This window comes from Acanthaster planci, linkage group LG03, assembly GCF_054643075.1.
Source record: "Acanthaster planci isolate LZ-2023a linkage group LG03, COTS_SCS, whole genome shotgun sequence".
NCBI lineage: Eukaryota > Metazoa > Echinodermata > Asteroidea > Valvatida > Acanthasteridae > Acanthaster > Acanthaster planci.
In genome coordinates, this window is record NC_141779.1 from 4608058 (window position 1) to 4712587 (window position 104530).

The 104530-nt window shown below is 42.3% G+C and overlaps 5 protein-coding genes, 1 long non-coding RNA gene and 2 pseudogenes across 23 annotated transcripts; 3 read left to right on the top strand and 5 right to left on the bottom strand.

Moving 5' to 3' along the window:
• Positions 1-3755: 3755 nt before the first annotated feature.
• LOC110986580 (homeobox protein Mohawk-like) lies at positions 3756-10930 on the bottom strand. Of its 2 annotated transcripts, none has more exons than XM_022248553.2 (6): positions 10174-10930; positions 7283-7448; positions 6210-6381; positions 5608-5976; positions 5107-5179; positions 3756-4950 (listed from the first exon to the last, which is right to left on the bottom strand). In XM_022248553.2, exons 1-6 carry the CDS (start codon positions 10365-10367, stop codon positions 4854-4856), a joined length of 1071 nt encoding a protein of 356 aa, XP_022104245.2. In that variant the 5' UTR covers positions 10368-10930; the 3' UTR covers positions 3756-4853. The 2 variants fall into 2 exon arrangements, with proteins under 2 accessions (XP_022104245.2, XP_086991050.1); XM_087134924.1 differs by lacking the exon at positions 10174-10930 and adding an exon at positions 7939-8644.
• Positions 10931-12593: 1663 nt separating this feature from the next.
• LOC110986632 (myosin-IIIb-like) lies at positions 12594-71718 on the top strand. 11 transcript variants are annotated; one of them, XM_087133995.1, is made up of 38 exons: positions 12594-12727; positions 14760-14922; positions 25903-26065; positions 26422-26576; positions 31487-31591; positions 33836-33935; positions 35302-35419; positions 35521-35622; positions 36421-36486; positions 37060-37230; positions 38529-38631; positions 38744-38860; positions 39675-39779; positions 40715-40798; positions 42370-42572; positions 42911-43009; positions 43724-43835; positions 44465-44591; positions 45268-45478; positions 46942-47086; positions 48229-48382; positions 48785-48876; positions 49596-49725; positions 50439-50539; positions 51559-51588; positions 52402-52467; positions 53456-53509; positions 53804-54121; positions 55070-55232; positions 56635-56715; positions 57121-57282; positions 60722-61198; positions 65144-65319; positions 66450-66700; positions 67339-67446; positions 67987-68092; positions 68358-68980; positions 69915-71718. In XM_087133995.1, exons 2-38 carry the CDS (start codon positions 14899-14901, stop codon positions 70027-70029), a joined length of 5517 nt encoding a protein of 1838 aa, XP_086990121.1. In that variant the 5' UTR covers positions 12594-12727; positions 14760-14898; the 3' UTR covers positions 70030-71718. The 11 variants fall into 11 exon arrangements, with proteins under 11 accessions (XP_086990121.1, XP_086990124.1, XP_086990129.1 ...); XM_087133998.1 differs by having other exon boundaries at positions 52402-52428; XM_022248663.2 differs by having other exon boundaries at positions 12628-12727; positions 14763-14922.
• LOC147799570 (uncharacterized) lies at positions 27608-28918 on the bottom strand (annotated as a pseudogene).
• Positions 29045-30246, bottom strand: LOC147799571 (uncharacterized; annotated as a pseudogene).
• On the bottom strand, positions 30517-32845 carry LOC147799572 (uncharacterized). The gene is made up of 3 exons (XR_015424634.1): positions 32736-32845; positions 31806-31838; positions 30517-30702 (listed from the first exon to the last, which is right to left on the bottom strand). It is a non-coding gene; the product is annotated as an uncharacterized LOC147799572 (long non-coding RNA).
• A 149-nt stretch (positions 71719-71867) lies between the features above and the next one.
• On the top strand, positions 71868-77698 carry LOC110986683 (uncharacterized). Of its 6 annotated transcripts, none has more exons than XM_087134005.1 (5): positions 71868-73424; positions 74377-74571; positions 75005-75184; positions 76034-76286; positions 76874-77698. In XM_087134005.1, the coding sequence occupies exons 2-5, from the start codon at positions 74473-74475 to the stop codon at positions 77020-77022; spliced, it is 681 nt and encodes a 226-aa protein (XP_086990131.1). In that variant the 5' UTR covers positions 71868-73424; positions 74377-74472; the 3' UTR covers positions 77023-77698. The 6 variants fall into 6 exon arrangements, with proteins under 6 accessions (XP_086990131.1, XP_022104484.2, XP_086990132.1 ...); XM_022248792.2 differs by having other exon boundaries at positions 74422-74571; XM_087134006.1 differs by lacking the exon at positions 71868-73424 and adding an exon at positions 73478-73769 and having other exon boundaries at positions 74422-74571.
• A 423-nt stretch (positions 77699-78121) lies between these two features.
• LOC110986673 (uncharacterized) lies at positions 78122-84588 on the top strand. Of its 2 annotated transcripts, none has more exons than XM_022248764.2 (6): positions 78122-78716; positions 79501-79652; positions 80601-80765; positions 81328-81580; positions 81983-82191; positions 82546-84588. In XM_022248764.2, the coding sequence occupies exons 2-6, from the start codon at positions 79539-79541 to the stop codon at positions 82819-82821; spliced, it is 1017 nt and encodes a 338-aa protein (XP_022104456.2). In that variant the 5' UTR covers positions 78122-78716; positions 79501-79538; the 3' UTR covers positions 82822-84588. The 2 variants fall into 2 exon arrangements, with proteins under 2 accessions (XP_022104456.2, XP_022104464.2); XM_022248772.2 differs by having other exon boundaries at positions 78122-78679.
• Positions 84589-89269: 4681 nt separating this feature from the next.
• On the bottom strand, positions 89270-91324 carry sp5 (Sp5 transcription factor). Its single transcript, XM_022247397.2, has 2 exons — positions 91158-91324; positions 89270-90847 (listed from the first exon to the last, which is right to left on the bottom strand). The coding sequence occupies exons 1-2, from the start codon at positions 91188-91190 to the stop codon at positions 89669-89671; spliced, it is 1212 nt and encodes a 403-aa protein (XP_022103089.1). The 5' UTR covers positions 91191-91324; the 3' UTR covers positions 89270-89668.
• Positions 91325-104530: the final 13206 nt, after the last annotated feature.

The window sequence follows — 104530 nt, forward strand, 5'->3', positions numbered from 1 at the left end:
TTTTCAAGAATGCGTATATGCGCAGGACAATTCAACCTTTTTAGGTTGTCTAGCTTCATAAATCAGATATGTTTTAGCCAGGCTCGCACGGACGTGTGGACAGCTACAGCGTAGCCGTTGCTAGACGTGCAATCAGGAGCGTGCGATTCGGCACTAAGCAGGTAACGCTGAAAGCCACGTACCTGAAGTCACGGTGAAATAAACGGATTCTAGAGCAGTAAGGTGGAGCTACGTGCTGCCGTATGCCTCGAGCAGGCTGGGGGGAGTCTTAGCCCAAGAATTTTGTTTTTGTCTCCCTACACCGTGTGGGCGAGACAGAAACGGTGCAAATCCAGCCAAGACTAGATCGGGGGCTGGGTATTGCTTTAGGTTTTAAATAGAGCATTATTTGGTGAATAATTCTCAGGAAAATGTTGTCTCATAGAACTGCCGCATATAAAGCTTAAAACAGACCAAACTTGTATTCGGCTGTTCATACTTGTAAAAAATCAGTACGAACTCCGTCTACCCATAGTGGCGGAAGAAATGCCGAATATTGGTGGTACATACAAACGAGCAACTTGCGAAGGTTGATCCATAACCAAATTTGCAGGGCCGAGGGGAAATTTTTCTCCAATACCAAAATTTGGAATTTTAATGCAACCTTTTTCGGCTTGAGGAAAAGGCTAAATTTGAGGGGCTTTTTACTCGTTTTTGTAATAGTATGATAAATGAAGAAGTCTCCCCCAAATCCTCTTCCTGGAATTATGTGTTTCAAAGCCCCCCCCCCCAAGTTTTTTGTCTCCCCCTCGGATCTGCCAGTGGCGACTTGTAAATGCTTCACTTGGCGATCGGCGTGGTCTATCCGCTCCGATCTGGACCAAGAGAGGGCGCTATTTTCCAAGCAATGGATGCTCCTTCTGTTGGACCTAGTACCTATGGCTGCACCGCTAGAAATAAATTCCCATAGACAGCAGTGATAAATCCCCATACTTCACAAATGTTTAAAAAATACTCACAACTCTCACAGGTGTTCAGGCTACACAGAAAAATGATGTTCCACTTTTGGGGGTGTTGACAAATGAATTTTTGAGAAATTTTCACCAGAAGCAGACCACCCCTAAAATGCAGAAAATGTCCCTGTCCAGAAAAGTAGCCATTTTGAAACACCATCCCTCAGCAAAATGGCTCAAATAGTGCCTCTTTCGGACCCGATTGCATCCAAATTGCTCAGAATTGGAAGCCCTGAGTCCGGCCCAGAGGTCCAGTCTCATATTTCTTCAATTCCCCAGTTTCATGGCTCTCAGGACCCTCAAATATAGACTATTTTGAGTGTACATGTATAACTTTTATTAATGAGCTCGGCGAACATATTTCTGGCCTAAATACGAGGGTGCACCCCTATGAAATGAACGCGTTGAGGTCGCGTCGCTACTCACCCGCTGCCAACGAAACAAACACTCCCCATCAACGTGTCTCCAATCAATCGATGAGGGGGTGCTTCTGATTAAGGCGGATGTATCCCCAACTCACTCCCCAAAGAGTATTGCTTTTCCCCGACTCTGACGATGAGCCTTACAAACGAATCGAATAGTCGCTCTCACAGAATAGATAGTTGATCATTTTCCCTCCTATTTAGGCCGAATGGTTTGTTTTTCAATTTAAAGCTATATCAGGTGATTAATTTCTCCTATACAGATTCGTTGGTTTGCGAATCAGTGTGGTACCTGGCACTCCCCTACCCTAGACAACATAGCCGTCCGTCTCTACCTCGGCACGTGTGTGATCAACCCGTTGATGTACGGGATATTCCGGAGAAAAGTTCGCAACAAAATTAAGGAGAGATTCTTAACTCTTCTGCATCACCTCTGCTTGTGCCACTGCTGCAAGAGGAACAATAGAGTGCGCCCTCAAGGGACTCAGCCGGAACAGTGGCAACGTCCTACAACTGTGTCTGGTTTGGTAAACTCACGTGACACCTGACAATAATAGTGACCCATTATGTCGTACCTGCTGGCCCCCATACCAACATGACTAGAAGAGTGAAGCGAACAAAAATCATAGAACACACAAGAGCCTTGCTCAACAAGTATCATATTTGTTTCTAAAATGGATTTATCGAAAGATCTATCATGTATCGTAAAGTTTTGCCTACTCACAATCTAAGAAAACTATAGCACTACATGGCGTCCCGTATCCTGTGCCTGGTTGATAGACGTCACTAACTTCATTACGTCACCACAAGCGTGTTGTGAATAATGCACGTAACAGGTTGAGTATGTTTTCCACCATAACATTATATATAATACAGAATATAAGGTTTACCGCCCCCTACTCCCGAGTGGGCCCAAGAAAGACGCACAGTCCTACGTGGTTCCTTCGGTGAGAACTGCACTTCGCTGGTCCGCAAACAATTATGAAATGCATGCCCCCTCGTTCAAGCGTGCGCGTATACGCGTCGCTGCCTTCTGCAAACCTGGCAACAAGTCCAAAATTACCTGTTACTTTTTGGCTGAATCGAATGGAATCTACAGCCGACTACCAGCCGATGGGCCAATGGAAACGAGTGCTATTACTGGTGTGTCGGATCTATAGCGGACAGCAAAAAGATCTTCACATCAAGTACACATACAATACACCTTATTAATATAAATAGAGTGTCTTTAAAAAACATTTTTAGTGAAGATTTTTCCAAATAAAAATAATTTGGACTATTTTTGGAGACCCATTGGGCCCCTGTCTCTCGATCCGCCCTTGCCGACGCGCATTGTTTCGAGCATGCACTGTTGAAATACCGAACTGGTTTTGTGGAAAACAATGTCCAATGCCTATGAACAAAAAGTCTTCTTTTTTCATTCATTTAATACATACATCCACGTTGTGGTTGGCAGCCAGTCACACCTGCACCCGTTTAGGTCTGTTTGTACAAGAGCCTCGTGCTCGTTTGTGTTGTATGACTCCGTTTCAACATCTCCGTGCAATACACAGGATATAAATGTACGATTTTATACATTACACGTAGATTTTTTGTACATTGTGCGGATGTGAAAATGTTTGTTGCCTCATGGTGGTTATGTCTGGTTCGTAAACTGGTGTGGAAACAACTTAAGTATTCTTTTATTTTTGTAAGTACATGTAACTGTGTATAAATTCTAATGTTTAATCATTGCGATGCACTATTTTTGTAACACGTTTTCATTTTATTGAATAAAAGAACAGTAACTGGCAAATAAGTTTGAAATTCGTAATTTGGAGACTGTTCTGAAGATTATGCACACGGCACCAACAGCACTGTCCCCAAGCAGAACCAAGAGAGGGCGCAATTTCCCTAGCAACAGAAACTTCTTTGGTATGGGAAGTGCACATGCTACCGACATGAACCTAACATGGGGTGCTTCTGCACAAAGCGAAAGCGGACTGGATGTCCAAAGTCACGCTTTGGAGTCTAACAACGCGCTCGTAAGCGTCATGTATCTTTGGATTTGTCAATTCCAAATGAAGGCCTTCACTGTTTGTGTTATTCGGTCAATCATACCAGATCCGAAAATTCTTGTGCAGATTCCAATCTCACTCCAACCACCCCATTACTTAATGTGACCGGTAAAAAGGCAACCACAAATCATATATACGTGGACGTGTGTCTTAGCACGAGTTACTGAAGTGTCTCAGACCATGCACTTATCTTGTGCCCTCACGAACACTTCCGTAGGCAGTTACTAATTTCAAACATTCTCTTATTGTTTAGCATGACATTACGCAAGCAACATTAACACAAGTTCAATCGTCATGTAGCCATGTTCTGCTGTCAAGTTTTGTCACATAAGTTTTCCAAAATATTCTCTACACAGAAATGGAAGACTACTCAAAAGTGTACAGTTACTTGATAACAGGGAATAAAATCAGAGGTCCAAAGAAAATGCCGAGTGCTGATGAACACGTTAAGGTTTCAGGCTGTTGGAGGAAAGAATTGGTAACAACAATTTTTTTTTTCAAACAAAAACTTTACACATTGACATCATCACTCACTTAAGATGCAACTTCAGAATGTAAAACTAATATATCGTTATTTGAGAGCTTGCGAGAATAATCCCTCCAGAAATAGCTCTTTTTAATGAATCTTTGAGTATGTTGAATAATACTCATTTCTGATGTAATTGCGTCAAGATGGAGAACAAAACACTCGATAGTCAGCACCTTGGGGTATCTAGTTGCATTATGGACTCTCTTTTTGTCCATGAACAAAATCTAGGACGGTCTTCGTTTCCTGTCTTCCCAAACTGTTACTTAATCTCGGCACTTCACACAAGAAAGTGGTCGTACAGAACGGTTTCGGTCAGTCTGGGACCATTTCCGCTATGCTGCGCGCCTTGACGAAGGAGACGGAACAGAGACACGGTTATGGTGTCCTCGTGTAACGAATCTTTATCACGACACCAGCCCTTCCAACCGAGAAAACTTGAAGGCGCCCTTCAATTCCCTGCAATCCGGTGGTTGCAGTGGGAGACTAATGCCGATAACGCGACAATCAGCGCACGTCATATAGGGTAAACAACGAATAGGCTCGGACACAAGTCAAAAAATACAAAGGCCAAGTATTTGCCTTCTAGAAAAAACAGTTTTGACAGAATTTTCCCATTAAGACGGTTGCACGATGATTTCGTGGTTTGCCAAACCACGAAAATCTTACACAATCAATTTATACATGTATTCTTCAAAAAAGAAAAGGAAAACTATTTTGTAGAAAATATAACTGTATAAATTTACGAAAAAAAAATGTGCAAATACAGTAGAACGCTGCGTGTCTCGTCGTAACGCCGCTTTTTCTCCAAATTCTGTGATTTGTGCCGAAGGTTCTCGCGAGACTTCGGATTCACTCAGAGAAGTCCCTGTCGAAGCTGCTTCGCCCGAGCCATGTTCGTCAGCACCACAGCAGCGATGATTTCCTTCCAGTATATCTCGTCTGCGTCAGCGCTGAAAAGAATAAAAACAGGAAGTTTTCATTAATTTGGAGCTTTCAGGTCGACTCTGGGGAAAAATCAATAAGACGCGAGGTTCACGAAGTGCAGAGAGTACTAGAATTGATATCACGAGGATTTAATCTCCAGGAAGATGCGATAAATCACTCACGCCGGACAGCTGACGTCTCCATGTTTACTGATTGGTCTGCTTTGTACCTGATCAGGCCTCGGTCGGTAATCGGCTGAAAGATAAACAAATGCGCAATCTTCTGCTATATAGTCATCATTCGAAATTAAAGTTTCGCTGAGATTTCTTTTCTTGTTTATTTTATTAATACAGTTGGGCTGTTATTTCAATGATGTAATCCAAAATTCCTATAATGAGCTTCAAAATTAAAATAACAATATAAATATGAATGGAGTATTTCTTAACGTCATCATCGGCCTCAAAAGGCGATGGATTCTCATTTACTCGTAAAAGTTGCCAATGCATCTCTTGAAATCAACAATTTCAGTACTCCCATCCTTTATCAGAGTCTTACGTCATGCAATCATGATACTGTACTACACATTTTTATTGTCTGTCATAGAATAAAGCAACAAAATCGTTTTTCGTGCACTTTGTTTTATGATGTCAAGAGCTAGACCGTAATTATAGCATCATACGCACCACAGAGGGCGCACTCATCATGGAACGCCGACTGGTTTCCGTCGCTCCCGATGCTTGTAGGCGAACAGGACGAGTCTACAGACTCACTGTATCTCACTGTCCCGCCAGTGGCGAACTCGTGAGACTGGGGCAAGTGGTATCCACTTCGTTGGAGTGCGATCGAGTCGTTGAGGTATCTGTGGAGGATACTCTGCTTGAACTTATGCGAGTTTGTCGTCTCGGGGAAAAATGCCGGTGAAGGAGGAGAGACCTCAAGACTGGAATCATTCTGACTTATCACCGCCGGGGACCCAGCTGGCAAACCGCAGCTACTGGCCCACCTTGGTGCACTAACACGGGGATGGTCTGGACACATGACCTTCTCAGTTTCTGTTCAAAAAGAAAACAAGCCATTCTCTCGACTGAAACCACAAATTTCGGTTTCAATCATTAGAAATAAAGCACCCCCATCTTCGTACACGTATTTCATATTACAGAAAAATGATACAATATGCGTAAAACTCATATTTGACTATATTTTAAGCGAGTTTGTTTGCAGAATATAGCAGGAATAAAATGGACGGGAATAGTAAATCACACAACCTAAATGTCCTATACTGTACCTTCTCTGATGGAGACACCCAATTCCTCAGACGCGGAGCTCGCCACACTTAGCCCTTCGGCGTTGTCTGATGCTTGTCTGTTACACAACTTGACTCTCTTGCTCCAGGTAAGTCCAGGTTTTTGGGCGGTGTTCTTGAGCCTTCGTCTGGCATTAGCGAACCAGTTGGATACCTGTTTAAGGGATCGCAAGTTACATGTTATAATGTATAGCATACAAAGTCAGCGGCATATCCAGTTTTGGTGAGTTTGTTTCTGCATTCAATTGGGGACCCTGAACAATAGAGGACAATAAGGTCCCCGATTGACAGAGGGTCCCCGATTGACAACTGTGTACAAAACATATGGGTGGTCTTTTAAAAAAGTTAAAGTACAAACAAAAGAGGAACAATAGGGGGTCCCCAGTTGCAGGCAAATACACACTTGGGTGCGTGTGTGTGTGTGTGGGGGGGGGAGGCAAATTCAAAAGCGAATACGGCTTCGGGCTCATTCAACATGATATTGACAAAAATATAATATGAAATCAGTGCTCTGAAACTTGTAATTGCCGAGCTTTCGGTAACTGAGTACCTTCTTCAGGGCAAGCAGATTCAGTTCAAAATGATGTTGGGGGAGAAAGAATATCGAGAGCCTTACTCGCCGTCCCGACATCCTTGCTTTTATTTCATGGTGTTGTTTTCTTAGGGTCTTGGTGTTAATAATACGTAAATAAATATACCAATTACTTTCGTACCTATGAAATGTTCTTTGTTTAAAAAAATCCGTGGGAGGGGGGTGCCCACTCTCCCCGTCCCCTCTGCTCCCGTTGGGTAGGCTACGTACAAGGTTTATTGCATAACTCTTCCAAATGTGTACATTAACAAGCAATAATGACTGAAGTTACTTTCAGGGTCAATAACAGAGACAGGCATTCTTTACTAACACTAGGCTGTAAAGAAAAAAGCAGTCAAAACTGCCAAGCACAATCATGATTGATGTCCATCAGAATTTGGCGTATTCTTCCTCAATCGACTAACAAACCATTGTTCTTGCCTTGCGGAAGACAGCCTGTATTATGCTTTGTAATCGTTCGTACCTGAACCAGGGTCATCTCGGAGTCTGCCGCCAGAGCGACCTTCTCCTTCTTGGTTGGGTATGGGTTGCTTCTGTTCTCGTACAGCCACGTCTTGAGGGGCTTGGTCATGTCTTGAAGCGTCCGTCGTCGGTGGCTCGGATTGGAGGAAAGCAAAATACCAGACGGACTGGAAAGAAATGTCAGAAACACAATGATGTAGATCCGCAGGTCGAATGACAATTCCCTCCTTCGACTCAAACTCTGAGCCATGTTTGGGCTCCAGACGGGCCTATGATAGCCAAGGTTGAGAATACCGAGGTGTCTTCTCTGAATGATTTTTTTCTCGCTTTCCAAAACCAAACTCGAGATGCTTTGGAAAGAAAATAGAATTATGAAAGGATGAGATGCATATTCAGACTGGAGGGTAGGCCTAATGAAGTTGAAAACTTCAAGTTACTAAACTTCAGTAAAATGACACATTTTCCTGCAGATTAGGAAGTATATTTTAGAATAGAAAGCGATAAATTTTCAGATGATGAAATATTTCGTTTACGCGACAAGTTTTCCTGTGCAAACAGTGTCTCTCGAGGTGCGCCGCACCGCGTCATGGCAATATCAGGCTGTCTCCAAAACGGGATTACAGCTCTTTGAAGTCTTCATGTGGCCATCTCGTTTACCGATTTGCAAGCGGGAAAGACATATAGATTCGGCTCATAGTTCCAGATTCGGACGATGCCTCATTCTGATTTCTATTCACTGGAGTGCATGATGAGTCAGCCATCTTGAATCATACGCAAAGCTATCGCTGCCGTTTTTCCCTAAGATATAAAACTACGATTGAAGATGAAGTTTCAGAGGCATATTAGATCATGCATTGTGTTCCGATTGATAAATCTTCACGACCACCCGAGTTGGGAAATTCAATACAATATATTAAAGCATCAGGCATACGTAGACATTATTTATTGTTCGGGATTATATACAAGGCCCATTGGATTAAACGGGAAACCATCGAAAATGGGCATGCCAAGAACCATACTCATTATAAAGGTTTAGCATGTTTACGCAAGAGGAAAAAAACCACAGTGACCTGAACCATTCTCAATCAATACAATCATTGTATTGCGCCCCGACTTCCTAGAATCGATGCCACTGCGGTTCTAGATCATCATTAAACTTGTTAATGTAACTGTCACTGGAGCGTCATACTGAATAGGCCTAGCCTAATCGAAAACATGTTGGAGTTTAAAAAATAATTCAAATGAACTAATTCAAATATCAAATGAAACTCAAAACAAATAGAAAAGTTCTGGAGAATGGAAAGGCATCTTAATGTGAGGTTGTGGCCAGCAATTGCGATCGTTGACCCTGAACAAAACTTGTATGGCCGTGCACATTACTATAAGAAGAAATTAGATGTGGCTCTAGGGCTACAAGTATTACTGTTGCTTTTCCTGCCATGAAACTGCCGGCAAATTTTTTAACACAACGTAATTGGATTGGGTAAATTTCGGGACGAAAAAAGAGGGACTTTCTTGACTGTAACGATTGTCATACTTGCTAAGAAAAAAAAGCCCAGCAAATGACAGCTGTTAAAAGAAAGTAATTTCTTTCTGTTGTTGACTCTTTCTGCTGAAGAACTACTTCCCAGAACCCGCCCGTTTAACCGAGCAGCATAACACGAAGCGCCCCCGTACCGATTACATAACTATTCCAACCAGCGGGCTCAATGGTCCTTGATGACGGAGACTTCCGATTACTTGTATACCGTCAACATGTTGTTGTTTGGGTCGACTGGCCATTACAGCTGTAATGGAGCAACTGATCCTAGCTTGTTGATCGCACCCTCTGTGGAGATCATTATGACACGAACCCCTCACCCGCTGTGCCCAGGCTAATATCATTGTCACGTCCTTGTGTGCCAAATGCAAAACACGACAGGTCAATCCACAATGTTCTACCTCCGTGTTTCAAGCTATTTGTCAGGATGGTTGGATCTGAAAATTTGTTGGGTCATAATTATGTTCAGTTTGACACTTTTTTTAGCAGGGGGGGGGTTAGGAGCAAGCCCCCCTCCCCATAAAAAATCCTCGCCCTCCCCAGTGGCCCCAACTGGAAACTTAAAAAAAGGAAATGATACTATTATAAAAGAAAAAGACTAAATTGCGCTTCCACTGTAAGATCCAGCTCCCCCACTGCCCCTATGCAATGACAAAAACCCTGGCTACACAGCTGGGTACTTTTTTTGGGGGGGGAAGGCTTCCTCTCAACTATAGAAACATGGAGGTAGACATGGTAAAATTTATTAAACAAAAGGGATTTATGTTTTTATGAAAGTTTCGGCTCATTAATCAAGCATGTCAAGGTTGCGAATAAATCATGTAACAAAGGCGCAACTTAAAGGACACGTAACCGTGTCAATGGTAATCGAACAGTGCAGTGCAAATGAGCACAGAAAAAGTGCGCATGCAATTTATATGAAGTTTTGACAACTCCTTTGAAGTTTAGTCAAACACTTTCAAATTATACTAGAATCCACAAGGAAAAGCAAGTACTTTTGTAAATAACTTGCTGTTCGTGACGGGCCATTTTGTTGCATTTTTTCTGTCATAAAGCTAAAACGTATTTGCAGTGATGCAGTAAAATTAGTGAACCCAGTTAGTTGCAACATAATTTGAGACGTTTTAATCACCTGGCGTGCAAGGCGTCATCACCAACAACAGTTATTAACTAATACGTTGTAAAGGGAAAACATCAACCTTTAAAGCGGACCAATTTCCTCAAAACTGGAGCAAACAATATGTCAGTGTTACATTTCAAGAGATTGCTCTTTCTCTGTTTACTTTTATCATGCTTTTATCGTCTTGTCCCTTCCCTCCTCCATGGTCCTGATGCAACTTTCTAAACCGTACCTGTTTCCTCGTGTACGAAGCCCCTTGATCTGCGACCTTTCCGAATCTCCATCAGGACCAAGTGGCCTGCAAGTTGGATAATCACGACAGACGGTGTTTTGCCTATCTCCCGACAAGGGTACCGTCGGCATTCCCTTGTTCGAGTTCACACTAACCAACATTTCGCCCTCCGTCGAGTCTTGCTCCATGGTCATTTCTGCAGTAATTCCAAATCCACGTAATCAACTCTACTTGCTCACTTCGGTGACCCGTGACAAGAAACCATTCAGTTTAGAACTTATATTTCATTCCTTGGTTTTTTGCAGTCCACTTGTCAGCTTCTTGGCTCACCTCCTTGTGCCAAACTGTGTTTTTCTTCAAACATTAACTTTACAATTCACCGTTGTATTGGTACATTGCAATAGCTCCGTGACTAAACCGAGTTCGGCAGTTTTTCTGAGACATGTTTATGAACATAAGACAAGGGACAACGAGTACTGTGTCACACACGCCGTAGCTAGCTCTACGGTCAAACATTGTGCAAACATGATCCGGCAGTATACAGACCAGTGGGGGAATGTGGCAACACGCACACACAACAAAGACATTGTAATCTAGTGACTCAGCCGCACCGCAGGACTAGTGAGCCAGACTGTTCCCTAGCTGGGTCGGCATGAAACGTTTGTCAATCTAGGGTCAGGTGGTATGGTGTTTCAATAGCCCCGGAATCAATAGTTAATTTTCCCATCTCGATCTCCAGCTTCAAAAATCTGGTGCCTTAAATGGCTGCGTTCTCCCGGTTCATCTCCACAGTCACAGTTTTGCAGCTTTTATCACTGCGGATGGCCTTGAGGCACTTACTTCACAATAGTGCGTGATTGGGGTCAACTTGGGGTTCAACATCCTCAACGAATAAGTAATTTCATAAATTTTCAATACCAGTGTCATTACCAAATAATTCTTTTCCAAGTGTTGGCAACGTTTCAATCACTTGTTATTGTTAGTAAAATTATTTATGTAAATAAATCACTGCACTGAACGATCAGTATGTGTTTTATTTCTCCATGGTATAATTCAGTGTTGCAAAGCCATTAAATACACGTTTTTACATAGAAGTAGTTCCCCTTTAAAAATGTATAGCTTTAGTTTAGAGTTCTTGATTTTTTTGGGTAGTGTGCCCCCTGTTTATTTGTTTAAGCCCCAGCTTCCCCCAATATCATGGGTCTGTCCACTTAAGTTCCGATCACTCGCAGCATACATGTACATGTACACCAGTCAACTTCACTTGTATTGTTCCTCCTAACTCAGTGGAGTGTGGTTTTTCTGCTTGAGCCCTTGAGTCTACTGCAAGTCGGTGTTTGAAGTCTTAGTGTAAACTCATAAGGTCAATTTTACACACTGTGGTGGTTTTACTAGTCTTGTTAACGTTTTTTAAAAATTGTTTTGATGTTAAGTCTTTTCATCCTTTTAGTTCCTTTTTCGTCCTTTTTTCAGTACTTTTTCATTTATAAATTCGTTTTGTCCTTTCTTTAAGTCAAATATTGGTGTCAGAGTCCCTATTAATTTAGTTTCCTGCGACTTTTCCCTCAAAGAGCCTTGGTTTAGTTAGAGATTTTTGTTGTTGTGCGAGTTCCCCCATAGCGTGTCCTTTTTCCTGGTTACACTTGCACGCGCGCGTCTAGTCATGTGACGAGCTCGTGCAACGATACAAACCATTTCGAATTTGTAAAATTAGAAATGAGTGCGAAATACCTTTCACTGACTCGTTAAAATGAATTGTCATGGGCCTACACATCTTGTGGTCCTCTCTCTAAATGCAAAAAAGAAAAACCCAATCTCAAAAAGAGTAACTTCCTTAAAAACCACTCCAAAAGAGCGAAAAACTTCTCTAAAAAGAGAGAAAACAATCCCTACAGAGTGAGATTTTCACTCTGCCAAGGATCCACATAAACGTCAACCCAAAAAGGAGTTGTCCTTTTTATGGTTCCTCTTTAGATTGATATTTACTTGTTTAGAATGATTTTCCAGTCTTTTGAAGTGGTTTTCACTCTTTCGGAGTCGATTTAGATTTACGAGGGACTCACTCTTTTTGAGATTGAGTTTTTACTCTTTTGCATTGAGAGTTTCTTCATTCCTAGTTACTCCGAGCGCAGTTAAATTGTAAGTTCTAGGGTCCATCGATAAGGCTCCTAGTTATGATCACACATTCGAAGAAATGAAATTGTTTTAACATTTTTTTATTAAACTTAGGTTCCAATTAATAATTTTTAATTTTCCTGAAAAAAATATTAGCTTTCGCATGCTGGAACCTGTCTGATGATCGTGGATTTTCTCAGCTCCCGAAAAAAAACAACAACTCTACGCTAAGTTTAAATAGCGCCCCCATGTGGCACACGCAAGAAATGCTGGTTGTCACGATTGTAGGCAAAGATTGTAGCTAGCTGGGGGCAGTGTGGCGGACTTGCGCTTGCGCTTCAGATTGTCGTCTGCGACTAGTGTCCGCTTGTTACAGTACGGCTGCGAAAGTGGAACGCAACGACTGTCTTGGGAGAGCACAGCCGAGAACTTCAAAAGGGTATGGCTATGAATGGTTTTCTCATTTACTTAATGTTGTCCAGATTGTTGTGTTTTGAGTACTTGCATGTTGATGGCAGTGACAACGCGAATGGTTCAATTTCATTAGAAACTTTTCAGCGAGACGCGTTGCTCTGATCTTCTGCCGATTTATTGTGTTACCTAGTTACGTTACGCATTGTAGGCTACTTCTGATCATTTTGTGCACGAAAATGCGCAGAAAACAAGCTTTTTTGCCATAGGTATTACACGACGTTTAACAAGTCACGAATGGGGATTTTATTCATGTTGTGTACCCGTAGAAATGCTGCTCCATTCCCCCCAAGAGTTCTACCGGTAGGCCTATGTAGCCTACATCATGTACTAGGCCTATGCAGGTATAACTTTATAAGTTTAACCGTATAAGTATAGGCCCTAAATTGATGTAGTAGGCCTAGCTTACAGTTACATGTACGCCTATGCGGACCTTCATACTTCGTACCAAAAATAAAAGGGGCAAAACCATGCCGATTTTCAAAATAAGTTGCAAGTACATGTATTTCCCGATGAGCATCCGAGAGTCATGCGGTTCAAATGTCTGTTTGCAAAGACGAGTTGCAACCAAATGGTTGACTACGGCTGCGATTGATACACAAGACATGGAAATTGGCTCCAGCTGCTTTCCATACGTGTGTGTGCAGTTGGGTTCGAGTGCACATGAGCGCACCGTTGCAGTGTGAATGATGTCTGTGGAGGAAGTGCCATCTCGCACGTGGTTTGCAGCGATTTTCGATGTGGTTCTCGGCGATCTTTGGTGCGATGCGTGCTTACGTGCACTTGTACCCAACGCAAAACGTTGGGTACCATTTGGGTATAAGTAATGAGGAGCCCTGTGATTGGTCAGTGTGACCCCTAGCATGCCGCAGCCAACTGCCATTTTAACTGGTCAGTCCAGTCGCAGCTACATGTAAGAACATGGCTGCAGCCAATTTCCATGTCTTGTGTATTGATCGCAGCCGTAGTCAACCATTTGGTCGCGGCTCGTCTTTGCAAGTACACATGTGAACCACATGACTCTCGGATGCTTATTGGGATTTGCACCTATTTCGGAAATCGGCATGGTTTTGGTCCATTTTTTCTTGGTGTAATGTAGGAAGGTACATGTACATGTATGTAACTACCATACCGTACATAGAACTTTTGGGGGCATTGGAGCAGCATTTCTATGGGAACACAACCAGAATAAAATCCCTGTTTGTGCCCTGTTAAACATCATGTACAGCCTATGGCAAAAAAGGCTTGTTTTTTGTGGGGTCTGTGAGAGCAGGGAAGATATCGGACCCCACAGTTCTGGGGGTAACAAATACGGTAGCAATGTACAATCACATAAATATAGTTTTAGCTGTTTTGATCACACATATATGTGCAACAAAATTTCACGCATCCATTTTTGGTGAGGTTACATGTAGATGCCTGCTTGGAATATTTATTAACCTTATATCTCATTAAAAGGGTGACATTTATGAGTATCTTGTCCATCCATGCCACAGAAAATCCGCGGCATGTACATGTGCTCTCTCAATTGTTGTCAGTTGCATGACAGCTTGACCAATAGCAACACAGGTCCCAATTTTTCCTTGTTGTTTTCCTGTCGCCCGCAGGTGAAAGCCGAGCTGTGACTGGCCCAATCTGCTTCCATTCCGTTGTTCAGTCACAGCTCGGCTTTGATCTGCGGGCGACAGGAAAACAGCAAGGAAAGATGGGGGCTGTGTTGCAATTCTAACCCCCTCCCACCCAAATAGAATGCTGGCTTTATCAATTCCTTACAAAATGGCGACAAGTCTGGGGGGAGGGGCAGGATGAGGGGCATACGGTATGTTAGCTGTGCATGTTTGCATCACAAAAGCACCGTCAAGAGTTTGTGTCATTGTCATACTTTTTACATTCCCACAGGCACATATCCCAACCTCTGCTGTATGAATGTTTGTGGCAAAAATGTTTGACAAAATGTTTGTGGCTTTAACGGTCTGTCATTCTTTTGTTCGTTCTGTCAGAAGCCAGTGATGTGACAAATCCAAGGTGGCTAATATACCCCTACAGCCCTGAAATTTGCTTGAATTCTTGAAGATGCCTTGAGCAGCAATACACGGTAAATGCCATGTGACCAGTGACCGAGTAGCTTGTTTCAATATTATGAAGGATCACCAGACGTCAGTGGTAAGTAATGATCTGTTGTACATGCACAGTGGGAACAAAAAGTTCACATACACCTGGTAGAAAAAGAGTTTTCCTCAATGTTTCACTGTTTGAAATAGTTTTGCCAACTTTTTCTTCACAAAGTCTGACAAATTGTATCTCGATTGAATGTTCATAGTGTGTACTTAAATTGAAAATACTCAGACATTTACTATGGTTCAAAATATTAATATTTCTTACAAATCATTTTGTGAACATTTACATCGTACCCCCTTATTGTCGTTCAAAAACACGTCAGAAAGTGGTCCACTGCGACTATGAGATGTGACAAAAAATACAGGAAGTGGCACTAAATATTAGGTTTGGAATATGTAAAATTTTTGTTTTTTGTAAATATAAGTATTAATTATGTCTCTGGGTGTTGCTATTTGATGCATACACTGTGTACATTAAGCAGAGACCCATCTTGTCTGTCCTCATGAAAAGAAAAGTTGGTAGGAATGAGTGAAGTTGTGAAATTCGAGGAAAATTGTTTTTATTTTACCAGGTGTATGTGAACTCTTGGCCCTAACTGTACATCATAGCCTGTGGCTAACACAGATGTAACTTTAGTATTTTAGATTTTTACTCTTAGTAGTTTTTCTTTTCAGCCTTGGTTGAAGTTGCTGGGCGGAATAAGGGGATGCAGTTACAATGCAGTTAAGCTGAAGGCATGCAAAGATGCATCAGACAGCTGTCAAATAGCCCAGGTCTGACCACGTAGCACAGCCAGAGATCACATGTGCTGAGTTTTTTGGAGGGAGGAAAACCGGGGAACCTACATGTACATGTAGATAAGAACCCATGTGGCACATGAGGGAAACAGTACGGGCAATTTACAGGAGTGTGCCTCCAAGAGTTTGCAACGGGTTGGCCAATCACAGTTCGGGAAATCTATTGACCCTTTCCAAACGTGCATTGGGTCCACAGATTTCACGCGTCATGATTGGCCAACTCGTTGCAAACTCTGGGATGCGCACTTTTGTGAATTGCCTGTATATTACTTGCACATGGCCTACGCTGGGTATTAAGCCTGGGTTGCAGACGATCCAACCACGAAGGTCATCATGTTGCGTGCTGAAGCACCAGTACAGCATGTACAGTACTTCAATGATTCCACTACACATGCAATCCTAATAAATCTAAGCAGAGTGCGAACAAGTGCCACCATTAAAAATGAATTAAAAATGAAGTCCTTGAAAATTAATAATTTTTGCAGGCTGCATGATTGTCTTGCATGGGCCGTGCAGCAGTTCTTGCCCTTTTTCCAAGCAGCCAGCAAAAGTTATGCAGACGGGGATATACAATAAATGTTGATAACTCAAAGTCAGTTAGGTTGAAAGACCGTTTTATCTCGTAGGCTGACTTTTTATCACTAAAAGAATACGTTTCATGTACAAAAATACCTCCATAACACGAATTTTCACAACATTACATCTGGTTATCTCAGAGTTCATGTGACGCCGATCGAAACCCTCGCCAAGTCGCTTAAAAATAGGTAAGGGACCGCTGCGAGATCTTGGTTCAAGTCATCACTGCCAAGTGTGACCGCCTGTGTTGCGTGCATGCTGCAAGGCACACTCCACCCCACACCAACTGCAAAAAATCCTGCTTTTTTGCTATCCTGACTGCTACTGCAGACCCATTCACGGAGAGTCCAATCGCTGACTCTTTCTGACAGCCACCTGACCACAGAAAGTGATGTCATCAGAAGAACCAAGTGAAAACAAGCCCAAAATTCTGTAGCATGTCACGCCGAACATGATTGGCAAAAAGACAACATTTGCTACATGAAGGTACATGCACTAGGTACACATACCATTTAAGGGGTTGATTTTTATTTAAAGGTAGAAAGAAAACTTTAAGTAACAATAAAAAAGCTCAATAAAATGAAAGCTAGAAAGGTCGATTTAGTCAGAGGCAATCTACCCACGCAATGCAGCATATCCACGCCATGGAATACATACTGGGTACACCTACACGAACATTCTCTTCTGCTTATATACATGTACATGTATAGTGTCACAACTTTTGCATTAACTGGTTAGCATTAACTGCAACCCCCATCCTTTACTTGTCAAGATTTTGACACTACTTATTTACCGTATCACATCAATTTACAGAGGAAGGTGTCATGGCTACAGCATAATGTCGTTTAATTGGTACATGTACAGTAAATGTATGTCAGCATAGAGGCAGGGGTTTTTGTGTAGGCGGATTCTACTCCCAAATCTCAGTTCTCCAATAAACTGATTTCAACTTTATCAATTTGATTCTTGTCCATACTACATGTAGTATCTACATGTGTATTTAAATATGAATTGACTTTTAAAAATTTTTGAGGGTGTTGTGGGAAACTGGGAATCTGTGATGTTTTGTGATCTTAATGTGACGCTTAATTAATTGTTCCATGTAAAGTGTAAACTTATTGATAGACTGGCTGAAATACATACTGTACCAGTAGATCCCTGTTTATTAATTAATAAGAATGTTCAAGTACTTCAAGATATTTGTATTTCAAGATCTGTACTTTGCATTGGGAGTTGTTAAAAAACCCTAACCCCCAGGCCCTTTTTGCTAGGGACCCTCCTCAATCCATAATCCTCCAGTTTTTTTGGGGGGGGGGGGTGAAAAATTGGATTTTCCCTCAACCTCCAAAATCCTCCAAAATTTCTCGAATATGTCACACGTACTTGGAGGTGTGCCTACTGCCTCAATCCTTCAAAATCCTCCGGCAATTCCTGCCATTATGTTGAGGTAGTGCGAATGCCATTTATGAGCAGAGTGGTTGATTGAAAAGAAATATTGGGCTGAATTTACTGGTAGCATGACTGAGCAAGAACAACGCAAGGTCTGACCCACAACCTTCACTCATAGCATCCTTCACAATCAGCCATGCACTTTTGTCATTCACCCTCAATCCTCCAAAATCCTCCAAAACTGCCCAAAAGATTTCGGAGGATTGAAGAAGGTTAGGATTTTATGTACACTTTCATTGCATATTTTTTACTCAGTGTTTGTTTGAGAGCTTGTGAAAAAATTCATTCGTAAGCTTACTCAGGTGGGCAAGGGCCAAAAAACGTAATTAAAAATGAAAATTGTGCATATTTAACTTATGCTCATTATTTGTATTATTGGTTAGTCTGGGTCATAAACGACACGAGTTCTAGAAGAAAACCTCAAATATGAAATGATGCTGTGATACGAACTACCGTACCCCAGAAGAACAGATTTTCTACACATACATGTACTTACATGTACATGTATTTCTCTTTGAAGTGAAGCAAAAATGATTGCATATATTCTGAAAACAAATGGGAATGAAAATTCAACATTTTGTGATGTTTCCAGCATCTGGGCAGACACTGCATGCAGGGGCACATGTACAATATTGGTCTACATTTGTATACACCCTTAAAGCCTTTTCATTTTAGGGTCTGGACCATACAAATCAAGTGAATAAATCTTGTTTGACCTTTGTACAATTTCTTTCAGAGAAATACACCTCAATCAGGGTGTACTGTATGTGCACTTCACAAAAGCGCAACCGTTATTTACAGGATGTAGTTATGTATACGCAACATGCTCTGTGGATTACACTACCCATGCATGGTACAATGTACTTTGTGTGAGTCAAAAAGTACACTGCACCCCGCTTGGAATGTAATGCATCTGGCAGTATGAAATGATCCAGAATTGGATTTAAGATTGACTTTTGGACGAAGAAGTAGCACTTGAACTTCACTGGTCCGCAATTTGCTTGTCATCATTCTAAAAGGGGAATCTTTCTTCAAAATACTAACAGCAAACAAAATCTGTCAATGTGGAATATTATATGGAGTTTACTGTAGGTAAGATGTATGGCTGCATTTTCATTGGATTCAAATGACTAGGCTCTACAGGTACAATGTACATGTACATACAGGCAGGTGTAGTGAAAGAAACTGGTACACTGGTGTACTTTGTCTTAACTTTTTACATTCCTAACAGAGTTCTGTATGCACTCTCTTGCCCACCACTGGTAATTTCTGCAGAATTTATACCAAAGGAATTTATTCAGTGTTTGAAAATTCTGAGGATTTTTCAAATTTGCCATGCATCACAAAAATCGAGCTGTCCAAGTTCAAATTTTCTACCTAAGTGTATGTGCTGGTAATATCGGTACACTTGTACTGAAAATTGGTTTATTCATTATAATGTGAGAGTGTGCAAGGGATGCCCTGGGGGAACCCCCCATGCTTAACTACTGGCCTCAGCTGTGTTACCTCAAACCTGAAATTGAAAATGCAGACCCAAGTAATGAATGCTGTTCTGTGCAGTTTCCTACTTCTCATCTTCCATTAAACTTTAGATTAAAAAATCAAATTCTTTTCAACAGTTTCTCCTTTCCGTGACACTTTAAAATGTTTAATCACAGGCGGTGTTTACTAGTGCACCTCGCGAGCAATTTTTTTCTATTCGCTGCTGAAATATCCCCTAGGCTACACCAGTGTATTGTTAGTAATTTTTGATTGATGCTGAAGACAGATGCAGGTGTGCCTAATGGCAGACCAGTCACCTGCAGCCAGCCAGTGATTTACATGTAGTTCGGGCTTGCTACCTGCCTGTCGCAGAATGATTTTTTGCTTGACCGGGGAATCGCATACATGTACCGGGTAGCTGACGAGCTGATATCAGATGATCTGCTGGAACTTCTCTTGTCGCAGAGGTCTCTTTTGTTTTGTTTTTATTTTATGGTTTTTCATCAGGCGATTTTCTCCAGTGGGCATGCATACATGAGGAGCTAGTACACCTGATCTGACAATTACAAGTGAGATGTTATACAGGCATACGCTTTGGTGCAGTGTCTCTGAATGCATGTACATGTACATGTACGTTGAAGTTGTACATACATGTACATTGCAGGCAGCATTGATCTTTGTGAAATTGGTTTCGTAAAGTCATGTTACACTTGAAATCTGTCGTGCATGTGTATTGTAGTTAATTACTGTTAACTTGTTCCTTTGATTATGTTTCAAGCATACAAGTACGTGTAGGGTACATTTACGTACATGTGCATGTACATGTACATAGGTACATTCATAATGTTACGGACCGGCACACCGGTATGTTGAACTTTGTTGCCTGTAGTTGTTCACACCCAGTTTACTAAAGTACTGCTCACAGTGCTGATAGGCTGGCTTTATTTACACTTGCCATACGCATTGTACATGCTGCAGTGTATTTCTTCTGTATGTACTATATATACATCTAATAGTAGTGGGTTTGGTATTTGATAATTTTTCTTTTCATAATTGTTTTTAATTTATTAAAGTACAGTAAGGGTTTGTGAGTCTTACAGTATCAACGAGTGAGATTTATTTTGCTTTTATTTAGCAGTAAAAATCATAAGTTTTGATCCAGTTTTGTTTGTTTTACTTTTGTTGGATTCAGCTGGCTTGACACTAAAAATATTTCCGATATTTTATGTACATGGTTCATAGGGGTAATATACCAGTACATAAATAATTTCACTTTTCTTGTTATTTGAAGCATGGGGAAGTCTAACAATTAGAATGTATCGATACATGTTCTGCGTAGTACTGGAGTTTACTGGGCAATCTTGGTGTCATCTGCAAGGCCACATGTTCCCCTCTCCATTTATTTAAGTTTCATATCCATATTTGCAGTACTGTAGTTTGGGAAATATCTGCCAAAGGAAGTGCCAAATCTTGTCTGACTGTTTGATATTTTTGCGGAATTCTGGCTTCGTCTGTGCTACACTGGTCATATTCCCACGCAGAGAATGCTTCATATAATCGAGCATAAAAGGACTAAGAAATATTTAAATCTGGCAATCCTTGTGTCATCTGAAAGGCCACATGTTTCTCTATCCATTCATAAAAGTTTCGTATCCATTTCCGGGAGTTTCACAGAATTGCAGGTACATGTAGCAACCACACCGCGCCGATGAAAACAACTGCAATGAGCACACGTACTGATCAAAGAAAAGATTGTGTAACCCGATCCTCTGACTGGCTGGTGCGTGCGTACATGTACCGGTACATCACCATGGTTGCTGTTTTCACCAGCGTGGTACCTGCCATTTTGCAAGATTCCTGGATGTCCGTACTGCCCCATATCACAAATTACTAGTACATGGTACTTGTTCGTACCCCAAGAACATATTAGCAACAAATTTTCTTTTAAGTTCAATTTCCTTGCACTTACTGAATTTGATACCCAACTGAGTGGTTCCTGTAAGGAAATTAACTTTGGTCTCAGAGTTGGGTCTATGAAGACGTCGCTGACCTTGTCAGAATTTATGTTTGCAGAGAACATCTCTTGAAAGTGAATGTTACTCAGACAGTTGCCCACACATTTGAAGTCAAATTTTGATCTCCATTTAGAACAATATACTCAGATTTGAATAGACTGGCATGAATTTGTACAGGCACAGTTAGTATATTTTTCACTCCAGAACACCCTTGGCAATTTTTCATTGATGTAGAATGCCGTCCTTCTCAGATCTTATCCCAGCTGTACACATGTGTTCTTTCACTTTTTTTCACTGTGAAGACTTCCTGCCTTCTTTGTAATCGGAACCACAAGTACAGTACATGTATGCTGGAATGAAATCTGCTGGTAGATAACACACACACATGCCCATGTACATGTGTCTGCACGTACGGTGCGCGTATGTACAGAAGTAGCAAGAATGTCAGCTGGATTAATTATCCTTATTAAATTTAAGCGACATTGGGTACCTTGCACCATTTGTGTACATATACTTGAAAGGCTAAGTATTTTCAGTCCTTGGTCAAATCGAATCATGCCGTGGAAAGTGGATTATCTGTCTAGCCCATTCTTCTGTCGTGCAGTCTGGCATTGTTTTCGTTCAGGCATAAGGGATGGCTCTGCCATTCACGAGCTCGGAGAAGGGACATAAGCACGAATCCATCTGTACAAATTGGTTGTCTCAACCATGCAGGCACGGAGAATTCAGGCCCGCGTGGCTTGAAGACTTCATTGCGGTACGCTCCCTCCCAGTTACAGAAAAAAGGGGAAGACAAACATGCTTTTTGGGGGAAGTACAGTACATGTATATGCATATATGTTTCAATGATTTGTTCTGGGATATTCTACTGTTTTTGTTTAGGGCTGAGTCAGTTCGAATAATTCACTATTCGAATATTCTATCTTCAGTTCGATCGAATATCCGAATATTCAGTTGCACCAACCAGCAGATTGTTGGACAAACCATATACAAAATCAGTTGCAATAACACACACATTTGTATATTATGATTAATGTAATAGCTTGTCACATCTAGGAGTATCTCCAGCTGCGATTTAGCAAGATTTAGGAGATGAACAATACTTCTTGTCCTGTTGTAAATTTCTATTCCTGTTAAATTGTTTAATGAATAGTTTACTTTTTAAATCGTCGTAAGATTTCTGACGCTTTTTATTTGAATCTGCTTAAAACAAGCTTCCATAGTGCAATTTTTTTATTTAGAACAAAACATTTAAAACAAAAGAAAATTTTCCTTTCCTTTTCATGAATTTTGCATTCGAATCTTCAAATTCAAAAAATAACATTTGAATATTTTTTAGCAATTTGCAAAAATAGCAAAACAATATTTTTTAACAATTGTTAGCTAGTTTTGTTCACTGTGTATGTACCGGTATTGAGGAAAACCAAAATGTCACAAGCATTTATCAGAGAGGGAAAGTGCTCCGCTCAAATTGACACATAGGACCATCCACCAGTCACGTACATGTACATCTTAGGCCTACCTGACTTATCTGCTCATTTACTGTGGGATCTATTTGCAACCATAGGAAAAAAGTAATTCAAAATAGAAAATAAGTAATTAAAAAGATTCTCAGGGAAAGTTTTCCTGTTTCAATGAATCCATTATGCTTGAGGTACATGTGGTGCCATTTTCAGGACACATGCACCTGTACATGTGTCAAGGCACCGGTAGCTTTGATGATGATTTGTTTTTGTATGTTTAGCACTCATAATAGTCATGTTATGCTTCCCGGCGCGAAGGGGTTAAGAATGATTTTAAAGATCAGTCACATTGATAATTTACAATTCCACTTTTTGTGAAATTTAGTTATATTTAAAAACAATCTGTTATGTAAAAACTAAATTAAAATTGTTACATCAAAAGCATGAGCACAAGGCCAGTTTTTACCTTACAAGAATTTCACAAAACTGATATTTGGAAATAACTCAAAAAGGGGAAATTTTTGATGGGTAAAAATCTGTCACAAATTGAAGTGTTTTATATAAGGGACATACGGTTGAAATTTCAACCCAGGAAAGTGAATTTGGTTTAAATTAGAGGGATTTGAATTTTTTGCGTGTTGTGTGGGAGTTTTGTACACGAGAACAAAGGAAATACCCCACAACTATAGCTGCGTAAGGATGTGTGCGTGAGCACTGTGCTTGCTCGAACTTAACTGTGAATTAAAAGAGGTTGGATAGCATGAGTGACTTGGAATTGCTTTTATTACATCGACAGCATTGATCAGACAAGTCAAGATGCTGTCAGCACTGGATCGTATGATAAAGTTGAACTGTCCCAATTTGAACCTTGTAGAGTAAGGTCCCGATGAATTTCTGGCAGATAGCCGCAGTCATTGCAGAGAATGATCTCTAACTTACTTTTCCCCCTTTTTCTCTCTTCTTGCACTATAAAGCCCTTATTATGGTTGCAAGGTCAAGAAACTCTGGGGGAAAGAGAGCCTTATTATGCTGCCCTTATCAACTCATTTTTTTACTCTGAGTATTGCACAGTGGAACTGAACTCCCAAAAGGATGATTTTTTTTATAAATGTGAAGAGAAGCTGCTCCATGTACGGGGAGGGGTGTGGCAGTCACTACATGTATGGGTAATAATGACCAGTTCCCTGTTTAATAACCTTTTAACATAAAAGCGGTGTGACTGATCTTTAATGCATTGAAGAATCCATTTTCCAGGTACCAATGAATATATTTAACCTTCTTGGGGTCCTCATATTCTACAGATTTTGCTCCGAAGAAATTTAGCCGTCAAGTTTTAATTCAGATTTATAACATTAAGCATTAAAAGGGCCAGTTCATATATGTACATGTACATACATGTACTTGGCACAAAAGTGAACACAAATACGAGTTTGTGATGTCAGGTCAAAGTTTTACACAGCAAATTTGCAAAAGTTGAACATTATTTCATCTCGAGTGAAATTTTGCCGCAAATCTTTCATGGCTTCAAATTGGCTTTGCTTTATACATACATGTACATGAACGCCTGAAATACCTGTACTAGCACATGAACCGGCTTTGACATTTTAAAATTGATGCTGGAGAAGAGCCTTCTCTTTTTTGACATGAATAGCTTCTCTGATGGAGAATTTTCACTCATGCATGAGATTGATTGAGAAGTGTCGCATTGTAAAACATTTTCTGCACATTAGTAAGAGATTACTATTGACAGATGCATAGACATGAATTCCATAGGAGTTCCTATATGGAATGCATACACTTTACCTTTTCTTTCTGTTACAAAATGTTCCTCTCTCTCACTTGACCTTCCTCAGTGCCGGAACTTGCAACGTGCTGGATCAATGATGCTGCCAAGGTCTTTGTGGCCAACAGGGGGGATTTCTCTTCATTTGATTGTGTGAAAATTATTCCTCCCTTTTGGTGATCGTCTCCTTGAATGAGCCCCCTACACGTATCGGTGCGTGTGCTGTAATTTCAATTGAATCAGCATCGATTGTAAACTGTGTGTTGGCGGCAAGGAGTCTATTATTGCAGAGGATGTACAGTATACAGTGCATGTAGCTGCATTGTACATGTGTAGCTTCAAGTTGATTGGAGTTTATGATAGCAGCTCAGTTTACACTTTACATTGTACAGTAATGGATCCAATTTTAACTTAAAAGAATGATCCGATAGAATTTCTCCTTCAGCGTTGTACTGTACATGTATGTACCGGTACATTGCTGAGACAAGTGAAATTGTGTATCTTGTTACAAAAGGACTGGAAAGTGACGTGGGACTTTTGAATATTGAGAATCAACCTTGTACATGTATGTACCGTACAAATTTACATGTACATGTACATGTATGTACATGTACCATAGTTTTGAAGTAGCCAGGCACTCTGTGTGATATTGTTTGTCAAGCAGTATGTGTACATGTATGAACCGTGTACTTTTTATGTACATGTACATGTGGATATTCTGTCTTAATGTTGTTGCTTGGATCAGACCTCGTTAAGCTTGTGAAGTTTCATCTCACAAGCTCTCAAAAAGCACTTCATTTATGAAATTATTTGGTGGTGTTATTGAATAATTACATTGTTCCTCTCTGAGGGCGCACAATAGAGTCTACATTTACATGTACTGGTACCGGTATCTTGTGAGTGTTGTTCAAATCTGTCTTGAAAGTGAGAAATATTCTTGAGCCTGTGAGCACGTCTTGCTTTTTTTGGTTGTTGAAGTTATTTCCGTTACATCCTTCCTCAGAAGCATTGGGCATGTGCCGGTACATACAGATTCCTTCAGCACAACATACTGAACAGGCACAACACGCATTAACTGGATTTGATTATGACAAGAGTTGATTTGTACACTTACATAAGTGCTGTCATTCTGTAGTCAACATTTTTGACAGTTGCTCCTAAGTGTTTGCATGTATCTTGCTGTTGGTCTTTGAACATATCTTAAAAGATGCCAGCTTTTTTGACAAGATACTTACTGTAGTAAGTCTTCTCACTCTCAGTGCTGTTTTTAGGTGGAATCTTTTTTCAACACAGAAATTTTTTAGGTCAGTATCCCTGTACTGCCTTAATTACATTTACTTGTAGTTCTAAATTGAAAATGGAGTGTGACTGATGTACATGTACGTGTATTCCTGTAAATGAACCAATTTTTTTTCCGACCGTTTTTTTTTTCAGTGTACATTTTCTTTGTTCCTTGGTAGGACTCATCTACAAGCCCAATGGCAGGGAGGCTGCAGGAACTCTACGAGTCCCTTCCCAGCCCTACAGAGCACTGGGAGCTGTTAGAGTCAATTGGGGAGGGTACCTACGGGGGTGTCTTCAAGGTGCGCAACTTAGAGACAGGGGAATATGCTGCAGCAAAGAGTAAGTTTAGATACCATACAAAGCTTAGTAGGGGCAAGAATATACACATTTGACCAGTTCTTATAAAAAGAACGCAAAAATTTGACTGTATTTTTTTAAACTTTTCAGACTTTTTTGGTAACATGTACGCATTAGAAAAAATCATTCCCAGCTTGCCATTGGTGCTGATATTTATTGCTGTGTCCACATTGGACATTTCCTGGCTACTTTTTCAATTTTTTTCCATTAGGACGTCATGGGAAATAGCCATTGCCATTGGACACTGTCTATTTCTCAAGCACACATAGTGACGAATGTGGACGTGGTGATGGTTAAAATCTTCTCAGTTGACATTAACATCCATTGTGTGTTTGTAGTCATGGATGCCGTTACGGACATGGAGGAGGAGATCGAGGCTGAGTATCAGATCCTCAGGGACTGCTGCGACCATGGCAACTTGCCACACTTCTTCGGTGCCTTCTATAAATCCACACCCGGTACCAAGCACAATCAGATATGGCTGGTTATTGAGGTATGTACGCAAACACACGGTACATGGTGCACTGACTCAAGATCACATTTCACTGGAAAAGTGGACAGCTTCTCACTTCAGGATAAACATTGCACATAAAATGTACGCAAGTCTGTGGTGGGCATTGGTACATGTACTTGTACCTCAGTCTGGAGTCTGCAATTTTTCAAACTTTCAGAAAAGAAGAAAGTGCTCATTGCACATAATATGTACATGTAGTTGGAGCATCAATAGAGGTAACACTGTCAAATTCTTTTTCAGAAAGCTGTAAGGCTTGAAACTGCCGCATGGTTGTTGTGCGTCTACAGTACATGTACATGTACTAGTGAAGGTTTGCGTTAGCACAGTATGACTGTCTTTTGGGGGGAAGATGTGTGGTTCAGTTTCCTGGAGATGATCAGAGAATACTGACTCAACTCGCCGGTTCTTTTCAGAGCCACGCATCCCAAAAGAGATAATCACATATCTTCACTGGTGGAAAGTTGTACTTTCTTCAATTATTTTGAACCCTTACATGCATATACAGTTGAAATTCTACATTTTTTTCCCCCACGCAAACTGTTACTTACAGCCAGTCTGTACCCTGAATAAAATAATTATTTTGTGCTACTTCACTACACACATACCCATGAAAAGCAGTTTAATGTTATGGACTGCCATACAAAGGAAAGAGAGCTAATAGATTGTTCTTCATAGCGTTTTAATTCAGTATGGGATAGTCGTGTGTCACAAACACCGAGCTTACCAAATCATGGTACACTGGACTTTTTAAAAACACTTTCTTAAGACTCATTTCTTCTCTTCTTAACATCCACTGACTGGTCATCTGACCGTCTTTGAGCATCTGATCCATACTTCGCTATACATCTCATCGGACTTAACCCTGATGCGATCATTAAATCAGATCATCTGATCAAAAAATTCGTACAAAAGAAAAAATGAAACATAACAATGACTGACTTGAAATAGGCACTAATGATTTTGGATGAGATAATTATAAGTACCAACCTATATATGTCATCTGACCATCAAAAATCTTCTAGTCTATAGTCTGTTATACATCAAGTTTAGATTAAGCTCTCCAGCATCAAGAAAGGCTGATTATAATCCGTAATTAAATACTGATCATAAGCTCGGACCATCTGATTCACACGTTATCAATACGGGACCTCGGCTGATGTAAATCTGTTTTATTTTTTTAACACTGGATTAGTCATCTGCTTTTCTCAAATCATCAAATCTTTATATGTAGAAAAGAACGCTAACTGGCTAAAAATTAGCACTATTACACATAACAAGCTGTGGCCGGGAATAATTGCAGAGCACATGAAGAATTTTGTCAATGCTTACTCCTTCAAAAGTGCAAATGACAATCAAATCTTTCTCTAGTCTGACATATGTATTTTTTGCCTCAAGGTCTTCCATCGACCATGTTGCATAATTAATGCTTCAGGCACATGTTTGTTTGCAAGATGAGAAGCTCTACCAGATCGCAGACTGTGTAGGCCATATTCCTTAGGATCATTTACACCTATGCGCCCTAAGGCCTCAAGAAATAACTCTTGACACCCAGTGTAACTTACAGTTTAGGGTCTGTTAGCCCCAACTAAACCTTGTACGTTTTTGAGCCAGAAAAAAAAAATGTAACAGGTGTGAACAAGTATTTGTCCTGACCAAACTGTATACCAGATGCATTTAGATATCGACGCAACATTTTAATGGGTGAATAATTCTCCAAAGTGTCACACAAAAAGGCAAAGCTACAGTCTCTAAAAATATCAGTTTTGGATTTGGGGATGAAGATGGAAATACCCTTTTTGTTATCACTACTAATCTCAGTTAACTGATTGGCTTTCATACCGGCCATCTCATTATGTCGAAAGAGGAGAGTGTGCTTGAGAGAGACGTAACAGGCAGATCTAATGTACATGTAAGATCTAAGAGCAAAGCCTCCAGACTTTGCAAACAGATCAATAATTGCTTTGACCTGAGTGAGCGAAATTGGGTGTTTTTGTACAGGTGGATGGTGGAGGTCGCTTCTACAATGACATGTTGGATGACGGGTGAATCAAGCGGGTTGGTTTTTTAATTGAGTTTGCGGCGGTGGAAATCAAAGACTATCAGAGTTCAATTGCGATTTTGTTCGGGATAGATAGGATGCCAGGACTTGTTCAGAAATTGGCAGCACCGGGGGAATAGATTGTGAACCTAACAAGGACAGGAATTGATGACGTGTAGAGATAAGACGACATAGTACCCTCAGATTGAGTAATATTTGTGTCCAGCGGGATAGACTCCTTCTGTGCTTGAAACTAACATGGAAAATCACGCCAGAAGGAATGATTGCAAACAATCTGTATGCACACAAAAAGGAGGAAAATTGGATATCAAAGCGTGGGATTCTTAACACTAAAGTGCAGAAGCAATAAAGCTGTTACACTGACTCAAAATCTAAATATGATGCTGCTACGAGGCCATCCAAATTGCTTGACCCAAGGAGGCTATTTCAATTTCTGCCGTGTTTAAGCGCACAATAACCAACTTTAGTAAAGAAGTCCTTAATCCAGGTGCAGTAATGTGACCACAGCAAAGGCCAGAATGGTTGGGAAGGCCACCATGGAGATACGAGAACCCCTTTTGATTGGCATGTGCTTTAGGGAGGATGGAATCAGGACTACAGGGGGAATAAACAGTGCATTTTCACTGTGCCAGCTGTGGGCAAAAGCGTCTACGCCTGATGAATGTGGGTTCCAAAAAAAACGAGAATAAAATCGGGGCAACTTAGAGTTATAAAAGGTAGCGAAGCGGTCAATTGTGAATGGACCCCAGCAAGAGTTAATCAAAGTGAAAAATTCATCTGAAAGAGACCATTCATCTGTGTCAATTATTCTGCTAGCAAAATCAGCTTGATCGTTTATGGTCCTAGGAATCCACTCAATTTTGAGACAAATAGAATTGCTGAGACAAATACTGAAAATATCCACAGCCAAGCTGTTACGGTGTGGCTTCATACTACCAGATTCGATAATCTTGGCTGCACATTGGCTATCGGTGAGTAGTTTTAGCTCAGAAGCACGAATTCAGGGAAGGAAGGAGATCAAGGCAAAACGAATAGCCTCAAGCTCATGCCAAGTTGAACTCTGTCTTGATTCTGTCGGAGACCACAGCTTGTGGGCAGTGTTGGAGTCTATTACAGATTATTGCACCAGCGCCAGTTGAGCTAGCGTCCAAACAAATTATCCTATTTACAACTTGATGGGCAAAAAACAAAACGGACATTCGAATGTTGGACGTTATTGTTCCAAGTGAAACCTAAATATCCCTGGGAGACCGAAGCGATATTCTAATGGTGGTAGCCTGACTTTAAATCAAAGGATATCACGAGAGCATTGGAAGAGAGAAATTGAATACCTACCTTCCAGTCATCTACTTTGAAGTGTTTCTTAGCAATGTAGTTATTGAGAACACTAAGTTGATGAGCCTTTTTTTTTTACGCTGATCATGAGACAGATAAGGGGCTGATGACGTAGGAGGGATGGGTTTTCTCTACAATGCGGTTAGAAGTCAACAATCCTAGTACAGAATCTGTCATGGAATTGGCCTTCCGTAAGGCAGACTTGTTATTTCAGAGAAAAATCAAAGGGAGTTCTTCCACAAAAGGAATTACACAACCATTTTCAACGATTGACAAAATCATACCAGGAGCACCTATGTCACGCCAACATTTAATACATTGTTTCAACCTTCTATTAACTGATAAATTATTAGACTGCAAAAATGACGATTTCAAAGATCTACTTGGACAATGTACATGTACCTTCAGAACGTCATCAAATTTCTTGCAGATAGTGGCTGTACTGTGATTTGGGGCAAACTGAGGGGGCATTGTTTTTACTGGCTGTGTCAAAAAACTCTGCGGAGACGATTCTGGGTGGGGTGGGCAAGGCTCTTTGGAAAGAAGAAGCCTGGCAGGTGAAGGATCTGTAACTGGGGAAAGGGACGGCTGGCCTTGGTGTTGGCTTTGACCGGTAGTGAAAGTAGGTCCTGGAGCCAAAGGAGAAGGGACAACTATGGAACCAATGACCCAACATCCCACAGGAGAAGCATGACTCAAAAGCTGGCATGCCTGAGACTAAAAGAAAAGAGGTTTCGGAAAGAAAAGAAGCCACAACGAGGAAAACAATTATAACGTATGATTTCCTTGGGGTGGGATGGAGATGGGCTTGTGCAATTAAAGAAATTGGAGACCACGGGAAATGAGGCAGGTATGGAATCTACGCAATTGCTCGGTGTGTGTGACTTCACCTGAATGGTTTGGCTGGAGGACTGTTCATGTTAGATAGGGATAAGCTTGAGTAATTCAATCAGTGAAATGGTATGGGTGTGGCACTTGGGCATGCCAAATATGCCAATCATGCAAACTGCCTACGGTGGGCCAACCAAACAAAACTACATGTATATTACCCCCCTGCCTTCCATATTCATTTACAAATTTGTTTGAGTGTTCACTATCCTGAATGTGCTAATGTTGATCAGTGGCTGTTGCCTCCAGAGGTACGTGAACATGTTGATCATAGTAACTGGTACGTTACATCCCAATTTCGTCCAGTACCTATAGATCACAGGACTTGAAGTTAAGAGGTTTTGAACGTAGTTTCAAGCCCAAGATTGCTCACATTTGTGTGTGTACATTTTTATTCCTTGAGCATATATGTAGTCCAGAATAGTGTCAAGGGTATGAATCTTTAGGTCACAAAGGTTTCTGTTACTTGGGTTCCATGTTAAAACCCTGTTCATGTACCTTGTCACTTTCTTCTTCAAATGTACTTTGTTAACATGCATTTACCTGTGTGTATTGCATACATATTTAGATAGCAGTATTCTAATAGCCTTGATTTTTGTATCTCCAGCTTTGTGAGGCTGGTGCTGTGACAGATCTCATACGCAGTATGCTGGAGAATCATGAGAAACCAGACGAGGATATCATTGCCTACATTCTGAGGGAAACACTACAGGTCTGTATAAACGTTGCTTTCAATAATTAGCATGATTATTATATTCAAATTATAATTATATAAATTATCGTTATATTCATCATGAAATATTAACTGGGAAGAAGAAATCTGAATCTTTTTGTGAATTAAGGAAAACGTTTTGTCCCTCACTGTCCTCTTCCATTTCATGTTCCCTGTAACTAAAGCTGGGTCGACTATCAAACTTCAAACTTACATGTAGCTGGAAATCATCCATCGACTGGGGAACCTACATGAAGATCACATGCATAACAGAAGGCTGTGATAAAATCAGCTGGGTCAGAGTTTTCTTTTTTCAGCATTTGTATCTGTCATCTGAACTAGGCAGAATATTATGGAAATGTGTGGTTCATTGTGGCATTGGATTTTGCCTCAAACTGTGATGAATTCAAATGGAAAGTTTCAAGAGCTACTTATTAAGTACACTTGCTTTTGTGCTGTGTTAATTTATTTCCGCATCTTGTTTCTAGCATGTTTCATTCATTTTGTAAAGTTTTGAGTTGGTGACCTGATTTGCAATCAGCAAATTAGTCCTGCAAAAAAGTTGCATGTGCACCCAAGATAAGCGTCGCAATTGCAAAGTGGTGATTTTCAGAAATACAAATGAATGGCCTCACTGGTTTCCACCACTTAGTGAGGTACATGTAACATAAACTACCTCAGTGCACTCAATGGACATCTGCAGTGACACAGTACTATTGCTTGTTAAGCTGTGCATGTGTGGAATGAAGTCAGTGAATTTAACTTTGCTTTGGCATTGTAAAGCTGCAAGCAAGCAGGCATTGCTGAAAATGACCAAAACCAATGATATTTTGGATGAAAACCTCTGTGAGTTAATGCACACAACACAGTCTCTTTTCTGTTAATACACGCATACATGTATGCCACATGTACATGTACATGTACTGTACATGTACATGTAGCTATGCATTTGTAACACATGTATCATACATTGTATGGAGATTCCTAATTTTGTCCTGGCAACGTTGGCACATACATGTACAATGTACATATATAACCAACACACAGAAATTTGTAGTTGTAGTTCTGAAATCATTCCCTTGTTGGTGCTTAAAAGAACAATTGCTTTAATTACATGTATTTTAAATTTTCCGGGAGACCTTACCAGTTGGCACACTCAGTTGTGGCTAAGGTTGGTTATGTTCACTATTGATGCCCAAGCAGCTAATGGATTGTAGATGCGCATCATTGTCCATCCTTTGAGTTGCATTACATGCATTTATGCCTGTCGTTAAGTGCGTCTATCATTAACGTGCACCTTCTGGCATTTAACATGCCTGAAAGTGACCAATTGATTTAATGACCAGGTCTAGACAGAAACCACTTGGTGACTGGACACCAGGCTGGTCCAAAGACTGATCTGTCATCCATGTACATACATGTGATAATTTCAATTTTATCCCTAGCCATGCAGCATGTACAGTGTATGTCATAATTACCTCTTAACGCTGTCGCTGGCACGCATCTTAAAAAAAAACCTGTCCCCAGTTGGGATGCTCATTAATATTGCCGTGGCAACGCTCAGCCGGTTTCCTTCAACAGGTCTGGGGCTGTTTGCATCATTATACTGGGAATGGAGAGTGTCGCGAAGTAGGTAATTGCGGCGCAAGGCCGGCACGTACTGTGCTTGTTGAGTGTGGGATGATGTATGCAACCGATATAGAGCAGGCAATTAAACACAAAGCATTAGAGGGGATCGGCAGTAGCATATGATGCAAATGATCGCTTTGCAGTAAAGACATTTTTGTGGAGGTCAGGATGTTGGTGTACATATTCATACGTGTACATAAGCAGTTCCAATGATCGTTCGTGTGTCGTTATGCTAGGACACAGCAAATGTTCTCCTTTTTTGGTCAAGAAAATGTTTTAAATTTATGCTGCTGTAAAGAAAATAAATTCAGTGTTCTTGACAGACTTCCTTTCTGACTGAATGAAGTGTGTATTTTGCTTGTACTATCTTGTGACTAAAAAGCCAATGTTACACCTAAAAGATATCAGAAGTATTGCAAACATACATGCACTAGAGACGTGTCTTTGAATCTCCGTTTGTTTTTCTAATTTTTCAAACTATTTGTATGCAACATAAATACCCCCTGTTTTTGCATCCACTGTTTTTGCAGTCACTTGATGGAGTGCAATTGAAAAATGCACAATTGAAAGTGGATTGAATGAACAAGACCAAGTCCTTCTTCTTTTTATTTACAGGCCCTGCATCACCTGCACAGCCACGGGGTCATGCATCGTGATGTCAAAGGTCACAATGTCCTCATGACCTCAGATGCGCGCATCAAACTGATTGACTTTGGTGAGTGTGCTGTCTCACCGCTCAGTGCCTGAATTAACAGGGAAAGATGAAGCGGCTCTCTTAACAATTTCTGGTGCTTTGTGACTTGTGTGTCAATCTCAGCTTGAAGGTCTTCATAAATATCTATTATTTTTATGTGGCAAAAAAGCCTGGTCATCAAAGACGTAGTACATTGTCCTGGAAGTGGCAGGTTCAGACACTGCTCTTTCAACTTTCTTCGTCTTGAAGTTTTTCCATTATTACATGTATGTGAAACTTTGTTATCATTTGACGGAAAGCTTAGTTTTTTGTCTCTGTTCCACAAATTGTGAGCGTGTCTATTCTTACTTTTGAGCAGACAAATATAATAGGTTTACAATACAAACATTGTCCCCTTTTTTCCCTGTGAGTTAGTAAAATATTTGTGATAGAAAAGTAAAAATTAATAAAACAAGGAGCAATCCCTTGTGCAATGTTCAAGTCCCCAGAAGCAAGCATTTTAATTCAGCATGCAACATTAAGCCTGTACAGTGTTTGCCAAGGTTTGTTCAGACATCCCCTGTCGTCAGAATCGATAATACACATCCATTAATGCCATGTCAGGCATGCCCAGTTTCCTGTTAAAAGCAAGCACATGTCACATAGTAGGTTCAGTGGAAATGTACAAAGAGGATGCTGATTGAAACTGGCACTGTAATTGAATATACTGTGCTGTAATTATACCTTTATGACAGGGCTTCCCATTATCTGGGCCGCATGTGCATGTTTGTTTAACAAGCTTTCAGATTCAAAACTGGACCAGTTGATGCGATGTAATGGATCGGTTCTTGATGTCCATCCCTTGCAAGTCCATCAAGCCATCTGCTGTTTGCTTGACAGACTGTTAATGTAGGAATAAAGAAAAGGAACTTCATTTGGAACTTGATTTATGAGTGCATGTTCTATTTTAGTCAGCTTTTACTAGATTTGATCAATTATTGGAATGCTGAAGAGAAGCAGGTTTGCGTACATGTACATGTCGTACTGTATCGTGAAGTTGACCCATTTATCAAGATTATTTTCAGACCGGCCAAGTGGCCGTTCTTGACCGATGAAATTACAGTATCCAGGCACACAATAAAATAGTGACCAATAACACTGATACAGACATATACAGACTGCAGGCGGTGAATGTATTTTTTCAAGGGGAAAAAAGCACACAAAAACGTTTTCCTTCACTCTGTAGAAAAGGTTAACAAAATGACAGATTAGTTCATATTTCCCAGAGTAGTTAAATTGTATTTATTTTGTACATCTACTGATAGCAATCTTTTTTTTTCTGCACTCTGAGTTTTTGTTTTCAATTAATTGAAACAGATGATGTAAACGTTTCTTGTTTAAAATGTAGGTGTGTCTGCAGTATTGAAAGGGCGGAGCAAGCGCAATACATCAGTCGGTACCCCGTATTGGATGGCACCCGAGGTCATTGCTTGTGGGCAACAGCTGGAATGCTACTACGGAACAAAGTAAGTTCTCTGAAAATTCAATGGTTTTAACCCAACATATGCCTGAAAAAAAGAATGAACTACCTTTCAAACGGTAATACGAATCGGTCTGTCATTCATAGAAGTGATATCTGGTCCCTGGGCATCACTGCAATAGAACTGGCTGACGGTGAACCTCCGCTGAAGAACCTACACCCAATGCGAGCTCTCATGAAGATACCTAGGTGAGAGTACATATACGTGTATTGTCTGGTCAAACTACCTGAATGAATGTAATCCTTACTTTGCGGACCTTGTTCCTTTATAGCATACAAGTGCATTACAGATGAAAGTTAACACTGGATTGCAAAAGGAAATGTTGACAAAGATTTCACTTTCACATGCACACTCACATTTCACGAGGCATGAAAATGATTTTTCCTCTGGTGTACATAGTTTTAAAAAACTCTTTTTCACTTGCGTAAAAAGGCTTGAAAATGTTTTCCCACTGCTGGGGAAAAAATGTCTGAAAATCTTTTCCCAGTTATGTGAAAATGTCTGAAAATCTTTTCCCACTTGTGGAGAAATCTGTGAAACTCTTTTCCCCCGTGGGAAAAGTTTTTCGCATTTTGTGAAATGAAACTGAATCTCTGGGAAGAAAAAAGTGTGAAGAGAATTTCCCATTCCCATGCCAACTTCCTGATGCAGTGTACTGTGCATATGTCTTCAACCGCCAAAACTGATCTGAATGTCACATGTTCTTGCAACGTTTATCCCAATATGATTCCTCAGTTCTTCAGTTGTGTAAAAGGAAGACTTCCCAAGGCTGTATTTAAGGCTAATGTTGTCCTGATACACACCTTGTAAGAAGTTGACAGGTTGAGTGAAACCAAACTGTGGAAAGTAAGGATCGCCAGTTGAACTAGCTGGTCTTTGCACGACTGCCCCCTGTTGTCATTGCGTTAATGTTTGCACTTGCCTGCTTTTGGAGCTTCCCTGTATCCTTTGTTCATGTATCCTACTTTTTTCCCCTTTCTTTTCAGGAATAAGCCACCCACAATGCAGCACCCAGCCAAATGGTCCCCAGAGTACAGCGACTTCATTGCAAGGTATGGTCTGAAGCAAGCAACTTGGAAGTGATCAATTTTCATTTGAATGGGCACATATTTGCTGCATACAGTATTTATGTGAAAACGCACTTGAGTCTGGTTGCAAGACAGAAATAGAACTCACTGTATACCCTTGCCTGATGATGCTTTTTCACATTTTCATGGCTTAACATATGAAGGACCCCACTTTCACTCAGTTTACTTTGAAATTTGCCATAATTGTATCAAAGAATTAGGACTACAAGTCATGTATAAAGTGACACACCCATTTTCTTCCATTAGCTTTTTGATCAGGAAAAGACATTGTTAAGAAAAGATGAGGTTGCACTTGCAAAAAGGAAACCTGTGATATAGCAGCTAGTAGCCGAAATCACGGAGCTGCGAAATGGAATCTTTCTATTGATTTATATAATGCAAGGGGGAGGGGCTAATCCTCCACACTGATACCTGCAAGGCTGAATTACAAAGGACAAAGCTACATCATTGTCAAGCTAAAGGCATGTACAGATGCCAAATGACCCATGTCTGACAACAGAGCACAGCCCTTTTCTTCTTGGACACATTTTTGGCCAGGTGCCTCGTGAAGGACACTGAGCAGAGAGCCAGCGCCTTGGAGCTCCTCTCTCACCCTTTCCTAACTGGTGTGCCAGGAAACATTTCATCGATCAGGTCCCAGCTGGCCGGTCTGATAGGACTGTACACAGAGACGGATGGCCCAGCGCATGTACCCGAAGTCACCACCAAGTGAGTGTCATTCTGTGGAGTATGATTAAACTAAATGTTTTTGTTGTTGTTGTCACACTTGGGTAATCCCAGATATTTTTTCGTATTCCTATCACATCTGACACATGATTTTGTAAGTTCAGAACAACTTCTTTGATTTCTAAGAGTGATGAATTAATGCAAATTAACTGCAAAACAACTAGAAATAGTTTGAAATCACTTCCAGTGATATTTCCATGTCAAATAACAAAGGTTAGATATAAGAGGGACACAAAAATGTCACACTTTTGACCCAAAATTTCTGGAATTACCCATGTCATATGTGTTTATACTGAGATGTTGACTTTTAAAGAGCAACCCCAATGGTGGTGAAAAAAATGGGAATACAGTTTAATATACTCACATGGTATGTAAGTAATAAGTTATATATGTAAAGTGGCACTGTGACTTCTGAATAAATAGTAATAATGCGATAAAAATATGGACCAATTCTGTTGGTTTTTCCAAAACTGTTTACGTTTGTACCATTGGTGGTGCCACGCAGAGAAGCATTTTTGATTACTTACCACCGTGGAAACGAAAAATGGGGATATGTTTTCGTGCAAAGGCCTGCACACCTGAGCTGCCAGCCTAGCCTTACACTTTTCTCGGAATAAAAGAACAACATAAAAAACATTGAAAACATCTGTCCTTCACTCTGAACTTACTAATCCGTATTTATCAAATGATCTTGGTCTCCTTCACCGCCTCGTTCACCAGCGGTGGCCCCATCGTCAGCCCGAACCCGTTGGCGCTCCGGTGGCACGATGGGTTTGAATCGGTAAGGCTCCGTGCCTTGGACTTGGGACAATGTATAACTGAACTACACACATGTTACTATACTATGTGTAATTATGTGCATTGACGAGACCGTGCTGGCTTAGTGCGTACATGCACCAGCCGGAGAACCGTTTCCATGGTGCTATGGCAACAAAATCCTGGAAAAGCCATATTCATGAGATATAAATAACGCGATGGTGACATGCTCGTTTCATGAAGCTGGCCATGGCGCTCGGCAGAAACGGGTCTCAAAAGTGAGTTTTTTAAACTAAAAATATTGCTGAATCCGGGTTTATGTGGCATAGATGTCTATAATTGGATCCAAGTAAATATATAATGGCCAGATTTCTTATTTTCTTCCACCGTTGGGGTTGCTCTTTAAAAAATGTTTGGTGCTATGAGAACAATTCCTATTTCATGGAGCTTTTTGATTTAAAATTAACTGTTCTTTCTCTTTATTGGGATTGGAGTGATTAATTTCAAACTCATTTGTGTTGTAGGCACGGAAAATTGAATCCAGTTCGCACGCGTGGCCTCCATAAATCCAGCAGGAGAACCCCAGACATGGTCAACGACTTAGCGCAACTAGAAAATCTCACGCAGGTAAAGACCTTCCTGCATTTTATGATCCTATTTTCACCTTGTACTTTTACACTCTGCTCAGTGATATCGAACAAGAGTGACCATTCACTTGTGCCATTTCACCTTTCCCCAGGATTGCATTGTCCAGCATCTGTACGGCCGTTACATGAAGGGTCAGATCTACACATACATCGGGGATATTCTGATGGCGGTCAACCCTTACACCCAGCTGGCCATCTACGATAACAGCGTCAGTAACCCAAGTCACTGATCCTCTGTCCAAACTTTTGCCAGGCAATACAGCTACAATACCAGTAACATTAACCCCTTCTCGACGGGAATTTCTTTCCGAAAGCCGACTCCAAGAATTCCAGCCTGGCTTGGCCACGAAGGCCACCTGCCAAACCGCAAATTCTCGGTTTGTGGCCCAGCGTGCTCTGCACGCTTTGAATTACACGGTGAAAAGGCTGACTGTTCGGTGGCATGCGGCTCTACTCAACCTTCCACATTCCCGTTGCCTCTTTTCAAAGTGGGGACTATTGTGAAGCTGGTGATTATGATGCAAATTCGGTCTTTTCATTTCTGGGCTACACATAGATCAATTACCATATATACAAGAGCCAGGGTCTGCCTTCTTTCACTGTGTTCGCTCGAGTGTGGGCCGAGAATAATAGCTGAAAAGCGGGCTGAGGATCTCAATTTTTACGGCGTTGCTTAACGCGTCCTGGCGTGAAGGGATTAATTTGACCTTTGCCCTGGGCAAGAAGTGTACATAGTAGTACACATGTACAGTCATCATTGTGCATAAAAGTTGCGTCTATTCCATGTGTACTGCAGTTCTTCCAACTTAACCCATTTTGTACTTTTTAGCTCTTTAGTTAAGATTTTAGCTTTTTAGCCTCATTTGCCTAGTTTACTTAGGTTTGTCCTGGCCTTGGTTCATAAATGCACAGGTTTGTGTAGATTTTTGCATTATATTCTGCACACATTCACGTCATGACAGTTAGTGTCCTCACCTTTGATACAGGTTTTACATTGATTTTGTGTTTCCTTAATCTTGGTAGTTTTCAGAGTTATACCGACACGCCTCCAAACAAGCAAACCCACCCCACATCTTTGGCATGGCAGACAGCACCTACCAGGCACTGCTCTTTCACAACCACAATCAGGTGAGAATCTGTCTCGTCTATGCATGTAAGGAAATGGCTACCGATGACCTAGGTCAATAGAAGATGCATGCTGATGGGTTCTCGAAGTCAGAAAACCAAACCCTGAAAACTTGAAATTTATTGAGAAAAAGTGGGATGCAATCATTGTTGATTTCTCTTGTTAATAACTTTTGAGGAAGTTAGTCCTTGTTTTTCTTAGAATAATTTGTAGATTGTATTTCAATGGATTTTGAAGGAAATTCAGTCTTTAGGGCATAAATCCAACTGAGATCGAAACGTCAAAATTAGTGACATAGCGACGTGTTTATGCATGTTCTTTATATGACTTTATATCCATAAATACTGTATAGTCAAAATTAAAATCTATGCATATCTAATTTTGTCTTCATTACACTATTTCTCCTATTTGTTAATTGCACACAAATTTTTCCACAAGGTGTAGATTTCCTAAGTATTTTTATAAAATACTATGGATTTCCTCTCATCAGTTCTATCAAGTTCCCATTCATTTGGAGCTTGCTCCAAGTAATCACGTACATAAGATAATGCCAACCATGCACAGAGTCGTTCATTTCAGTCACTTGATCTTTGATCGGAATTACACAATCCGGTCCTTTGGTGGGAACTTGCCGTGTGCATGAGTGGGTTCATGCGCATTTGGCTCGGGGTGCACTGCGCATGCGTGACCAATTTCTATTTGAATGTACAGTCTTCGCATGCATGCCAGGCATGTGCACAGGCCCGCTTGAAAATGTCCCTCCAGTCTGTCCCTTATTTGCCAGTGAGGGCGCTCTTCAACTCTGGGCACATCCTGACACATCAGAGTGTTTCACATCACCTTTCCTGCTTGGTTATTTTCACACATGTATGGCAACAGAGACGTGTATGGATTCATGAGTGTGATGCTTCGTGGCAATTTTCTCCCTCTTTTGCAGTGCCTTATTGTCAGTGGTGAGAGCGGGGCTGGGAAGACGGAAAGTGCCAACCTGCTGGTGCAGCAACTAACTAAACTCGGAAAGGTACACAATTTCATAATTTCATTTCATAATTTAAGTGTTAACAGAGTATAGCCACCATCCTGCACAACCCAATAACGTCCAGCAGCTATAATGTGTGAAGCCTGCAAAACTGAACATACAGCAGCCAGAAAACTTTACTTGATCCTGTTGGGTTCTGCATGGTTAGGGATAGGGAGCAAACGGACAGAAAATGTGCAGTGGCTTGCCTTTTCAACCTCGGAGATCCCCAACCAGCCAAACTCCAACACCAGGGCTTGTTGGAATTTGTTAGGATGAGTACTGAACTAATACCTGAGCATGTTTTTATGTGGGATTAGGCATACCACAAATAAACAGAGCCCAACTGCTTGTGCGCCCAGTTTTTATATGGTGTTGGGGATCGCAGGGATGAATGCTGCTTATTTTTTCTCAAATTGTGTTTCCTTCAGTCAGGAAGGCATTGCGTATCATTTATGTTCTTGGCTTTCTGCATTGAGTATACTACATCCCAAATGCGATCCCGGCTTATTTTCCTCACTTAACAAGATGATTGTCCAGTACCACAATTCTCTCTGAGTTGTTTGCAGACTTCCCATTAGTACAAGACATTCAACCCGTCTGCATTATTCAGTAGAATTATTACTGTAATAAAAGGGCCACAGGCCATACAAGCCTCATTAACCACTCGGTGCTGGGGTTCCTGGTACGGAGTACCTTGGGTTTGTAGGCAGAGCCAGGGTGTCCATAATCAAACAAAGGAGCTGGACCTTGTAACAAAAGACCAAGCTGCTGGTAATTGCCATCATTTTTCAGTTGGTATTAGCGGAGGTAATCTGTCGTTGTTTTGAAACAGTATACCACTGTTTGCGGCATTCAGCTCCCATGGATTATCAGCAGGGACAAAAGGGCTCCTCCAGCACTCCAGCAATGAGCGATACAGTATCGCTGCACGCTAATCCAGCCACATTTTAAAAGACCCCACTACCATTCAGCAATGCACTGGGCCAATTTTGGAAACAAAGGAAATTACGCAACACCGCGCAATCTGGGCTGTCTTTACTGGGCGGCAGGCCTGCCTGCAATACTTGGGCATCAGTGGAGGTTGCCTGTCAGATTAGAGTAGCCACCAGACAGTCATTCATGTAGGTTTAAGCGTCCAGTAAATGAAGTTGTGCATTTTTGAAGAATTTGAAAACGGAAAATCTTGAAAATTGCTCCAAAACAGGTTCCACATATGCAAATTCCATCTGGTAGGAAGTAGTTAATTTGGCCCCACAAACGAATGTGGATGCAAAGTTTGCAAACTGGCGGGCTCTTACCAACAGCTAGATATTTGCACATGCTCATGGAGAGTCCATGAAGTAATTCTGAAAAGAGTCCTTGAAATATGTTTTTTATCTTGCAACATATATACAGCAGCACTGATGACTCTGAACGCAGTCGTTCTGACGTGAAGCAGTTTGGATTGTTCATGCCAATCCACTCAAGGAGATTGTGCTCGATGTGTATGCTGTCAATTACTTTAGATTTTTATATAAAAAGTTGAGCATGTATATGCATCAGTTGTTATATTCATTGTGTGTTTTTTCCAGGCGATTAACCGCTCCTTGGAACAGCGTGTCTTACAGGTCAACCCCCTCCTGGAGGCATTCGGCAATGCCCAGACCGTCATCAACGATAACTCCAGCCGCTTCGGCAAGTTCCTGGAACTGAAGTTCACCAGCACCGGCCAGGTGATGGGGGCGGTCATCTCCCAGTACCTGCTGGAGAAATCAAGGGTCATACAGCAAGCAAAGTGAGTTGACCTTGAGCATACCGGAAGGAGAAAGTTGAAAGAATCCCAGAATATTGTTCATTATTTAACATAAATATGAAAAGTATGACGGCAAAAGGCCAACATTCTAAAATATGTTAAGATGCTGGGTGCCCTCTTGAGAATATCTGATCTTTTGGTGAAGCACTTTTGCATAACCTGCATGGTATCTGAGGTGTTAATGCACTGAAAAATAAACACCAGCTCACTCAAAGCCGTGACCTGCTTACTAATGTAGTTGCCCTGCTCCAATAAGCCACTGAGTCTGAGATTGAAGCTGCTTGGGTTGTAACGCTTCTCTTTGTTTCTCTGTAACGCAGAGAGGAGCAGAACTTTCACATCTTCTATTACATCTTGGCCGGTCTAGCCGAGAGCAATCAGAGTTGTAGCTACCACCTTGAGCTCAACAAGAAGTACAGGTACATGTATGCTCCCACGTGACAATGTCATTCCGAAAATGCTGTGACCACATTATAGGAAAACTTAATATGCCATCGAGATTATAGATATCTAGCTCTGTAACTCGTTTAACAAGGCGCCCATTCCAAATGCACCACTTGTACAAGCATCCTGGCACACGAGAAAGCCTTTGCTTGATTGTGAACTACGAGAACAGGTAGGGAACGGGACTAGGGCCCAAGATGTATTCCATAATCCGAGAAGATGTCATTACTGTCGCGGCGCTGCACTTGCCGGTGCATTGTTCAACTTGAGTGCAAATTCACGTAGCAGAGTCACAACGCCCTATTGGTTCAAGAGGCATGTAACGTACGTGCATGTACTACCTGCCCATGAGCTTGGTGTCACCGTAGAGATGGCTTTCTATCTCTGGTCACCAAATTAGTCTGTAGGGTCATTGTTCAAGGAGGTCATTAAAAATAAAATTTTCCCCTTTAAATATCCATCCTCTGACAACCTTTCAAACAGTGGGAAGATTAGGGAAGTGTTGCTCGTTACTGTACATTCTGTGAATGAAAGTAGAAATTTATAGCCAAAGAAAGTAATGAAGTACCATGTTGGATACATGAGATTGTGATACATTTCATATGAAAGTCGTTTTCTGAAGGCATCAACTCAAGTTTTTCTCTAGTATCCTTTGAGTTTTGGGATTTGGTTTCCTGACTCTTTTGCAGGTATCTTCACTTGGGCGACCCTTCCTCCACCGATCCATATCAACTCCCTGAGCTTCAGCGGAGGTTTGAGGACATCCACAATTGCTTGGAGACCATAGGATTCACCGATGTGGTAAGGGGGGGGGTGTGTGACTTCTCTCACATTCCATGGCCACACTCCAGATGAGCATACTTCGAGATGGAGGTCCCCATCCGGGTGAAACTTACGTCAATATTGGCTTTGTGGAGGAGCAAGAGATGGTCCCTTTTTTACATACCCACCAGTGCATGTCTGTCTATCTGTGACTGGTCCGTAAAGTCCATTTCTAAAGGCCAAAGAGTATGTAGAGAGTGTTTGGATTAGAGTAGTCACATAATGCTAGTATTTTGAAGCCAATTGCTTGACCACCACTATGTAGTTTGTAGCCCCCTATCAGGGCAGAGTCTTTGAGCACGGCTACCAATTAGTCAGTGAATCATACACATTGAATGTATGACTTTACAATTTGATTATTTTGTGTCAGAGCATTTCGGTCACAATCCACTGTATATTAGCGATCCTGTCGTAGCTGTGTCTAAAATGCAGAGGGTATAAAAATCAGAAACAGGTTTGCTTGGAGTGGTTAGTGGTTCTTAATTTCTGAACCCCACTGAGTTAGTTTGTTTTCATAGTCATAGGGTATTGACCATGACACCATTTAAATTCCCTTGAAATGACAGTGATGACGCCATTCCAGATCATTTCTCATTTCTGTTGGTCAGGAGATAGGATCTGTCTACAGCATCCTGGCTGGCATTGTTCATCTCGGCGAGATCACCTTTGAGGAGGCTGAGCAGTCACATAGCGTGGATAAGAGCGTCATCACAAATTCAGCTGATGTCCGGAAAAGTATGCAGTACACAAATTCATAAAGAGGCATTGAATGGATGAATGGACATAATCCATGATTGACATTTCATTTTGCAGAAAAAAACAGTGACAAAAACCTCAAACATTTTTTGAAGTTATTGCATGATTTAGAAATAGTTTTGAAAATGTTTGAGGTTTTTGTCACTGTTTGTCTTTTGACATATTTAATGATTCAGACTGGCACAGTTTGCATTGTACTTGTAAAAATTGTTTCAAGATTTAATCATTGGTCATGTGTAGCTATTCAGGAGAGATTCCCCTGCACAAGTTTTAGTGGCCTTGATAAGATATGAAAGTATTAGTTCTGCTCAGTTTGTCAGGGCGTATTTCCATGTGCCATCCTCTCTGAGTTGTGGGAACTCATCGCGTGAGTGCTGGTGAGGATGCACTTCAGCACAGGGCAGATAAAGATAGCTGTCTCGTGCCAGGCCTTATCCCATAATACAAGATGAGAGCTTGTTAGTTCTCTTTTCTGTCCTCCCCAACAGCATGAAAACCTATCTACATATATTTCCAAGAGATTACTTCCCAGAATTTGCTTGCAAAGACAAAAAACTCCCCCAATGCAGTCTGCAGTGAAAGAGCATGGACTATTTTGGCTTGCACTGCAACCATCATGGAATCAATGTTGTCAGTGTTTGGATGGTTACTTTAGGCAGTGAACTCCTGGGCATTGAGCAAGATGATCTTGCCGAAGCTATCACCACCAGCAGCGTGGTTGCCTGCGATGAGACCATCGTCCGTCAGAACACCAAGGACCAGGCCGAGGACATCAGGGACGCCCTGTCCAAGGCCCTATACGGGCGGCTTTTCAACTGGATCGTCAACAAGATCAACACGCTGCTCAAGCCCATCGAGCAGCCGGGGTAAGTCAGTGTAGAGACAGGGTCAGGGTGCAGAAAAGTAGGCCAGGTCAAAGATATGGGTATCGGCCAGAGAGCTGGGGCAAGTCCAGCTGTTCAAATATTTGTCTTGTTGCATTGCTAGTGCGTGCAGCTGATGAAAATAAGACTTTCGAAAATAGGACATGCACCGTGGAAATGTTGCACTTTGATTGTTTTTTGTGTCATTTATAGTGGGTTTTATTTGTCGGTCGTCCAACTTTTCCTTTGATCAGCTGATTTGACTCTTCTGATGCACATTATTAAAAATTTGGATATACTGAAACTTTTTGCAGTTGGGAATGTGCGTATTCTCTCTGAATATCCAGTTGGGGACGTCCTCATTCCCTCTGAAAAGCCAGTTGGGAATGCCCTCATTCTGTCTGAATACCCAGTTGGGAATGCCCTCATTCTGTCTGAATACCCAGTTGGGAATGCCCTCATTCTGTCTGAATACCCAGTTGGGAATGCCCTCATTCTGTCTGAGTACCCAGTTGGGAATGCCCTCATTCTGTCTGAGTACCCAGTTGGGAATGCCCTCATTCTGTCTGAGTACCCAGTTGGGAATGCCCTCATTCTCTCTGAATACCCAGTTGGGAATGCCCTCATTCTGTCTGAATACCCAGTTGGGAATGTCCTCATTCTGTCTGAGTACCCAGTTGGGAATGCCCTCATTCTGTCTGAATACCCAGTTGGGAATGTCCTCATTCTCTCTGAATACCCAGTTGGGAATGTCCTCATTCTGTCTGAATACCCAGTTCGGAATGCCCTCATTCTGTCTGAATACCCAGTTGGGAATGTCCTCATTCTGTCTGAATACCCAGTTCGGAATGCCCTCATTCTGTCTGAATACCCAGTTGGGAATGCCCTCATTCTCTCTGAATACCCAGTTGCATGCCTGCTTTGTTTATCAACAATTCGCTAGTGAGAACAGCTTTCCCCGGCTCAACAGGGTGGGATTCTAACCCTCAATCTCTGACTTACTTGTACTTATGTCTTAATCACTTGTCAACCAAGCATGCCAGGATCTGGTAGACTCTATATACCAGCTTTATTTGGCATCTCATAATTTGGAATGGTCGGTATGCTTCGCTGAGAACACAGCATTCCCACTGGAATGGTGCCTCATTACAGTCTACGCACAAAGATCACTGTTCCCACTGAAGAGTGAACGCTCCAATGGAATACAAGCATTCCAGTGGGAATGTTCCATTGGAATATGAATATTCCTGAATTCTGAGACTCTCCGTTACCTGCAGTAGAAGTCTTAAGATAAACTCTAAGTTGAGTCTGTATTATCTGTGACTCTTACATTGTTCCGCATATGTACAGTCATCATGAAATTGTTAACTAACCCTTTCACTAACACTAACCAACTAATTCTTAGTATTAAAACAAGTTTGCATGGCATGTTTCCATTTTTCTTAACACTCTCAACCCCATTCCAGGGAGAATGGCCAGCGAACCATCTCCATCTTGGACATCTTTGGCTTTGAGAACTTTGCAGTCAATTCCTTTGAGCAACTGTGCATTAACATCGCCAATGAGCAGATCCAGTTCTATTTCAACCAGCACATCTTTGCGATGGAGCAGGTGACCGACTCCATTTTGGCAACCGAGAACCGTGTTCCCAATAAAAGCACATGTTGGGATGATTATTGTAAAAAGTGACCACATGTAGTTGTCAGTGACTAACAGAAATCCTTACTTTGGAATTCCAGCATTTGGGGAGTTTTTATTTGGATGATTATTGAAAATAAACTTTTGAAGACTTTCGATGGTTATCAGTTATCAGAATGACAATAGTTGGAGAATTTCATGTTTACTGTTTATTGGAGATTAAGCAATCAATTATCAGCTTTGATTATTAAAAGTAAGTTTAGAATTGAGAACCATTCGAAAGTTTACCCCCAAAAATGAAATTTTGAGAGAATAGTCCAGTCATACTAATTCATTAATATGCACATTTAACCTGCATGTATATACATGTAATACTCATTATATTGCATTCCATCTGTGGTTCTTTCCAGAGAATGTTTTTGTGATTAAGAAAATCTCATGAAAATGACACCAAAATAGTGATATCTTACTTTCTTCTGGTGTTTTTCCTCTCAACTAAAACTGTAACGTCGGTTTATATTTCTTCCTTGCGACTTCCTGTCTCAGAATGTCTCTTTCCCTTTGGCATGCCGTTTTTATCGTACCAAAAGAAAATGACCTGTGAACAAAAAGCCAGCACTCGACAGGAAGCATTAAAGACCATGTGTGCTTGGCACGGCGCTCCTTAGGCCTTTTTAATGCTTATAAGCACTTTAAGAGAAATTGTGAGATAAGAGTTATTTGTCACAATATTAAAACAAGCGTTTATAAGAATCTTGATCCAAATTGATATCAAAAGGGTATTCTCAGTGCATATAAGATAATTTCTTTTTCCCATTTTTCTGAGCTACATGAAAATAAAGGAATGTTTACACCTGTGTTCAAATGAATGCTTTAAAAAGGAAGGAGGTGTAAGTCGGAGCACTGTAGAATATGACAAGGGCATTGTTTAGTCTTACCTGGAACACCCAGCAACAGACGTTCAGAAAGGAGAACAGTGGACAATGCCTTTGCATGCTTTATGGAAGCATGGTCTTAATAAGAGAAATGGCTAACTCCAAAGAAGGGAACTCACAGCATTCTGGAAAAGAACCTTCCTTTGAAACACGAACGTTGGACTTACTTCATTTCCACAGGAGGAGTACAGCGCAGAGGGCATAGATGCCACCATGATCAGTTACCAAGACAACCAGCCATTGTTGGATCTCTTCCTGCAGAGGCCCTTAGGTATGCTGCATCTGCTGGATGAGGAAAGCTGGTTTCCGCAGGCTACCGACCAAACGCTCGTGGGTGGGTATAAGGCCATGATCATCAGTGTCACAGGCTTGACTTTCTTTGTGTTTGGAAATGATGCTTTGCTCTGCGAAATCTTTTGCGGTGTTGGTATTTACATTTTATTTTAACAAACTTCTTGTTCAGCTTTGAAGTTGATATTGTTGGAATTTGATGGATAATGGGAAATCATTCTTCAGTTGAAAAGTGGGCAGCTTGTCAGATTGGAAAGTGTTTGTTGACGTAACATTTTACCCCGAAAGATTCTGACACTTGTTGCATTTCTTGTGCCATGCATTTTGAAATTGTCCGTTAACCACAACTTTCAGTGTAAAAGCCTTTTTGTTCTTTTTTTCTCGAGTTATCATTCAAGAACCAATGGTAATTTTCCTTACTATCCTGGCTATTTTGATTCTTCAGAAAAATTCAACCAGAACATCAGTGGAACTTACTACTGTCGGTCACCCCATGCTGGGGGCTTGGATTTTGGAATACAACACTATGCTGGCAAGGTAAAATTGCTGAATTATTGAGCTGTAAAGGAACAAACTCAAACCGTTACTGGAGGTTTTTCACGTGATGTAACACAACGGACAAAGGCATTTCAGGAAGCATACTGCATACATTGAGGTGCACGCATTTTCCAATCTGTGTATTTCTATTGGATTTTTCATCTACGCCAGAATGTGTAGAGACTTCCGCACACATCTGTGTAAATTGAACACTGTCCGTCAAAAATCGTGACTAAAAATCCTCTACAGTTTGGTTTTGTGGCAAATACTGTCCAACAGTGCAATGCACTTACTTACAAATGGTTCGAACCAGCAGTGGTTGATCGTGTGTCGAGAGGATTTGTTTTGTGTTTTTCTCTTCACATTACTCACTCAACTATTCGCTCATTGTGTCATTGACATGCAGTGATACGGGCTGTGTTGACATCCAACTTGAACCTGATGCAAAGTTTGCTAATAGTCGCATTTTTGCTATGAATGTAATTCATGGTTTTGGTACACTTAAACATTCACAATTTGTCTCAACTACAGTATCCAAAAAACTTGAATTTTAAAATTCTTAAGTTTCGTGAATAATTTCTGTCGCATTTTGAGTGTTTTATGGAATAAAAAAACAAAAGAGATGCTCTGAGAATCTCCAGGAATGACTCTGAGTCTGGAATCCCCCCAAGGGAGAATCTGTAAGTTCTTGGAAACGATCGTGTCATTCTTGTCTACAGGTCATGTACAGCGCGGATGGCTTCCTGGCCAAGAACCGTGACACCCTAGTCATGGATATCGTCTACCTCCTGCGCTCCTCCAAGATGCCGTTGACCAGGCTTCTCTTTGAGCAGCACCTCAACAAGACAGGTATTGAATCAGATACGGTGTGTTTTTGCTAAGGAATAGCGTCTTTGGTGAGGAAACGATGCAAATGCGCATATCTTTGTACTGGACGTACTGAGCAAAGTGAGCATGCTCAACTGAGTTCTCTTGACGTGGTGTTTTTTGCTTATGTACCAAGTTGAAATATGTGTATGACACACCAACCTGTCTTTTCTTTGCCTGTGGGACCATGTTTCTAGTCGGTGTGGACTTTTGTGCCGACTACAGCCAACCTACTGAGTCAATCATTGACTTTTCAGCATTGTGTATCTCCGAGGGGGCCCAGACTTCTCGTAAATTGACAATTGAGCTGCCAAAAAGCTGGCTGCAACATTATGTATCTTCATAATCCATATCAATAGTTCTTATAAGTACGTGACTTTATATCAAAGCCACAGTAATTACGAAACAGCTGAAAATGGCACCATGGTGATTTTCTTAGGTTTAAAGATTTTTCTGAAATTTCTGCAGTTGCTTATGTGTAAAATATTCTGTCAAAGTTCCACGCTGAAATATCTTTGACAAAGCGTTCTTTCACAAACTCAAATTTAGAGGCTTGTTTCTCACTTTTGCCAATTTAAACATTTCAATATCAAAATTTGATGACTACACTTTGGAATACCCAATTTGAAGGATCAGGCAGGTTATCGTACATAGTGCATAGAGTAAGACAGTCTATTTACGATCGCTCTGTGTAGGGAACTTGGCGAGCACGCTGGGTCCAGTCCAGCGCAAGGCACTCCACATGAAGGAAAAGCAGCTGTGCCGTGCCAAGTCCTATGCACAGATCATCCGGGAGGTAAGATGGAGTGAGGATGACATTGTCAGTTCCACAGTAATATTAATAATAATAATTTATTCATTTATAGATATGTTTTATTCATATAGATATGAATATATGGTATTTATTCATATAGATATGTTCAAATGCATTGTACAATGAAGACATTAAGCGTGGAACAGTGAATACATTTAAACATGGCTGAGACCCACATTCACCAACATCAGTAAAGGGGGGACAGTAAGAAGCAGTTACAGTTTTAGAGGTGGGAGGAAAACCCCAGAAGAATATTCTGGGTTAAACCCACGGAGTCAGGTAAGGACTGAAAACCCAATCCACATGTGGACCGGGCCGGGAATCGAACCCGGGACCACAGAGGTGGAAGGCGAAGAAAGAACTACCTTGTCAACCCGACTCCCCAACTAGCCAGATGATATTAGTGCCATTTTATGAACATGTGGCTAATTATTTTTCAAATTTGACAAATACTATATGATTGCATCATTATTCTGTTGTGACTGTAAATACACTATTGGCAGTTGATTATCTTAAGAAACAAGCTACTGCCAACTGCTTATTGACTGGAGAGACCTCAAAAAACGTATTTTGTAAGAAAAGGGGGCACAATGCTTTGGTCATTGGGGAGAGAGTGGCATAGTAGTTCAGGTTTGCGTTTCGTGACCAAAGGGTCAGGGGTTCAGATCCAGCTATTGGTCATAGGTTGTGGCCTTAGGCAAGATCATTTGTCTCCCTCTGCCGTGAAGGGAGGTTCCAAAATGAGCTTGTGATTAACCTGCAAAGGACTTGTATCCTACCCACAGGGGAATGGAAATATTCTCAGTCATTTTGCCAAGTTGCTTTAATAGCCAAAATCTCAGGCCCTCTTACTTTCAAAACGTTTTACTTTTAAATCTAGTTGGCTCATTTGCCATTAGACTGTGTTTTGTTTTATCCAAGACAAGCGCTTGAAATGGAACTCCCAAATTGTTATTCAGCTCAGTAACTTGGAAATGTCGGCAATTTCTTCCTTTCCATAGGACATAACATTTGCAGGCCCCGCGGTGGAGGTAGGATGAATTCATGTGGAGAGAGGTTGCTCTAACGCTGTACTGTTGTAGCTTTCTTCATCTTGAGAAACTACTTGCTTTTGCCTTTGTCCTACTCCTGAAATTCGTGGCTCACCCCCGTTCTGTCATTACAGCTCACTTTGTTTTCTTACTAATGCTTTTTTTCATGTACGCAACATAACTTGTCACAACAAAATGGAGAGGATAAGATTTATCTTCCTTCAGAAACCTCTTCAGTTTGCCGAAATTCACCTGACACAAAATACCAGTTTTTGACGAATTGAAACCTTAGTTTGAATCTGTCGTGTAAAATTTAAATATGCTATTTATTGCTAATTGTATCTTCTGAAACAAGACAACCGTCTTTTGTTGTGACTGGTTATGTGGCCAATTTTTGTGACTTTGTAATTATAAAGATTTCACTTCTTGTAATGTTACTAACACTAAATCAAATCGTAAAACATGTAATCATTCATCCATCCTGAAAAAACACATCCATCATGTATTTCGCTACAGCTGCTTGAATACATGTACTTTGCAGTTTCAAACTCTGGCTCTTTGAGAATCTTGGCCTCCTTTGTGGGGCTGATGATACCTCACTGAGAGCCATGACTGTCAGTGTAGCCTCAGTTTGAAAAAAAAATGGCTCCATATTTGAAAAGCATAAAAGATATGTGCTGTCCTGCCTGTATAACTTTGGTCCTGTTTTTCTAGTAGTGAGTGTAAACTGCAAAGCTGTTACCATGGAAGCGCAATCATTCTGTTGTTCTTTTTTTGCGTGACTTCTTCCCATTCTTTTCTTCTCTGCTGTAGCGTAATGACGATTCTTCCACACCCAAGGTAATAACGGCAGTGCAGAATTCCTATAGCTTGACCACGGTACGCACCATGCACTGTCCCCACTGTGTATTACGGTATCATTTGAATGTTTCATTCAGTCTGTTTGTCCGGCTGATGGCTAACCGGTGCATAACTATGTCTCTTTGTCTGTTTGTGGTTGACTTTGTGTCAGTGACTGCATATTCTCATGCCTTTTTAACAACTTGCACTCATTAAGTTGCCAACTATGCTTCAATATGTATTTATTGAAACTTGCAGTGCTTCCAAAAAAAAAAAACCTCACTTTTTAATTTGTTTTACTTTTGTTTTTCCCATATTTTGTCTCGTTTTTTCTTTGTTGAATTTTGGAAGAGACTTAGTTTAGCCACAAAAGTTCGTTCAACCCCTTAAGAAAAATAGAGAAAAGGACATTTTTTGGTCTTTTAACCAACAACTTCTTTAATATTTGAAAGTCATTTAGGGAAAAATTACAAAATTTACAAAGTTAAGTTTGTTGTGCATGCATTGGCTTAAGTATTTAGGCTTCCAAAATAGTAATGATACATATAGATGAACATCTTCAGACTAATTAATGCCAATATTTGTTTTTAGGAGAAAAATGCTTGTGTACTCTCCATAGAAACCATTTTCGTAACTGCAAGTCGGTTTTTTTTCAAATGTTTGTAATGAAACAATCATCTCTTCCGATTAACAACGCGTCATGTGAAAGTGTATCGTTACACTTGTTGAAAATCTGATGGTTTTTATTCACCAACTTTCATGCACCTCAAAGCACAGATTACAAGCATGTTTGGTTCTGTTGAGTTGAAATGGCGTGGGTAAAAATTTTACTGGCTTTTTTCCAGTCACAGTGACCTCATTACTGTTGAAAGGATTTCACATTGTACACGTAGCTCTATGCAGTCATGGGCACTAGACAAAAAAAAGCTACCAAGACAACAGTTTAAAGCGTTCAATGCTGTCTTCAAAAATTGGCTTACAAAAAAGAATTAGATGTACTCCATTTTTCATTTTTTTGGTGTTGTAGGCGACAAGTGGTAATTTGGCAAAGAACAGACAAACTGTGGCATCATATTTCAGGGTAAGTATCTTACCAGGATTGCTGTTTCATAATTAGTTCACAAACTTGAATAAATTTCTGGGCTACGCACAAAGATCAATTACCATATATACAAGAGCCAGGGTCTGCCTTCTTTCACCGTGTTCGCTAGAGCGTGGGCCGAGAATAATAGCTGAAAAGCGGGCTGAGGATCTCAATTTTTACGGTGTGTCTTAGCCGCCTCTCGGCGCGAAGGGGTTAAGAGGAAAAATGTGGTTGGTGTCCACTATTGTAATTGTTGTTATTTTTCTGTGGTTGTGCTTTGTTTTCATGTAGTATTCTCTCAGGGAGCTCCTGTTTAAGATGGTAACCAGCCAACCCCACTTCGTCCGCTGCATCAAGCCCAACAACGACCGGGTACCGGGCCAGTTTGACCAGGAGAAGGTCCTGACGCAGCTGCGCTATACAGGTGTTCTGGAGACCACGCGCATCCGTCGGCAGGGCTTCTCCCACCGCATCCCCTTCCTGGAGTTTGCTGCCCGGTACCAGCAGCTGGCCTATGAGATGAGCAGTCGGGTTGAGGGTACCCCAGCCACCTGCGAGGTCATCCTGAAGGCATGCGGTCTGATGGGCTGGCTGTTGGGAAACACCAAGGTATTGTTGAATTTAACCCTGACTGAGTTGGGGGGGGGCTGAATCCACCCTCTCTACAGTTTTTCTGATATCTTTGCCGTCCATTTCTTTCACACAACATGCCTACAGGAGGTTTTCGGTTATATTACGGAGTCATTTGACAACAGTTTTGTGAAAATCGGACACAACATTTTCACACAGTGCCAACTTTTCTGAGACTGAGTCGGACAAAAATAAATAGTTTTCCATGACGCACTCAATGCATGTGGTCTGACGTGGGTGTTGCCATGAACTTCATGTAATGGTAAAATTGAAACAGTTTATAGGATTGAGTTGAATTGTATTGATAATGAGTATGTTTACATATATGCTAAGTTTAGAAAAGATCTGGCATTGGACAGCTGAGTTTTTCGGGGAAGGGGCAGAATCTGCCTCCCTCCTTCTGACATGGTCTGCAAGAATTTGGCCCTTGTAGGGTTAAACCTAGAGACAGTATTGGAGGGGGTCTAGAGTGGCAGTGTGCAGAAGGTTATAGAGATTCTAAAGACAACCTTGGCTCACTGATGATAGCAGTAGAATCGGTGCAGAATGTCGGAATGCAGTGGGCTAGAAATTGTAGAAGCAACATCAGGACAGCAACAGGAATTGTAGATGCAAAATTTGGACTCTGAAAATAGATCATAGATTGCAAAAAACTGGAATGGTGAAAATAGATGAAAAATGCATTGTGTTAATGTTTTAAAGAAGTATTTGCAAATGAACGGTTATAAAGTAAAATGAAACAAGGCGTAACTCAAGGTTTTATTGTGAGATACCCCGCAAAACCCTTGTAAACCTTGTAAAACCTCAAGGTGAACCTAAACTTACCGACTGTTTAATTTTCCATTGCCCTGTTTCTAGTGTATTCGTAGCCCAATTTTGTAGTCTAATCTAAACGAAAACCTGTGAATCTGATAATTGATTGGCTAGGTGTTTCTGAAGTATCACCATGTTGAGGACTTGGACTGTCAGCTGGAGAAACACCACAAGTTGGCCAACTTAGTCCAGGCCATCGTCAAAGGCTGGCTGGCCAGGGTACGCTACAAGAAACTCCTGAGCCGGAGACTGTCCAGCGCTGTCATCCTCCAGAAAAGTGAGTGGCCTTTAACATTCTAACACTACGAGTCAAAGTGGATTTCAACAGTAGCAGTTGGGGTTATACTTCAGTTTACAGCAGTTGGAGGACCCATTGTTGCATGTGTATGTCTTTGCCACGCTGTGGCTGTTCGGAACATAGATCACCTTTGTGACCTGTCACCACAAAATGAGCTGAAAGTCGGAATTTTTAAAAATTGAGATATTGGTAGTTTTGAATTCAGCAGAAAAAGAGCTTTCCTGTGGTATGTGCATCGAATACTTAGGGTAAAAGTATCAGGTGACAAAGGGACATTATTCTGCCAGCTTTGCGTCTGTGTTTACGGCATATTTTCACTATTTCAGACCAGGCCCGAATAATGCTATCGTCAAAATAGCTGAGAAAATGACATTTTCAAATGTATGATCTTGTGAAATATTTGGAATTAAATAGGAGACGGGTTACAATTTCCAAATATTACAAAACCTCAAAGCTAACCTTCGCTTCAGTATGACTTTGAACCCTCAAAATAGGAAAGAGCGAGATGTGACTTTACTCTCATTTTGTCGTAACAGGTCACATTTATTTTGTTTTTTTCATTGACCCTGCACGTGTACATGTAGTTGAGACAGTATTGTGGCAAATTGTTATGGCTGTGCACTACACTCGTGTCTTGATTCTAAAATATACGATTGAGAATGCTGTGGACTTCCAGCGTTGCTCACAGATTTTTCCCCAGAAACGTTTTCTTCAAAAACTTGCTCCTCAAAAAGCATTACATGGTCAGCATTACAGACTGTCCGCAATTCAGAATTTTGCAGCACCCCTGGAGGCACGTGGGTATGACACTGTGTACTTGTTCATTCATTTTCACATTGGTACTTCTCTCAGTCTGTGGCCCCTTCTGTAAAGTACCATATTCTCCCTGTGATATTCGGCATAACACTTGTGGCTCCAAGAAAGTCCCAAGCACAACTGGCAAAGAAAGACAGTCTCTGTCTTGAAAGTTTCAAGCTGTTGCGTGTGATTGCTTGTAATGTCGTAACTAAGGGAATAAATATGTTCTTGGCCAGTCTTGAATGTCATTAGCAGTAGGAGAATGAAAACTGATACAGGCCCAAGCCAAAGATGAGAGACATCATCAGCATTCATTCTTCATGCACATATTTACTCCAGTTTATAAATAACTTCCGAGAGGGAAGTCACAAGTTACAAAATTTATAAATTTCCAATGATTTTACTTCAGTTTTTTGTCAAACATGGTATGGTATTTGCGAATGTTTAATTAACTGTTTAAGACCGGCCAAGTGACGGGCTCTCAACCAATAGGAATGGCTAGACTATCTGCGGTATTTGTGAATGTGTGTTCAGTCACAGTATTATCTATAGCTGTGGTCTGGTACGTCTTATTCTCATGTAGGGATTCGAGGGTGGATGGCTAAGACGAAGTACGAAAGGATCAAGTTGAGAAGATTCATTGCCGCTGTCATCATTCAGAAAGGTGAATACGTACTCATGCACTGGAACATCCCAGAACCTTCATCCGAAAGTTCCCATCTGCTTTGTGTCTTTCCTTTTCCGTCATTCATTCTGTCTTTGTTGTCCGACGTTCTTTTACCACAGGTTTGTAGGTTTTGTTCCCTCTTTCAAAACGTGATCCGTCCTATTCTGTCTCCTGAATTCACTGTGTAGTTGCTGGTGCATGCTCTTGTTGATTTGTGTGAGCTCACAAATTGATATGATTGGAGCACTCCTATCTGTCTCATTTCTTGAGACACTGGTATTGGAGTCCAGCTTTTGTTGCTCACTTGTCTTCATTTTCCATGAAATAATTTCAATTCAAAGATCACGCAGAGTTCTTTATGGGTGACCCATTTCAGTTTACAATCCTCCTGGTTGTTTGAAGGTTTTCGGAAGCATTTGACGAGAAAGAGAGAACAGAGGGAGCTTGCGGAGAGGCAAGAGAGAGCAGCTGTGCAAATCCAGGCCTGCTACCGTGGCTTCAAGACAAGGCAGAGGATCCAGGACGAGCAGAAGTTCACCAGGATGGTAGTCGCTCTGCAAGCGGGTGAGTGGGCCAGCTTTGAATCTCAAAATGTAGGAGTTTAAGTGTGCAAACCAGTGTAAACGGGGATGACATCATAGTTTTGCACATGAATATGGAAAAGCTCATTTGCATAAAACCCAAGAAGGTAGTACGATACCCTTTCAAGCAGTGAAACAGATATTGAAAGTGAATTTACCTGGAACACAAGAGGTGCATTTTGGAGGTTTTCATTAAAAAATATCCAGGGAGACACTCAAGGCACTGAGTTCAGACATATGCAAAACAGCCTTAAATCCTAACTTTCCCAAATTCCCCCAAATCTCTTTGCATTCATGTAAGTAGAGGATATGAGGGATTGAGTTGTGGGTGATTTCAAAGGATGTGTCGTGCTGAAAACATGTGGTAGCAAATCTTGTTGTCTTAACCACTTGCTGCCAGGTGGATTTTTCTTGAGCAAGACAAGATGCCAAGATTTTCCGTTTTCAAAAATGGCCGTTTATACCAAAATGAAGGACTCTTTGGGCACTATTCTAAAGCTGACAGGTAAAAATTCATTGACTCCTGAATATTTCAGCCTGGCCTGCGGCCTTGGAAAAAGAGCCCAGATTGTGCGGTGTTACGTAAGATTCTTTTGTTCCCGAAACCGGCACAGTGCACTGCTGACTCTTTTCGGTAGGGGCCAAATTAGCTTGCAGTGCTGTGTGGCTCATCACTGCGGTGGTGGAGAGCTTTGTCCCCGGTGGTAATCTGCTCGCTCTAAATGCCTCAAACCGTGGTATATGGTTTCAAAACAAGGCTGGATTATCTCCACTATTGAGAGCGAAATAATGTCGGTAATGCCCAGCAGCTCAGTCTTTTGTGCCGAGCACAGTCTTTTGTTTTAAGGCCCAACTCTTTTGTTCCAGTTCCGGGCTCCCCAGCGCTGCATATAAAGCCTATGTACTCGAAAACGGGTCGCCTGGCAGGGAGTGGTTAATGGTCGTAATTTTGCTCTGTGCGTAAAAAATACTGGTTTCTTTGAAGGGTTTTTAGGAGAGAATTACATGTACTGTAGAAGTCAAAAATGAATAGCTTTATTTGGCACCTTTGCAACAAATTCAGCAACTTTTATACCTGAAAAATTTCCTAGTCGTTCATGGACCAGCAAAGCTGATATCTGACCAAAGGTGCCTCTGTTGCTTAGAACATTGCACCCTCTCTTGGTCCAGCTCAAGGTTCACAATGGGCTTCGTCCATCATTCATTGATCAACAAAGACAAAAATATGGCAAAGCTTTACCTTCCCATTTTTCCTCTTGCCTCATGAACCCCAATGCTCCTGGTCCCTTCAAAACCCAAGAGGAAATTTCTGACTGTTTTTGCAAGATTCGGGAATGCAGAGTCAACTGTTTCCTTACGTGATGAAGCTTAACCACTTCATGCCGGGGCATTTTTCAATGTTGATGATGCTGGGCCGGCATGACTATCAGTTTTTTCGTTTTCAAAATCTTTCAAAAATTCATCATTTCATTCAACGGTCGTTTATAGCTGCACGAAGTAATCGCTAGGCACTACTCTAAGTTGGCAGGTGACCTTCATTGACGCCCGAGTATTTCCGCCAGGCCTGCAGCCTTGTAAACAGAGCCCAGATTGCGCGGTGTTATATAACTGTCTTTTGTTCACGAACCTGGCTCAGTGCACTGCTGACCTCTTTTCAATAGGGGCCAGATTAGCATGTAGCAGTGCTGTGTGGCTCATTGCTGCGGTGGTGGAGCGTTTTGTCCCCGGTGGTAATCCGCTCGCTCTCAATGCCCCAAATCCTGGAATACGGTTTCAAAACAAGGCTGGATAATCACCACTTTTGAGAGTGAAAAATGCCGGTAATTCCCAGCAGCCTGGTCTTTTGTTCGGAGTATGGTCTTTTGTTACAGGGCCCTGTTTCCTTTGTCGGAATTCGGAGACCCTGGCCACGCATATAAAGCATACGTCTCCGATTGCAGAGTCCCCGGCAGGAAGTGGTTAATGCCCCATTTTAGAAATTCACCACCGAGACTGTAGATCGGTCTGTGGTGAGAGTGGCTGCTGCCTATGTGTAGATTCAGTATGCCTGGAAAGTAACAGGATTTACAGTATAAAACATCTTTCCTAGTTTTCTGAACCAGTTGATGGTGGCATTGTTTCACGGCAAAGTCATGGAATTTGACTTCCAGATTTCTGTAGAAACCTTGAACTCGGGATGGGGCAAGTTAAGACGACTGCCTGGCCAATCACCAGGAACAGAAAGGGGTGCCACTGGCAGTCACGCACGCAGCTTTTTGGCTGCTGTTGCAAGTACATGTACATGTATGCATCAGTGCATAACTGCACAGAGCACACTGTGTACCAATCAATCCTGGTAGTTGGCAGGAAAAGCGCCCTCTTTTGTCAAACTGTAACAAGCAGCTATATCGAGGGTGTCTAGGTCTCACATTGGCAAAGATATAGATGTACAAGAATAAGCAAAGTGAGCTTGGGTATCCATTTTCTTGGCAGGGCTAGAGCGGTGTATATTTCTGAAGGGAAAACAATCATCACTGTTCAGGCTGTCAAGTAATTGAACTTGATGCGAAATTTTCTCTGGATAGTTTGTACAGTTTGCAGTATTTTGACCTGAGCTTTATAGGCAAATCCATGCTGAAGATTTTTTTTTAAATCTTCATTTGACACATTTAACTTATTGTCAGAAATTTTGCACAGGTTTTGCAGACTGGGCGGTTGGTTTTGTTTGATTTGAAATTGATCTAAATGTTTCAAGATCACCCCCATCCATTTACTCTGGGATTTAACCATAAGACTTTTAAGTTAGCAGACAATTAACCTCCACAGTTTCAGGCATCAACTCCTAAGTTTATCCATTTCAGTTTGTCAGTTTTTTTTTTCTTGTTAAAACTTTGAACATTGTTACTCATTCAACTCATTTGAGTTAGCATTCAGTTTACATCTTTAAATACTGACCAGTTCAAGTTACTTTGTGTCTGTGAATCTTGTTTTTTAATCTAGAAAAACAGAATTCTCTCCTGAAACTCCTTATTGATTTTCTGACAAAAACCCAAAATATTTTCAGTGGTATTTGTGTTTGTGCTGACCCAAATTGCAGAAAGACGCCATAAATATGCAAATTTAACAGTTTGACAATATTTGCTGGTATGGTTTAAGGCAGGGATACATATCCCATTCGCAAGCTTAGAGCAATTAAGTGCATATCTATAAGCATGAAAATTCCTACCAACCTTGAGGATTTTGAGAATGTGTGTAGTGGGTTATGAATTCATTTGGGGTCACTTACTCTGCTGCTCAGACGTACATTTTACATGTTATTCTTTCTCTTGGATTAAACGGAGGGTATTGTGAGTTGCTTTGTGTCATTCAAAGTGCAGGCCACATTAGTTTGGATATTTTTTACTGTGTTAAATGGATTCATGACCATTGATGGGCACAAACAGTTGCACTTTACCGGAGTGTGGAGGAAGTCTCAACCGACTGCCCGACCTTGAAGGCTCAGACTGGCCCAGTAACCTTAAGTGGGACGACGGAAGACAATACTCCTCCAAACGTCCCTGAGGTACGCTCTGACATGGGTGACCTAATGCCGCCCCCCCGCCTTGAAATCGGCGAGCACCCCGAAGCCATTTACCAGACAGTTGCAAAGAAAAGCCTGAGAGGGGCAACTTCCGAGACGCTGAGAGCGTCAGCCGGTGGGACTGGGAGGAAGAATGCAGACGCAGACAGAGAGACAAATAACAAGAGTGCAGAGGGATCTCGCGGGGATCCTGCAGAGACATTCAAACCGGGGCACTCAGAGGACAGCCCGCCGTCAGGTACAGCCCACGCTCAGGAGAACTCGTGCTCAGAGAATGTCACCTCTGGGAAGACAACGTCAGTGCCGTCAGGAGAACAGTGCGCCGTCTTGATCCAGTCAGGTTGGCGGAGGCATTTTAGTGGCCAATTGTTTGGTGACATTGGTGGAGCCCTTTTTTTTTTCCCTTGTCGAATCGTCCTTGTTTTAGAGTTAGTATCACTGTAGTTTGTGCATTGTTGAGCACAGTGAGCATGATGCATGTGCATGGTGGTGCCATTTCTTGTGTCTTGTAAAGTGAAATGTAACATTTATAGTTGTTTGAAATTGTCTGCATGATGTTTTCAGTGGGTAGAACTTTGCTATTTTTTAATATTAAATATGTGAAGTTTGGATTTAGTTTTCTTTTTTTTTCCTGGTGTCAGATAATTGAACTACTATGATCACGACCTGACAAGATCAACAGACAGAAACAGTGCTTCTGTACACATTTCCGCGTAACAGTATCATGTTAGCTTAAAAGGATTAAGAAATCCTGTTGGCCGAATTAGTTTCTTAGTAGGTTTTGTATCTAACACAAAGCATAATTGGCTTATTTACGTAATATGTTCATACGCGTATGAAGAACAGTTTGTCAATTTTATTAGAAAAGAAAAGTTAACTTGAAAGCACTTGAATCTCACCTGCCATACACTTTGTAAGAATTTGATTTTTGTTACGGCTCTTGAAATAAAAACATTCAGTACACACTAAGCTGTGCTTTTGGCATAAATATACTTAGCAATATAAGGCAAACTTATTCAGACTCACAGACAAACATGGCCTTCACATGTATGTTCATGTCATTCATGTTTTCACAACTTACAATTGAACAGATGGCTGACTTGCACACTTCTGCCAGGCAGTAGACAAGTTAGTCTGCGTTCCACAGGCACATTCATGTTCAGTATTATGCACACTGAATGTGAGCAGTCTCTTTCAGTGTTTGTGAGATGGTCGTGTTTGGTCTGTCAGTTCATGCCATTCATGTTTTCACAACTTACAATTGAACAGATGGCTGACTCACACACTTCTGCCAGGCAGCAGACAAGTTAGTCTGCGTTCCACAGGCATATTCATGTTCAGTATTATGCACACTGAATGTGAGCAGTCTCTTTCAGTTTTTGTGAGATGGTTAGTTTGGTCTGTCAGTGATTTCAACGTCTACCCTATGGGTCTTGTTTGTCATGCAATGTGCATGTTGAAGTCATGGGAGAACATGCAAGCATGTCTGTTCACTATTGACATGCTGGACAACCCTCTGCGTGGACATGGCAAAGACGTTTACCATGATGCTGCCGTGTTTGTCCTGTTCCCTGTAGATCCACTGGCTAAAATAATACAATGTCACATATTGATAACAGGGAACAAACAATTTTCCTTCTCGCCTCAGTTTGGTTTACATTGCTTTGAATGGTAAAAAAGTAAGATGGCTGCCCTATGGTAAATGTCTATAGATGAAGTCCTATATGGTATGTACTCTCTCTCCGTTCTCCAGAGCGGATGGAGTAGTGTTAAGCAAACAAAACCTGGTCGTGCATCACTTTAAATCAAGTTCATGTCATCACTGGCGAATCCCCAAGTGCAGCCTTGAGAGCGATGTTGTGTTGATTGCTCAGGAAAGAATCTGACGAACTCCCTTTTTTGGGCTTTCTGCACTGTCTTTGTTTTGCAAAGATAATAAATTTCCTTGATTTGTAGATACATGTATAGTTATTTGTAGACATCTCCAGATTGAAGGAATCTTTAATTGAAGAGAACACCTAGCTCCTATTGTACCTCTTGTCAGGCTCACCACCCTCTGAATGACCTCGATGGTCAGTTTCTAACAATTGTGCTCCCTTCAAATACACCGACAAGGCACTGTTTGACAGTGTGGCTAATTTCCAATTAAAATAACCCTGAATAAAATGCCTGAAAAAACCTTGACCCTTTCCATCCAACCATAGTCAGTTGACCATGAAGCGGTAAAGCCCTTTGATTCCAATTGCTGTTATTTGCCATATTTGATCTTTATAGTTATCCTTTTTTGACAACAGAACCTGAAATATCTTTAGTAGGATAGGTAATATTTCACTGACCACGCTGGACTTGCTTGGCCTAGCGCTTTGTAATATTTGAGTTTTGTCTTGTCAGTGCGTAATATCCGACAAACTCTCACTCGGGAGGAAGCCGAGTGTGAACAATTGGCCCCCAAATTGACACTTGATTGAAAACCGAAACGCCGTGAAAACTGCCACAGCCAACCCCTGTTATTGCTGGCCCAAGCCTTCCTCTGAAACATTATGGACAGACTTTCAGGAGTTTTGAAGAAAAAAAAATGAAAATGAATTAATAATGGAATACTGCTGGCAACGTGAAGGGACCAATTCTTTGTGAGCAAGAAATTACAATGGTTCCTGTTCCCTTGAGACAGACAATACTTGTCTGGCCGCCTAATCTCCCACCCACTGAGCCATTCAGTTATCCATTTTCCAAGTCAGCCGCCTAACACCCTATGATAGCAGAGGCGCATTATCATTAAGCAGGCTTGTACAGCGAATTGATTTTCATTTGTGCAGCACGAACTGTCAGGACTTAACAAGCAACTCCTATCCAAATTGATATTTTATGAACGGGAAGCGCATTAAGACCCTTTTGCCTTTAGTATTCAGCACGCTAGATTTACCCAAGGAAAGCTGTCTGATCTGAGGCGTGAACGGCACTTCATTAGACTACGGCATTGTCGCCACCACCTAAATTTTTTACATTGTGCTGAAACTGGACATGGGTTTATACACAGCGTTTGCCTCATCCCGGCTCATTCTCACTCTTCAACGAATGACGTGCTAGTGTGCGCTTGGTTAATGGCCGTGGAGTCTGCTGGCCCAGTAATTACGCCGCTTCTCACTGATGGTTTCCAAAATGACGCGCCGAGCTCCCCTCGTCTCATGAGGTCATTTAACAAAGATGCCTTGTTGAGAGGCTACAGAAAAACGACAAGCTGTGCATTTTTATGATGATTTTGTATCGTTGTCAGTGTGTGTGTTTTTGGTTGACATTGTTGATGGAAATGTTATTCCTTAGCTCTTATTCTCTTTTTCACAGTGGTATCTTTGCATTGCCTTATTTTTTTCATACCTGTTTGCATGTCCCATGGTTTGTGTCTTAAAGCCACCCATAGCCCACCACTGTAAATGGACTGTCCAGTTGCTATGTACACATGTAAACATACAACCAAAAAATTTAATTATATTTAAAGTGAAGCCATATTTCCTCCTTGGCCTTGAGAAAGCCAAAAAGCCTGGCAAAATTTTCAGTAGAGTGTAATCCACTTGTGTATTCTGCATTGTGAATGAACTTATATCTTGTGATTTTCATGCATGTCTGTGACAGTTATGTTACATGAACCCAAATCATTTAACTCTTGTTGTCAGGCCAGTGCACATACCTTCTTTTTATTGCACAAAAACCCTTTTCTTTGTGTTCCGTCCCCCCATTATTTTATATTACAAAGTTGTGTAGGCCAGTAGTCCTTCGATCGCATGCCAGTTTACCTTGAAAAAAATGTCGCATGGAGGAATGGGGTTTGGACATTGAACTGACACAGCTGAGGGTAAACCAAATGGTGTTATTTACGTGACATCCCTGTCACAATGTGATAGACAGTTTCATAACAGGTTGCATGTTCTCTTGCAACTCCAATGCCTCAAGAGATAAGTTTCTTCAGTGTACCTCAAAGGAGGACAACTGTCCTGAAAAAGTTTGATGGGGTCGTACTTTGTTCAAACCTGTATTTGTATTTCATTCCCATCAGACAGCATGAAATGTGGAAAGGATAGTAATCATTTGGCCGGAAAAAAGTTTTCCGCGTATATCTAAAGAGCTGATGTCAAGTTGTGCTGTTTTTCCATGAAAGGGCTGCAGACACAGCAATTTTTGCAGATATCATTCCTCCTCAAGCTATCCCAACATAAAAATGAGTTCCTCCTTTTCTGTTTTTCTTCCCAAAATAAGTTTTAGTTACCCTGAACCTTTCCCTCTTTTGCAGCTGCCAGAGGTTTCCTAGCCAGGCGGAATGTCCAACGGATGGTGGAGCAGCGACGGTGGAATGCTGCCCTCCTCCTGCAGCGGTGGCTACGTATGTGGAAGAAGCGCCGCCTCTACCAACAGCTACAAGCCTTCACTTCCCAGCAAGAGACTTGGATGATTTACTTCTTCTTGCAGGTGATTTTTATGCCCCGCCGACAAAGGCGAAGAGGCGTACCGTTTCTGCTGTGTCACTCCATGGCGGTGTGCGTCTGAACAAGTGTTGTTAGCATAATAGTCTGAGAACTGCTTGACCTGTGAAATTCAACTTGGGTTTTTTATCAAAGGTCCTAAGAAGCTTAATGCATTTCGGGTTGAGAGGTCAATAGTCAAGGTCAAAATGGCTAAAATAAACTAAAATTTAACTGTAATCACAACTTAAAGTTCTGGGTACAGGTATTGGCCTGGCGGGTCATTGGTGATCGTTAATACATCATTCTTGGTTTTTTAATCAGAGAAGGAACGTAAAAACATTGAAAATTCAGGATATGAAATCCCCAGCTCCACCATGAACACAGGCCTTTCTTTTGCTGAATTGCAGTTAAAGTTTTTGCCAACTAGTGGTCGGCAATCTGCATCTGGCTTTCAGTACAAAAACACAAGAATAATTCACAGTGTTTCAGGGAAGGAGGTTGAACACGAGGCTGTCAAACCCTGGACATTAAGGAAGATGTACCGTCCTTCCCATTCCTAGACTTTGGGAGAGGAAATGGGCTGTAAGATCATTATCCCTCCGATTTTCACACCAAGGCTGAACCATAATGAACATAGAAGAGCAAAATCATCTCACAAAACCTAAGCCTCTTCTGAATTATTTGGCTTGGAAATGTTCATGACTCTATGGGAACTGGCTCAGCCATAACCATAGACCATTAAATTTCAAGCCGCAACCAAGTGATTTGGGCATGGCCTTACTTCAATTTAAACAGTGCAAACTGGCTAGAATGGGCTTAAAACTGTGCATATTTACCATTATCTATCATAAATGATTGATCTGTGGAGTGCTGGGACTAGTGAAATCGTCCAAAGAAACCTTTGCTGATGTCTGAGAAATATGATGTTGAATTAAGGTCTTGAACTTAAAAAGAGAATGCTCTGAAAAAATGCTCCCCCACGACTTCAACCATCAACCTTTCCAAAGATGTTAATATTGCACATCATAAACTAAAATGGAGTCCACAACAATGCAGTGGTTCGTCTCGGGGCACAGTACATGTATAGCACTACCAGAGTTTAAGAACTTATCCTGAACTTTTTCATCTCTGTAGGTGGACCACTACGGGGAAGAGTTTTATCGGTCAGCTGAGAGAACCAACAGCCCCGTGTCCACTGGTGCCATCCAGATACAGAAAGTCCTCCACAGTGGCAAGACGGGGTTATCGGAGCGGAGGTTGAAGCACCTCCACAGGTCACACGATGTCAAGATGCCATTCTCGCCTGAGGACGTGTCCTACTACCACAGTTTTGGGGACGGCAGTGCCACGGACAAGGTGTACAGACGGAGTGGCCTGCAAACTGGGTAATGTGGGGTTTTTTGGAGGGGGGGAAAGGAAGATTATGAGGGGCACAGTCACTCTGCGGAACTTTAAGGCAACTTAGGCTAAAATGGTGTTTAGGAAAAACAAAGACATTCTTCTCATCGTGTACTGAAACTACTCAGCCAGTTCAGATGTTATCTTCTTGGAGATTGCCTTGAACCAGTCGCAGCCACTTTGCCCCTAAGTGACGCTGCTGTCAATGAAGTTGGGACTGTCACTTTTTAATAGAATCAATTACCTGGCTGCAAGAGTCTATACCGTAAATTTGCATTTGGCTTGTATTGAACCTCAAAGGACTTAAGTCTGTCCTGACGATGTTATCGGTCCCCATAATAGCTATCATGCATGTGCGGTCCTCACAACACAGGAACAAGTGTATATGTATGGGCGTGTATGGCCATGTCTTAGAGGACAGGTGCAGAAAGGGAATACAGGATTTCCCCTGTCCTCAGTAGTTAATCTTTTGTTGATAGTCAGTCCCTGAAACTGAAGTGTGTGTAGCCTGTGGGAGAATGTTACAGGAACAAAGGGAAACACATTGAGGTGATGTAATTCACAATGTGTGTTTCCTCAGTTGTGCAATGACTTTTAAAAAAATTCGAACAAAATTTTCTTTCAGCGAACTCAAGGAGGCAGGCTCCTCAAGTGATAGTGACTACTACAACAGAATAGCCAAGGAAGCCAGCCAACCAAACCCCAGCAGAACCAACAAGAACAGCAATGAAAGGTAGGAATTCCTCAGTTACAGCATACTATTAAAGATAAGTTTTCCACAGGGAGGCCATTTTGAATAGTGCATTATGGGTATAGGCTAACATCTGGGCGCCCAATAGCACTTTTTTTGCACAAGTTCTTACCAGTGAGTACAGTTTTTATGAAGTGCATTATTTAAGTTGGATGAGTGTATTTTCAAGGCTTCCAAATGTATTTGTATTTATATGCTGCAGGCAGACAGTGAAGAACAGATTATCTAGTGAAGGATAAATGTAAGCAGGTTGTCTCTATGGAAGTTGGAAAAAAGCCTCACACAGGCAAAGGCCGAGACAGAATTTTCGATGACTTGCACTCAAGATCATTGGCATGTTCAGTGGTACAACTGAACTGTGAAGGTTTTCAGGAGGTATCGGTTACGGTCAAGTCAGGCTTGCCTATCGCACCAATGCAGCTCAGTTTCTGTTCTTAGCTTGAAATACAGTGGGTTCAAAATTGAACTTGGTTAACTCCGCGTGAGAGTTTCTCTGCTAGTTAAGTTTTTTCTTTTATTTAGTGAGTCATCAGTTCCTGGAATGCTTCATGGCTTTGGTTACCATGACACCGACGAAACATGTGAAGATAAATTGCAGTACAATTTACCAAGTCATGGACAAAAGCAGGTATGTTTACAAAAACCACTTATTATGCAGATGGTAGGCCCTTGGCTATTTAAATGAGACCTATGCAAATTAAGTTGACCTTGAGTAACACATTATTGAGACATGCTTTTTATAATTTCTGGGTATTTGGTATGTACATTGTTGAAGCTTGGAATGAATGACTAGAGACAAGTTTTCCATTTGCATTGAATGTGGCCTTTGTTGGGGATTCTGTCGTCCCCTGAACATTTGTACGTTGTTGATATTTCGTTTTCCAAAATAACAGCAATCTCCAGAACACGGTGATCGGCATCGCAGCCACTCTAACCCCACTGGGAACTCCTCTTGGAATGCTTTGACCCAGTCATCCAATTCATCCAATGAACGTCGATCCAGTGCTGGTGACAGGCACCAGACTGATACTAATCAGAACACAGTAAGCAATGGACTGGTAAGGGCCCAGCAAGGACGACAGCAGCACCTGTGGCAAGGCGTTCTGAAGCGGCATGAACAGCAACATCCGAAGATTATACCACAGCATTCAAAGTATGCTGTACAAGTAGAACCACAGCAACAGCAGCAGATGTCTTGGAATCAACCCCAGCTCCACCCGCAGCGGAAGGAGATCCTGAGCAGGGCACGGCAGCTGCAGAGCTCGCAATGCAACGAGCCAGAGGTCAGGCAGTCTCCGGAGCCCCAGCAACAACAGCAGCGGCAATTTCAAATTCGACAGCAAACCCTAGACAGTGGGCAGGCCCGTCTCAGCAACGGGCATGCCAACGGTTCAGTCTCGTCCAGCCATTCCGAAAGCTCATCCGACGGCAGGTATTCACCCAGTGATGCTCTAAGGAGGAAAAGTGTCAGCTTTGCTCAAGAGGGCGACTCTGGCAAACAGCAGAAGACAAATCAGTGAGTCACATTGTCTCTCTCCGGCCCCAAACCAATACTTGTCTGATTTCACTGTTCTCCAAAGGATGTACATTTATTGCACATTTGGGATGTATTGCTGACAGTTCATGAAGAATACTTTCAAGAAAATTAAACTTGATTGGCGACAAAAACACAGACAACACAAACACAAAATACCAAGAATAAAGAATTTAACGGGTTGGAAATGACCTCAGTGCAAGTGTTCACAGAGTCAACAGTGCAGTTAACTTCGTTACAAAGTCCCCATCAAGTACTTGCCCCACCGAGCATGAAAATATATACTCCCTGCTCTGCAAGTGTGAAACATCCCCTTAGGGCAAATCAATTACACACTCGGAAGATGATCCAGCAACTCAAAAACAAAACACAACTATCGGTATATGATTTCCCCATCTGCCGAGAATCAAAGCTGTGCTTGGATGTAAGAGATATTCTGGTTCCGTGGCCCAAAGCAAAGGGGTGGGGGGGGAAGTCCGGAGTTAGTGCACTTTCATCAGAAGGTCACGAAACAGCAGCTACAAGTCATGTAGAAAAGACAACGGGGACGGAAATCAAATTAAGGTATTCAGTCAGTGCCATCTGCCATGCATGTTACCTCCAAGTGTTTCTTGCCTGTCGGGCAAGCACCGTTCGGAAGCAACACCAAGGGGACAGGTGTATCCTTAGGCATCCGAGGATTCCAGTGTGGTTGTGGTATGACAGTACATTAACAGCCGGCGGAAAGAAAAACTTAGAGATTGATCCCAGGAAATGTTGAGTTCCCGCTTGATATACTTGGCATGCATTTGATATTAAACACAAATCGGACAGTTTGGGTGGGCATTATACTTACATTTGATGTCACAATGGAAAATACCCATTAGTTGTTTCTTGTCTTTTAAATCTTTCATAATCCTTTGCATTGTGCTTTCAGGTCGTCACCCTCCAGCCAGCCAAAGCGCAAGGAAATACTGGTCTCCAACGACGGGACGTTTGATGTCAAAGCTCTCCTCCGGAGGTCTACTCAAAGGGCGATTCTCTTGTCATGAGCCTTCAACCCTTATTTTTTAAAAGGAAAGCAACATTAACCCTAACGGTCCCAAATCCTCCAATGTCAATATGATTTTACATGCACCCTAGGGGGTTAGGGTTAATTTGTTTAAGCTCCACATTTTGTTGACAAAGCAGGTTTGATGCCTGTACACAAGTATAATTATGACACAGTAGGTTTATCCCAATGCCTCTGAATGTATGAAGAATGATATGAGAGTTTGGTTACTTTAGATTTGGATGACTTGAAAATGTCATCAGATCCCGAAGCCTTACCGACACTTTTTTATATCTGTTTAGTAATTTAGCTCATTATTTTCCTACATCACTTTGAAGCATCCAGGGATATAAAAACTGGCATTGTTGCGGTGAAATCTTAGTATTTGCCAGTCTGTTGTGTGGTAAAACTCCAGTGTCATCTCCTGCCACTTGTGGTGGTATCAGGTCACAGCTGCTTCTTAGAGGTGCGCACATCAACATGATGTGTGCTTTTATCAATTTTGTGGAAAACATACCACTAGCAAAGTTTAAATTGTTAGCCGAGACTCCTGAATGTAGACCATGACATTTTACACTTCTCTCCTCTTTTTGAATGAGCATAGGTACATTTATTAATAAGATTAATATAACTACAAGATGAGATATGCCTTTGAAAAATCTATGTATGTATATATTGCTGAAATTACTCAAGTTGTTACAGATTGAAAGTTCAAAAATTATATTTATTACTGTTATTAGTGAATTTCCATGCCTTGGAATAGAGAACCAACGTTAGCAAAATGTCTTTTGCCTGAAATAGAGAAGTGTAGCAGTACGTGTGATTCACAGTAGCGTGCCTCCAAGAGTTTGCAGCGCGTTGACCAATCACAGTGCGCGAAATCTGTCAAGCCTTTCCAAACGTGCATTGGGGTGACAGATTTCGCGCACTGTGATTGGTCGACACATGGCAAACTCTTGGAGGGGCACTCCTATTGTGAATCGCCCGTGTTCATGTGAAACAATTTCCCCCAAATTGCAGGGTTTTCCTCATTTGTTTTCATTATTGCAGTGTTTATTTAGAGCTTTGGATAATTTGTGGTGTTTCTCCTTTTGATTTTACAACTCAAGATTGGAACCGAATGAGGTCTCTTAATTATCATTGACGGTATTCATCAGGAGATATGAGTTTGGTTGAGTACGTCACACTCCACACCACCCAACACATCACCAGTCCAGCTCGTAACACGTCCCCGACGTGCAGTGACTAATAAGATGGGATGTGATTGTCGTGATTGATTTCAGCACTGTTTGGAAGATGGAATGTATTCGCTGTTTGGCCCAACAGATAGTGTGGTTCTCGAGTTGGATTGGCCATTGGCATACATGTGTTTCAAACACACTCCGTTGCATTCACACACGAGAAGGTCTTTTCTCACTCTGTGCAATTTTTTTTCAAGCAGAGCACTTGCGGTTTCATTATCAGCAGGTGGTAACAGGTTGTAGAAGTTTTCTAAGCGCACAGTAATCTGTCCAAGTTTCTCAGTTTTATGTCATGTTTTATTTCATTGAAACTACTGGTTAGGAGAGCAGCCACACTGGCTATTTGCACCGGGAAGAATACTGCTGGGATGAGTGCCTTAAGGGGCGAGTGGTATACCCACCCCAGACGAAAAAAAAAAAGGGCGTGGAAGGAAATGAGGAGAAAGAAAGACGCCTGTGTTGTTTTGTTTATTTTTTGTAGTAGTTACTGGAAAGGAGTCTAAAACGCAGCTTGAGCCCGTACTCGGCCATTTCCCTCTCTTAGCTCTTGACCCATATGAGAATGGTGACAAAGAGCACTGCCATGCCGCTGTTCCCATTTTCATGCCTTTATGTAATCTTGACGTAAGTAATAGCTGAACCCGACGGACCGTCCACGAAATCCCATGCGTACAAATTGCATTCAGACCCACGTCTACTGTCTGCACTCATCACGTGCAGTGGTTTGCACACCAATCCGCGGCCGCAGCGTTGCATGTCCATTCCGATTCCATGTTTCTCTTTGACTCGGTATCGGAGTGGATTCGCTGATATCGATAAGTTGTAAGATTTTCGACGTATAAAAGCTTGTCCCAGTGAGAGGGCAATTTAATTACATGTTAATGTATTAAAAAGGCAAAAATGTGCACCGCTTGTGCACGAATTGCTTCAGAGACCGCCCGCGCACGTCAGGTGCATGTGCGCGACGTCCCCCTTCTCCCCCGCGCCTTATGGATGGCCTTGACGAGGTTTTCATTTCAAGGGTAGCTAAGTCCGATTCACTTCACATGGAAAGATCTCAAATAGTGACGTGTAATTACGCAGTTGAACTATTTTTTACGCCGTTACCACAGAGTGCAGTTTTTATTTAATTTAAAGCAATTCCATGTAGGCATACTAAATTTTGAAGAAAAATATTGCACGAGTGAATTTGTAGAAAGTGTATCTTTTCAATCAAATTAGATCACTCCGTTGGATATACTTCGTGTTAACGACTGGAAGGTCTGATTTGTGACAAAAAATATATCTTATTGGAATTTGGAATTAAGTTATAGTTTCATATAAAACTGATCCATCGTTTCTTGGCTCTTGTAGTTCAGCTGTTAAATATTATGAATGTGACTTATCTCGTTTCTTGATAAATATTGAGCTTTTAGATGTGTCCTCATTATGTTTCAAAATAGTGTATTACAGAATACATGTGTATTTTCTTTTGCCAAAATGCATTGTGAAACGTGTAATCACAATTGGTACACTCACGAAAAAAGTCTTGTTTTCAAATTTGATATCAATAACTGATACCAGTGGTATTTATCAACATCTTTCAAACGTCTTTCAGAAATCAATTTTACGTCTGAATTTAGGGTAGGCATATACTAAGTGGTAGCCTGTTTCGCTTAAGTCTTCCGAAAAGCTCTTCCTAGGTTACAGTAGGCCTACAGCAGATGAACAGGTCTTAAAATGTTCGAACAAATTTTTCAGATTTTATTATCGTTACTTTTATGCACATCGGGTGGATTGCACATAGATAAATAGAGGACAGGAGGGAAGTTCTCACAGTGTGAACTGGGTTCCAAGGTTGTTACTTTTTTATAATTAGGGCGGCCTATTTTGAATTTCAGCCGCCGGATTCTACACTAGTGAAACCAGTTGGCTTTGGCACCGACTACGGAACGGGCTTTTTACATGAGTTGATTGGAACGAACGCACTGTGCACGCAGTGTAGCTGCGGATATCCGCGACACCTGGATGCACAAGGGGTTATAGGGTCGATGTCACCTTGCGGTTAAGCTTACCTCCAAGTTGGAAAGTTCCACAGTGCGTTCGACAAAATTAACAACTGGGGCCTAAACGGTCATCGACGGGATCCAAGAAAGGATCGTGTTTTGAAGTACATGTAAGTTCAAAATTTCGAAAGAAACGTGAACAGCACGATGGTTTCAGTAAGGCTTATGACACATGCATGCCCCGCAGCGTGTGTGCCAACAGAGGTCTCCGGCTTTCCTCGAATGCATGACTAGAGTATTCAGTCATACGTGCCATGTAGATCAGTGAGTTTCTCTGAAGGCATGAATCGCACGAGGCAGTCAAGGTCATTCGCTGATGAATCATAACTTGCCTGCTTGTCTTTTAGGTACACGTACAGTAATGCACATGTACAATGTACAACGGACATATAGTGTGTTGACAAGGAAACCTGCTTATGGGAGTGAGAGTATTATAAAACGGACAGGCAGACGTCGTGGTAAGCGAGAAAGGGGAACATCCACCGTGCGGCGTTTGTAGACAGTAGTAGCATGGAGCTTTTTATAGTATAGATCCATGGTAGCCGCATGTGCCGCGCTGCCTGACATACACATCAAACCAGTCAAAAGCGAACCTACAATGTTATGAAGAGTTGAACCATGACGCTAGAAAGTTGGAGTACGACTGTACGACGTTTCGAAAGTAGTGTGACGCCTTGAAAAGTTGGACTACGGCGTTTGAAAAGTGGAACGACAACATTTGAAAAGCTGAAGTACATTTTTAAGTTGAACTGCGACGCTCGAAAACTTGAAATACCGTCATTTTTGAAAATTTGTACCATATAAGTTTTAAAATTTAAAGCAAGCCCTTTGAAAATGGAGCCACGACGTTGTCTATCTGTTTTAGAATGCCATTATACATAATTATACCGACAGTAACATTTTGGAAACTCAATACATCGTGTTTTTTAATGTAACTCAAGAGTTCGCATTATCATAAAAGGCCCAGGGTATAGATTACTCTGGCTTCAAAGGAAAAGGTGGCATATTAGTTACAGATCCTATAACCATGATAATAGGCTACACTTGTCCTCTTGCCTGTAGCTTGCGTACGTTTACGGTGCTCTGTTGATCTGTTGTGTTGAGCAGGACTGCTTGAAAGATATCCAACGTCAGACTTCATCAGGGGGACATCAAAAGATGTCATCAAGAGTCAAGTGGGTTGTTGGTGGCGTTGTGGTCTGTCTGATTCTCACAGTCATCATTGTGGTGGCGGTGACTGTGTCAAAAGCAAACCGGGTGAGTGCATGTAGGCCAAGAATTAGTGTACTGCGGCTGCGGGCGACCCAAGGTCATGGCGCCACAGCAAGGAAAACAGACGTAGTGAGATTAAATGCCCGTCTTCCCCACCATTTGATTCGATATTTGGAATCGAAGTTAGTTGCTATCCAAGTGATAAGTGATCTTAAAAGACCAGTATTGATTCCGCTGCCATGTGTGTTGGGATGACTGCATTGCCCAAAATACTGACTATAATGCATACATGGGCATTTGCTGGTGTCTGCATCCCACAGGCACGCGCATCGCATCAGCTATACACCACTGCAGGACGCAGTTACGCACTCTGGGATTTCCCATCTTTCTTGAAAAGACCAAGAATAATAAGAACAATTCCAAGCTTTCGAACTGCCAGTTTTGTTAATTTTAAGCCTTCTCCTTAAATCTGCGGCAGAATGAAGAAAAATCTGAGGCAGCCCCGCCCACCAACGACCAGCCAAGATTGACCACATTGAAGGGGAACACCGGAGGGCTCGCTCCCACCAACCAACCGGGACTGCCCACTTCAGCCACATTCGTAAACAAGAGTGTCACCTTAGCGTCGGTGTCTGTATTCACTGCCGACAGGCTAGAGGTAACAAAATGACTGAAAGTTTGAGTATTGAGAAAACGACTAGAGACTTTTCTCTTGAATGCAAAGTTGGAGAGAAGGGGGCCGAGGGATGACGTAGATTTATGTGTTTGGAATTGGCCATTAGTTTGTAGGATAATCAGCTACAACCTGTTATCCAAAGTGAACAATGATAATCTTTAATGACTGATAAATAATGATTGATTATCGATAAATGAGTTATTGATAACCAGAACCATTTTTAGGAAATTGTGACAAACCTTCCTTCAACGACCGCCTATAATTAATACTGAACCCGGAATGGACTGCTTAACAAGAGCAAACCTCAAAAAAACGAAGTATAGGGCATAATTGTTGAGGGGCGTGTACAAAAATCCTTCCCAACGTGTCAAAAGCGCACAGTTGTACCAGATGTCTTTATGTACAATCAAACACCAATAACAAGACTACTGGGATTATACATTCTGTTTATAACAAGATACATTTAAGGTCCTTTAAAACTGATAGGATGGGGTCCTTGTTATAACAAGATAACGTATAAAATCCCCAATGACTTTGTTTTAGAGGTGTTCGACTCATGTACCGCATATTCCATTGGAATTTTTGTTTTTTTTTCGGATGATAAATTTTATTCAGGTGATATAATCTTCAGAGTTGTCTTATGTCCAGAATTTCCACCCTTACAATTTTCAAGCTGGTATGATAAATGCACAGACTTCACCAGAATATTATACAGAGCCATGGCAGCCACTAATCCACAAGCAGGTTTGTTCGTTTGGTTTTTTAAATTAAAACTGTCATTATTTGTGCTCTCGCTGAATATCCATCTGTGTGTACTCCTCGCTTCTCTAGATTAAGCTCAACTGCACCTTCCAGTACTACGTCAGTCCGGAGAATTTGCAAATACTCAACGATACTTACGGTCCGGCGTACGAGTTGATCCTGGTATTCAGCGCCACGGACGCAGTGAAGGGCGTTGGCTCGCAGTTCAGCTTCCGTCAGTACGCCTACGAGCGGGACGCCGTTGAACAGGCGCTTTCGGATGCCGTGAGAAGCCGACTGCAGGGGACGTGCTGCGAGCCGTCATGCCAGACCCTACCAGGAGGTTAGGATCGTGAACTTTTCAAGTCACCAAGCTTTTCAAGTTATCATGGGCACTGCACACTTTTGCAGTGGGGTTCCAGTGTTCAAAATGAAGGGAACTACGGAGGGGAAAGTGGAGAAGTCGAAATGGGAGGAGGAAAAGAAGGATTATTTATTATTGTTGCAAGTTGAACGTTAAAAGGCTTTGTCTTCTGAAGAGTGAATCTAAAATGACACACACTCGCAGAAAAACTGTGCCACAAAACTGTGGCCCAGAGCAGGGCAAAGGCCAGGAATTTTTCTCTGGGGAGGTGGTCAGGTCAGGCCTATTAGATTCTTTTAATGTTTGATTGTTGCGGACAGGTGGACGCATAGGTAATGTACTGCATTGTCAACGATGTACAACCCTGATCTTTTTTACCATTAGTGTAATTGCTATTTCACTTAATTCATTTACATTTATTTATCTTGTTGTCGGAGCTGGGGGGTTGACCCTCCACCCCCTGGATCCTCACCTGCAGAAAAACATGAACAAATGAAATAAAAATATATGTAAAATACTAATTCATACAAGTTTAAGCGAAACGTTTTTGTCTTTTATTTTTATAGGTTGCGAGGCAGGTTGCAAACCGACCCAGGAATGCACCGATCAGGACAGGGGACTTTTTACCAACGTGCTTTTCTTTCGGTTAGACGCGGTGGACATTCCCGATATTATACTGTCCCGCCTTCCCACTGCCTCGCCTCCCGCAAAGTAACTACCCAAAGCAATGTTGGAAATTTCACAAACTGCTGAAGATGGAGACTTAGACATAACCATCCTCATACTGTGAAGCGCTTCTTCCATAGAATCATGAATTGAAATAGGGTTCAAACCTTCGACCACATCCGAAGTGTCCGACCTATGTGGCAATCTTCCAGTTTTCATCATCTTCATTGTTCTTTCACGCCTGGTCTTTTTGATAATGATGATCATGTTTAATGATGTCTTGCGCACTTTAAGCGATACTTTTATTCAATTTATACGTGCCTTTCCCGTAAAATATACCCATGTCTCGATGCACAAAGGCGTCGTGAAATCCTAGATGATTACTTACCCAGCATGGCAAAAGTGCTTATCTATGGACGGCGCAATGTGATAAAACAGATTACAACGACAAAATTCCGTACAGTCGAGGCTTAGAGATGGCCGAGGCGGGACCCGTCCAGTTTTGACAGCATAATGGAGAAACCACCGCTAAAACCGTCTCCACGTGTGTCTACCGACTGTGTGGTCAAGTCTGCAAAAGAAACAAACAAAGTGATTTTTACTGTGCGAGTTTGTTTCGCTGTTATAAACGGCAGTTTTGTGAAATAGATTTCTATCAGAAAAGAGTGCCCGAAAATGTATTTTTCGTCTATTATAAATATATATACAGAAAGTTGTAAACTGAAGCCGTTTTCAACACGTCATCTTCAATTTCAAGTGTTCCATTGCACTAAAGGTTGACAAGGCAGTTCAAAGGAACTGGGTCGTGTTTTTTTGTACGGCAAGCAAGCCTTTGTATATTGTGATTGTATAAACCTGCATGTGTGTAAAGCCATGATATACCTAATTATGCACATTACTGCGACAATAGAATGATATTACACGACAGACATTGAATAATATTTTATGATACTATATGAATATTATATGCATACCATACTTTAAAGCAAACAGCAATAAATATTCTTGAAATGAATATGCTGATGTTTTCAGGAAGTGGATCTCATCAGATTCCTGGCAGTAAAGCATTGTTAGGAACGAGGAAGTTATAAACCTGGAAGAAAAACTCCGGCATTTGTGAAGAACCGCGTTGCGCCCGACAATGCACATAATAATCGAAAACGGTTGAAGTGCATGGTGTGTATGCATTTGCCTTTATCGTATGGTTGATCATCACTGATCAAGTGTGTGATGACAACCAACCCCCTGTTTTACAAGAGCCCATGCCCGTAGCCTCCTGATGTGGAAGTTTTGAAATCAAACCTACAGTCACACCATGTCGAATGCCGCACGTTAATGCACCAGCTGTAATGTAAAAGGGAGACTGGAAGTTCTACACCAGTGTTGGGGTAACGCCCAAGATGTAACTTATGTAACTTGTATTTATCCTCGATTAAATCATACATGCTAGTTCGTTAAACACCTTTATACTCATAATCATCGATTCGAAAACACTCACAGGAGTTTCCTCTTTGAATCCGGGTCACGGTTACCGTGAATATTTCCGTTTGGGTTCAAGTGAAAGAATGCATTACCGTGGTGTTTCCTCCTTTCGGTAGTCCAGCCTTTTCAGTCACGTCACACACGCAGGCAACATTTATGCAGTCAAATCCGCAGTTCGTGTTTGTATTTGCTTCGGTGTGCCATCTCTTCAGCTTCGCGTGAAGGTGGGATCTGCTGCGCGGTAAATTTTCATTATACAAGGTATGAACATTTACACTCTTATTTTAAAAATCAAGATTTGTGATAGGGAATTGTTTCAAGGACCCCTTAGGGATAACTATGCAATGTTTTTATCCTGCTACAAAAACTAATGTGATGCGTTCACCTTGCTAAAGCAGCCTACATCAGGTCACATGCAGGGCGTGGATGAAGGCATTTAAGTTTTTGAACTGCATCGAAGGAATTTTGTCACATGCCTTTATTTCATTACTTTATGGAGTTTACACATGATGGTGACGTCAGGTCTCTTCGTTGCCAAGGGGTCGTCATCTAACTGGTTTTTTTTTTCAAAGATAGGCCTATGTAATACAAAGCTCTTGCAAACTGCTTGCTGACTACAATGACCTGAAATTTTGAGAAAGATTCTGCTAGGATCGAAACGTCAGGCCCTCCATATTTTGAGATTTCTTTTTTTCCAGTGTGCAATGCTGTGTAATATTAACGTGTTTCTACGTTTCGCTGTAAAGACTGATTTAGCGACCAGAAATAGAAGTCATGCGCCTGCTAGCCACTACTGCCATGCCATCACGCTCGTTTGGCAGGTGCTACGCACGCGTTACATTTCCCTTCAATCAATTTGGTGGTGTAGCCAGCCGAAGTTGCACGCGCGCGTCGAGTTTAAGAACGCGCACGAGTGGGCAGAGTGTATAACAGAAGCAATTGTAAGTCTGTCTTGTGGGATGGGATATTGTTATGATTGTTTTTTTCCTTTACGGCCACGATCGATGGATGACTTGTGGTGTTTGACGCTGAATTCCACCGTCAGATCAGTCCGCTGACTGGACCGTTGTCCGCGCAGTCATCATGGGAGACGAGATGAGTGGCGTGGTGAAGTGCGTGGTTGGCGTGGCAGTCACCGTGGTTGTACTCATTCTGATCCTGGTCCCTGTGTCCTTTCATGGTGTGGAATATTACGAGGTAAAAATCCGTCTAACCTGTGACGGCTGTTAACGTGTACGATAAGTGTCGTAGCAATTCAAAGATGCTCGTATTCCAAGTGATGATAGTCTTAGTACATACGACAACTGTAATTAATCGATTTTTTAAAATTGTGTCTACTGACCTTAACCGTGCGTTTTTTTCAAAAAGAAAAGCGAGCCAAGCCATTAGACGGAAGACATCAGTCTTAAAGGGGAGTAGCAATGTTATTTTCCAAATACAAATCACTAAATGTAACCCTTGGGTCTCCGTTAACCTCATTTTCAATGTTAGTTTCACTACTTTCTTGGGTATTTTGCTGCCGCTATAATATTTATGTTAATGAGGCCATAATTATTCATGAGCGAAACTGTTATATTATTCCAGGAAGAAAACGTGAATGTTAGACAGGTTTATGCACAAAAACTGCATTTTGTAAGATTTGGCTGGCCGCTGTACATTTCCTTTTCTTTGTGGATCCACTGTTGTGTAAGTAAAGAGCAATTAGCAAGCAATCATGCCTTGCTCAGAAATATTTTTTTCAATGAGTAAATTCCGGGTTCACTGAATCATGCCTTCTGGGATGATATTACAGCAACAGCGCCATCAATCGTCCGGAAAGCATGATTAATTTAAAATGTTTAAAATCGTGCACTTTCCAATGCATTTCATCTAATGGGGATGCCAAATAGATTTCTTACATTGAAGAGCAATAGAAAGTTTAACGAATTGTGTTTATTAAGAAAAATGCATTTCAGATACTCATATTAATATTACATGTACATGTATTTAAAAAATTTAAGTGTTGTCTTGGAGTCGTGGAGATGGTGAAATAGTCTAAGAAAATTCCTCGCAACTTGGAATACTTGAAATTTTGATACCAGGAAATGTTTGACATTTCCGGATGCGATTAATCGAGTGTATCCCGTATCTTTTAAAATTGTGCAGATGGGATTCGTTAGGCGCAGGACCAGCGGTGCCGTCGATACCAGCTATGTTTACCAGGCTGGGAATCACTATATCGGTTTAGATGCCGAATTCAAGGTGTTTAAAGCCGACGCCCACATGGTGACGTTGGAATCGATATCAGTCTTCACCAAAGAACGACTCGAAGTGAGTGTCAAATGTTGGCTAATCAAGGAGGGCTCCGTGCGTTTAGCTGGCAATTCGCTCGATACTCCTTTGCTTTTCCCATGCCAAACAATTACTTTAGAGTGAAAAAAAAAAACCATACCCAATTTTTGGTGACTTTGACCGAGTTCCAGAATGGGTAACTTACTCGACTAGAGTCACTGTGAGTAGACTGTAGACTGTACAACTCGATTCAAAACATTTATAGCTCGTTTCAACACCACTACATTGAATATAATGTACTCCACTTGAGGGTATTGAAAAACCTGTCCATGGTCATAATATACAAGCTGGGAAGCAATTAATAATCCCGACAAATAACTGCATGCTAAGACCGTGTCCTCTTAAGTTCATTTAACAGTTCATTTAAAGAGTTAATATAAGTTACTCAAATCGAACTACGCTTATGACCCACACAATGTGACTCGACTTGACCTTCTGGACCTAATGACTTGACTCGGATCACTTTCCAAAGACTTGACTCGAGTCACAAAAGTTTAATGACTCGTTCAACATTTGACACCATCCGTAAATCGATCAACAGGTGAAGCTGGACTGCAATTTCCAGTACTTTCTCCGTCCCGAGGATCTGAAATTGCTTCACGACACCTACGATCTTCAGTACGAGGAGACACTGCAGAACAGTGCTGTGGACGCGCTCAAGGGGGCGACATCGGACTTCACCCCGCGGGACTTTGGCTCTGAGCGCGCTAATATCGAGCAGGTGCTATTCCGCGCCGTTAGGAAGAGGCTGGGGGGAACGTGCTGTAAGCCGTCATGCCAGGACCTACCGGAAGGTGCGTGTCACACCCCACCCCACCCCACGCAACCTCCCAGTATCCTGGACAGTGTCTGCGGACTTATGGAAACCCACATATTGCAGTAGCGGAAGTTGGTGGCACGATGCCTTGCGCTGGGTATTTTGGCTAAAAGAATATACTTGCCAACAAAATTGGGGCACTTTCAGGTTCTCCACGAAAAATCAGCCAAGTAGGACCTGTGCGTATAATAGGGCACTTAATAATAAAATTATGAATTATTGTCGCCAAGACGTAGTTTTCATGCCATCTACTCTCCACATACAAGAAAAAGTATGCAAGAAAAATTTTATCGGAATTTATTAAAAGACGGTGTACATAACTTTGAGCTTTGATAAGTCTGAACCCCTGTCACCCACCTATTTGGTATTTCTATCTCAGGTTGCGAGCCAGGCTGCAAACCGCTGGAAGACTGTACCAGTGAGGACAAAGGGTTATACGCCGACGTGCGATACTTCCAGCTCGGCTTCGTTGAGCTTCCGAATGAGGTGCTTAGTCGCAACCTCCAGACGCTGACACAGCTGGAGGATGGGGTGGGAGAGACGTACAGGCAAGAGGAGCAGCTTGTGAGAAAGACTACAGAAGAGTTGGTAGGTTGGGGATAAAACAGTGGTAACTGTTACAGAATACAGAACCGTCACAATCAAAAGTTGTTCACGAATTCTTCTTGTCAACCTATGCAGCGATTGACAACGTGGCGAAGAAAACTGAAAAACGAGAAGCTTATTATGTTTTCCAGTTTTCAGAATCAGAGGTACGCGTACATCGTCAGCCGTAATCTCTCATTTTCATGTCAAAAGATTCCGTCTGAGAAAAATTATTTTGACACTCGTTGATTACAGTATCAACCAAATACCCGCCTTGTCAGTGAGTGCATCTCAGTCAACGTGCAAGAAGCGAAACTAATTAAACTCACGTCCGATCGCACCTCGTTTCCGTTGCAGGTCACGATTATCGAAAACGCCGCCGAAGAAATCACCCAGAATGCAACGGCCCAAGCTGCCCTTATTGGCTCGCGGGCTCAGGCCGAATCGCGCGCCACGGTCGAGACCTCGCACAACCTGGGACTGGCCCAGATCTACGCCGACCTGAACATCACAGGGCAAGACCAGAAGGCATCCCTGAACTACATCCGCACCTTGAGGGACCACCAGACCGTGTTCCTGACAGTCAACTTCAACTCACTGGTGACTGGGCCCGTGTACGGGTCGTCAAATTAGCGGGCAGTGAAACGGATGGAGGGGTCGAGAAGTACGTACTTCGCTGATCAAAAATACCAGGACGGTTACGACTTTGCAGTTTTCTTAGTTTGGCGATCGAGGGTTTAAACCCTCATCAACCCTTCCCAAAGTTGGTGAATACGTGTGTTTTAGAATCTCTTGCATTGAAATCGTTTGTTTAATGTGTTCTCAGAACTGCTTTCTGTCAAGATTTTTTTGGTGTGAGCGTGAAAGCTCCTTCCCTGTATCTGTAATTAAACCCCGGGGACCATAGCTATTGTCGAAGGCAATGGGGACGAGGTTGTGTATGACTGAGCGACTTCATGGGGTTTGTGCATGCATTAAATGATATTTGCTCAATTAAAATTCCCACAGGTATCCTTACATAAATAACAGGCCCAAAGGGAATTTTTGTAAAAGGCCAGTTTTCTCAATGATACTTGTGATAGGCAACCATGATAATTGGAAACCCCTTTAAGATACGTATAATTTGGTTGAATTCTACCTGTAGTTTCGTCATTTAGAGCGCAAGTTAGGCATGCAGTGTGCAAATGATTACCGTAAGTTATTTATTTTGTTCTAATGAACTTAAGCATTGGTAATTTTTCCAAGAAATAATAACGAACTTCTCACGAAATCCGAATTATATACTAGTGACTGATTGTAAAATCGGTCAGTTGTACATTGTGGCTTAACTGGGGTGAAATTTGGGGCGGGGCATCTACCACTTGTTGGGTTGTACAATTTTTTCTCCAGGGGTACGAAAAGTGAATGAATAGACTGATGTATAATTTGTTTTGAAACTTTACGGAGGGCACCCGGGGTCATTGACATTAAACAGATGGGGGCAGGGGGCATGTGCCACTGTGGCTCCCCACAGTTACATCAGCGCAATTACATAGGCTATCCTTTAATAGCTTTGCAATCCTTGATCTTACACTCGGCACATGTAATGGTGCATTTCCACACAGATCAAAATGTTGTTCGTTCAGAGGACCAGTCTAGTACGGGATAACTGTACATTTGTGGTACACGGGAGGGTACCCGCTCATAATAGTGGGTGTATTATGTCAGCTGCGCTCAGAGCAGTTGTCACGGACGGAGTGTAGTCGAGACGTGTCAGAATAACCATGCTGTGGCCTGACAATAGAGCAAACGAGAAATGGCAAAGCAGCCGTCTTCTGGCTTCCGTTGGCTGTGTTCACGGTGTTGCCATTTTGGATCATGCTCATCAAATCCGTGTCTGTTTATCAGAACGGTAATTTGCCAGGCCGTTTGCCTATAATTGCCGGTATTACCTCACTTTGAGATGTTATTTGAATGCAGCCAAATTTGGAACTACTCGTTGGAGCACACCCATGGTTATTTATAAAATTTCCCTACTGCATTATCGTCGTTCCCACACACCTTAAACTGGTGAAAATTCGTATTAAGATTGCCTCGCTTTTGATTCAGCTCGCTGACTCTTGAATTAGGTGGATAGGCGTTATCGCTTGCTGTATCCAAAGCTACCCGGACACGTCCTTCTTTGGATATTAGCTGGTACAATGTTCCCGCCATTTTGAGCTCCCTGAATTTATGTACATTACATTTAAGGCTTTCCACTCATCTGACTTATTCTAAAAAAGTTGTGAGACGAAACAGTGCTGACAGCTAACTTAAAAGGACTGCATTATTTATCTCATTTGAGATAAAGCCTTCCATGTAATTCTTGTAAGACGTGTTTCCCCAATTTAGGAATTTTCATAAAACCATAGTCCACGATTATCCAAGAGTTTGCCATGATGATTACTAAGAATGTTTTTCTGCACGATGAGCCTTTACGTGTCGTTACGTGTCGGCATACGGTGGAAATTAAACCAAAAAAATGTGCAGATTTGAAAAGAAATGAAGAATTCACTGTTAAATATGATGCCCAACAAAAAAGGCAGCACAGAAGTTCTGATGTTTTTCTCACAGTGAATTGTAAAGCAAATGAATATCTATAAATATATTTTTTTGTCACAGCAGATTATTAATACCAGAGTACCCCTTCAGGTTTTTACCTCATCAGGACAATATATCACTCTCAATACAGATATTCCGTAACCTGCTTTCAGAGCGACAAACGTGTGCCGACGATTTTTTTCTCTTCTCCAGGAGGGCACGGATTACCAAGTTTCCGCCTCGCCGACCGTCAAAAGTGGAAAAATTTACGCCGCGCTGCGCTCGCTTTGACTCGGCCTGGGCTCCCTTGCTGTTCACCTCGTCGCTTTTTTTCTCTCTGTCTCTCTCTGCCAAGCCGGCTGGGACCGACTTGATTGTTGGATGCCGCCTACAATATTCCTGTCTAAGCTTCTCCTTCTCCTCCCCGCCTGTGATTTTTCTTTGAATGTCTCTGTGCCGGTTTATTCTAAAACCGTGTTTCTTGTCCATCTAAACCCCGATGCAAATGATTTTTCTTTTTGTGGCGGAAATTTTGCATGCCTTATTTGCAAGTGCTTATTAACGCACAACATCGCCGTTTTCTAACGCAGATGAATCAGTGGCACGTAATATCTCGGGTTAAAGCAAAAACTGAAGGAAAGTTTACGCTAATTATTAAAACTTACCGCGGGGCGCTCCAGAACATAAATGTAGAGGGCGCTCGACCGTACAGAGTGCCCTCGTTTGTACCCTTGACCCTCAACAGGGTGCTGGCAAAGTGTGATTTCCTTGAGTCACGTGACTTTCTTTTCTGAGTTCTTATGGGATAAAATTCGTTCGAATAATTACTTGGATGATGTGCATTGATTTGGGGGCTACGTTCCCACAAAGCTTGGCGACATCCACAATTCTTCATCAGATTTTGTGAAGGGCAACAGCCCTTGCCAGCAGACTCGTCTGTGCATCTCGAACCTTGACATGTACAGAAATAACGAAAGGCAAGGCGAAAAATAAATTCACTGCATGAAGGAGAAACATGTTTTTCTCCTGCCCTGCCTGAGATATGCACAAGAGGCGGAATCGGTACCAAAGGGATGAGGCGGTTGGGATTTTGGTTATCATACTTGAAGTGATGCCCGTTCCCCTGTGGGTTTACATGAACACATGGGATGCGGGTGATTCAACCGTACGATTTAAGCCCTCATCCCCGGGTCTGTGAAAAGTAACGCGGCCCGGCTTTGATCTCTGGGCAGTTCTTCCCCTGATTTTTTTTTCTCTCCCTCCTCCGTGCATTGTGCCGAGTGAGTGCGTGATGAGCTGTGGACAATAGTCGCCCAGTATGGCCCAGCCGCCCCAGTAAAAGATTGCCGCCCAGTATACGACCTGGCCTCGTTCCCCCGCCTTACAAAAGCCGCAGTGACGGGTGACAAATGCACAGCAAAATAATTTCAAATTCTGAGAGAAAAAAGAAAAGAAAACACCGAAAGAGAGAGAGACAGTGCAGCGCTATTCACTGTGATGTCGCCGATTGTCAGTTAACGATATTGAATTTTTATCACGAGTTATGATTTTTTCACTGCGGCATTCTTTGCCTCCTGGGGGGTTTGCCGGCTTAGATTGTCCACCGGATAGCTGTTTCTAGTGGAGAGCGCGTGAATTGTTTGTTCTTGATTGCAGATGTTGAAAATGTGATCCAAGAGCGTCGATGTAAAGAGAATGAATGTGTGAAAACCGTCCTTTTCAGATGATCGTGAAACGGGAATTGTATCGCAGTGTGGAGAGATAACTAGCATCCAAAGACAAAAAAAAACAATGGGTTAAAAACGCCAACCTAGGGTAACAGTCATTTCACGTATTTTACGAATCATGAACTTTTGTTGTGCAAATTTAATTAAGTGCGAAAGGGATGCCATGTACATGTAATATTATTGTTTCTTGTTTTTATCGTTTAAATTTAGAGACCGTGGTGGAACTTCTCTAGTTTTCTTTTGCAGAGCAATTTGCCGCAGGCAGACAGTACACAGTGTCTGCCGATGTCACGACGCCAGAAATGAACGCGGGTAAGGAGATAGACTTCGACCATCAGGAAGTGACAAGCTTGGGATGGGACTGGACAGATGGAGAAATTCGCCTCAGTGGTGTATCTGCAGCCTCTGGATCCGAGAGCAAACTAGAGAAATCCCCCCGAAATGTATATTTTTAAGGAGTTGTTGCCACAGGGGCAAGTATATTTTGCCATTGATTCGTCATTTTCAGGTCTTGACAAGATTATGCTTCACAACAACCAGCCTGTAGTGATTTATGAGAGCAAATCGGTCACAAATTATGTATATGTATACGTGTACTGTACAGTGTCTTAGTATACAATCGACAGCGCTATTCACATTGCGTCCACGAACTTTTCGGCAACTTGACAATGGAAATGAATCGCATCCGTCATTCCTACATACAATCTTATTATTACATGTATAAATGTACTTCGCGAAATTGTACGCCATTACAAATCCTGCATTGGTGTTTTCTTGGTGCGAACTCGGGAGAAAACATCTGCCTGCCATGGGTGAAAACTGAAATCGCTTCTCTGTATACGAGTAAACTCCTCTACAACCCTCCAACCGTAGTTGGTTGAGCTGAGGGTGGCGACAGCCGAGCACCCGTCACTGGGAAGCCGATCGCTGGCCAAATCGGGTACCGGGGCTGGTCACTGACAGGCACTTACCCTACGGTCACTCCCGGGGGGTGTCAATCCTGCCTAAAAGGTTCATCGTACGCTCGGCTTGGGCCACGGCTACCAGCCGGCGGTTCGCAGAAGATAAGATCTGGGGCCGGCCCCCCACCGCAAAGAGCAACACTTGCCGGTTGATGCTTATCTCACCGATACAGCGAGCAGTTATCTTTGACCGAAAGAATGAAAGTTGGAAAAAGAGTATGCATTGTCAGAAGGCGGAACTACTCCCGAAAATCTTCTGTAAATTCTTTTTTTCTTTATGAAAATAAATCAGAGGTAGGCTGCACCCCCGCTTCTACAGACGATTCCGAAGATAACGTCACAAAGAGTTCCGAAAAGGGTCAATGAACGAAAATAGTATTGCAGTGTTAATGGATGCTAACAGAAGGTGGGGTCCAACTTTAACCGTATACATGTATATGTACTAATCAATATTTATAAGCGTACGGTGAACCTGTCGCCCCCTGTTTTATGAAGTGGCAGAAAACGAACTTTGTCGTTAAAATTTCCCGTTAACCTTGTTAAATTCCAACCTTTGCACCATGCATAATCTGTGTTCCTTATACAGTACATGTATTCGCAGTGACGAAGAATCGCCGTCTTCTCGTGGAAATTGAGCTTTACATTTGCCCGTACATGTATTTACATGTACACAATTTAAACTTGCATTTCCTTTAAGTACCACTTAATGGTTCGTAAAATTATATAAAATTCGCTAAGCTTGAGTTACAAGGTATTTCATCTTTAGAGGGTCCAATGACAGATGCTTCTCAGAAACGCATTTTGTGAAACTTTTCCAAATAAGCAAAGATGCCAGATGAAAATAATTTTCCCGCGTGTACACCTTCGGGGAATTTAGCACCACCTTCCTAAGCTTCAAGAAAAGGTGTGCCCACCGTTCCCACCCTGCTGTACTTTTCGGTATTGATGAGGAATATTGTGAAGACCGACAGACGACGACCTCATAACAACTGTTCCTGTGAAATTGGCGCCGTCAGAGGGGAGGGAGTAAAATCGCCACCGTATCTGCAACGCGTCGGCCGCCCCGGCATTCCCCGCAACTCGCCAGAGAAATCGATTCGGCGTATTATCGTGAGATCGTGCGGCAGCTTGAGCGTGATCGCCCGACACCCGCGGAAAACCATTACCGTATCTACGGGGACAGATGCCTATCTAGATGTGTTATCACAACAAAGTGCCGACCAGGGAGAAGGGATGGGTGAAGGGAAATATTACCCGTAGAAAGTGGCGAGGATTGGTCGATGGGGGGAACGGGTTAGGGACAGTCTTTAAAGGGGATTTTTTAAGTGCTATGACGATCCATTTACCTACCAGGGAAACCTGGCAAAATTAAAAATGTTCTGACACAAAACACATGTACTCTCCCAGAGAACATGTATTCATATTCAAATTACTACATGTACTGCACTCTGAGTGCATTTTTGTTGCTCTGCCGGCTTTATGATCAGACGTGTGTATCCTGAACTAATCCCCTCCCCGCCCCATAAAAACAACTTCAGTGAACCTTATGCCTATGGAATGAAACTTTAGACGCCAGTATCGCATTTGCTTTCAATTCTGAATTGTTTTTACTGGTGGCCAAAGCAGATTATGTACATGTTTTCCCAAATCACCGCGGAGTTATTCCTGCTTCCCAATTGCTTCGCACGAAAACCTCTGACTTGTAAAGTGGTTGAGGGTGGAGTTGATTTGATGTCAAATGAAGGCCGGCACGAAAACAATTCCAAGTTAAAATGTATTCGTAAATTATAAATATGTCTAGAATATGAAATCAGGACCGAGCATGAGACCATCTACACATCTTCAATGAAAACATTCAAATAATTTAATATTCCAAAAACCTAAGGTCGTCCTTTAAAGGATGAATAATTACTACATTCATTTCAATAAAAAAACAACACAAAAGTAAATGTATATCAAAAACTCCAAATCAGGCGCACGTTACGAAAATCAACCTTAATTGTTCATTAAAGTCAAAATGCATATGCATGTTATTTGGCACAGGTTCGAAAAGCCGTTTGGAATTCATAATTCAACTACAAATTCTTTTTAACTGGCAAAAATTGGCAACTTCTTCAGAAGTGAAAATTATGTATCAACTCAAGGGTGGAATGTATGAATTTCCAATAGTGTCACTGGACAAAGTTCAAAAGTTCAGCCACTGCAGTGAGATGCATTTCTCAAGTTTGAGTCTTAAGAAGTGACATCCAAGATTTCATCTTGCGTGTCGTCCTCACATTCCTCCTCATCGATGAGCTTGGCATCTGCTTCTGCCTTCTTCAGCGAGTGTGTCTTCAGATGCTTGGACAGGTGGTCGCTCCGCATGAATCGCTTGCCGCAGTCGGGGCAAATGAAGCGCTTCTCCCCGGTGTGCGTGCGAAGGTGCCGCTGGAGCTCGTCCGACCGGGTGAAGCTCTTACCGCAGAACAGCCAGTTGCAGACGAAGGGCCGCTCCCCGGAGTGCCAGCGCAGGTGGGCCTTGAGGTGGGACGTCTTGCCGTAGACCTTGCCGCAGCCTGGGATGTGACAGATGTGCTGCTTCCGCTTGGTGGGCTCGCCGGAGTTGCTGGCGTTCTGGCAGTTGGGACACCGGCAACGCCGGCAGCGTCTGGCGGCCAGCTTTGCCAGGGATGACTTGTGGTCGAAAAGTCCGGGGTACTGGTACGGGGAATAGCCGTTGACGGGAGACTGCTGGTGGAATATGGGGCCGGCGAAGCTGCAGAGTCCGGGTGATGGAGGAGTGAGTGGTGAGGAGGGCACTGGGTGACTTGGGGTCGAGACACTCCACCACGGCACTTCTTCTGGAGTGGGCTGCACGGTCAGCGGGATGTTGAAGGAATGAGGTGGGGATAGCATACCGCTAGGCAACAGAGGCTGCAAGTGCTCTAATCCATGAACCCCATGGCAGTGAGTAGACGATGGGCCTCCGGGAAGCTGAGTGAGTCCCACGGGGCAGGCTGAGGCTGGCGGGTGGAACGCGTTGAAGTACGCTGCGGCTGCAGCGACTGAATGCGGACACACCGTCGTTGTGACGGGGGTGCCATGCAGCAGGGCTGGAGGCATGCACCCAGGGAACGGCTCGGCAGGAGGGGTAGGAGGCAGCTCGCACCTCGGCAGGGCAGGCACCACAGCGTGATGCGGTGACAGCGTTGTCGTGCCAACGACCGATGCAGAGGATGCCTGCACGGGAGGAAAGTAGCCCGGGACACGGTCGGCCTTTGCTGGCTGAGTCGCTGCCGGCTGGTGCTGTGCGGGTGGCGCAAGCGAAGGCTTGGAGGCATTGGGTGCTGGGCCACCGATTTTGTTACACGTTGCCGCAAGGAGAGCTAACGGACTGGGCTTGTTGAAGTCGCTTGAAGACTTATCAGGCAACTGCAGATTTGGAGAAGCAAAACGGAAAAGAAAAAATTGAATACATGTATATGCAGCATTCGGAAATGCACAATGCAACTGAGCCAACAATCGGATGTGCTCAAGAAAACATCCAAGTCTGAAGACCGTTTCGTTCGTTCGACAGTGGTAAACAACTAATGTAAGTACACGGAACATAAGTCAACTTATATATTCCTTAGCCCCCTAAACCCTTTCCTCAGAGTTCTGTACTACAAGAAAAAACGAACTTCATGGTTGAATAATAAGTTTATATGAATTGCATTTCTCTATCAGTGATTCTTTTACCAACCTGTAAAAACTGAGAGCAGTCCACCTCTGGCATTTTGAACCGTTGAGTGGTTGTAAAAGCTGATGAAAATGCAGAGAAGTAGCGTTGAAAATCCAGCAATGACGCGTGCTGTCCGGACGAGAGCTAACGTTGGTTTGCACGGCTCGGGCAAGCGTCGAGACTGTGAATACAAGCCCACGGCACACTGGGTTGCCGTATTTGTATAGCGCGTGTGAATGAGCGGGACACCGCAGACGACAGCCAAGTGTTTCCTTTCATGTGCCGACAGCCAATCAGCCGTGAGTGTGTGACCCTTTGATGGGTACCGCCGGCCAATCCAGACGCGTGGCGGCCGCGCTGAAAGGAAACCGGACCCATTAGCTGCTGACAAAGATCCTGCCGGGTATTTGTTGACACGAAAAATAACGTTGATTATGAGGAGGGACGGTTGAGGCGGGACAAAAGGCGGGCAAGTTAACCAAGTAATAGGTCCGCACCACTTTTGTGTAAACAAATAATTGGATTGGGGGGGATCAAAGGCGTAGGGACCGACAACCGAGCGTTCTGATTGGCCAGGAGTGCAGTGCCCGCCTGCCAACCAGTAATGATATGCGACGACCATACTGTAAAAAGCTATGATAATGAAGCAGGGGTTTAGCCAGCCAGGGGTACCTTACATTTGGCGTTTTAAAGTTCAGCCGAAGTTATAATGATTACTAGATTAAATGGGGAAAGCAATGTTAACGCCCTCAACTAAATTATCTTTAAGTCCTTGAGCACTGGTGATTTTTAATCGGGGAAAAAGGTAAGTTGTACAGAAAACACCCAGTGGATGGATTTGAGCTCCGGGCAAGTTCACCGTTAGGCCAATGACCGTGGTACTGGTTCTCGTTAGATACAGTCCTATGACACAGTTTTGTAACTGATAGTTTTGAGTCACATTCCGATGGTGCCAAAACTCGGCGACTTCGAATTCTCTTCAAACGAGACTTGTGTGGGGTACAGACTTGAGCCATGCACCATGGCAATTTCAAGCAGAAATAAATCAGCACATCCTTGTATTAATTATTCATGAGCGCTCTTAATCCGGGAAATACATTTTCCGTAAATTCGATCAGCTTATACGCGCGGCCGGCCCATCAAGGCCGTCCGGACCACAGTAATCCCAGGATTAGGTTGTTGTGTTGGCGGGTAGTTACCCCGCGGAGTTCTGGTCTCCATCGACCCATGCCCGGTGGTTCAGTCCCGCTGGGGTTCTCGACCTCTTTTAATAGGGCTGGAAAAAAAGACACCTTTCTGGTAGATTACGGAATACATAACCAAGATTTATCCCATGACTCGTCAGGGAATCAGATTTGGGTGGCACTGTATTTCTTATTCCTAAATGCAGGCATTATCAGTGACATTTTATTTTAGCTCTCATTCAGAAATGAGGTAGTCCTGGAATGGTTCATGACGAGGAAACGTCTTCAGTGACTTAACGAAGTGGTGTTCAAAAGAACGAATAAAAGAGAAGGAGAAACTGTTCAAGTTCACGTGGCCGAAGCAGATTTTCTGCACTCATTTCGTGCACGTGGTGTTCATGCTCAACGCTACCAGCCTCTAGAGTTGCTCCGTACAAACGTGCTCCAACAAGGGATACCCGGAGCTTTGGCACCAGGCAGGCACGACCACGCAGGAACCCACTCCATTGTGCGCCTCAACAAGCCCCAGTTATCAAGTGACAATAGTGGGCCGGGTTGTCGGCACCCTCAAAGGGCCCCATTCAACGGGGGAGTTTGTCGCGCTGCGGTGCCCTGTGTGGTGTCGGCGCTCCATAGTCCACTGGGTAATTGACAGCCGAGGAACTGGGTGCATTATCGCCTGCATTGTCCCCACTGTGCCTGAAAAGGGGTACGGGCATTGAACACCACTGGTATCCCGTGCACACAGGATTTTGTTTGGAAGTGACTTGGTTCCATCCTCCATCTGCTCCGTGCTGGGCTTCCTCCAGGCAGCCGGGTCGGAAACTTATCGCAACAGTGTGACTTCATTCGAAATTTTCTCAATTCCAGTGTGGCACCTTCTTTGTATGAAATACTTTTTTCATGGGTGGGACCGTGTGGGGGGAAGGCTAATTCCTACAAGATTGCATACTTAATTTCTGTTATCGCATTGATATGCTACTGGGACTCGTAAAAAGTAATATGGGAACATTATGTATACGAGTCTTATCCAAATTGTCACTGTCATTTACGTTTATTCAGGTAGGTTCTTAATGCTTCGAGTTTTTGTGCATGCAGTAAGTTTCAAATCGCTTTTCCGTGCATGAACCTTCGATTTAGACTCTCAAGGTATTGGCTTGAAGGTAAGGGCCATTCTCATCAGGCGCTAATCCCACCGTTGACCCTTCTGGTCCCAGCCCAATTTGGAGGGGGTCGCTAATTACACCCCGTCTGCCAATTAGCCAACGCACAATGGAAGAAGGGGGTCTCGACACTCAAAGGGGGACGCCGCCTCAACGCCCCCCCCCCCCGACTCCCAGGCTGAAAACCTGGCTACGGACTGCACGGAGGCCCAGACCCGACGACAGGGAATTGAAAGGGGGGGAGTAAGCTTCCTCAATTATCGGAGTAAAAAGGGGACAGGGACGGAGGAGGGGCAGACGTGTCCAAAACCAACAAAGCGATCGATGATATGACCCTCGGGTTGATTGCGGGGATTTTCACCTCTGACCCGGCCGCAGCGTTCAGTGGGCCTGGAGTCGATTCTCGATCTCGGACTATAGTCATCATTTGCATCCACAAGAACTAACTTGTTAATCAATGAACTTAGGTCATTTAGAATTCCACGAAAAAGAAACAGCGAATTAAGTAATATGGAAACTTGTAAATATTGTGTGATTTTTCCGTCCATTTTTTGCCGACATTCAAAACCATTTTGTGTCCAACTCCCTGGACACTAAAGACTAGCCGGGTGTGTAGAAATGTGTTTACGTTAGATTCTGCATCTAATATTCGGTTTAGTGCGGGGCGATGAACCTCACCCAAACTACGATTGTTTTACCTACATAACACACTGCGCCTTCAACTGAAGTCTAACACTGGTCTTCCCTGGCTGTTCTCCTCTGTCGACATAATGTGATGCTAAAGATCTTCTTAAAAGCAAAGCCTTTTTCATGGTTCTTCTTGTCTTATGTACATGTATATTGTACGGGATGTATTTTATCTCTCCGTTGACTCTCGATCTGATCAAGATGCTTCTTGAACCAATACTTCACGTGTTCGCTTCCGCGCTTTCATTCCGCCTTGGCTGGTTCGCGTTATCCAGGGCATTTCTCGCTCGCTTGTCAATCACTCGAGAGCTGATTAAATTAATTAAAGGCAACAGTGCACAAACGGTGCCGCCTGGCGATCCTCCCCCCACACACACGCTTAAGTCAGGGGTCGACTTGGGTCATACCCTAAGCCGCTCCCTCAACCTTCGTTTCTTAATTAGCTCGCCTATTGTGCGCGGGAATTGCAAAGATGGTGGCCAAATTTGAAAATGAGGTAAATGCCTCCGTGGAATACTCTGTGTATATAATCTGCAAATCCGAAGGTTTGTTTCCCTAAAATGATATTGACGAAAGAGTAGCCGTAATATATAAGTTTTTACTGATTGCAATCTGCTCCTTTGTGTCTCGTGATTCCATTCGTGGTCGTGGCGTGAAAAGGTGTTCTTGGTCTTCAGCGCTGGAGTCAAATGTACAGTGTATTAGTAAATGTGACAATTTTCAATCGAACAGTACCCAACAACACAATAATTATAGAAAGTCTGTAAACCGCTTGAGTTCGTAGGGCACTGTAAAGCCTGTAACTCCTGAAACACTCCCGGGTTAACAATCTACCGTGTGTAATTATATAGGCAAGTGAGGACACGTATATCTGCGTATAAACATTTATACTGCGATCCTATTCGGATGCTCCACAGTTACAAGTTGTAGTCTTCATGAGGGCACTTGTCATTCCTCGGGCTTGAGAATGTCTGTCATTTAGGGACTTGTAATTAAATCTACTTGAAGCGATTAGGCGGCGCACAGAGGGTTGCCGCCCGTGACAAACACCCCACCCTGGTCCCGGTTACACCCTTTGCGTGTGCCGCTGATCCACCCCCTCTTGTCAAGGGGTAATTACCGGGTACAAAGGGGGCAGTGGCAGGGGTGAAATGCATCCTGACAAACAAGAAACGCGACCAAAATGCGTCCCCCCGAAAGCGCAAGACTAAAGAAGAAACTTGACCTCTGACATGACCAGTTGATGTCATCAGCGCCTCCTGTGGTCAGGACTGTGTACATGTACACTATCCTGCTGAGCTGAGTTGCGCATGTTACAACTTCAAATTCATGTTTATGACTGGAGGGGTAACTTACAATGGACATAGAGTTTCAGTTTACACTTGTTTTTCCAACAGTTAGCTGTTTCAAAACCCCTGCACATAACACTGTGGGATGCTTGCTCAGAACTTTATGATTAATCATTTAAAAATCCCCCAGTAGACTTAATGACATGGCTAGTCCAACCAGCCCGGCCAATTAATGATGACTGGATTATCTTTATGCTGCAAAGAATTCATTCCATGATTGCTTGTCGTTTATGGGAAAGTAATTAATGCGATGGAGGAGATTAGGGGCAGTGCAGAGGGGAGCCGCCTGCGACAAACACCCCCACCCAACCTAGATCACCACCCTTTGCGTGTGCCGCCGCCCCCATTTCCTTTTGTTCCCCTCATCAAGGGGTAATTATGAGCCATAATGGGGGTCAGGACTCTGGCCAGTAAAGGAATGCCTGCATGAAAACGGTGAAGTAGTACGCATAGTGTGTATATAAATGCACACCCTATCACACTCCTATGAATACAAACGCCTACTCAAAACATTTAATGATGTAAATTTGTGACGTCGTACACGGTGTCACAGCGCCACCAACGATAACGCAAGCTGTAAACACTTATCTCTGAATGTAATGTTTATGATCAAACGGTTGCCCATTTTTTATTTTTTATCCCACATTGTTGTGACTAAAAAATTGGAAAGTTGATAGCAACGTGTAATATATTCTTGCCGCACTCGCATACTTTAAACATTTAATGGCTGTAAGAAATAGCTTAATTAGATATTTTGAAAGTTTTTATTTCTTTCCCACATCACCATCATCCTAGCCACTCTGAGTTTCTGGGCGTGCTGCGCGCGCTTCTGTTTCTCACAGACAAATTCGCTAGTAAGAAGATTGAGGCTAAAGGGTAATCTCACATTTGGCAGTGTCGGGTACGGAGCACCACACGTTGAAACGGAGCTGCAGAGTTTGGGAAGCATGTTTCCATGTGATCATTACCAGTTCTTCTGTGTCGTTGCCGTTACGTGGGGAGGAAATTTGTTGAAAGGGAGGCCGAACAATAATTTTACCGCCATCACAGACCAGAGCCCAACTCCGCCAGCCGGCGGCGAGACCAGAGGGTTTGGGCCACGGATGATAGGCCGGTGAATTTCTAATGGCCGCCGGCAATTAACCGAGGGGGCTTGCGCGCCGACTTCGGAAATTAATTTCGGCTGGCCGACTGCCGAACGCGCTCCTTTGGATCAATTCCTTCCCTTCCTGCTCGCAGACGAGTTATTCCACGCTGATTAATAATAATATTGCACCATGTGTGTTAACACAGCCGGGTGCTTATCGGAAGGGAGGCCGGCGATAATGAAATCGCACGGCGGGCCCTGCCAAGCCCCACGCGCTTACTGTTTTTTGTAACTCGGTTAAATTTTGTCGACACGTGGCATACATTTTCCCAGTTCTTTCTACTCTACTTTGCACATTATGTTGATGTCGTCCTGCTGTGGGGAAGTGAAACGTCAGGTTTACATGCTGACCTCTCATTCCCTTCCCAGCCAATGTGATTTCTGACGTCTAACACCACCATCGATTCCACAACCCTTTCTCATGTTCTTCTTCTTCAGCCACTGCACAATAGCCACTGCTTCGGCTATCCCGTGCAGATGATAGGATATTGTTAGAAAACACACAAATTTGCAATATTTTGTCAAATCTAATCCTTTTTTATAGATATTTCTGAAATTTAGAAGATTAAAACATAAAAAATCTCATAATAACGAGCTGCTCACCAGAAGGGGTTGTGTTTTCATCAGAATTTTAAGATCATTGCCCACAAAACCGAAGTGATCGTAATTTGACTTGGATTCTGAGTGGTGCACATTGACAGCCATGCCTTAAATGGCTTGGATGCATATTGCATCCTCTTCGAACTTTGACAACGAATGTTCCTGGCGATTACCCCTTTAATGATGGGGTCACGAGGGAGTAGTGGGGCGGCTCACGCGAACAGGTGTAATTAGTACTGAGGTAAGAGTACTGACCGCGGCCATCAACTGTTGGTGCTCCGTAATCTCACTGTTCACCCCTTTTGATCCTTTCCTTAAAACTGACATGTACAAAGTGATGGGGGTCTTTTTTAGACTGACAATGCAAGTTTGTCGAACAACAGCAACATTCGGGGGAAAGGAGGGTCGTCTGTGAATTTGTAGTAGTATATATATACTGAAGGTTTTTGGTACTCGTTTGATTAACATCATCAAAGTGACTTCCTCTTTCAAGGATGGAAATTAGCAACACACACTTCTATCGATTTGCACTTTTATGATGGAAAGCCTAGCAGATGTATGTCTAGTAGTAGTAACCATTCAGGGTCATGGTTATTATCTTCTATGCTTTTAGCGTCAACACCCGTCCCATCCCGTTTTCGGTCCTCTCTGTTGTTTCTTGCTTTCGTCTCGGGTTTCTGGCCAAAACCAGAATTCCCTTATCCCGATTCTTGCTCTGTTCTCTCACCAAGGAGCTACCTCCATGCCCTCTCACATCTCCTCTCCCCCCCGGAGGTGACGTTTTCAACGCGAGGGCATCAATTCACACCCTTTTGTCGAACAGGAAGACTTGTAAATCCTCTTAGAAGCGAACTTATCTTGGGCGGCAAACTCAAGGAGTCAGACCGTTTACCGAGTGGCAACGTCCACACGTGAAGGGTCGCATTTCAACAGGGCACGCAGCGGACAAAGGCGTGCTCTCGACCCCCCTCTCGCCCCTTCAGCCAATTGCCGGTGAACATCTGAGGGGCCTGTCCTAAGTCAACAGTTCGTGGCCGGCTCCTCCCGAGCCAGGTTTCTTTCACCACCTGCATGCTGAGCCCTTCCTTGCCAATCACGGGGTGGCTTGCGGCGGACCAACCTGACAGGAAGATCCGTCAAGCGTGTCCGCTTCGTCCAATAGGCTGAAGCGTCGCAACGGTTAGATATCTTACACCATAGGAGATTGGTGGACCGTTGACAGGACTGTTTGGAGGGGCTAGTTGTTTGGCGCTGGGGTGGAAAGGTCTTGTTGATTGACGTGATGGGGGTAATTAGGCGCAAATTGATGCCCCGGACCCACTCTCAAGCTTCACCTGTTCATCGAAGTTCACCCCTATGCAAGTCCAACAAGTAACATACATGTAACCGTGGTGCAACTCCACAACCTTTTACGAATATCATAGCACGAGTCACGTTGCAATTAAACCTTTAGCTGACTGAAGTGCAGCATTTATCAAACTGCAACAGAAAGAGAGGGGTCATCTTTTGGATCCCCTAATTTCTATGTAGAAGGATCTCAAAGTATAAAAATCCTTACAAATTGCTTCTGAGAGAAACTCATGACGTACAGATTCATAGTCGCCAAAAAAAGTCCGTTGACAAGAAGGCAAAAGTGGAATGATCTATGAAAAGACTGTCCATCATAACAACAAAACGTAGACAAACAAATTTTGCGCCTCCTTCTGCTCCCCCCTATACACACACGTCAGACAGAAACCCTCTTGCAGTCCGTACCTTCTCCCGATGTGTCGGCTTACTGCCACATGCCCTTTCTCTTCAGCGCATTAAATGAGCATATACACGATGTGACGTTGACACTCGGCGCAGAAATAGAACACAGAATATGGAATTCGAAAGTGGTTGACACCATACCACCAAAACTCCATCCCCGGCTCCGTTGTCTGAGGACTGTCATCCCGGGCCTCCCACGCGTAATTGCCGGCCACAGCCCGGCGGTAATTATCCCTAATTGTATGCCGTCTGCGTAATTGCGTTTTCTGATCAAAGCCCACCGCCTTCTTCAGAAGATAGCCACGCGCACCGCGCGCCGCCCGGCACTCGGGAAGCTGTCTGCATCCGTTGCTGTGGACTAGTATAAGACTTTCCTTTGCCTGCTAAAGTGAAACTGAAGGGTACAATTCGAAGTATGATCTGTTCAATAAAATATGAGTTTATGATGTTATTTACTGAACAGCTATGCTAGGAAAAGTTTATGAAGTTCTACTCCCCACGAAACACAATATTCTCTAAAATTAGACAATGGGGATTACGCGTGAACCTCATACACCTTGCCTTTGCTTGCACCGTCTAACCGAGCGCGGTGATAAAGACGGGAGAGACAGCTGAATGTGGCGTACCAAACATTTAACATCTGAGAGAATGCTGTGTTAGTCGTATGCTATAGTCATCCTAGGGAAAAATGTGCCTCAGCCTTCCTGTTTTCAGATGCTCCCATCACACGTCTCATGCCTGCCACTCTTAATTGTTCACCCTTGTGTCTAACAATGTTCGACACGAACACGAAAACCCATGTTTCTCTGCCTGACTTCAAAACAGGTTACTGTTTGGAAGATACGGAACGGGTTAGAAATTTAAAAAAAAAATCTCCTTATACATGTACATGTACTTAAACTAGTGCGTTGTGCTGGATGTCTTCTCTAAACTGCATACCAAATCAGCGTCTCTTCAAACTCGTGCTTTCATTTAAAGTATCTGGGAGGTGAATCTTTATTTGGAAACCTTCTACTCTTCAAAGGTGTATGCAAACCATTTGATATCCCTTTTTTGTTTAATCTTATTGAAATGTGTACTTTTTCATACATTTAAAATTGTTTTTGCCATTTCCCGACAAATGAGGGCGCTTTTATTTTGGTTTTATTCTAGGAGGACGCTGTATAATACACATAGGGGTATTCTGTTCCGATTCAAACCAAATTTGCTCACTAAAACGTTTTTTAGGAAACTTGCTAAAATGGCCTTCTGTCATTAGCTGAAATAATGACGAACAACTTCAGAAATGAAAATATAAGAAAGCAAAACATTCAAAATTCTGGCAAGTGGTGGAATAACTTTAGGTTTGGTGTTAAGATTAAATTACACTTTCGTTCATGATTATGAACATTTTCATCAGCAACAAAATAAACGGCACCAAAATACCCTTACAAATTACAAATGGCAAAATGAAAAGTAAGAATTGAACATTGAACCAGGACTGCAGTGAAAATTTCATTGCATAAAGTACCAACCATGAGCTTGTCATTATTTTGTATGCGATGCCTTGTTAACATTACTATTCTGACCATTGTAGAAAACAATCAGATTTAAATGTGGAGAGAGCTTGTTATATACCTGGCGCACAGAATATGTGCGACGTGGACCAACAATACATGTAGCATGAACGTGGCTGCCGGGTGTTATAAAGATTGCTGATAACAGAGAAAAGGAGGGCAAGACGCAAGATATTTATCTGTGATTATGAGTGCGATTTAAACCCACAAGGCAGTAGAGTTTTCTCAAATTAAATCAACATAAGTTAATGCTGAGAGTTTACACCCCTGTGATTGCTTGATCCGACCGAAAAATTAATCAAGAAACTCGATTGGCAAAACGACCTTTGACAGTGGACATAAACAGACCTAACATTATAAATGGCCAAGGAACTTCAATTAACGCCATTTACCAGACACACCGACAAACACACAGACATAAAAAGGGTGCACAGACAAACCGCACATTTCCCCGCTGATATTAAAACGGGACTTTTGTCGTGCTGGCGGTACCGTGAACCGTAGCCACTTCGACCGTGGTCTGGGGAATGACTGGCAAACACACACAAATGCATTAGGCCGCAGGGTACAGTGGGAAGGGTCCTGAGTCTACCGTTGCGCAAACAACTCCTCCCCGTGTTGTGTACTATCCAAACCCCGGCCAAAGCCAACCCGACAGGGCCCGGGGGCCCCCCGGCGCGGCTCGGTCCAAAGCACCGCAAAGCTGGCAAAAAGACCGCCCCAGCTTGGCGGTGCCTTTGATCAGGGGCGGCTAGCGGGCCGGCCCCCTTTGATCTCCTAAGACCTTGATTATGGAGGAAACAACGGGGACTTAATGGCGTTTTAGGATGACAAGTGCGCGACCACTTCGCAGTATTTTGCCAATCAGATTTCGATTGGGGCCGCCGTGGATTTCAAAGGATTCAATCGGCGGAGAAATGTTACCATTCGTACTTGTCCTTTCCAAAAACTGAAGCGGAGTGATAATCATCTTTACCGTGAGCCGCATTAATTTCATTCTTTGCTCTAAGAGTGGATAAAACATTTTCTCGACGTAGCAGTACTCCGTTTGACTGGAGTCAATCTTTAACGTTCAACAAATGCACTGCCATCAAGCAGTCCTTCCCAGTGTGATCTGTAATTTGTTGGCAATTTCACTAAAGTGTACATTTCAAAATATGAAATCAAAACCATGCAGCCCTCGCTTTTTGGTCTTTATTGATCAGATTTCTCTATTTTTTAAAGACTAAGACAACAAACTCTCGGCCATGAGTCAGGTTACCAGGGACGTCACGCTCCTCGACTACAGCGGAATGCATGCTTTCATGAATGATATTCCACTGTCACAAATTAAAATCCACCGCGTTGTGGGAGCGGATAACATGGATCGTGTTTTTCTCAGCATGTGCGACGTGGGTTTCACGTGATGGCTGTCCAGATTGTCGACAATTTCTTTAATTCCTAGACAAACAGCCCACGAAAAACCACATTGTTGTCTTTTGTAATTTTACAGACTAAGTGAGAAAAGACAGTTTCAATTATTGATTCAATTTCATTGAATCTTTCTGTATTTTTATTTCACGCGCCACCTTGACCAGTCTCCCTTCACTCTGGTTCAATAGATAACAACCTCGTTTTATTGAGGCATATTCACCTGCTGTACATATACCTCAAGTCTTGTTGACATGATACACCGGACTTCTGATATGGAAGTATGCCTGTTTTAGTTTGCCTGATGTGGCTGCCGCCGAACAATCCATGTTTATTAAGCTAAAAGTAAACAGAATGGTGGGAAAGTCAACATCGGTAGATCGTGATCAGAACCTAGACGGTTTGCCTGATATTTGTACATATGTGTTTGTTAGAACCTGTGCTTTGGTACATACACAGCAGATGAGCGCAGTCGATTTTTGGAAATATGGTTCTATAGAACAGTCAGTGTAACTGCCAGGTACCAGGTCTCACATCAAAATATCATCAGAACTCTTAAGGACCATAAAGACATCTTATTACTAAAACTTGACTAGTTATGTTTAATCAAGCCTCTGTTTAATTTGTAGTTTCTTCATCTAAACCTCGTAAAACTCGTCTCTTCGTAAAGGACAGGTGCTCAGTCGTAGTTGATCAGGCTTTGTTGTATAAAGCAACGTTTCTTAACGAAAACGTTTCAGACAGAAAAAAGTGCGTTGAGCCAAAGACGTCTTAAGTGAACAATGTCTTCGTGAATATCATTGCTGCAAGAGCGCCCTCGTTTGCCGGAAAAACTATTCTAAGTGGACAGAGGTAAAATTTTTGAAAATTATGCTTAAACAAAAGGGAATGTCAACGTTTCATGCATTAATGAGGAGGAGTCGGTTACAGAAATAAGTAAAACCTTCAAAGATGAGGCAAAAGATCGTCCATTTTGGACAACTTTGGTGCAAATAAAAACTGAGGTTTCCTCCTTGGGAATATGCAGTTGACGTTACATCAGCATAACACCCAAAACAAGAATCGAAGAGCCCTTGTGTAGCAAATTCAATTTGAAATGGAATTAAATGGGATACAGGAATGTATTTACAGAAACTGCAATAAAATTACGGCATTAACAATGTTCAGTTTGAGTACAAGTACATACGTTCTCCACCCGAGCGTCAAACTTCGATGACTTCGGAAAACATATTTGGAGTAAATCAATTTGGGACTTCAGAACCAGAAGGAATTCCTCCGGAAATGGTAAAAGAAAACTACAAATCTAACGGTGTAATCGGTTGCGGTAAGAGAGTGTTAAATAAATATGGTTAACTCTTCGAACCTCTTTTGCAATGCCCGCAGCAAAAGGGAGGCCAAAACAGTTTAGTCGTTAAAATAAGTCGATTTGCAGTTGCGATAGTTTCATAGTGATTGTATACCTCTTCACGTTTCCGGTTCCACTGATGCACTTCCCGTTAAGATGACATACAGAAGTTTTTTACGTTTCAAATCTACAGCCTTTTATACTTGAAAATGTAAACTACTAAACTCTGCCGAAATCGTTCTTTAGGGCACGTTTTCAATTTTTTTTGCACACTCGCGACAGATATTATTGCACGAGCAAGTGACATTACTGACAAGTGCAAACGAATAACGTAAAAAATTATTTTCTCGACGGAGCCCCAAACAAAATTGTCGTTGGAGGGCGCACTTGAACTATTTCGGCAAGAGCTCCAGTGGCGGCGATAAAGGTCCTACTAAGGTATAAAGCGGGTTTGATCAACCCTTTCTTCTTTCTATTGCATGGAAAAAAATGTATGTTAAGCTCCTGTTGTTTAGGCAGTCGTCTGCAAACAGCCTGGTAACACTTCTCCTTCATGTCCTTACTCTTTGGGGACTCCATTAATGACCCGATACTGTGCTTACGATTTGCTGTTTTGTTTACCACTCGCTGATGGCGATTACTAAGGAAAGCCGAAATCTAGGCTTTCATTTCCCCAAACTCCACAGTGGTTATAAACTTGCATAAAAGATTCCGCTGAGACACAGCAGCAAGGTCTTCAGCAAAGTCTAAGACTGCTATATCTGAATTGATGCTTGGTACTACAAAATCGAAAAAATAGAGTTCAGAAACGAGAAAGGCATGCTAAAGTACTTATCGACTTGCACTCATCAGAGCATACACGCGAAAATGACATTAGATGCTAATTGACAGTGGAGTGTGCAGACGAATTCTTTCTGACGGCAGAGAACTGGTTCAGTGAACTGATAGTACGTGTAGCCTCGAGCATGCGTAAATGACTGAAATTGCGTGCTTTGGCTAGTAAACTGCTGTTCGCTGTATTGTTTCTAACATTTAGGGTGATCGAGCAAGTGCGTTGGTTAGAGTGTTTGTTGTGAGTCTTTACTTGCACGGGGCGGTTGTTTACGCGACGCTGACAAGTTATACTACGGATAGAGGAAGGAACATGCTCCTTAATACGGCTGGCTAGGTGTTGCAATGTTCTATCCATGTAACCAAGCTT

What these genes read in the sequence shown, in the direction of transcription:
- sp5 (XM_022247397.2), bottom strand. Translation starts at nt 91,190, where the DNA reads ATGCCAGAGGTGGACTGCTCTCAGTTTTTACAG. An exon ending in ACTGCTCTCAGTTTTTACAG is followed by an intron (nt 90,848 to 91,157) that starts GTTGGTAAAAGA and finishes CCAAATCTGCAG; the next exon opens with TTGCCTGATAAGTCTTCAAG.
- LOC110986673 (XM_022248764.2), top strand. Translation starts at nt 79,539, where the DNA reads ATGGGAGACGAGATGAGTGGCGTGGTGAAGTGCGTGGTTGGCGTGGCA. An exon ending in ATGCCAGGACCTACCGGAAG is followed by an intron (nt 81,581 to 81,982) that starts GTGCGTGTCACA and finishes TTTCTATCTCAG; the next exon opens with GTTGCGAGCCAGGCTGCAAA. An exon ending in GAAAGACTACAGAAGAGTTG is followed by an intron (nt 82,192 to 82,545) that starts GTAGGTTGGGGA and finishes TTTCCGTTGCAG; the next exon opens with GTCACGATTATCGAAAACGC.
- LOC110986580 (XM_022248553.2), bottom strand. Translation starts at nt 10,367, where the DNA reads ATGACCATGGAGCAAGACTCGACGGAGGGCGAAATGTTGGTTAGTGTG. An exon ending in TGATGAGTGCGCCCTCTGTG is followed by an intron (nt 5,180 to 5,607) that starts GTGCGTATGATG and finishes TTTATCTTTCAG; the next exon opens with CCGATTACCGACCGAGGCCT. An exon ending in GGAGACGTCAGCTGTCCGGC is followed by an intron (nt 4,951 to 5,106) that starts GTGAGTGATTTA and finishes TATTCTTTTCAG; the next exon opens with CGCTGACGCAGACGAGATAT.
- LOC110986683 (XM_087134005.1), top strand. Translation starts at nt 74,473, where the DNA reads ATGTCATCAAGAGTCAAGTGGGTTGTTGGTGGCGTTGTGGTCTGTCTG. An exon ending in TCACTGCCGACAGGCTAGAG is followed by an intron (nt 75,185 to 76,033) that starts GTAACAAAATGA and finishes TCGCTTCTCTAG; the next exon opens with ATTAAGCTCAACTGCACCTT. An exon ending in ATGCCAGACCCTACCAGGAG is followed by an intron (nt 76,287 to 76,873) that starts GTTAGGATCGTG and finishes TTATTTTTATAG; the next exon opens with GTTGCGAGGCAGGTTGCAAA.
- LOC110986632 (XM_087133995.1), top strand. Translation starts at nt 14,899, where the DNA reads ATGAAGGATCACCAGACGTCAGTG. An exon ending in TTCTGAGGGAAACACTACAG is followed by an intron (nt 31,592 to 33,835) that starts GTCTGTATAAAC and finishes TTTTATTTACAG; the next exon opens with GCCCTGCATCACCTGCACAG. An exon ending in CGCTGTCATCATTCAGAAAG is followed by an intron (nt 56,716 to 57,120) that starts GTGAATACGTAC and finishes GGTTGTTTGAAG; the next exon opens with GTTTTCGGAAGCATTTGACG.